Source organism: Thunnus thynnus, chromosome 6 (assembly GCF_963924715.1).
Source record: "Thunnus thynnus chromosome 6, fThuThy2.1, whole genome shotgun sequence".
Lineage (NCBI taxonomy): Eukaryota > Metazoa > Chordata > Actinopteri > Scombriformes > Scombridae > Thunnus > Thunnus thynnus.
This window is the reverse complement of record NC_089522.1, coordinates 25,948,386-26,051,265: the sequence shown is the minus strand read 5'-3', so window position 1 is coordinate 26,051,265 and position 102,880 is coordinate 25,948,386. Positions and strand designations below refer to the sequence as shown.

The 102,880-nt window shown below is 40.5% G+C and overlaps 4 protein-coding genes across 8 annotated transcripts; 2 read left to right on the top strand and 2 right to left on the bottom strand.

Moving 5' to 3' along the window:
- Positions 1-2,309: 2,309 nt before the first annotated feature.
- On the bottom strand, positions 2,310-16,677 carry LOC137184896 (oxysterol-binding protein-related protein 2-like). 3 transcript variants are annotated; one of them, XM_067593006.1, is made up of 14 exons: positions 16,540-16,677; positions 16,110-16,243; positions 13,501-13,612; positions 13,092-13,167; positions 12,404-12,538; positions 12,165-12,262; positions 11,850-12,032; positions 10,841-10,948; positions 10,665-10,754; positions 10,449-10,575; positions 8,080-8,199; positions 7,372-7,495; positions 7,152-7,242; positions 2,310-5,371 (listed from the first exon to the last, which is right to left on the bottom strand). In XM_067593006.1, exons 2-14 carry the CDS (start codon positions 16,144-16,146, stop codon positions 5,269-5,271), a joined length of 1,404 nt encoding a protein of 467 aa, XP_067449107.1. In that variant the 5' UTR covers positions 16,147-16,243; positions 16,540-16,677; the 3' UTR covers positions 2,310-5,268. The 3 variants fall into 3 exon arrangements, with proteins under 3 accessions (XP_067449107.1, XP_067449109.1, XP_067449108.1); XM_067593008.1 differs by having other exon boundaries at positions 16,110-16,147; positions 16,540-16,643; XM_067593007.1 differs by lacking the exon at positions 16,540-16,677 and having other exon boundaries at positions 16,110-16,533.
- Positions 16,678-17,817: 1,140 nt separating this feature from the next.
- Positions 17,818-31,305, top strand: si:ch211-197l9.2 (uncharacterized). 2 transcript variants are annotated; one of them, XM_067593000.1, is made up of 10 exons: positions 17,818-18,131; positions 19,516-20,190; positions 22,124-22,348; positions 23,082-23,240; positions 25,371-25,442; positions 25,571-26,746; positions 26,849-26,968; positions 28,244-28,293; positions 28,376-29,582; positions 30,810-31,305. In XM_067593000.1, the coding sequence occupies exons 2-10, from the start codon at positions 19,543-19,545 to the stop codon at positions 30,963-30,965; spliced, it is 3,813 nt and encodes a 1,270-aa protein (XP_067449101.1). In that variant the 5' UTR covers positions 17,818-18,131; positions 19,516-19,542; the 3' UTR covers positions 30,966-31,305. The 2 variants fall into 2 exon arrangements, with proteins under 2 accessions (XP_067449101.1, XP_067449100.1); XM_067592999.1 differs by lacking the exon at positions 17,818-18,131 and having other exon boundaries at positions 19,208-20,190.
- Positions 31,306-37,372: 6,067 nt separating this feature from the next.
- Positions 37,373-61,003, bottom strand: dnmt3ba (DNA (cytosine-5-)-methyltransferase 3 beta, duplicate a). Of its 2 annotated transcripts, XM_067592997.1 has the most exons (26): positions 60,912-61,003; positions 59,626-59,760; positions 58,010-58,155; positions 53,644-53,809; positions 51,800-53,526; positions 51,568-51,694; positions 50,803-50,862; positions 50,505-50,551; positions 49,913-50,050; positions 47,805-47,867; positions 47,512-47,661; positions 46,478-46,585; positions 45,015-45,144; positions 44,573-44,689; positions 44,372-44,416; positions 44,192-44,271; positions 43,926-44,038; positions 43,389-43,572; positions 42,955-43,039; positions 42,688-42,833; positions 42,437-42,527; positions 42,171-42,319; positions 41,985-42,070; positions 41,795-41,864; positions 41,515-41,633; positions 37,373-40,591 (listed from the first exon to the last, which is right to left on the bottom strand). In XM_067592997.1, exons 2-26 carry the CDS (start codon positions 59,747-59,749, stop codon positions 40,450-40,452), a joined length of 4,413 nt encoding a protein of 1,470 aa, XP_067449098.1. In that variant the 5' UTR covers positions 59,750-59,760; positions 60,912-61,003; the 3' UTR covers positions 37,373-40,449. The 2 variants fall into 2 exon arrangements, with proteins under 2 accessions (XP_067449098.1, XP_067449099.1); XM_067592998.1 differs by lacking the exon at positions 49,913-50,050.
- Positions 61,004-78,284: 17,281 nt separating this feature from the next.
- Positions 78,285-102,395, top strand: nol4la (nucleolar protein 4-like a). Its single transcript, XM_067592996.1, has 11 exons — positions 78,285-79,573; positions 89,235-89,390; positions 91,941-92,052; positions 93,142-93,251; positions 95,691-95,832; positions 96,621-96,913; positions 97,011-97,196; positions 97,746-97,934; positions 98,068-98,187; positions 98,333-98,519; positions 100,546-102,395. The coding sequence occupies exons 1-11, from the start codon at positions 79,232-79,234 to the stop codon at positions 100,761-100,763; spliced, it is 2,055 nt and encodes a 684-aa protein (XP_067449097.1). The 5' UTR covers positions 78,285-79,231; the 3' UTR covers positions 100,764-102,395.
- The last annotated feature ends 485 nt before the right edge of the window (positions 102,396-102,880 follow it).

Here is a 102,880-nt window from a genome sequence, read left to right as displayed (position 1 = left end):
TGTCATGTAATTAATGTCATCTGAAAATAAAGCAACCAGATTATTATATTTTTAGGAAAGTTACAGTTTACAATTTGCATATTGTGTAAAACAAAAAATATGTGCTTTTCTGTAATACAAATTGCAGCTTTTATCCAAAGTACAATCTTTCACAAAACCTTCAAAATGACTCAAAACCACAAATATGGATATGCAGGAAAAAGTAATTGGATTATCTAAATCAGTAGGACGATGATATTTTTTGCAATTCGTCTAGTAGATGTTGAGATATTTTACAGGTTAAGTGAAAACTTTGAGCTGAAAGTCATTAAGATTCATTATCTGGGTACCATGAATGTCTGTTTATACGTTCATTGCAATCCATCCAATAGCTTTTGATATATTTCAGTCTGGACCGAAGTGGTGGATCAGTCAATCAACAAACTGGAGCCATCCTGCTCGTATGGCTAAAAATGTAATTTCTCTATATGAGAACTTCAACTTTTTGTGTCTACATGTCACAACTATCATCTGGTCTGTGATGTAGCAGAGGCTCAGCGATCTCTTTATGATCTGAGGTGTTCAGGATCACATGGAAATATTAACATGTACCTTTTCACCATTTTTATCCCATGTCATGCTTCAATTTTATGTTTATGCAATTTATTAATAGTATTTATTAACTTCATTTTATATCAGTTTGTCTTTGTGTGTCCAGGTCCCATGTTGGGTTGGGTTTATTCTTTTTGTTGTTGTTACGGTTTTCTTCTTTTTGTGAATATTTGGATGAGTGTTATGTATTTTTTGTCTATTACAGAATTAACTCAAATGGATAACTCATCATAATTCATTTAATCAACTGAACATGTCCGGATTAACCTGTTTAAAGGCCCAGTGTCGCCGTTTCTCTGTGAGTTTTGTACAATAAATTCATCCCACTAACAAGTATTGTCTGTGTAGCCAAAGCCTGATGTTTCTTATTCATCTGTGCCATAAAGCTCAAAAACTATTAAAACACATCAGGGAACCAAACTGTTGCACTGGGTGACATGTTCCTTCATTACCATGAACACACACTTTATCTTGAATCAGTCCCACATACAACATCCTGCTGCAGGAAATACTCACTATCACATGAAATCATCTCTAAAAATAATCCCCAACAAACATTTTATTTACTTCTGTTCGAGTCACATTTGCTAAAGACTACAGTGTACAGTGTACAGCTGTTTTAGGAAATTACTGAACCTCTTTTAATAAATGAAATTATTTATGCAGATGGGTTTTGGGGCCACAGACAGACGGGAAATCAAAGGGAAGTTCTGTGAGACGGACTAACATACTGCTGGTTTTGGTCCTTTCTTGGAATTTATTGACAATAAGAAAAATGTAGAGAAACTCCAACTTTATCCTTTAAAGTTTGTATCATGTCAGAGGATCTTGTGCTGTTTGTGATGAATATTCCCAAATAATCAATTATCAAACAGTCAAACTCAAGCTCATGATGGGCCTTTGTGTGTTTTGACTGGTCAGTTTTATACACTAAATTATATTAGCGATGTTTCCAGTCAGGTTCAACTATGGGCCAGTGTTTTCAGGATTTTTCATTGGGGGGGCTGTTAACCAACACAGTGGAAACACATTTTTACTTTTCCTATTTGTAACTGAGGTCTAAAATAGTACAGCTTAGTATAATACTAATTGGGCTAAAAATGATTCATATGTGAATGTTCTCTGTTGCACTTCGAGACTAGAAACTCAGTTTATTCGTTAACCAGACATGATAAACAGTTTGTTTATGGTTGATTGAAACTACTGTTGTAGTTACATTAGAAATGACATCAACACATCATTCCTGTTAGATTGTCACTTATTGAATAGGCTGAAGTTGGGGAATTAAAAGAGTGTAGGAATTCACACTTTAAAACTTCAGGGGGACAAATATCTTTGCTGGAGGGCCGGATTTTGCTGTCTACCACTGCTGTAGAGACTCTACGACTGTACAGACCAGTGGTTCCCAACGTTCTTACCTCAATAACCAGTAAAGGAGAGTGATTTTTATCCCCTCAGATTGACTTGAAGAGGTGAAAGTATCCAGTTTTTCACAAGAAACAAGCAAAGATTAGAGAAAAGTCAGATAAAATACATTACTTTGTGTAGCAGAAGGACGTTTCATCTTCTTTTTTATCCTATAAATCCTCTTGTGAACCTTCAGGTTTATCATGTGACCTCCTGATTGGTACGAACACCACACACTGGTGCTGCTGTAAAGATGTGATGATACACCGAGAGGAAAACCCAATCACACTATCACACAACGACAGGGCTGCTCGTTTGAATAGTCCATAATTTATTTCTTAAATATGCCTTGTATGCATATAGATGTGTGTGGTATGAAGAGGAAACAAAAGATCACTGAACATACATGTAAACATTTTCAATTGGATGCTAGACATAAAGACAAAGAGGGAAAGAGTATGAGATCGTATCGAACCTGCACCTTTGAGTATCTGCGGTCATCACAAAGTGCTTTGAATTCAGAGTAAAGCTGAGAGCAGCTGGGGAAGACACGTAGGATGTTTCACTATACAGTATGTGCATAGGACAGTGAGCGTTCAAATGTGCAGTTTTATGCAATGTTAGTGCTTAGAAACACACAAAAAAAACACCTCTATACTGTCTTAACAACCGCACTAAGAGTTATATAATCATCAGCACACAACATTCATTAACTGGTGCCTCTGTAGCATCTCAAGCTCATGTCGGCTACTAGCTACAGAGGAACTTAGTGTTTTATTTGTATTTTTCACATTTCAGGAGACTGGATGGATCCGTTTGCATAGGTTTATGATGCCTGTACCATGTGGTTACCACTTTCTGATAAGTCACCCTTTATAAAGGGTTTAAGCATGAATTAATGATTTTATATTAAGGCTTTATAATAACTTACTAATGCTTTATAAATCATTTATGAGTCATTAATAACTAAGAATAACTTTTGGGTTGCCAGGTTGTGGAAAATCCTCCAACAGCATCAAACTTTCTTTGTCTTTTTAGCACTTTAGTTCATCAGGAAGACCTTCCAATGATAAAGGGCCCCATATTTCTCCCTTTATAAAAAGCCGTCAAGACTGCAGTTGTTAATTGTTAATAAGTTGTTAATAATGGTTCTTAAGTTTCTCAGAGTCTAGTATGCCATCAGCTTGTCAGTCAACTGCTATTATATGTCAATATATCATTAAAGGACAGGTTCACAATTTTAAAACGACAGTCAGGAGCCTAAATGAACATTGAAACAGGTTTTTCTTGCTGTCATCGTTCCTCCTGTTCATACTGACCGTTAGAAGATCATCTAAATGCATTTACAATGTCAGTGATGAGGAACAAAATCCACAGTCCTTGTTTTGGGCAAAATTTCATCTAAGTTTATCTGAAGATAATATGAGACTTCAGCCACCACAATTAGTGAAATATTAATGTTTTTTTGCCATGTTTATCTTCTTTTCTCTGTAATGCGAACTTGAGTGTCCTAAAAGCTGCCTTAAAATAAAAATATTATTAAATAAAGTGGATATCTTCCAGTTTTTTGTGTCTAAACAGCGTTTTCCTTTTCAGCTTCAGCGGAAGCATCGAACAAAAACAGCGACTATGGCAGTAAAAAGACTTTAACGTTGAAAGATATCTACTTGATTTGACTCATTTGGACGACTGAAGCTTCATAATAGCTTCAGATAAACTTTGAAATACATTTTTGCACAGAAGGAGGACTGTGGATTTTGTCCTCCATCACTTACATTGTAAGGACATTATGAGGGGATCTTCTAATGGTCAGTATGAACAGGAGGAATGATTACAGCAAGAAAAACGTGTCAGTATTTATTTGGGCTCCTGACTTTTGTTTTAAGAGAGACTTGAATAAACTGTGAACTTGTCTTTTAATAAAGCAGTCCGGTTCCAGCAGCGGACCTTTGTTGCATGTCACCCCCCATCTCTCTCTCCCCTTCCTTTCCTGTCAACTCTCTCCACTGTCTCCATAATAAAGGCACAAAAATGCCCTAAAAATATATATTTTAATGTTAATAAGCAGTTTATAAATGGATTCAGTTCCGATCTCCTGCAGCTCTTTTCCAGAAGGTAGGCGTTCCTTCCTGATGAACTAAAGAGTGAAAAAGACAACGCAAGAACTTCCACAACCTGGCAACCCCAAAAAGTTGGCTTATAAATGATCTATAAAGTCTTTAAAAATGATTTATTAACCATTAATAAAACCATTAATTAATGCTTATCACAAAGAGCTACCCTTATTTGCTGCTACCGTGTCTGAAAACACGGCTTTGATTGATGGAAAAAACGACGTCAAATTGAAAACGCAGAAACAGAGTGAAGTGTTCCTGTGTAAAAACAAATGATTATAATCAGGAGTCAATATGACGCAGCGTTCTCTTTAAACCAAAATGCTGTGAATCCCTTTGCTTTAAAGTTCTATATGAATACATTTACAGTATTTTCCTCAGTGCAGAAAACATCTTATGGCTTTAACTTTGTGTAAATAGTCATCTTGGTGGCCATGCATGCACCAATTATTATACACATAATCTATGTTACAGCGGAACAATAATATAATGTACCAACAATATGTGTTTACTGTTGTCAGTAAACATGGTTAGAAGCAGCTTTCTTTTCTACTGTAAGTCTCTATTCACAGAAAATGATCACACTTGTGAAGTTTTAGGGATGTTTAGTGCTAACTAAAATAGACATCTAATATTCAAATAGGTTATATAAAAGTAGCGGATGTGTGTTTAAATAACCCCTGATATCTGAATGCGACTTTGACAGAAGTGTGTGGTGGGTTACGCTACTACATTATGGTTGAGTACTTGAACTAAAAATGAAAATAAATCCTCTAGAAGTCAAGAGGTTTGTGTCCTGCAGCAGCACGGCCTCCGCTCCAGAGATTAAAACCTTCGACGGGTGAGTAACATACATGTGGACTATCGTTGTCAGAATCATGATTAGGGCTTATAAAGATGAAGGTGGTTGATGTTTTATCAACATTTACAGTAAGTAAACTCTAAAATTCTCCTCAGTTTTACTTCTCGTGTGGTTCACAGTTGACTTGATAAACTGTCTGATAACATTTTTTTGATATCAGCTTTTCATCGGTTCAAAACAGAGAAAACGGTACCGGCGAGCGTCCGCAACGTCACATTAGACAAATCTTAGATGCTGAGAGAAAAAACAAAGTGAATCCGATCATCAGAGAGGAGATCTTCACACCTCCCTGTGTCAATAAATGTTGGGACAGTCAGTGTAATTCCTGTCAAAGTATCCACCTGTGTACAGCCAATCCTCAGCTCCTGTGTGAGGGTTCGTTCCCAGCTGGAACCACCTGAAGAGACAGAAAACACGCAGGACGTCTTTTTAATAACAGGGTTAAAGGAAATATTGTATAACGTGAGAAATGTACAGTTCTGAGAAAATGTTAAAACTATGATCTGAGGAGTTTGAGACTGCAGGAAGTTTCCAGGACTTTTTTCTGCATTTATTTAGTCTTTGCACCATCAAGACACACGGCTGCTAAATAGATCATTTACTCCAGATGAAGTGTGATTACTTGCAGTTTTTCTCCTATTTAAATGTGTCTTTTTATAAATGTCTTGTGTTTTATTTTACATTTTGTCTTAATGCCTTTTATGTTTTATGTAAAGCACTTTTAATTGCCTTGTTGTTGAAAAGGTGTGACAGAAACAAACTTGCTTTACTTATTTTAGGACAGTTTTTTTATTTTAACAACGGCAGAATTCCAGGAATTAGGAGACACTTATAAGCCCTTTTTAAACATTGAATATGTAACATTAAAATGATTCAGATTGATTAGAATGATTTTTCCTGATTCAGTCGGAGGTCAATTTTACATAAATGTTCCTTACAGCTTCACGCAGTTTCACACTAAGCCGGATACATCTCTAAACGCATCATTTTCTCTGAGTTTCAGCCCTCCATCCTGACTAAAACAGTGTTTTTCTCTCACAAAAAAATAGCTTTTTGCAAATGGTCTCCTGAGCTGGAAACACTGGTGTTGATGCAAATCATTTTCACACAAAAACTGTGTTTTTAGGTGGCACAATATGGACCAAGCGGGTAGTTCTGGGTCTATGCAGAAGTGCCTCAAACCTGTATTCTCATTAACGGTCAGCAGGGGGCGACTCCACTGGCTCCAAAAAGAGGTCTGGTTGTATAGAAATCTGAGAAAATGACCCGACACTTTCCTAATGAGTTTATGGTCTCAATCGCTAGTTTCAAGTCTTCTTCAATACAGCTTATATTCATTTTGTAAATTATGGTCTCATGTAGAGTTAAATATACGATAAAGCAGGGTATGCTTTAGGGCGTGGCTACGTTGTGATTGACATGTCGCTACCACGGCAGTGTGTGAGGTGCTGTAGTTCACTTCTGGCTCCAAAAAACCAAGATGGCGAAGGTCAGAATGACAAACTCAAGGTTTCAGAAACCAATGGATGACGTCACAGTGGCTACGACCTTTATTTTTAAACAGTCTATGGTACGGACGTAGTCTCAGACATGACAGGAATGTTATGGAAAGAGCGGAAAGGTGATTTGAAAGTAAAGACATGAAGGAGGAAGAGTTTTCTGTTCTCTCACAGCTGCATCACTGATGGATTTTAAAACTTATTTTGCCATTGAAGCTGAAATTATTGACCTATGGGTCTCTTTTTTAATTCCTATTTGTTCACACGCTGTATGTTAAGAGCGGATATTCATTCATTCTTACAGTTGACATGAAGGAAAACTGAAAACATAGAGGCAGAGCAGGTGTGATTATTACTGTGCTTTTTTCCCTCCTTTACCTCCAAACTCTGAGGAATAAATGACATTTTAAAACTGTCTCATTCCTGTTGTTCTACAGTTTATTATGAACTCATATTATTTTGTTTGTGTATGAGAGACAGAGTGAGTCAGTGCTAAATTTATAGTGTTTTCAGTCTATCTGTGTATTTAACCTTCTGTTGTGACTTTTACATAACAGCGAGTCTGACACTTGACATGAGGCCAACTTGTTTTACAACCATCACATTTACGTAACGAGTTGCATGACAGAAAGGGGACATATTTGCAAGTTATAAATTTGTGGTTTTATAAATACAGACCTGGTTGACCACTCCTCCTCATCCTTGGAGCGCTCTCTGCGAGCGTCCCTCTGTTTCTCCTCTAACCGCTCTTTCTCTGTACTTGCTGTGTCTGTAAAAACACAAAAACATGAATGAGGAAGCCATTAGAGAAACATATGAGGGTCCTGGTGACGGAGTCTTTGTGTGTAGAAGGATACATGCGAGTCAAAACATTGCGTTTATGTGAGGTCGGTGTTACCTGTGTCTCCGTTTTCCATGGCTCTGATGTCAGGCCTCAGCCGGCAGTCTGTTGGTGGCAGTAGTCTCTCCATGCCGGGCTCCAGCTCGTTTAGTGTCATGGCAAAGCTGGTGAAGTTATACATCTACACAGGAGGACACAGCAGGTTACAGTGGGAAAATAACATCTCTGTTCAGAAACTGTTAATAAATGTTACTATTTTTTAAATTGGGCAAAAAAAACCCAACTTGTCCATATGTGTGTGAGCAGCTCTGAGAACAAGTCAAACAGACAGATATCCACTTAAGGTTTAAAGGTTTAATCCACCCAAATCATGAAATAACAGACAGTTTTATTTGTGCAGGTTTTTATATTTTTGAATCTCAGAGATTTCTGCAGAATGGAGGTGAATTAACTTTTGTTTGTGTTGCTCACTTCATTAAAAATTCAACAACATCTCTTTCCAGGAACAGTTTCTCTGTTTCTCTCTGGATAATCCACAGAACACTTTGTCAACAGTTTTCATACTGTAGGTGAAGTGAAAATGGTGAAATGAACAGGAACATAGCAGGGAGAAACTATGTCATCAATAAATATAAAACACATTTATCATCGCCCCTCGAATCTTAGTCGTCCCAGCTGAAGTTAATCATGTAGCATCATTTTCTGTGTGTGTGTGTGTGTGTGTGTGTGTGTGTGTGTGTGTGTGTGTGTGTGTGTGATATTGACCTGTGCTGAGTGAGCAGGCCGTGGCATTATCCTCCACAGTAAGGCACTTCCTGGTATCACAGTCACAGTCTCTTGAACTTCTGGCATCTCATCTGACTCCTCACCTTCACAACTATGTTCCTACACACACACACACAAAGATAAATGACATCATCAGACATGGACCACCAGCTTGACTTCACAGTACGAACAGTCCAAATGCAAACAGGTGATTCACAGAACTACAGTTGCAACAAATTCAACACTCAACGTCTCTCAAGCAACAACGTATGCCATTGCAAGACATCACATATTAGTGCTGGCAATGATCTAATCATACACTACACTTTGAACATAACTCCAACTAGACAACAGCAGTAGCACACTACAGATACCAAAATACATGTTTACCTTACCTTCTACTAAAGCCACTGCATGTTAATGTGAAAGGAAAGATACCGTTTGAGAAAAGAATTTAGAGCGGTGAGTAAATTCACAGATTATTTCATGCTGTAAGACAGAGAAAACATGTCATAGACACATGTGAGAACAAACTGGAGGCAGAATTTCATCTCAGGAGGCAGATCCGGGTCCGTATTCATCAAGCGTCTCAGAGCAGGAAATCAGTCCTAAATGGCCAACAATTCTCAGAGTGATGCAAATATGTTCTTCCTTTTATGTCTATAGCCGTTTTCACACATGAACTCCAGACAATGTCCAGAGAATCATGTCCGGACATTTTCCAGAGCTGCCCTTTCACACATGTAGCACACAGCGGGAGATTATCCAGGTCAGACGCCTACTGGAAATACTGCAGGAGGCAGAAAGTATGCTGCAGTTGTAATTCTGCGTTTTTCAGCTTGTCATAAGAAATAAAACTACTTCTATTTTACGATAAATCACAAGTCCTCTCTCCCATCAGTGCTAGCTTCACAGCAGAGCATTCAGGCTCAGTCGAAACAATGCAGCTTAGCACCAGTTGCACAAGTAAAATAGCAGCTGTGGATGAGAGGCGAGTTAACTGCTGGAAGTCAAAGACGTCATGTTTAAGTTTATGTTCTGCTTGTTCAACAGTTGTAATTGTTCGTACCGTCTCCCTTACTGCCGGATTTTGTTGCACTTACAGCATCGAGCAGTTGTAGCCCACTCACTCGCTTGGACTCAATCGGACGTTACATGGACTTTGTTCTAGGGAGCTGGCAGGAAACGTCCGTTTAATGTCTAGTCTGACTGATTCGGACATTTGTGTTCACACATACAGCTCCTGTGGGTTATGTCTGGAAAGATTTCAGGGTTGCAGTGCATGTGAGAAAGGGGAGTAAAGAGTAAACAAATTTCATCAACTTTCTTAACTCAGGAAATCGCTCCCACCTCAGACAACATTTAGGAAAGTTCCTTTTAGGAACTGCCAGGAGATGACCTTCATGCAGAGACATACATGCACAGAGGAGAGATATTCATTGATGTTAACGGGTACCGTTTAAGGAAAAAATGAATAATTTTTGTGATGAACTTTGTGCAGGATGCTAAAGGGAGCATGTGCTCTCCACATAAACAGAAGTCCTTGCAAACTTAGGCAACAGGGAAAATGCAGCTTCACAACTCTGATGATTTGGGTTTGTATCAGTTTAAGTTTAAGCAGTAATGAATTCAGATTCATTCAGTTACACAAGCGTTGAAGCAAACTGTGCATCATATTATCACAATACATTTCAACCAGCTGTGAGGACACATAAGTTAACAAGGAGTGTCGCTGAGAGGGAAACTGGACAGTGGAAGAGAAATTTCATGATCTCCATGTTGAGATGGTTTGTAACATCATTCCTGTGAGTGAAATAATGCACAAAATATGCAAGATGTGGCAAGATTACAGGTTTAACAGAACAATGAGAGGGCTGAGTCAAGTTAGCAACTATTTTTAATCGTTTTAACCACATGAACGACTTGTCAGTGTTTACTTACAGTGTAATATGCAAATGTTTTATTGATAAATATCATCAGTAGATTTATTAATTTTGACATCATATTTTGCACATATAACCTAGATAACTTAATTACCAACATTATTTGATTTATACACATAAACAAACACATAAAAAGTGCTATTTTCTGTCTAGTTTTACTCTTGTCTAATTAGTATATCAAACTACAAATGTTAGAAAACAATTATAATTTCTGCTTTGCAGCTTTGAGTGTTGTAAAAGTCACAATAAGATTAACTCTTCTCCCGGCTGAAGGTTAGTGCAAGAAGCTTCATAAATAAATGTCGAGTTTTAAAGTATTCTAAAATTAGTCCTTGGTTATTACGAGCGATTCTGAGACGCTTGATATCAGATTTCAGTCAGAGCAACATCTACTGTACTTCTAGTGTAATTCTAAACACTGCTCACCTGTTTCAGCTTTTTTGAGTCTCCTCCCGTCTTCTTCTCTGACTTCTTGTACGCTTCATAGACCTTGGGGTCCACGCTGTACATGCACTCTGTCCATTTTCCGTAGATCACTCGCCTCTTCTTCTTACTGGTTCGACAATAACGACATAAGCTCAGTTCACAGAAAGTAAATCACACAAGTCGCCTGTTGTCGCAGTGTTGCTGTCCTGTTCTTACCTTTTGTCTTGGATATGACCTTCTACTTTGTGCAGCTCTTTCCCAAACATGCCACACGGTTTGAAGTTCAACACGCACTTATCTCCCGTGCTGACCAAAAGAAATATGTTAATCAATAAATAATCAGCGATCCAGACATTTTAAATCAATTACAATAAAAGTATTTGTCACCGTACTTGTGGTTGAGTATCTCCACCGTTCCGTATTGCTCAATCCAGAGTTTTCCTAAGATGATGTTGTGCACACAGCACATTGGGTTTGACCACGTGTACGCTTCTTTATGTCTGTAAGAAATTCACAGCTTGGTTATATTGACTTTATGGCTGTTTTGTAAGCGTTCACCAGTCTTGACTGTGAAGAGTATAAAGTTACAGTCTGTGTTTAAATATCTGAGTGAGTGAGAAAGCAAACAAAACTTTTATAGAAATATTGTAACACACTTCATTCTGAGGGAAAAGTCAAGAATAATCAAAGCATACCCACATGCAAACACTAACAAGTAGCATACTGGCCCGACTATAAGACAAACCCCCTTTTTTCACTTTCACACTCGTCCTGCTGGTTAAAGTCCTCATCTTTGAAGTCTTTTCTCTTATAAAAGTGAAATAATAAATCGCACATTTGTGTATCTTGTCTATTAGTCACATTTTCTCCAGTCAGGCTCTTTGAAGTGGTCAAATATTTTTTCTGGCATTTGTCAGACTGTCTGTTTGTCTTTTCGAGCTCCTCGTCATCTGTGACAGCAGGAATTTCTGGCTGCTTGACATTTAATTCTCAGTGTGTTTCTGCAGTAAAGATGTTTTCACTCGTCACAAATTTATTTCCTCCGTGGCAGAAAAACATGTTACACGAGCCTTCAGAAACTCCTGCGGTTAAACTAAAAACACTTTTCAGGCTGACTGTAACAGACTCACTATAAACAAACTTGAATACACTTTCTCGCCTAGCAACAAGGCTACAAATAACCCATAATGCAACACTCTCTGTAGGAGCTTGTGTTACACCGGTACACTCTCATTGAAAAAGAATATCAAATGTTTCAAACGTTATTTCTAGAAGAAATATATCATCTTATATTCGGGCCAATACGGTCATTAAGACAATTAAATGCAGCTAAAAGCACAACAAATCAAAAGTGAGTGAGGATGCAGAAATCTACACAGATTAAAAGACACAAATACTCACTTTAGTAACTCAAGTGTCATCGTGCCTTTGGGGTCAGCCTCGACACTTTTGCCCCAGAATTTGAGTTTCGGGTAGATGGAGCCATGAAATTCAAACTCTTTCTTCAAAGACTCAGCATGGAAGGCACTGATGGGGGGGTGGTGGCTCACCTGCTCTGAGATCAACCTGTATCCATCATCCTCTCTGTAAAAAACAAAACAAAAACAAAAACAGAAGAAAACTCACATTAATTAACAAGATTTCTATTTACCAGCAATGCAAAGCTGTACTAAGCAATTTCAGCTTCTAAAAGGTGTAAAAAGTCTTCTCTGATACCTTGTGAGTTCATATGTCTCCCCCAGTAAAGGATTAAATGGCTTTCCAGTCCTTTCCCACTGAGATGCTACAGCTGAAACTGCAAATGCAGCAACAACCTGTCACAGAGACATTACTGGTCATTACTGTGCATTTATCTGTCCAGATGTGTTTAGAACAACGCTGACGACACAGAGCAGAGAGAAAGCAAAACAAGCGGAAAATCTGACAAAAACACAACATCAGAGTGTTAATTTTACCTGCATGCGGTCTATGGAGTCAGGTAAACTGCAGGCTTTGTGGATGAGGTGAGTGTGTTCCATGTACTCCGAGATTCTCTGGAGAAAACTCAGCGGCTCGTTAAACTCAACCGGCATCGCTATTTTGGATAGCTCCTGCAAGAGACCAAAAAAAACCCAGATAAATAAGCATTAACATACAGTATATATCCAAATTTTATACCAGATTCAAAGTGTGACTCAGCAGTGTTATGTAATACCTTCCTTGTAAAGGTCCTGCACCATACTACTTTCCTTTTATACAACAATAATGCACTGCCTTTTAACTGTAGTAGTGACAAAAGATGTGTTTTTTTTTATTTATCGTATTCAGATGTTCATTTAAGTTATTTTTGGATCTTTCAGATGGCTGCAAAAAATGCATTCCCCAAACCAATTATAGCCAGCTGAGCAGAAATAAGAGCAGAAAGAGTTCACGCATGACTGATCTTGTAGCATCACGATGAGAGTGGAAACAAGTGCACATTCAATTATTTAAAAAAATACTTGTCACGCTCACCCCGGACTCTGACTACAGTTTGTTTGCAGCAAATCTGATGTTAGAAATTCATATTATATCCTCTAAAAGAGTAACTGCATAAAATATCAGCTTTGCATAGTAGCTTTGTATTCTCATGGTTCGGTTATGGAGGAAGCAGGTAGGACTCACCATGCCGATGCATTTCTTCAGTATGCTCCACACACTGAAGTTGTTTCTGGAGATCATTTCAGATGGCAGGGTTTTCCTGGTAGACATTTTGACCAAAAAAGATTAAAAAGATCTTGTGAAAAATTAAAAAAAACACCAAATATCTGACAGTGTATCTGTTAACAGCTTACTCCTAAGCACAAAAAGTGACAGGATGTCATCAAAGAACACAGTTTAATACACTGAAATCTAGATGACTAACTAGCTACAGCAAAAGATACTCTGCAGTGGAGGAGTGCTCATAAAAATGTGCCTGCTCTGGTCTTGTCTGCTTCCACATGTAAGTGCATGCATGTTGGAGCACCTCACCCAAATGCTGTAACATGCATACATATGTACATGCATACCAAACTTGTGCATGACCCCTCACCTGCGCTCCCATACTCCATTCTCCTGTGCAGCGCTGCCGTCAGTCACCTGCTTGCTTTCAAACACCAGGGCATCCTTAAAACTGACCTCACAGGAATCATCTGACTCCAGCCCTGAAGTAGATGCACAGAAAAGACGCTTTTCATTCATTTTAACACAAGAAGCAAGTATATTTAACTACTTGAGACCTCTGGCAGCCCATCAATCTGCAGCAAGTGACCCTGTTAACTGGCGGCTTTTGGCTGACTGCGTCCATGATTGCTTGTAGTGATGGCAGCTGTTGAAAAACACCAAGGGAACCTACGGCGGCTCACGAAACTCACGAAAAAAAAAGGTCCTCTATAGAGCCAGCATTTGGTTTGTCCATTCTGGACTACTGTAGAAACATGGCGGTGCAAAATAGCGGTCTCCGTGGAAGAGGACCTGTTCCCTATGTAGATCTAAAGGGCTCATTCTAAGGTAACAAAAACACACTAATTCTTATTTTCAGGTGATTATACACTAATTAAAACATACTTATGAATATTATATTCCATTTCTGCCAAGTCCGTTCTGCTACATTTTACACACTGCACCTTTAATTACAAAGTTAAGGTTAATTATTGGGTTAAGTTTAATGTGAATATGGGTCACTTTTCCAGCTGAAAATAATGGTATAAAATCTTCTGCAGTGCTTATCTATACATTTTGTTTCCAACATTAAAAGGGGACCTATTATGCTCATTTCCAGCTCTATATTTTTATTCTGGGACTCCACTAGAGCAGCTCTGCAAGATTTACAGTTCAAAAAACTCCTTATTTATCTTATACTGGCCCTTTATGCAGGCTGCAGTTCAGCCTCTGTCTCTCAATAGGCAGTTTTAGCTCCTGTCTCTTTAAGGCCCCCCTCCCAATGAGCCTACTCTGTTCTGATTGGCCACAGTGTTGCCAGATGTACGATCAATAGCTATCGTATTTGCATGATAATTTTGCCTTCTGTACAATGTAAGGTCAATGATAGCAAAAGTCCCATAATGTACCATAATTTGATCATTTTGTGACAGTTAGTAATAGTAGTTGCAATCAGTCTAGGCTATTTCAGTTTAATTCCTTTCGCAAACACAAGGATAGTAAAATATGGATCCTATGTCTGTGTTTATGCTTCTATTCTCACATCACCTCTTTCCAGCCAATCATGCTTGTTGTGATGATAAATGTGACTCATGTTTATCATCGCAACAAGCATGATTGGCTGGCCCGCTCATTTGAAGAGAGTTTGCATGAGTCGAGAGATAGCTTATTGCTGCATCTATGTGAAATAAATAAATAAAATGAGTGCTGAATCAGACCGATGGAGTTATGGACACATAAAGTAGCCTGTTCGAAGATTGCACAACGGTAGGCTATGTGGAACTTTAGCTGATAAGGTAAGCATGTTATGTATTTAATTCCAACGTAGATCCTGAACAGGCTACAACTCGTGTTGTTATAGTTTACTAATATAGCCTTTAGTTTATTGAACAGCTATGCTTTTGTTTTCAGTGTTGGAACATTTTTATTTGAGTGAGTCCCAAAAGACTACCCTCTTCCACGCACCATATAACTACATCAGCAATTTTTTTTTTTTTAAATAATGTGGCTAAATTTGTAGGCAGTGTCAAAATGTTGTTTGTTTCTATAAATACGTGTTTTCTGAAATTACACAATTACGCCACATTTATTTTAAGCCTCTGGTACGACACTTTAACATTTCCCATCTGGCAATGCTTATTGGCCAGCTTTCCAGAAGCCTGCTGAGGGGCAGCCATATCAGAGTCGTGTTAAGTTACCACTGATGAAAATACAACATTCCCTGCTTCATATTAAAAGGCTTTAAATGACTTAATAATGGGAGACTTTTAATGTGAAGAATTCACAGGAAATTACATGTGTTCCTCACCAAATTAGAAGAGCTTTGTTAGGCAAAACAACAACATATGGAGATATTTGGAGCTCTTTGTTCAGCGGATCAGTTAGAAGTAATGCAGGGAGGCATAGTACAAGCAGAAACAGCCACAGTGATGATGATGTTTAATGAAGAGCTGCAAATGACCAGCACACCTCCAACAGGTGAACAACTCATTTTATTTTGCCACGCTGTGTAATGGAAAAAACACTCACAGCATGACAGCTTGACTCAAGTAATGGCTCAGCATAAACACACAAAAAAATATTGGAAAAAATACCATAATGTTAGCAGAGCTGAGCACTGAACTTGCATGTTGTGCTGGAGCAGATGACCATATAAAGACATCTGTCACGAGCTGACATCAGCTCGGGTTGAAAGTAGAAAAGATGTTGGAAACTGAGCATTCAGAGCAGTCTGAAGCCGGTGCTTTTTGCTCACAGGGATAACGTCTGCAAACGTTTATCCCGTTATTCGACACTTTGGGCGCGTTTACTATAAACATCCGACATTGTAACACTATATGTCTGACTGAAAAGAAAGAAAAGCATAATAGGTTCCCTTTAATGCTTCTTGCTCAGCACACATATTTCACTTGCGTAAATAGTTAAAAACAGCACAGATTCGTATGTATTGAAGTCACCAGCTAACAGGGTCACTAGTAAGATCCGAAACACCTGTCTCACCTGTCTCCGCGTCGTAAAACTCCTCCTCGCTGTTCATACTGAGCAGACAAAGTAACTGTGCGTTACTCAGAAGTCATGTTTCCACCAACCGGCCCAGCCTCTCTGCAAAGCATCACAGACAGCCAGACACACACCTGCAACAGCACGGACACCTCGTTACAGCGAGCAGGGCAGCTAGCTGGCTGTGGAGGTTAAAGCCAAACATGTGTCTTAAGCTTGCTATGAAATAAAAATAACCGCTCGCTGGCTCTCTGCTCCCCAAACAGCCTCAGCTACTAGTTAACTTAGCTATCTGACTAGCTAACTAGCCGTTAGCATCGCTGAAGAGTGGGCAGCAGAGATTAGCTAACGCTATCAACACACTCACTGACACACAAATACCAACACGGAGACGGACACGAAGATTTAAACACAGTTTAGTAAAGTATACCTGTGAATTAAGGTCAAATTAGAGCTCTAGTAACATAAACAATCGAAGAGAGTACAGTCGCTGGAGCAGGGCGGAAGTGGGCGGCAAGGACACCGTGACTGACAGGTGCGTCGGCCAATCAGATCGCAGCCAGGAGCGGACTAGAAATAGAAGGCAAAGAGCAGAAGTTCAGTCCAGCTGCTGTTTTCAAGTAATAAACAAATAATGTGACATTTAAGTCTTCACAGGACTTCATTACAGGCTGGATGGAGGTGACTTCTCAAATATCGAGTTAAATAATAGGTCAATTCATATATTACTATGTATTAAGGTTTTTAATGGCTTATATGCACAGTTTAATGGGGTCACAATTTTTCAAGTCTGTCCTAAAACAACAGTCAGGAGCCCAAATGAACATTGAAATAGATTTTTCTTGCCATAATCATTCCTTCTGTTCATACTGGCCATTAGAAAACCCTTGCATAATGCATTCACAATGTAAGTGATGGGGGCCAAAATCCACAAGCTTCTTTCTGTGCAAAAATGTATTTAAAAGTTTATATGAAGCTAATATGAAGCTTCAGTCATCCAAATGAGTCAAATCAAGTAGAAATCTTTCAACGTTACAGTTAAAGTTTTAAATTAAAGCATTCAGTTTCAATATATCATCTGTGTGAAATATCTATTGACTTTGGCTGATGTCTATCCTTTCTATTTGCTAATAATACATTAATACATGATGAATATCCATTAATAAATATCCTTGGATTGAGCCCAACAAGTCTGTAGATATAAATGTTAGTATGACATAATAAAGTGTTTTATGAATAATCCATTAAAGGCATTCTGGTCCAGATCCTCTGCAGACCTTTCCTAAAAGGTAAGTTGGTCCATTGTAGGTCTTCATGATGAATTAAAGGGCTAAAACTACAAATGAAGCATCTTGCTGGACTCAGCAGAAGGAGGACAAACAGCAGTCAGAGATTATTCCCAACCTGGCAACCCAAGAGTTGTCCTTAATACTGTCTTACAACTTCTCTTTGAAACATCTGTAAAGGATTCATTATTAATAAGCATGTAATAAATGGTCTATAATACACATTATTGGAGTTTTTATTAATGTGTTGTATATGTCAACAATTTTCCTATGAAGACATATTTATTACAATTGTGTTTTACTATATTGTCATTCATTATCTGTTTATACACCAGCATCCATACCCACAAGAGTTATAGTTGTTGTCAAATGCTTTAATAATCACTTAAACTGTTTATAACTTCATTATAGTGCTTTATAAGCCATTTATTAAATATTTATATTCTGCTTATATATGCTAATATGGGGGTTAAAGTAAAGTTTTACTCCTCTGATTCATAAAAATGACATTTATCCAGATATCCATTTATCTTTTTACTTCATGTACCCGTTCTTTACTTCTTTTCTATGGTGGATGTATTGATGGACAGCACACTGAGCAATCAGAAACCCCGCGTGTCTCTCGACACACCTACTTTTGTGTCCAATGAGAGGAGGAGGAAGACGATGGTGCTGATGAAGAAGACCAGTGAGCCAATAATAAAACCATCTGGATTCTGCTCTGCACAGGACAAAGGTGTGGCACTAAGAAGGAGTAATTTAAGGCTTAATTAATCAATCAAAGTATGTTAGTATCACCCCATTAAATATTCACCTGAAAAAACAGAAAGACATTAAAAAATGTGACGTATCCTGCGAAACACCACGTGCTCCATTCAGTGACTGCAGGATGTCTTGATTTTGTTTTAATTCAATTTAAGTATGAAGACGAACCATCTTCAACATTTTGGGCAAATAACCAAACAGATAAAGGGTGTGACGCAAAATGTTTCCAATTTATGGCCACAGAGGACAACATGCGCGTTCAATTAAATAAATTAGTCCTTCCTAATTAGCTGAGATTCCGCAGGAAAACAGAGGAGGACGCTGTGGTCTCACTAAACACGACTCAAGTCATCCACAAGGTGGCAGCTTCATACCTGTAATCAATTAACTCTGAAGTTAGAGATTGGCTTCAAAATACATATGAATTATATATATATATGGCAAATATCTGAAACCTCTTTAATCAGAATCCCATTTAAAGTGTCACATAGAAGTGAATATATTGAAGTGATTGAGGTCTACTGAAGTCCAAAGAGCAGTTTTTAGTTAAATGGGCGATTTGCCAAGTAAATATTTAATCAATCAAGCTGCTGCTGGTGTAAATATATAATAGCTGCATACACAGAGTGATAAATGGTTATAATTGGTCTGTTTAATTGGTTGTCAGATTTCCAAATGAGAAAGTAGAAATATGGTATCAGATGTATAATAAAAAGGACTCAACTGCGTCAAGTCATTAGAGAAGGACACCGGAAAAACTTCTGAAATAAAAGCTTATAAATTGCATGTCTGCCTCTGGTTGAATTTGAAAAGAAGATATAGTGATAGAAATGTTGGTCGTAAATCTATTTTGGGGAATAGGATAACTTCCATTAGGGCATTTTAATTTTGCTCAGTTATTTCTATTATATTTTATTTTGTGATCTAGGCCTAGGCTATATGGCTAAACTATAAATAGTTGATATAAAGTAATCAAAACTGTGTAAATGCTTTCTTTAGGCTATACAGATGGTTTATAAAGATGAAAAATTAGGAAAATAAATGCTTGAATTTGGTGATAAGGGGGGGAAAACATTACTTTTTTGTCAAGGGTCAATTAAGGAGCTTTATTTTGCAAATGATGACCGGAAATCAAGTTTAATTTGCGTCACATTGACCATGCGGGTCAACGCCTGCCCTCATCTGTGCGTGAATCATGGCAAAGTTTCAGTCCTCTGGATGAAGAGCACCCGGTCGGATCTCTTCAGTGAGCTTTGAGCTGCGGACTTTAACTTTTACCACATTTGTGAAAACATCATGATCACCCCAAACTGAAAAAGCTGAACTTATTTTTATTTTTTTCTCACCTGAAACAGAAGAGGAAGTTGTGAACGAGAGTCGAGATGAGCAGAGAAGGAGACAAGAGCGCAAAGAATGCGCTCCGGAGCCAGAAACTACCCAGGACGCACCAGCAGAGTGTCATCCAGAAGAAGAAGAAAGAAGCGTCTTCTAAAGATGCTCATGGTGTCTTTCATTCAAAGGAGACACAGTCAGGTCAGTGCGACTCCGGGAAGGAGGTGAAAACAGCGGGACTGCTGGGAAAACGTCCGGGAAAACCCTCATCAAATGTCCCCGTAGAGTGCCAGAGGAGCCCCGGCGCGCAGAGGAAACTGTCCGATGCCAGCAACGCTTCAGAGGACCTGAGCAAAGACTCCGGCTGCCTGTCTGGGAAACTCTCCTCCTCAGACAGCAGCTCAGAAATATCCGACTGCCCCTCCGACGGCAACAAGCAGGACTCTCCAAGCAGCGACAATGAATTAAGCTGGACAGACGGCAGAGCTTATGTGAGCCCGGACAGAGAGGAGAAAGACGACGGCAAATTGTGCGCAAAAGCAGCGACGGATCCCTGCGCTCTGCACCCCGATGCTGCCGGAGGGGGTCCCAGTTTGTTTAACTCTTCAGGAGCATTTATGGATCTTATGATGGGAGAAACAACCGAGGACCTCGCCAGGGAGGTGGAAGACCTGAGATCAGAGAACGAGTATTTGAAAGTAAGTCTAATTTACTTTAGATTTAATTTAGTTTAATTCAATTTGTTTAACTTGATTTGCAATTTTAATTATATTTGCATGATATCCGGGTGGTTTGCATCTACATTTCAACATATCTGTGAGTTAGTTTGTGCTTCTTTATCAGATCAAAAGTGGGTCCCAGAGAGAGGCTCACAGACTCTGAACATCAGAGCCGATTTTCTGTAAACGCTCACGTCAGTCTTCATTAGTGACTGTAGGACAAATAAGAAACCGGCATGCAACAATCAAGAGTCAAGAGTCATTTTCTAAATAAAACTCTTATCTTTGACATCAGGAATATTTTCTAAACAGAAGAGGAGTCATCGACTGGAATGTCTTTTTTTTTTACTAGTGCAATTAAAAAGCAGGAAATGACTCAGTAACTCAAAGTTGTGACTCGCAGATTCATCTGTTTGTTGTCATTTAATTGAACAATAACATCAATGCAGTGTGAGTGGTGGAGGCTGTTTTCCTTTCACTTTTAAGTGTGTAAGACTTGCTTTATAAATACTGTAGTTCTATATGAGTCACTATATCACTTGAGCATCAATGTTTTTACAGGAAGATGAAGTGAGTTGGGAGTTTAAAAAAAAACAAAACAAAAAAAACAACTAAAAGGTCCAGTTGGAGGGATTATTTGCTTGTTCTTCTCCTTCTTCTGTGTTGCAGGAAATTAATAATAAATAAATAAATACATAAGAATAGGGAGCACATACAAGGGCCAGAGACCAAGTCACAAATAAAATGGACAGAAAAGAAACACATATCATATTCACAGGATGTTCTCAGTGGTGATTGAAATCTAATCTACTGAGCATGCTCATAAGATGCCATTTCTACCACTGCATATACTCATCCTTTCAAATCCGGAGATTCAGCTAGTTTCCAGTGTTTTAAGTCTGGAAGTTGTAATCATACCCACTATAATGAAAAATGCACACGTTGATATATTTAGTATTTGAGATCTGTCCCATAATAAACATAAATCAGCAGTCAAAAGGATTTCTGAATCAAACCATCCATCAGCACTTTGATAACTGGCCTACAATGGTACATTTTTGTCTATATACAATGTAAGTGAAGTGAATGTTTCCTGACTTTAAATTTCACTTCAGCTGCTCAGAGCGAACGTGAGCTTGAGTTGCCATAATAGACAATAATTAATTTACTTTCATTTCCTTAAAAAAAAACAAAGCTTATTACATATTATTTCAATATACATGTGGATAGTTGACAGTTATGCTAACGAGTCTGTGAGGATGCACTTAAGCTTGAGCTAAATGCTAACATAAGCATGCTAAAATGCTTACAGTAAGAATGCTGATGTTTAACAGGTGTAATATGATAAAAAATAAATAAATAAATAATACATTTAATTTGTGCTGCACTTTTCATTCATAGTGAAACTCAAAGTGCTATTTACCTTGTTTACTATCTTAGAGTGTTAGCGTGCTAATATTGGCTAATTAGCGCTAAACCTGAAGTGTTTGATGGGAAAGTCATAAGTTTTTGACGACAGAATTTGGTCATAAACCAAAGTATTTGACAAAGTTTATTGATCACCAAAGTTATTACAAATCACCCTGAAGGGAACATGAAGATTTCTACTAAATTTCATGGTAATCTATCCAACAGTTGTTGAGATATTTCACTCAAAACCACAAATGTCAACCTGGTGGTGGGCGCTAAAGTCAAGGGATCACCAAAGTCAGTGGGATTCATCCTCTGGAGATCATGAATGTCTGTACAAAATTTCATGTCAATCCATCAAAACAATTGTTGAGATATTTCAGTCTGAACCAAAGTCATGGACCAACCGTCAGACTGTGTGTTGCTAGCATGACTAAAAACAGATTTTAACAATATGTCTGCATTCCTGGTCTTAATATCTGTATTTGTGTGTTTCTCCCAGGATGAGGTGGAGGAGCTGCGCTGTGAGATGCTGGAGATGCGTGACATGTTCCAGGAGGAGGAGGTGTACCAGCTGCAGGAGCTGCGGCTGCAGCTGGAGCAGGCCAACAAGACCTGCCGCATCCTGCACTACCGCCTCCGCAAGGCAGAGCGCCGCAGCATTCGAGTAGCTCAGACGGGACAGGTGGACGGGGAACTAGTCAGGACACTGGAGCACGATATCAAGGTCAGAAGTTCTCTCACTTCTCCTCCCTCTCTGTGTGTGCTCATGTGGTCACATTCACTCACTCACTCGCCACCAACAAACAGTAAAAGCTCCTTCTCTTAAAATTGGCTTCTGACTGAATCACTGCCATTCCAGTTGCTGACATCAAAGTGAACACTTGCTGTTCGTACCACAAAGCTATTTCTCATTTCAGTACACTAAACAGTGATTGCCTTGTTCATGCACACTGAAAGACTGTAATCAGTTGACAGCACACTGAGTCATGACTGTTTGCTGTGCAGTAAAGTGCTCCCTGCTGTTGAGCCACACCACAAAAATTTCATTAGGTCTAAATGTCTTCATCATGCATCCTGTTTATATTTTTGTCGTACCGTTGTGTAATTATGTGGTGGGTTGTTCTCCATGAGTAGGAAACATAAAAGCACAGTAACGCTCATTAGAATCACAGCAGGTCAATCTCTGTGTTGTTAAATGAGACTCTGTGGTGGCGGCTGAACTCTGTTTCTTTGAATCGGGCTGTGCATGGTGTGAGATTCCCACCAGCCTCACTAGACGCCCACCCTCAAACCCGTCCATCCACTTATATGAATTCCTGTCACAGCCAAACCAACTGCTGCACTCAGTCACAAAATAAATTATGTTCATGAGGATCAAAAAAAAAAAATGGGGCAAAAGATTTTCTCACAGCTCTTGTTTTGATGGGAGTAATCTGCTTTGTTGGCTTTGCTTATAGGTTGCAAAGAGTGTTTCCCTGCGGCTGTACAACGAGCTGGAGGCTGTGCAGAAGAAGAATTCCCAGTTGGAGTGGGAAAACGAGGCGTTACGTGAGAAGACGCAGGAAATGGAAGTGGCAAAGCAGGTCCTGCAGGCCGAGGTGGAGAAAGCAAGAGAGGTGGGACATTACATCAATGTATTTTAGACAAATTGGGTCTTTAATTGGGTCTTTATATGCAGCCTTAATCTTGACAGATCCATAAGCTGCAACCGCCAAAACGCTCCATAAACATCCATCCCTTTAGTCAGGAATCCCTCCCTCCATTTCTGCTGTTACCCCCCACAGCTGCACCCATCCCAGCCAGTTGTCGCCCTCATCCCTCTGTCACCCTGATGTCAGATGACATATGACCCCTTACAGATCAATGATATGAGAGGAGGGCACGGCCGGCAGCTGCCTGGTGCCTGAGCAGGGTGAAGCAGCCTGGTATGCTGAAGTCTGAACTCGAGGCACAGCTGACATCCTCAGCTGAGAGGACAGAGAAAAGGGAGACAGGGTGCAAACGAGTGAGAGATTACAAATATAGACTCTCTCTCTCTCTGGCTTTCTCTCTTTCTGGTTCTATTAAGCTCGGCTAAATCTGGATCAGCTTGTATTATGGCATTCGAAAAGGCATACTGACCTACAACCATCAATGAACGGTGGCTACCACACCCTCACAGTGACTGAATTTCCAGTCTGCTTTTTATTCTTGTCGCCTCTCCTGCGATAACGATCGTGCACTCTGGTGACACGTGTTTGGTTTAATCCAGGATTCGGTGCTTTGGCATGAGCTCAGTCTGGCCCACTCAGCTGAGACAGTTGCTAGTCCCTTTGATCCCAGCAGGGAAATCCACTTAGATTACCTAATCTAGGAGCACAAAACACAGTCTAGATCGATGGGAAGGAGGATGAACATCTCAGAGGCCACAACTGGACTGTCTGTGACCCTGTTTGTTGGACTTTAATGGTAACAGTGAGCAGCACATGCCTGAGCAATAACGAAATCAGGATTTTAGAATGCAGCACAGCTTTGAGCAATTCCTCTGTTCAAGAAATGTCAACGTTTATCTCCATCATGCATATTTTTATTAGTAATGTCACATTCAGGTCACATTGTGTCACACACAGCGTCACTGACCTTGAATTGAAAAGACTGTGACCCACTGCTTATGTTATCCACTTCTAGTCTGTAGAAGATGACTATTATTAACACTGCGACATCCTGTCTAGTGTCTAGGAGTGAGACAATACTGCCACACAGACGCTTACATTCCTCTCATGCTCAGACTTGGAGATTAATTCACTCATGTAGAATAGGGATGCACTCGGAGGTGAGAAAAAGCTTAAATTAAATGATTTTGTGCTTTCGTAGCCCACCGTGGACATTGCATTTATTGCATTTAGGTGTCTCTGAAAGTAGCACAAGGGCATGATGAGCATTTTAAATTACATTTATTCAGAAGTGACAAGATTGATACCACTCTAATGTCTGTTTAATTTGAAGCTGGAGCTATCAGCCAGCTAGCTTAGCTTAGCATAAAGACTGAAAACAGCTAGCTTGGCTCTGTCCAAAGGTAACAAAATCCACCTAATAACACCTCTAAGGTTCACTCATTAACACTTTATATCTTGTTTGTAAAAGTAATTTGCGGGTTTACAGGTTGTTATATGCCGCATGGTTACAACAGACTCCAGGAAAGCACTGAGTCCGGATGTAGTCCTGTAAATATTCCCCATAAAACCACAAATTGTTGTTTTTCCACTTCAGTTTTTGTGCGTATTACACAAATCTTTCTGATAATTTAGTTACCTTTGGACAGAACAATGATAACTGTTTCCCTGTTTCCAGCCCTTATGCTAAGCTAACTGGCTACTGGTTCCAAACAAATATGAGGGTGGTATCAATCTTCTCATCTAACTCTCCACCAGAAAGAGAATAAAGGATTTCCCAAGGTGTCGAACTTGATCTGTATTTGTATCTGCTGATCTTCGGGAGATTTCAGTGAGGTTTCTGTAGAGCTAAAGTTCTTCATGTTGTCATGTATATCACAGTTTTAAAAGGTTGATAAAGATATCCAAAAAAATGCAGTTGAACTTGTATGTTTTATGCTTAAATTTAAAAAAAATCAAGACATCTAAAAGCATTTTCATGTTTTTTTTTAAACTGGCTCCTCAGTGACAACTTGCTCGGTGGGATCTGTTTTTGGCCGAGATATTTTATTTATCACGCTTTTGATCAAACTCTCCCATTTTTTTGTTCTCCAGAGCTCTGTGAAGAAGAAAAGCATCAGATCAACAGCCAGTAAGGCTGAGAGGAGGCTCTCTCAACAGATTGAGGTTTGATATATTCATTATTCATGTCTCTCTTCTTCAAATTTGGCAGCACACATGAGAAATTGCATATTGCAGTATACTTGTTCATCATCCCCAACAGAAACATAATCATTGTTGTGTGTTTGCTGAAGGATGACAGCGCCGATCTCAAGTGCCAACTCCACTTTGCCAAAGAGGAATTAGCTCTCATGTGCAAGAAGCTCACAAAGTTGGTGTCAGAGAGTGAAGGCATGCACGAGCGGCTGGCCAAATACCACTCAGCTTACGGCGACATAGATGCCGCCCAATCACCTGAAGGCAAACAAAACTCCAACCACGCCAGGGATGCAGAAGTCAAAGTTCACTTGAAACTGGTTGAGGAGGAGGCCACGCTCCTGAGCCGGCGCATCGTAGAACTGGAGGTGGAAAACCGTGGACTGCGAGCAGAAATGAGCGACCTGAGAGAGAAAATAGGAGGAGGAGGGGAAGAGGAAGAAGAAGATAATCGGGATGTGTTGGAGGAAAATCTGTCACCTTCTACGCCGGTGAAGGACAGAAAGGGAAGGGAAGAAAGTTTGAAAATGGACGAGGAAGCAGCTAAAGGTAAAAGTGCAGAGGAGACATCTTTGCTTTGCAGCCAGTCACAGGCTGAAGGGATGATCACCACTTGTCATATTACTCGAGAAGGTCCTGTAGGTGGTGAGTGGGACCCTTCAGACAGTCATGAGAGTGATAACAACAAAAACCTTGACAGTGGACTCAAAGGAATGACTCTGAAAGACTACGAAAGTCTTCTCACTCTCAGAGATCACTCCTGCATTTTGAGTTCAGCCATCCAGCTCCTGATGACACCACCCAAAAATGGCCATTGCTCATCTCCCTCATGTGCTTTTGTCTCTCCGACAGATGTGGACTCAAAGGGTAAAGCACAGGCCATTTTCCTACCTGGGCCTTTAAATGAGGCATTAGAGCTTCTACAGGCCATGCTGTTGGCTTTCATTGGGAGGGTGGAGACGCTTCTAACAGGAGAAGATTTAGGCAAACTCTCCCTTAGCAAGGAAGGACACGTTTGGGATACATTCTCCTCTCTCTGTGGAGAAAGTCCAGATCATGACGTGGATCAAGAGTCACCAAGTAAGCGGGAGTGTGTTGAAGATCTCCGCACAACAGAAGTTAAAGAGAGAGCAAAACAAGTGACACAACAACCTTCCTTCCAGTGGGACCTAATCCACAGCTACAGGGACCCGAAAATGAAACTTTCCCTGCAGATTCTGTGGATCCTTCATCAGTGGTGTCAAGTTAAAGGACCCGGCCTGCAGGGAAAAGAGGTGCAATTGCAGATCACTTTCATTTACTGTTTCAAATAAGCAAAAATATGGAGCTTGTTATAACAGACATTAAGGTAAATATCTGATATATCTTTGATTCAGGGTAGAGACAAAACCGTGTCTGTGTTGCGGGGTTTGTTGCTGAACCTCAGTGCAGAGCTTCAGGATGAGTGGATCACATTCGATAGTGAGGCCAAGACCCCGCAGGACAAAGCAGCTGAGGTAAGGATGGTGTTTACCCTTCAGGCATATGTGTCTCCCCTGCTGTGTGATACAGCGGGAAGTCCTTCTGATGATCTCTCTCCCTTGCCACACGTCCTCTTGACTCTCAGTTCAACAGGCATCATGAAAAGACTCATGCCAGAGTATTTAGGCTAATCTCTTGTAGAGACTGCAGCCAAACAGGGCAGGCATGTTCAAATCTGCTGCATGATGAACACACACTGAACTGATTCTCTGTATTGTGCAAACCTCTGGAGGTACATGCATGTAACTCTTCAAACGATTCTTAACACTTACAGCTCCTTAATGATTGTTTCCAGCTGCTTGATAATACAAATACAGCTAGTCTTAATGCACCCCAGATAAGAAATGTAATCTAACATTTGAGTTGTTGCCACTGAACTGTTGGTGCTTTGCACAGCATGACTCAAGATCTGCTTTGCAAGGACCAGATTTATTTCTTTAATGGTTGTTTTTCCTTTTTCCTTCTAACTCCACTGACTAGATTGTAATCCCTCCTTTCCTCAGAGGCACATTTAGTTTGCGTTGATAAAACAAGAGTGCCACGGCTCTGTGAAGCTGTACTTTGGCACAGCAGTTCTTGGAGCTAAATGCTAACATGCTGATGTTGAGCAGGTACAATGTTAACTTCCAGTTTAGCATGTTAGCATTATAGCATTTGCTAATTAGTGTCAAACACAATGTACAGCTGAGGCTCATGGGCATCATCATTAGTTTTGTAGGTTTTTCGTCAAAAACCAAAGTTATGGACAAATTGAAATGTTCTAATTTCTCATTTTCTTTGTAGTTTTGGCAGGAAAGACAGCGGAGCAATGTAAAACATTACCAGCTGTGGGCCTGACTCAGAAACTGTTTTCCAGCAGGTTTTCTGACATCCCACAGTGATGACAAAGAACAATAAAATAGCATAAAAACATGACAAACAAAGAAACACTAAATGACTAAACAACATGCCTGTTTTTAGGAGTGATATGAGAGTTTTTTCCCCTTTTTTTATCTGATGATGGCCCTAGATGAAAAGTTAACAGATCATCAAAGTGATTACATTCATCCCGAGGGCATCATGAATGTATGAAGCAGATTTTATGGAAATCCATTCAATAGTTGTTGAGATATTTCAATCTGGACCAAGGTGGTTCATCGATACACAGTTGCCATCACTAGCTCCACTCTACTAGTGGGGCTAAAAATTCTCAGAAGTAACATGATTTACAAGTTCAGTAACCATTATTTTCCTGTTTTTTCTTTGTTCAGAGTGTTGTCAGTGGTGTCTTTCAAGATGATCATCAGTCTGAAGCTGACAGGTTGGTGTTTTCTACCATCATTCACATTTTGTTCATGAGGTCACTGAGGTCGTAACTCATGAATCACCTGCTGTGTTCATAGAATGTGCAGCTCAAAAGGAAAGAGACTGAGGCGACAGTTTTCTCCATACGACTCCAAGAAGAAGAACTGGTGCTATCTGAACCAGGAAGCTGCCCAGCTGGACCGAGAGGACCCTGTTAAGACGTGGGACCATCTAATCATGCCGCTGAGCTTCCCTGATCTTGACTTTGAGCAGATGTCCATGGAAAGAAGCCACACTGCCCCAGAGAAATCTACCGTCCGCATCTACTACAGCCCCCCGTCAGCTCGCAGAGTCCAGCTGGCTCAGCTGAAGCAAAGCCCCGTCGCAGACGCAGAATCTGTCGACACGTCCTCTCCTTGGTGCACGCCACCGACCTCGTTTTCTCCTCTTTGTCTGGGCTCCTCTACTAACCTGAGCGATGACATGAAGGAAATGACGGCCAGCTGGAGGCAGACAGTTCACGGCAGTTCACAGGTGAAGAGAGGGAGATTATTGGGGCGGTGGGTGGACGTGGCCTGCTCAGGCACTCAGACCCACATGAAGCCGCAGATGGTGAGTGTCGGTCTGCAGACAGATGGACCGATCAATGTGAGAAACAGCCCTTCCCGGGTCCTGAACTCCTCTTTGGTCTCTGCCCGAACTCACCACATCTCCACCTCACTGGACAGAGTAACAGGCAGAGGCGAGAGGACCAGATCATCCACCTCCTCGCCTAAATTGTACCGAAGACACTCTGCATCCGGTGCATCCTCTGTCCCCTCATCCACCAATTTGAGCTCCTCCTCATCTGCGTCCACTTCAAGAGATCGAGCACTGTGGAACCTGTCTCACCAAAGCCAATCTGGCCTCACATGGACCCGCCAAACCGGTCACAGAGCAGCTGCAGGACAGAACCACAGCTCTCTAAGCAGTGAACTTTCAGGCCGGAGTGCCAAGCCCCCCAGCAAATCTGCAGGCGCCAACCGTTATGGTTTGGTCACAGAGTTCCTGCGCAGGGTGAGCGGCCGGACGGCAGAGAAACCAGTACCGGTGGCGGGGCAGAAGATGAAGAGCAGCGTGAAGAGTCTGGAACGTGTTCCAACGAGGCCTCCGGCCGCCACGCTGCACAGGAACGACAGCGTGACCAGGATCGTCAACCAGAGGTTCATGAAGCAGAGAGAGGAGGCCAGTCGAGCCCAGAGAGAGGAGAAGGGGAGCAGCCTGAACCACAGTGTCAGACACAGCAACAGCACCATCACAGCTGAGGTGTGTGTCACAAAAACATTATCTGTTTACTTATGTGCAAAAACACCAATTAATGCCAGTTTGATGAAGCTCATAATGTTCGTTTCTGTTGAAACTAGAGCTACAACTATTGATTATTTTTATTATCAAATGATCTATTGATTATTATTATCATCTTGTCTATACAATGTTAGTAAATATTTTTAAAAAGGTCGATATAATTTCTCATAGCCCAATTTGATATCTTCACGTCTTGTTTTGTCCGACCAACAGTCAGACAGTTTACCATCATGTACGAAAAAGAAAAGCATCCAATTTTCACATTTGAGAAGCTGGAAATTTTTGCAAATGTTTGATATTTTTGCTTTTTAAAATGACTGAAAAGATTATTCGATTGTCAAAATAGTTGCAGATAGATTTTCTGTTGATCGATTAATATTTACAGCTCTAGATGAAACTCCTGTATGTCACTTATAAGACTGTAGCTTTTACTGCTGTAAGGGGAAGAACTGCTACTACTTGTGAGCTCTGTTACTCTTCGCCAGTGCAGTTTTCTTGTATTTAAGTTATATTAGTTAGATTTACAGCTTTCCACATTTCATATTTTTCTTTTTTTGTGACTGATGTACCAATAATTCAAACAGTGACTGTTATTTTGTTTATCTAAATTACAAAAGGCAGCCATAAAATGAAGTCATTAGGTTGGATACCCGTTAGTCATATGTGTCAACTTTAAGACATTCAGCATTTATGTGAGTTTTCCAGAAAACTAATATGGGTACACAGAAGCTAGATCAAGTAAAATCATCAAAAACTGAACCTGATCTCTGGTGCTGCAATGAAAAGTCGATTAAAGTCAATCAACAGAAAATTCATCGACAACAGTTTTGATAAATGGTTAATCATTTATCAAGCAAAAATGCAGAACATTTCCTGGTTTCAGCTTCTCAAATGGGAGAATTTGCTGCTTTTCTGTGGTTTGTATCGTTGAATATTTTGGGGTTTTGGACTTATTGTCAGATAAAACAAGAAATTTGAACATGAAAAATTGTGAGGGACATTTTTCATTATTTTCTGACATTTTCTAGACTAAATGGTTGCTTGATTACGCCAAAAAATAATTGTATGATTGTTGATAATAAATTTTCATTAGGCCTGTTATAGGAGCTCTAACATTCCTACTATTATTTTATTACTGTCAAATATTTCTCTTCTGAGTGTTTCTGTCTCATGTCTCCCTCTGACCAGGACGGAAACTATGACTGCAGCTCCAGCAGCACCCTGACCTTCTGCTTCGCTCGTCCGTCTCGCTCCACCCAGAGACAGGCGTCAAACCAGAGCAAACTACAACGACACAGATACTCGCCTCCAGTGAGCGCGGCTGCAGACTCCAACCGTGAGTGAACTGGAGGAGGAACAGCAGCTATACTGACACCATCCAACAGCTGAGAGTCACGGGAGCGCCATTTAAAATGTAACCCTTAAATGTAAACCCTGCTTAACTGCAGGATGGTGAACTGGGAGAGATGTTAGACTATGTATGGGATGTTTAGGAGAGTTATTTTTTCTTTTGGTGCAATTCATAACACTCCTTTTGCTTAATCCTTATATTAATTACTAGAAACTACAATCTTGCAAATGTTGGATATTCATTCATACATAAAAAATTTAAAACTAAAACAGACTTTTGCACTTATATTGTGATGTAATTTTATATAATCTTTATGGTATTTTGTAGAGAATAACCTCATGTTTAATTGAATAAACTTCTATGATCTGACCTACAAGCATACACTTTATTGTGTTCTGTCTTTGCTTCACATTCACACCTCCCCTTAAAATCTGTAGATTTTATGTAGGTTGTAGAAACTTGTTTACTCTGCAGTAATCAGCTGCTTCAGGTTGGGGTTGCTGGCAGTTGCGTCACATGTTAAAAAAAGATAAAGTAACTGCTAAGTAGTTAATAAGATAAGATCTCCTCTCGTGTTAGGGGCATGATCCCCTTCCATCCTCTTCCTTTCTAATTGTGTGGCTTTCATTGTCATTGAAAACACTACAGCCAGCACGTTTGCAGCTTTGAAATAAACCTGGATGCTAAATTTTGAATCATTGAGTCAAATAGAAGCTCAGATTTTCTCGCAGCTCTCACATTAGATCAGCTGAAATACTTTGCCTCCTCTTGGTGCGGGTAGCAGCTGGCCCGTGCGGTCAAGGGCAGAGCGAATGTTGGAGTCACACAGTCACACGGTGTCACGTTTCTACTCACCATACATGTTCGTCTACTGTTGCACACAAAACACACACAACAATGTGGGTTACATCCCAGTGGAGTATCTCCAATTTACCATAACCCAGTTTCACAAGATTAGTGAAAAGGTGCCAAAAACAAAACAAAAAATGGGCCAATGCAGTAAACAAGTAAAGCAAAATTATCTGACAAAGGTGACATGATTAATCCTTCCTCATTCACATAGACTGTATTTTACAGTATGTTTACAAATGGAACAAAAAGCTGTAAAACACAGATTTTACAATACAAAATAGCATATGAACATGACAGTGTCATTACAAATCCTTTTTTGTTGTAAATATATTTCCTTCAGTGCACTTTTCAGAACATACTATTTTGCCACAAAAGTCCTGGATAAACTGTCAAATTATTTTTTTATGAAATTTGATTATTTGCAACATTTTTCATGAAAATTGCACCACCAAATTACAGTATCAACTAAGATGGATCAATGAATATACTGTATAATTATAAGAATATTTTGAGGATACATTTAAAATAGTCATTGCACACTCACAGTAAAGGAATAATCAAAAATTTGGGGAGAAGTGCTTAGAATTGAACAAAAAAACACAATTAAATTAAAACATCGAAAGACAAAGGCCACAGTTATGGGTTTTGACAGCTTTTCAAAATGTTTGAGATGTAGTTTTTTATTCCATTAACCAGAGCAGGAAACACTTAACACTTATTTAGCCATAAGCAGTAGGCGATTTGACGATTTGAGGGGGGATGCCGTCCCTCTTGTTAGCAAAATAACCAAAATGCATCCCACTTGTTTACCTGCCACCCCCCCCTCTCCATCCCCTACTAGCAGAGAGAGTACAGGGGCAGAGGGGTAGTTCAGTTGAATATGTTAGTCTAGTCTGCCTGACTCATTGATCCTTTATCTGACTGAGGTTTGTTCAAGTTAGAAATTATGGCACCAGCCTATGAAATATCAGTAGCTGAACTGTGCTGTGTATTCATAAATCCATGGTGCTGTCCGTGGTGCTGAAGTAGCAGACAGATTTGTAGATGCGCATTTTTCTCTCAGTCCCTGTTAGAAATTAACAAATCACTGACTGGCCACAAGTATGATTAAATTGATCAGATAGAATTTGTCTGTATCAATCCTGTCATGGTAAAAACAACAACAATAACAACAACAACAACAACAAAAACAAAACAAAAACAAAAATATTTTCCAATTTCAAAGAAAAGGCATGAAGAATTCTGGATGTAACAAAAGTAGCTAAATGTTTCCAAAAACCAAAAAAGGTGAATGACAAGTCTCAGATAAATTTCTAAGCTAGAACAAGCAGTTTAGCTAAATTACAGTATCAACTAAAGTGGATCAATTAATATAAACTTGTAAGAATGTTTTGAGGATATAAACGCAGTCAGTGTACACTCACAGTTAAGGAAATAATTTAAAATTTTGGGAAATATACTTATTTGCTTGATTGATACCACTTTCATGTCAGTATCTATTTATTTATTTATTCATTTATTTATGTAGTTCTCTTTATACATCATATACACGTCAGTCTGGTAAATATGTAAGCTAGCTAGAACCAGCAACTCAGTTTACTTTAGCAACTGTGAAAGGAGAAATATCAAGCCTGGCTCCGTCCAAAGGTTACAAAATCCACCTAAAAACACCTCTAAAGATCATAAATTAACACGTTATATCTTGTTTGTTCAAAAACTGTAAAAGTATAAAGACAACAATTTGACATTTTCTGGGGGTTTATACACTGGACTATTTCTTGGCTGGGAGCAGTTGCCAGGCAACCAACGGATCATTAGATACTGGCCATTAGAAGATCCCCTCATAATGCGCTTACAATGTAAGTGATGGAGGCCAAAATCCACAAGCTGCCTTCTCCTGTGCGAAAATTTATCTGAAGCTAATATGAAGCTTCAGCCATCCAAATTAGACAAATCAAGTAGATATAATTCAATGTTACAGTCTTTTTAGTGCCAAAGTCCCTCTTTTTGTTACTATACTTCCACCGCAGCTCAACAAGGAAACACTGTCTGAGGAAACACAAAGAGGGAATTTGATGCTGAAAAGACTGTAAATGTGGCAGATATCCACTTGATATGACTAACTCAGACTGATGATGCCTCATATGAACTTCAGATAAACTTTTAAATGCATTCTTTCACTAAATGACTGTGTGGACTCACTGTGGATTTTGGCTCCATCACTTACATTAAAAGCACATTTTGAAGGGGATCTTTTAACAGCCAGTATGAACAGGAGGAATGATTACAGTGAGGAAAACCTCTTTCAGTGTTTTATGGGCACCTGACTGTTGTTTTAAGACAGACTTGACAAACTGAACCTATCCTTTAACCTTGTGTTGATGTTGCAGTACTGGTTCGCTCCTCAGGAGGCGCTGCAGCTGCAGTCCTGCTCTCTCAGCCAGCTGTGTACCTTCTTCATCCACATTTGTTGATGCCATATAAAAATCAATACCGGAACTGCCTCTCTGCTGCTTCCTAAAAACAAAACAGATCTCAGCTGATTGCAGTCGATTAAATTAAACATAGAAGCCGAGATGGAGTCCGTTTTCTCGAGGTTTGACTCGTATAACTTCGAGGCTGATCGCAGGTTTCAGTCCGGCCTTCGGGCTCTAAACAAGTCCAACACCTGCAGGCCTGAAACCTTAGTCCTGGACATGAAACTGTACTTTTACAACAGGTCTGTGATTCAGCTTCTAATTTACTAATAATCATCTGTGACCTGTAACTGTAAATTAAACCATGAGTGTTGGACATGTAAACACTCCAGTTTCCTGTTTATATTCAGTTAATCTGTTCACTTTTTAATTAGATACAGTAAAACACTGACAGCACATTAATGCATCATAATTAATAAAAGGGCCATTCTGCTGCATAATGATTATTTTTTACTTTTCGTACTTTTAAAGGAAACGTTCACAATTTTTCAGGTGTGTCTTAAAACAACAGTCAGGTGTCTGTATGAACACTGAAAGAGGTTTTCCTCGCTGTAATCATTCCTCCTGTTCATACTGGCTATTAAAAGATCCCCTTCAAATGTGTTTTTAATCTATGATCCATCCACAGTGTGTCCACACAGTCATTTAGTGCAAAAATACATTTAAAAGTTTATCTGAAGCTTATATGAGGCTTCAGCAGTCTGAGTTTAGTCTATTATAATGTGTAATAACTCATTTATTAAATGCTTGTATACTGTTTATAAGTGCTAAATAGCTGATAGGGGACTTTAAGTGAACAACTGAAAATGAATTGCTAACTCTTTTGATAGTCTGTTAGTTGTTTTGAGTCATTTTTTAAAGAAAAAATGCTAAAATTCTCTGGTTCCTTTCTGGTAAACTGAATATTTTTGGGTTGTGGACTGTTGGTCCAGACAAAACAATACTTTAGGTTACATCTTGGGCTTTTGATAACAGTGATCAACATTTTCTGACATTTTTTAAAGACCAATTCAATTAAGTGAGACAGTTATTGGCAGATGAATCGTTAGTTGAAGCCCTGAAACACTGGATATTATTCTACCACAGAAAATCAATTCTTGTTTGCTTTTCCTTTAAGCCCAAACATTTGTTTTTAGCCTGTCATCATTCCTCTCCTGTCTGTCATCACCAGGTTTGTCGAGCCCATAGACGAGACCGGCTACAAACAACGGAGCTCTGCTTCCTCTCAGGTGACACAGATTGACGTCGGTGTCGAGCAGCTGAACCAGATGACACTTTCAGATTCAGACTCTGATATCAGTAAAAACCAGACAACAGAAACATCTGCAGAGACGGAGCCGAAGCAGCTTTCCTTTGCCGAGGTGATGCGACTGGTTCAGGAGGGAAAGGAAGTGCCTGGAGTGGAAAAACTGGACATACAGCCGACAAACCAGAGTCCAGCTCCGTCTCAGATGGAACGGATACTGAAACCCTGGGAAAAAGCATCAGAGCCCGAGTGATATTTCACACTTTATAGCACTGTGCACATAATAAACAAATAATTTCTGAATTAAAACTGGAAAATTGCTACCATATGGATTAAAACTAAGGTTTGAACGGCAAAGGAGGAACGAGAGCTGAAACTCACTGAGACAGATCACAGGAGAAGTTGTTTTATTGAGTTTCCTTTAAATCAACAGGTGCAGTTGTGACAGGATGCAGGTCACCAGGAGGCCGATGAGCTCAACATAAAGCCACAAATCCTCACTCAGCATGTCCCGGATGATTTATTGCAGCAACTGAACACTGTTGACCTCTTGTGGTGGAATATAGATTCCTTCAGCTGTAACATAACTTGATATACAGTAAATCAGGAGCACTAGAGTGACAGATACAGTATGTGGATATTATTCCACTAGATGATGTTTCAGTATCTCCAGGTAGCAAGTTGGAGTCTACGACATGAAGATGATGTTTTTAAAGTCCAGAACACAATATCCTGAATTTATGAGTGTATAAGTAGTACTCATAAGCAATAAAACAAATCAAAGCTGCTCAAGAAATGACTTTTTTGGAGATAAATTAGTTTGATCCCAATAGAAATGAAAGGGTCCAGAGATCCTGTGTGATGGAAGCCTCAGTGAAGCTGAGCTCAGCTCCTCAATGAAGGACGCAGGAAATCCTGCTTAGAGTTTGCAAATAGCACCTAAAGGACTCTCAGACTGTGAGAATCAAGATATTGGGTTTCTGGGCTTCTCTGGTCTGATCAAACCAAGATTGAACTGTTTGGCCTCAACTCTAAGCATCATGTCTGGAGGAAACCAAACACCGCTCATTACCTGCCCGATACCATCCCAAAGGTTTTTTCCTTTTTAATAAATTTACATAAATCTCTAAAATCCTGTTTTTGCTTTGTCATTATGGGGTATTGAGTGTAGATTGACGAGGGAAAAGTGAAGGAGTCTGAATACTTTCTGAATGTAATTTCAGTTTCAATTTCAATTTCAATTTAAGTGATGGGGGCCAAAATCCACAGTGTGTCCACACAGTCATTTTGTGCAAAACTGCATTTAAAAGTTTATCTGAAGCTTATATGAGGCTTCATCAGTCTGAGTTAGTCATATCAAGTGGATATCTGCCACATTTACAGTCTTTTTAGCTTCAAATTCCCTCTTTGTGTTTCCCTGTTGAGCTGCGGTGGAAGTATAGTAACAAAAAGAAGAACTTTGGCACTAAAATGACTCACGTTGAAAGATATCTACTTGATTTGACTCATTTGGGTGACTGAAGCTTCATATTAGCTTCAGATAAATTTTTAAATACATTTTTGCACAGAATGAATCTTGTGGATTTTGTCTCCCATCACTTACATTGTAAATGCATCATGAGGGGATCTTCTAATGGTCAGTATGAACAGGAGGAATGATTACAGCAAGAAAAACCTGTTTCCATGTTTATTCCGGCTCGTGACTGTTGTTAATGACAGACTAGAAAGAATGTGAACCCCGTCCTTTAAAGTCTGCCCATAAAAACCAAACATCAGGCAAAATCCCACATGCTCCAATGAAAAAAATACTTCATAACAAGCTCACTCAATAAACTAACACTTTTATTGTTTCCTTATTTTTCATTACCATTTGTTGTTTTCACTGAGGAAATTGATGATACATCACACTAATCCCACTAAATCACTTTGTTCTTTCATAAAAACACATTAAACAATCAACAAAACAACAGGCTACAAGAAAACTTTTAGCTGGTGCCAATTAAGGTCAGAGGTAAAAATAAAACAAAAAAAACCCTCAAACTGTACATACAGAGTTAGCACCGTTAGCATAGCACCATCAAGAATCCAAAAGAAACAACCTGAGGTAAAAGTGTTGACCACGACAGAACGGTTCGATTTCACTGTTGGCATTTTTATCACAGCTGTGTGTGTGTTTGTGTGTAAATGCACAACATGTGTGTGTGTGTGTGTGTGTGTGTGTGTGTAATGCGTGGTGAACCACAGGAAAAGCAACAGTGATTCTAACCCAAGTCAGCACCACTTATTTTAACTTTCAGTAAAGTTAAAATAAAAACACAGGTGTGCATAAAGTCATGTTTCAGAGACACCTGAACAGTACTGTCGATGTTAAAAAGGATTATAAACGCTGTCTTATAAAAACACCACAACAAACACTGAGAACAGAGATATGACACTTATGCTACATGTTGGGTCACGACTCACTGAGATTTAAAGGACCATAACAGTGGGGTTTTTGCATGTTTGCTTACTACTTGCATATAAAAAACATTACAGCCAGAATGGTATTAAAATCAACGTTCATGATGCCACTTTTCATCACAAAGTTTGGTCTGAATGAGCGGAGGGCAAATCACATAACAGTCCGGTTGTCACATGTTTGTTTTGATTGACAAGCCAAAAACGTTGTGATGGAAATTTGCATCATGATATAAAATAATTGTTGGTAAAAAAAAAGGGGATTGTTGAGTTAAAACTGTTAATGGAGAAAGGAAACTTTGCTGGAATAAAATACAGGACTGGAGTATAATTTATTTGCTAAAATTGCAGCAGTGTGTTGTGTTATCTGTCCCGAGCAGGAACACGAAGATCAAAGAAGGAAACGCTACTCGGATCTGCCTGAAGAAACTCAAAGCACACACACGACAAAGGGATTTGGATAAATTCAAATTCAAGGCACTGTGTTTTGTTTAAGTATAAAAGTTTAAAAGACTTTATCGTTGTTTTACATGATAAAAAAAAAAGTCACCCTGCATCTTTAGAGGCCGTGATCATTGGCATCGTTTCTGAATCCCCCATCAAGGGGACAGTGATTGGCTGAAAAAGACGACTGCATGCAATGTTAAACAGCCTTTTACTGTTGGTTTCTCACTCTATAAAAATGAATTTAAACAGGTTCTGGTCTCTCATCCTTAATTTATTTATTCATGATTTATTCTTATCTTTTTAAATTAAAATAATGCAGATTATTTTTTTCAATCATTATTATTATTTGCTTTTTTCTTCAACTTTTTAAAATTTTGTGCTCCTTTTTCATTATTTCTTTAATAATTAAAAAAAAAAACTATTATTTTTAATTAAAATCGCGGTACAAATTTTCACGTGATTGAAACGTGTTCTTACAGTATTCATTTCTCCGTGCATATTATTGTTTGACCCTGAGGAAGACCATGGTCATAATGATAAAGGTCTTTTAACTTTTGTATTTTAACAAAGCGACGTGTCTCGAAGGACGCTGTGAAATACGGTCGGCTCGTCTTGTTTATAATGTTTTCACGCTCTCTTATTAAAAAAGGGATCAAACATGCAAAACCACTGTTACGGTCCTTTAAGGCTCACAGCTCCTTCATCGGAAGACGCTGTGAATAATGCTGAAGTCTGACCTCTGCGGTATTGTAATGAAAGTTTACAGTAACTGACGACTTAACTACAGTCATATTTAAAACACTCCAGTTGAAATATTGATAACAGTCATATGAGTTTGGCCTCAATAAGCCGACACAAAATAGTTTTTTGGTCATGTATAAATAACAGTCCTTGAAATAGATAACATGTTATAGCACAAATGCAAACCCAGTGAGGTAATTTTGGACAAAATCACTGGTGCACCATAGTGAGATTATTTCATTTGGATAAAAACGTTTTAGTAAACAGAGTAAAAAAAAAAAAAAAGGCTGGTTGATTAATTATCTAAAACTTTTCATAGGAGGTAAAAAAGATAAAAATTCAACATAGCTAACGATGAACACTAAAAAAAAAAAAAAAAAAGATTATAAAACAATATAAAATACAGATTATAAGAAAACAAAGTTAACATTTTTCATATTTATAAATTAAATACAGGATAAAAAAAAGTGTAACTGCTGATTTCTTTTAACCAATTAACCAGTGTTGAGGTAGAGACCTGAGGTAGAGGACCTGTGTCTTGAAGCCAGGTCTGACGGCTCTCTCTGGTTTACCTGGATTCACTGGAACTGAATACTGGTGATCCTGGATATGAGTATAAATGAATGATATGAGGCTATTTATCGGGTCGTCAGTGTGGTTAAAAATCCGTCTGTTTACCTAAAATTCAGTTGTAAACCCAGATTGAACATCTAGTTGTGCAAACATGATATAATTATCGTTTAAAATGTCTCTATTGTTCTTTCTTGTCATGTCGTTGTAAACTCCAGTGATCTGATTGGTTAGTCGGTGGGCTTGTTAACAGGTTTTGATTCTGTCTGACTGAAGCACGTTAGTCCTGCAGCATATTGTGATCTAACCGTGTTAACAGTGAGCCAGCTCTGTGATCCCGGAAAACCCGAGTAAAGCCCAAAGATAGCTGGGTGACCCACTAATCTCGCTTCGAGAGACAGGCCCGTGTTCTTACTGTTTGATCACAGCACCGTCGTTCATCAAAGGAAACCTCGTCCACGATGAAGGAAACCTGAAAAGTGTCAGTTGCTCGCTGGTGATAGTGGATCATGGATGACAGACATCTCAGAGGATTGAAGGCAAACATTTCTCAAAGTCAAAATAGTGAATGTTAAATTAGGTCTTTCAGAAAGAGACAGGAGAGCTTAAACTACTTAGTAATGCAGGGCAGGATACAGCGGTGGATTTACCGCTTCAGCTCTGATATAAAGACCTTCCTCACAGTTACTATTCACATTCAAAATAGTCCTTCAGTGGGGCGAAGAGGTGACGAATAACAGGGACACTCCAGGAGCGACCCAAGACTTTCTGCCTCTGCATCCGGCCCATGTTGTTCACATCTGTGTAGTGTTTGGGGAAGCCAAAGATCCTAAAAGAGTCAACCACATGCAAAACTTTTAAGATACAAAACATCCAATTACCTGAAATGTGCTAAAAAAAAAACAACAAAAAAAACCAGAGTGGAATTTCTATATTTACAAAAAGTGTCAGCATTTAGCTCAACTTTCTTCTTTTTTTAAGGTACATTTTGCCTTTTTTTTAGATAGCGACAGAGTATACAGACAGCAAGAGAGTAAGGGTCCTGGAATCAAACGGGGAGATTGTGTGTTTATGGTAAACATATTAACCACTTTTAGCTTTTTTTAGTTAATAAAAAGAGAGATTTCTGAGACATCCAAAAGAGTGCGAAAGCTTTTTTTTAACTTTTGATTTGCAGAGCGGATCTGACGAGTACATGGAGTACAGTTGTTTTGAAAATTAGTGTCCGAAATCACTCCATATTTACTCTGCAGTGTACTACATTTATACTCTGCCATAGTATCAAAATTATGAGTGTGTATTTTATCGATTATATAGAGCCGTCAATACTGGAACAACAAAAAAGTAGTGTCAACAGCAGGTATACAACTTTCTGCTAACAATCCCATGATGCAGTGTGTTGCATTTCATAGATGTGAAAGTTACAGTCGTGCGAAACAACGACATCAGTGATGATACCAAACAATGATTATCTGGTGTCCAAAATGTCCATCTACTGCTCATTAAAGAGTAAACTACCGGGGTCTATTATACAGGGAGTATTGAATGAATGAACGAGGGAGTTTTACTCTGCTGCCTGGAACAGTTGACCTTTGCTGTCTCACAAGACTTCTTGTTTCTCGGTCAGGTGCTTTGCAATCTATAAAGTACAACTTGTGGAGATTTAAAAAAATGCTTTATCTAACATCTACATACTAAACTTGAGATTAAAGCTTTGCATATAAACAATATGTTTAAATGTTAATTGCTTACTGTTCCATTTCGGTGCACCATAGGTAGTCATCTTTGCCGTTCATGCAGACGGGTAGCGGCCCCATCTTCCCCTGCCTTATGGAGTTTGACTTTGTTGTTATGGTGCGGACTTTGTCAAACTGCAGGAAGAGAAAACATCAGAATCAGGGCATTTTTGCCTTTTTAGGAATCATTTCTAGGGAGATCAGTTAACCCAGCCTTCCTGGTCACATGGAGAATGGACTCATTCTTTTAAACTGCAAACTAAACATTATGTGACAACAAAAAACACTGATCCTACCTTCGCCTTGCGTCCGACTTCCAAACAATCCTGGAGAGCCACTTTGTCATCTAGAGATGTAGCTAAGGGTCTGAAGAGAAAGGTGGACGGGCATGCAATGTAATTTAAGTTTCTTCAGGAAGTGAATCTTTGTCTTTTAGCTCGAGAATACGCAGGAAAGAAATGATACGACATGTGCATTAGTATGTACCTGTTCATGCCAGGGAGGTTTCCCCAGAAGTAGCGCGCTCTGTGAGCAGGACTGACTTTCACTGCATCGATAAGAATTGGATTACACTGAAAAAAAAGGGATGGAAAATAATGAGCAATAAGACTTAAAGCAGTCTGTTGGGTTGAAAGGAAGCTTTCACCAGTAATAAACACGCAGTATAATCACCTCAAGGAATCTACAGATATCTGATTTATCATTGGCGCTCATGAAAACCACGTTCTCAAACAACCAGAAAAAGGGACGGTCGTCGTCCTCCTTCGGCTTCAACAAGGTCAATATACGGTAGTATTCGAAAAAGAGCCTTCCAGTGCCCTCTGCAGGACAAAACAAGAAAAACAAACAAGAGTTATCAATGAAGAGTTTATGTGTGTAGAACATGCATTTGATCAGCAACTACTTGTTAACTGTTCAGATATTTGGGAGCGGCATACCAAATAATCCTTTCCGAAGAGGATTGACCATCGACAGGTCGTTACACGGACTGCCTCCAATCAGAAGATCAAAGGGACCCCATTCAGCCAGCTGCAACACACGACTACAGAGTGTGAGTTCATATTTTTATATCGTTTTCAGTCATTTTTGATGTGCCAAACTCACAGAAATTGACGACAGAGCTGAAGGTGAGTTCAGATTAGTTTTCAGGGGGTTGAGAAATGAGAAATCTTTCTCAGCTCGCACTCACATGTTTCCTCGTGATGGTGCGAACGTCATTGACGTATTCTATCTTTCCATCGTGCTTGACCATCCCCACGGTGATCGAATCCTCACAGATTTCTGAAGCGATGTAGCGCTCAATCTTGAAGCCCAAATCTCTGAGCACCAGGTATCCTGTCACGATGATACAGTTGGTTAAGAGCAAGTTATTCACACAATCTCCATTACTGTCTTCTCGTTGTACTTTTGGTTCAGGTGATTGTCTGACTGAAGATGACTGTCAGGATGAACTTACCTGTTGCAATACCATCAAAGAGCGAGAGCACCTTGATTGGTCTGCGTTTATCGGCAGGGATGGAGGGATAAACTCTGTGAGGCTCCTGTGATAAAGGAAATAAAATCACAGGTAAACAGAAGCCACCACACCAGTTACAGCACTGAAAGACACTGGTTATGTACATGCAGCCTGTTGTACCAGCTGCTGCTCAATTTGTTTTGTTAATTAGTTTAGCAGGTATTTTGGTCATAAACCGGTATTTGTCAAGGGATCATCAAAGTCATCTGGATTCATTCTCTGGGCCCATACACACCTCTCTGAGAGTCTCTACAAACACTGAACATGATAAGCTTCCCAATGTTTGGATTTAGTGCAGAACTGTCGTATTAGATCACGCTGGATGTCGACAGGTGTAACTAATGCGTATTGAGACAGCAAAGTGTTGTACTTACAAACTCCATGGCACTGTTGTTGACAAAGAAGTCTTGGACCTTAACACTCCAGTCTGGTCTGAGTTTGAGGTTTCCTTCGCACTGGGACGGTTTGCACATGTAGCAGCTCCATGGATCGACGTCTTTCAGCTTGTCAAAGGTTCCCGGACCCACCAGGATGTCCAGACAGTCCTTACAGAAACATCTGGGAGCGACAGACACACACAAACATCCAGAAAACATATAAATGAAAATGAGAGATTTTTTTGTAAATTTAAATGGGAGATAATTTCATTGTGATCTATATAAATGTATTTGCTTTTACTGTTGAGATAAATATTTATTGAAGAAGTTGTAGCTGATGGGCTGTTATGTTTGTGTAGATATTTTGTTCTAAGCACCACACAGTGGTCACAGTCTAGCTAATGACAATCATATCGGTGGCTAAGGTTGTGTGTCATAATTCAAAATATATTAAAAAAAACCCCAAGTATGGTCACACTGATAAACAATAAATATCAATAAACTGGCCAGACATAACACCTGAGCAGTGTTTACCTGCAGCAACTGGCATTGCCACACAGAATGACCTCTAAGCCCGCGCAGCACACGGTGCAGTACGACTGGTAGCCATCTTCATCGTAGCGATACAGGGTCTCTGTGAAGTTCTCCTGTAAACAGTGAAAAGGTAGTTTTGCGGCATTTGGGATGTTAATAGTCGCTGGTTTTCAGATGGAGGTTAGACGTTTACAAACTGGAGTGGAATGAAGAAAAGCAGACCACATACAGTAGACAGAGATCAGATCATTAGATTATTAGATTACCTTGCATTTTAGACAAAGACCACCTTCAAACAACGGGTGCTGCACTTCAATCTCAGATGTGCCACAAGACAAACAAAAATCTGAAATAACACACATTTACTTTAGAACTGAGATTGTTATAGTTACATCAAAGAGGATTTTAAATCACAAACTTCTTCAATACTCTCACACAAAACTTACCTTCGATTTTTCTTCCCTTCTCCTTGAGCTTTTCTATTATCGATTCTGTGAAGGAAGATATTAAAACAGATCACACAAAGGGAGACAAAATGATGATAATAACATAAAGCCTATGACTGAATCTAGTAGCTTCCTCAAATTTTTTACTCTCATTCCAGTTTGTCGTTATTTTTATGGACTTCCAACAAAAGCGATACGTACCTCTGCTGCAGGTGACGATGGAAGCGTTTGCCTTATTTTTAAAAACATATTTCCTTTTTGCTGGCGGCTGGTACTCGGACGGGGCGGAGTCGGAGGAGTCAACATGTGCAGCAGAATCTGCACCAGAAAAAGATGGAATCAAGAGAAATTTTATGGAAAAACACGGGTTGTGAAATTACTGATAGAGCCAGACGGACACACGTATAAACTGACAGTTAATTCTTAATCAGTTAATTCTTAGTTCACTTCTAAAATACTAATACATATAGCAACACTGTCTGAACCACTCTATATTCTCAAGCTTTCTATGAATCAGACATGAAGAAAAATTACCATAATATGCTGCATTTGATTATAAATATTAAATAAAATATTTGGACATAAAGGATGGTGTGATGAAAGGAGCTATTAATTTCTGGTGGACTTATAAATGTGCAAGTACCAAGAGGTATGAATCCCTCCGGTCCTGTAGGCAGAAATCCTTCAAAGGCCCAGTCAAGCATCAGCTTGAGCTCTTTTTCTTTGTTTCCTTCAGCCGCAGCAAAAGACTTCACACAACGCTCGCCTGCCAGCTGCAAGTTACAGGTGTGTTAGTGAAATATTTCCAGCCACTGAGTTAACACATTCTTCAAGCGACTATGAACAATCTGCTTGACACCATCAAACAAAAACATGTTAGCAAAAATGACATCGGTTCTGTCAGTCAATGGTTTGAAAGGTAAACAGTGTTGGGAAATAGCATATTGTTTCATTATTATTTCCATCAGTTGTTAAATTATTTGTCATAAAAAAAAGTTTGTTCACAGTTTGGTCCCAATCAGCAAACCGCTGATGCTGTAGCCAAATTTCCACTTCACTTATTAGTTTCAAGGTTTATGACGCTTTGAAGGAATATTCACATTACAGCTAAAATGGTCTTGTGTTGCTCACTCAGCTCACTGATTAGCTGGTGGACTGACTTTTGGAAAAAAACAAAAAAGTATAAGCTATAATGTTAATGTTGGAAGCTACATTTCAGAGACTCAAACAGTGTTTAGTAACAATAAAGCCTAGTAGCTGTCCAGTAACTGCCCATCCAGGACTGTCATACTCACTATCACTATTTCACTGAGCAAAAATCTTTTTTGTCTGGTTTTGGTATGAGGCCAATTTGTTACTGTACAGTTCTGGAAATACAGAAACAAAAATAATTAATTTTTCGTCCACCTTTCAGTTGAAGCTGTGGTCAACAGTGATTAGCTGCACCCACAATGGTCAGCGCAGCTCAGGTCAAAGTTCGACAAATTTGAGCTTTCACAGTAACGGAGGAGGCACACGCAAAAGGGTTGTTTTTACACAATAATGTGAATACAACTCTATAGCGCTGCAATTGCCTTTGGCACAACGTAAGACATGATAACAGTGAGATATGGACTAAGATTTTACATTTGAATAGATGGAATGATGGAAAAAGCTGAATCATAAATATGATGTTTTAAAGGTCCAAATAACCTGTTATATCATAATAATCAATTCATCTGAAACTAATAAAATCTCAGTAGAAAGAAGACAGAGGGGAATTGTCTGAAGGAATCTGGGACTTCTTCACTATAATCAAGAAAAAACTTGGTAAAAATGATCACTCTGAATTACAAGGTCACTACTGGTGAGAACCAACTTCATCCTCTATTCTTTGAGTTGACAATACCCTTGTCAGAAGAAGCACCACACAAAGTTACAGAACCAATGTCATGAGGGTCATTTAGTTGTAGTTTCCCGAGTTTGAGCATTGACAAATTCTGCATTCAACAATGTGGTACAACATTGTGCAGTGATATAGTGGTGAGCGAGGAAAAACAGGAAGTGTAAGACACAAACAGAAAAAACATACAAAATACTGATTGTATGACAGTTTTGGTCTTTTACCTCGATGATCTGGAAGATGGCCTCCTTGTAGAGAGGCAAGCTGGCGAAGGAGTTTCTGCAGAAGCACTTTGTAAAGGTACTAAATGGCAGCAGACCCTCCGTATAGATCTGCAACAGATGGCAATGATGATGTGAAAATCATTAGTTCAGAAAAATGTTCCTGCAGCTCGAGTACATAAATATCAAAACAAACTAGGGCTGTAGTCAAACAAAGATGGGGAGGGGTGTAACGGGACAGAGTGCACAGTAAACTCGGCAGTCACACATTTGTCTGTTCTGTATTTCTCTGTTTTGTGTCTTCGGGTTATGCTAGCCCATTGTTGCTAACTTTGGAGCTAACCCCCTTTACTTTTCCAGCATTTGGGGAAACAACAGACGTGACTTTTTAGCATTTATTAACTGACACACTGTAGTCTGTACTGTACATTTACTGCCAGACTGACAACTTACTACTGACCTTTTCCTCTACCCCACTCGCATCCACCGTCACTTATCTGCCCCTCGCTCTCTCCCACTCGCTAAGCAAACATATTCCTTAATGGAGCCACGCTACCAGTGGTTTCCCAGGCAATGACAGAGGTTGACTCACGTACCGCAACAGCGCTGCACAGAAACTCCCAAACGCTATCGATTTCTATATCAAATATTAAAAAACTTTTTTTTTTGGCCTGGCGGGGGTTCTCGTTGTGTCAGAGAGAAACACAGATTCAGTAAACGTTCAGTAAACGTTGGGTACAGTCAGATCCAGCAGTCTCCATTAGGTTGGGCGAGTTCAAAGTTGTGAAAACAACGGGAGTGTTTTGAATACACCCCCGTTTTCAAAGCTTATTTGTTAGTCTGTCCCTCCCGCCGCAGGAAATAATGGATTACTCCTGGAAAGCAGTTGATGTAGCACTTTTCTCCTCATGAAAATAACACGGAGATTATTCGACCAATGAGAATTTAGTCGGACAAGAGCATTTCGACCAACTAATCGACCAGTCGACCAGCAGACTACAGCCCTAAAACAAACATTCAAACATTGTGCTACGAACCTCTGAGAACATCCCGTCGCCGAACCACTCCACCCTCCGCATACCCGGAGGAGCTGACTTGGTTTTCCACGGCATCACCATCCCAGGCCACCAGGAAAACCCCTTCACTTTCCCCCACACCAGCTCTCCTGTCAGAAACCCTTTACCGTCCTGCAGAGAAAAAGCAGTGATGACTGAAAACAAAATGTTCATATAAAAGCTAAAAGTCTAACAGAGATATTTCCTACGACGTGTTTAATTAGCAGACTTGGAGAATATTGTATTGTGGGATTATTCCTGTAACTGTAACATACCTGGTAGGCATGTTTCCGTCGTCCTCTTGGTGTGGGTTTACTGGATGGTGATGTCTCTTCCTCCTGAGGACAAAGACGTCAAAGGTTTAAAGGGATTTAGGAGGAGACATTAATCCAGTTGTCTGCGATAGTAAGTTTAAGTAAAAACCAATCACTTACGTCTTGATTTTTTTTATGTTTTTAATTTCAGGTGACAAGGAGAAGACAATGTGTTAAAACCAAGAAGCAACGGAGCCCTTCATCAATGTTTAAATGTGAGGATTCGCTTTGTTCAAAGCAGCATAATACACTGTAATATATGACTATAAATCTAATTTTAAACATAGGAGCCAGCATTATGCTTGGCAGGATGTATTTTCCTACTCCTGCCTTATTTCCAGGTGAACAAAGCCAATGCGAAATCTGAAATGAAGGTGTGTTAAGACGTGGTTTGGACTCCAATAGCTGAATCTGTTTTCATGTTTTTATTTGTTAACTCAGAACTCACCCGTGTCACAGAACAGATTTTCTTCCATTTAATCAAATTTAACAATCAACACCGACTGAGTCACATGCGTCACTATGGGACCGCTCACGTTTTGAGTCTATTTTGTTTTCTCCGCCGTGTTTAATGAAGCATAATGTCCACAATCAACTGTAGAAATCACACAAATCTCTGTTTATCTGTTGTGAACTTTTTAATAGAACAATGAAAAGGGAAATAAATCAATGAATCAATCAATTTCAGTTCCACAGGAAGTGTGTTGCTGACAGGACACTTGTTCTGAGGGAAGTAGTGGTCGAGCTGGAATCGGTGAGATAAAACAAAATGGATGCTACATGGACGCGGATTCCCAGTAACTGAATCTTTTATAGTATATTATAGTAATTTAGATGTATGTATGGAGTTTTCTTGTATCACAAACGCAAGGTGTGTATCCTTGAGGTTTAACAAACGTTATTCTGCCAAGTAGTAGCAAGTAGTTTTTGAGTTCTGCAGTGACCCCTACTGGTCATTCAACAGAAGTAGTTATACGACAGGGAATTTCCTTCAGAGCTAACAGGACGGAGTAGAGAGCACATGTGCCAGCATCTGCTACTGCTATTTATCTTCAACATTGTTGCCTTGGACACTATTTATCCGTGAGTATTTTGTGTTAGCAATTTCTTTACACTATATGCATGATATATTTGCTGTGTATTTGTTTTGTTGCAGATTCGGTCTAAAGGTGACTTAACAGCTGGCTAGCATAGCTGCAACCTGTTGGCTAACCTGCTTAGCTCATGACACAGCATTTTTTTGTTTCTTACATAGTTATGTCAGCTTAATGAATATTGTTCAGATTCTGATTTGTGTTTGCATTTTGTGCTTTTTTGTTGTTTTACAGTAAATGTGGATCTTTATTTAACATGTTAAAAGTTAAGTCATTAGTTTATCGGATGACTGCAGACTGTTAGCTAACTGTTAGCTGTCTAGCTCTGGATAAAGACTAGGCCTACTCATTGCCAGGACACTATAAAAGTGTATTTAAATCCTGCACTGTTTACATCCAGAAGGAGCTGCAGTAATTAATCGATTTGGCTATCTGAATAGTCAACTGACAGAAAATTAACTGGCAACTATTTTGATAATCGAATAATCATTTCAGTCATTTATCGAGCAAAAATACCAAGTATTAGTACCGGCTTCTCATATGAAAATATTTTCTGTTTTTCTTTATCATATATGACAACAGACTCTAAGAAATTATGATTTCAATTTTAAATGACTGATCAAGAAATTAATTCTTAGTTGTAGCCCCACATCCGTGTTTACTAGCCTTCAGTCTTCTTCTTCTCTGCCTTTGGTCAGAAACTCCACAGAGTATCTTTAACTAAACAGCAAATGTGTAATCTATCTTTTACTTCTTTAAATTTCATTCTTTAGAGTCCTCAAGCTTTTGTAATTTGAAATTGTTGATGCTAAACCTAAATAGATTTGATTAAATGCTGTCAAGCCCCAACCTTAGTCATTGTGCAGGATGCTTACATGTTGTAGGGTAAACCACTACGTTTGTTTTTGTTATGCTGGCATTACAGAGGGCAGAGAGGGCTGTCATGACCCTGGTAGTATACTTGAGTATACCTACCACCTCATCTCGGGACTCCGGACCCTTATCAAGAGCTATGGGTTTGCACCAGGTGCTACGGCCAGCCTGAAACACTGTACGGGCCTGTGGCGTCTGGCGCAAGCTGCTTTCCCAGCCAAAACCTCCCCTAATGGTCCCCTGAGAGACAACACACTCTCATTACACACTCAAATATCATGCAAATGTACACCAAAAAACGCACACACGCCTTCATATACAGGCAAACTGCACCTCATCATCAGCAGTAATTATATTGGCCAGATAACGAGAATAAAGAAGTAAGTAAAGGATAAAAGACTGTTGGTAAGGTCAGAGGGATTAAAGAAAGGAAGGTTTATTTTACAAAAGCAGCAACTTTGAATTTTAAACGATATACAAATATGGATGCAAAAAATTAAATTTCCCTAGAAACTGCTGTCAAGTGCAGCTGCCGGTATTTATGGTGAAATAACAGACATTGTTTTTAAATTCAGAACAATAAAGTCCTATTTGTCATTACAAATCTGACTTTTTTTTAAATCAAGTTGCTTATTTTCTATGTAGATGTAGTAGATTAAGAAGCAGCAGAAGATCAGAAAAGAAAAAGTGTTACCTCTTTCAATAAGGAGCCATTCTCTTCATAATGATAACTCTTTGGATCTTTGGAAGGAAACACAAAGTATTTTAGTATTTTTAGTGTTGAAATCAGAGACATGATAACTGCATTCTAACATCCTAAAGATCTGGAGGATAAAAGGAAGCCACATATGGTGCACAACACAAAATAATTCATGTTTTTCTTTTCTCAGCTAATAAATTACAGTAAGATTTACTTAATTTAATTTTCACTCAGTATACCTTACAGGTAAAATTACACTTCAATAATGACACGTTTAAAAAGTTTTTCTTACCATTTAATTTTGTAAGGCGGACTTTACATGGCTTCAAGGTCACATCAAGGCCATTGAATCCTAGAAAATAAGATAAAAGTGTGGATAACATGTAGGATCCAGTGTATGGACTTCTTATACACTTCTTCTTAAAGCAGCTGGTGTGCAGGACTTTTGTCTCCCCCTTCTGGCAGTGAGAGTAAAGAAGGGCGCTTGGCTGTGATCGCCGGAGTACAAAGACGTTACCAGGACAAGGAGAGGACATTTCTCTTTGTTTGATAACGTTAAAAATAAAGTTAGACTTTTCTGTCGGCTTCCCGACTCATTTTAACAAAGACAAGAGAAAAAGAGGGAGAGAGAGAGCTACTCTGGTCGAGCGGGCTAGAGACTGAATGAGATGACTCGTTTCACTATCAGAATTTGATCCATTCGGTCTGATAACATTTGGAAAGTCTAGAAGAGCCACACGATAAAACGGCCAAACGCCCAGCACAGGAATGTTGCCCCAGACATGAGATATAAAAACTCCTTATACTGTGAAATACAGAGAGATTTATCTGGCAGCGATAGGCTTAATCAGCATTGTGTGAACTCGTTTGGCAACTGATTGAATGTAACTGACGTTCATTTATATGCAAAAGTTCGACACTGCAGGTTTAAAGTCTTTTACACATACACCATAAGAATCATTATCTTATGAAATATGGTTTATATTATCAGATGATTAAATTAATTTACATGCACATTTTACTTAATTGCACTACCTATGGACTATCTTCTTCTTACCTTCAGTCTTAATTGAGGACTCCTTGTTGCTGATGCTGTCGGAGAGAGTGCTGTCGGACGTGACGTCACTCTCGCTTTCTGTTAAGGCTTCACTGTCAGACAATGTGGCATCACCATTCTCCAAGGCCTTAGAAAGGAAGCAGAACATATATGAAATAAATGAATTAAAACACACAAAAACTAAGCACAAAGACAGACAAAAGATTTTGATACAACTCTTCCATTTACGTACCTGAGAAAACACCAGCTGAGCATCAAGTGGAGGACAGGGGAGGCACAACAGGGTAAAAACAAGCTTCCTGAGGATTGAGGTTGGTTTGGTTTCCTTCAGTACGTCGGCCCAGTGTTTCTCCAGTGAAACTACTGCTGACTTTTCCTTTTCTCCCTCCTCAGCCAGCTGATACTCGACGAATTCACTAGTGAGCTGCTTGACCTCCTCAGGGGAGCTGCAGATTCCCAATGTAATGCCAAGCTCTCCTACTGCTTCCCCTGTTACTTTCAGCCTGCTCTGGGGGTTCAGCAGCTGAGCCAAGCCTCTTAGCACCTCCTCACTTAGAGGCAGCTCTTCTGCAATGCTACCTGCGAGCGCGATGTAGAACGGCAACACCTCCTCTTGTAAATGTGGCAGCACTTCTGCAGCTTTAGACTCGTTCAGGAAGTCTTCTGCAGCTCTCCCACCCAGACTGAGTTCAGAGCTTGACAGGTGGAATTTCTTGTTATTAAGGATTTGGGCATCACGTTCTTTGAGGAAGCGAACAGCAGCTTCAGGATGAAGGAAGGAGGAGGTGTAGGTCCACAGCAGGCTACTGGCTTCTTCTAGGATGAGCGGCAAATCAGCTCGGGCAGCTCCCTCGTGTATCTGCATATGCCTTTGGAAATTGTGCAGAGGCTTTAGGGCCTGCTCCAGGAACATAAATGTTGCCCTGACTTTGGGATCCTGCAGCTGGGAGCAGATTAACTTGGCTTTGTCATCTTCCTTGTCGCAAGAGCTAAAGTACAATATAAGATCTGTCCATATTTCTAAGATTTTTGTGACTAACTGGCAAAAATTAAGGCAGCTGGTGTTGAGAGGAAATGATGCATTTTCTCCGGTGATATCTGAGTCAAAAAGAGCCTTGAGGTTGTCATTCTTGGTAGAGCAGGAGGAGTAGTGGGCATGGATGTCTACCATCAACTCTTGAGCCTGGTTGGAGAGTCTTTTAACCCCAGCATGGCAAGCAGCATCACCAATGTTGTACAGCCCCCCTAAGGCTACTATGTTCGGGTTGAGCTCCCTGAGCTGCGAGCAGATCTGCTGTGAGGCTGCACTTTTACTGTCAGAATAAACAGTGACAAGATTATCCGTGGGTAACTCAAATTTCTTCAAGGTTTCCACCACTGCCGCCGCCGTTTGATCTCCTCCATTATCTGCTGGAGACTGAAGAGCATCCAGAAATCGGATGCGGTGCTTGGAGGCTTCGACATCAAAAAACCCAACAAGCAACACAGAGGCAGTCTCATCCTTGCCCAGTGTTACCCCTTCATAAATGTATACGCAGTAAGGAGTATGTTGGCAAACAGATGTAATATCTTTGGGGTACTGCAACCCCAGTTTACAGCGTGCAAAATAACTAGACACCTGCCCGCCATCACTGGGGCCATGCTTAAAGTGTTTGTGAATAAAACGGATAGCTGCGTTGCTACAGGGAAGCGGCTCAGAGCGTTGGCTTTGCAGGCGAACACTCTTGGCGATTTTAGCCCTTTTCATGTGTATTTTTGTTTCCACATGTCGCTTGAGGTCAATAAAGCCTTTATGAAGAGTGCTCAGGTTTCTGTCACAAATGCGGCAGTAGGTATAGCTCTCTCCAAGAGTACTTCTTTCAGCCCAGTCAAAAGTATTCTTCCACTCTTCAGTGTAAATGTATTTTGTCGTTGTCACAGTGCCGTTCTCTTCAGTGCCTGATTCCAATTTAGGCTTCCCTGACAAAGTAAAAGAGCAAAATTACGACTGCACAACTGATGTAAATCTGGTAAATGAAACCCATGCACTGCTATGTTTTATTGTCACAATGAAAGAAAATGCTATGTTATATTTACATGATTGAGGAGATGCCAGAATAGGGCTGATATCATGGCTGTCCCGAGCTTTCACAGGGTCGTATTCCTCAGTTTTCACATTTGCCACGTAGAAAGCTTTGAACCACTTCAGGATCTCAAAGTTGCTTTTAAAATCCCCATTTATGAGCTCCTCAACTGGAATCGTCTAAATCAAAACAAAGAAGACAAGACAGTTTTAAAATGAATCTGACTTCACACAGTGAAGTCAGTCCCTGCACCAAATGTTGGATACATTTGGTACAGGGACTGAAATAATTAAAGCTGTAAGCAGCGTTGGTCGGGACCTCGAACTCTGGTCCGTCGGGATCAGATCATTTTGCTTTTTAAAAATGAGGGATATTTCTTACAAGTGTGTTGTGCTTTTATTTGAAAGTTTGATTGACAGGATGAGAATTTCCTGCAGGGTGAGACATGTCTGTCTTGCTCACACCTGTGTCATCAAAATTATGCAAGTTTTGGGCCCATTCACTTGAATTTCAATTAGTACATAGGTGGCGCTAGAGAGCACATTTTGGCACTTTAGGGGTTAATTTTTTTACATTTTATCAAATTATTCACCAGACCTGATGTGCGTGCCAAATTTGGTGAGTTTTTGAGCATGTTTAGGGGGTCAAATTTAGGTGTGATGTCCTGTAATAATAAAGAAAGAAAGAAACTCACGAAAAACAATAGGGTCCTCGCCCTTAGGCTGCCTTTTGGGCTCGGTCCCTAATTACACCTATACTTAAATGCACATCAGTGTTTCCGCTGGTAACATTTTGCTGCGGTGGGCCGCCAAGCCAAAAAACCCCCAGAAAAACCAAAACAATCATCTTTAAGGTGGTCATAAAACTCAGTGCGAGCTGTCTGAAGTTAGTCTTTTTCACATCTTGACGCTCTGTTAAAAATCAAACACGTTTAAGATTATAGGAAGTTTTTGGCTCTTCTGAGCACCAAACATTAAGCAGCAAGCTGGGTAGTTACTATGGCAACGGCCGAAAAAACTCCTACCGTCACACACACACACACACACAATAGACGGTGAATTACATTGGTGAATTAATAGTGTTAATTCACCGTCACGTATTTTAGTGAGAAATCTTAAATTTTTTAAATGGTTCTCCTCTCATTCCTCCCGTCTTCTCACACTAAAATAGTGCAGCTACCCAACGGAGGGTGGGAGCGAGTTGAGGCAAAAATAATCCAATATGTAAGGTTTGTATGCAAATTACAGTTTAACTTTATGGATTATATTGATGCTGAATTGACAAGAAGATTGTCAACACCTTTTACCTTGTGTTTCTAGAGTTATGTGTTTTTGCGGACATGTAAGGAATTGTTAATATGTCATATTTCATAAAGAGTTATTGGCGTAATATTTTCCCCGGAGAGAACAGTCGCCTCAGTTTATTTCAAACTGCTATGTATATTTTTAACATTTTGTCACCACCGCAGAAAAACTAGGTAACAGCTAAAGTATGACAAGGTTGTCTGATGTTGGCTGCTGTTATTGGTTGGTACACAGTAAATGGTTGCCTTTTGTTTACGTGTTTTTAAACTACATTCCTAATGAAACTTTAAAGCTCATAATATGACCTCCCCTGTCTGTCAGCTGCTGTTTGTCTGCAGTGCATTTACTGCTTTTTCACACATGGTTTCAGGCCAGTTGGAGGAGTTAAACCTGTGACTTTCTGCCTTTGTATAACTGTCCAGGCTGCTGCTGTTTCTAATGTATTTCATGCAGTCTGCGGGGTTTCTGTGGGCAGCTGTATAAACTGTGTAGCTGTTTTAATGTTGTAAAAATACCTAGTTTTCCCTGCATTCTGGAAAACCTGGAAATTTAAGGCATTGTTCAAGTACAGGATGACACCTTTTGAAATGTGATGTGTTAAATGAAAATGAGTTAATAACAGGAACAATCAGTGTGTAGTGTCTGTTGTTTCTCTTCACAGTTGTTGTTGCTCAGTAATAACTGAATTAATTAATTAATTTACATTTTCTTTTTGGCTGATTTTTCAGAACAAACCACTGAACACACGAGGGAAGTTTCTGTTTGTAAATTTCACCAGGAGCAGGATGGGAAATAATCTCAAAATTAATTTAGTTGTAGTCTAGACCCTGCAAGATCCCCAGTCTTTGCAAAATCTTAGTCTGTAACTAAACTCAGTGACTTTTGACACATTGTTTTTAGATGTGAGAGGTGGTCAGACTTAAGTCTTTTTAAAGTCTTTTTAAAGTCTTCTAGTGTACAAATCCCCCCCGACCCTAGTTCACATCGCCCCCACGGAAATCTACTTGTTCCACAGGTAACACTGCACATTCTTGTGCTTTCATAGCCTAGAAGGCAGATGAAGTCAGTGATTCAATGTAAACTTCCCCGTGAATAGTTTGGAATCTTAAGTTCTTTCTTAATTATCTGTAATTGTAATTCAACATTTTGGGAAATACCTGTATACACAGTAGAGTGAGATGAGAAGACTGAATGTTAAAATGACTATTTGTGGTTGTTTCGTTACAACTAAGTTAATATGTTAGAAGTCTTATTTCTGTTTTCTAAAGTATTTTTTCTGTATTTCTTTGTGGTCACTTTAAGAATCACAGCACGTCAGTGATGGGTAGTGACGGAGTTGCGTAGTTATGTAGTTACGTGATGTGACCAATCAGGAAGTAAATGAGCTCACAAAGAGAGGTACGTTTTTACTCTGAGCTAATCCAGGAACATCTGCATACATCTTATGGAAGCATCATGGGTATGTACTGATTGTTTTATTGTTATCTACGGAGATCATTATTTTTGGGACAATGTTACATTCTGTGAAGTTTGATGCTAGACTAATGCAAATGCTCCCAGGCCACTGGAAGTTCATATAAGAATAAATACAAATAAATAAATGAACAGATAATTGATTACATGATAAAATATGATGCCCTATATTACATTTGAAGTTAAATATACAAGAGACACATAAAACCTGTAACAGTAAAAAACAAGGGGATTTAATTAGAGCATCTAACGGTGTAAAGGCCCTATTGTATTTGAGGGAATTATTATTATTTTTTGTCCAGAAGAATCGCATTTTTGAGGGGTTAAATGTGCTTGAAAACTCATGAAACTTGTTTGAGTGTGGCAATATGGCTCAAGGACGCCCCCTAAAAGATTTTTAAGTCAAAGCCCCCATTTTTAAATTTGACGTAGATGAACGAAATTTGGTAGGCACATGTATCAAGTCCAGACGCACATAAAAGCCTCTTGGAGCCATACCCTAAGTCCAAAAGGAAGTCAGCCATTTTGAATTTACTTCGCAATTTTTGCCATTAGTAGACGTTAACAAACTTCTCCTAGAGATTGAGCCTGACCGACTTCAAATTTGGCTGTGAAACAGGAAGTTGTTGTAACTTCAATGTATATCGTCCAACCTGCACCAAATTTCTCATGCTTGGTAAGAGTCCAGGCCTGAACACATCAACATGTCAATATTGAGTCATAGTGCCACCTACAACACCTGACAACAGGAAGTCAGCTTTATATGACAAACATCATCCGATTTACATGGAATTTACATGGTGTGGTCTAAACATGATATACAGGAACATGTTGTATAATTAGTGGGTGTTCTCTAGCGCCTCATAGTGGACACATGAAGTGATATTTATCTCCTTCTTGCAATGTTCGATAATAGTCCAGGCCTGAACACATCTACATAACCGCAATAAAACCCTTTGACTGCAGTGCAACCCAACAAGCACGAAGGTGCGAGGGCCCGTTCATCGCTGCTTGCAGCTTTAATTCATATTAAAGATTGAGTTGGTATATTTATATATTGTGTATATCTGTACATGTTAAAAGCAAGCATAGTGTTGATAATGCTTTCTGTGTGTTTTAGTTTCACCTTTCCTTGCAATGTCAACAAACTTGAGGACAAGGGGAAAACGGTCCTCAGAGTCTGACGTTAGGAAGGTGTTTATCTGTCTGTCAAGTTATATACTGCACATACACCGAGGGCAGCACGGTAGTTATACAGGGAGTTGCATAGCACAGAACTATTTGTTGACCAGGTGCAGTGACTTCCTGGAGTTTTGCCATCACTGTGCAGTCGCCAGGCAACCATTGGCAACTCCAGGAAGTCACTGTTCTTAGCTCTACAATATTTTCATATCATAATTAACACACAATCTGATAAACCCCACCATGCAAAAACACTGGCATACTTCCTGTAAGTAAAAATTTCCCTCGTAATGGCTGGATAGATAACATTCATTATGATAATGACAGACATCGACACATAACTAGCTCCTAAAACAAGCATAGAAAACAGAAGTAAAAAAACAAATTGCCATGCTTCTCTTCTAGAGAAAAACTGCATACCTTTGTGATACCGTTCTTGCTGAAGGCCTCATGTAGGAGACTGAAGTTGTGCTTACAGTCATCTTCACCTTGTGCATCAAATTTCACCTTGGACATGTCAACAGAGCCAGGGATAACCCAGTCCATGAGCTGACACTGACACGCACCTGTAGGATCACACACACATCAAAACAATTCAGGAATTGTTACCTGAACCAGGACAAATGGAGGAAAGAGTGCTTGTATGTACATGGCCATTCAAGCTCACTGTGACTTTTTCTGCTTGTGATATTCCTTCCCACAATATTTAAAGTTGCAATACATGACATTCAGCCACTAGATGCTGCACTATAGCGCCAAGATCTCAGACCAAACAGAGAAGTTTGTGACCCGGCCGCCATGGTGGAAACGGACATGGAAGACACGGAGGGACTCACATACACAAACATGCACATGCAGCTGGACTGGCTACCAAAACAAAGAACAGAGAGGTTCAGATAAGAACACACACAGCCGGCGTGTGACTTCATTCACTGCTCAGGTCGCCATTACTCCGTTATATCTTTGCATAGCAAGTTGTTTGCATTTATTGCACCTTTATGACTGATCTGTGGACCACATAGTGCTGAATATTTGCATAGCTTGTTGTGTTGACCAATTTTTATTGAAATATAGCCCTGCTAACAAAGTAAAAGTGATTATAAAAGTCACAAATGCATTGCACTTGTGATAGTGCAAAACTTTTTAATGTGATGCGGCAGCCGTAACTTAACAGCTCAAATACGGCTGTAAGATGATCAGTTAACAGTGAAATACGGCAGATATCTAAAAGTTGAAACCACAAAGATTTGGTTACAAGAACAAGTACTTAAATAAGTTTAGCAGAAGACATGTCGTGATTTGAGACGCAAGACTACTACATAGGGCCATACACCGTTACTGTGAGGCAGCAGCGGAAACACGTGCATTCATGGCTTGCCATAATTAAAGCAGGCTAAACCAACTCCGTGGAAAAAGAGGAATTAGGCCATATTCAGACCAAATCAGGCGGTGCAGCGTTCAGCCGCAGGGTCGAGCGGAGGTGTGTGGGGCTGTGGACGTGTTTATTAGTGCTCTAGAATGTAACCACTGTGGAACAATCAGAAAATAACGTTTATGTATCTGATTCACCGGGCTTTCTCGCTACCGGCGCTCCCTCTCTTCATGCACTCTCTAGCTCGCTCGACCACAGCTGCTCTCTCTCGTCCTCTCAGCTCTCTCTCTCTTTTTCTCTCGTCTTTTTTAAAATGAGTCGGGAAGACGACAGCAAAGTCTAACTTTACTTTACAATATCAAATGAAGAGAAATGTCCTCCTCTCATCCTTGTAACATCCTTGTGCTCCCTCATGGCAGAGTTAACAGCTCTGATCAGTCTGATCTCCAGGTGTGATCGACCACCGCAGCCTTCAGCCACAGTGACGTCAGGTTGTGTTTCTCCAAAAGTTGACTCTGGCTCAGTCTGATGCGGCACCGCAGTGGCCAAAACGGCTGCAGTCAAAACACACTACCTCCATTCGAATAAACGGGAAGACTGGCGTTTTCGCCGCACTGCCTGATTTGGTCTGAATACAGCCTTAGGTCTGCTACTGATGACTTACCTGAACCAATCTGCCGCACATCTTTGAAGTCTGTCTTCAGCAGGTTGTTGAGCCAGGTCACCAGTTGAAAGCGGCTGGTTTTATCTAGGAAGGGGTCTGGTGTCACAACCGCTGGACTTGCCATCTTGCAGCTCTCTACGAAAGAAAACAGAAAAAAATCACATTTTTTAAAAATAAATTCAGAGGAGTATTAAGAATGAATGGTTAGATAATAAGAAAAGGTCTTGTTGTAGTTTACACATATTTAGGTCTATAATTTGTACATTGCCATCTATTCCAAACATAAAATCACAACATTACTCTGATCCGTCTGCTCTTCATACTGTACTAGCATACATGCTATGATCAACAGCTTGTAGCATGCATGTCAGTGATATATCCCCTTGCACAAATTCATTTTTCAAAAGGGAATTGCTATATTGCTACTCTTTGACAAAACATAGCTCTCAGTGTTGCCAAAGCTCATGTCAACCCCTACCCCATGACTGGGTGGGGGTGGTGGGGGGTGGGTGGGTACTAAATCTCCTATTGTCTGACTGACTGTGGAGGATAAAGGCTGAGGGCTTTCTATCAAATTTGGTGACACCAAATCATGACTGCCAGACACCTTCACGACTGCGTCTGACAGTTTTTCTTGACGTGCATGCACGAAAAAACACAGGACTGAGTGCTGCAGGATACCGGAGCCACGCTGCTGCTGCTGCTGTCTCTCTCTCTTCCCCTCAATATATAGAAAGCGTAAATGAAATCTCGCGTTGTCAATTTTTTGCCGCGAACGTCCCAGATGCAGACAAGGAAACGTGAGCCTTAACATTAGATCCTTACATTAATTACAGTGGAAGCACTACAGTACAATGGAAGCAATGCAATACCATGCACTACAAAAGCGGTACTGTAACTGCACAGACAACCGGCATGTTCATTTCATTAAACACGGTTTGTCTTCAACATTTCACATCACATGCACGGTCCTGCAGCTACAGCTTGATTTCACATGCAGGGAACGATCTTTTTTTAAGTTTTACATTTAAGAAAGTGGCTAAAACTGATATGCACCGATAGTATCCCCGTGTTTGCAAATGGGCTTATCAGCAGACTCTACGGGAATACGGAGGGTAATTACAGAACCGGCAAAAAGAAGACTGGAAACAAAACAGAACAATAAAGGCTGTAATTTTAACCTGTGCTTATCATCCATAGACCGGCTTTACATGGGGAAGTTACAATAGGTTATGTGTGGCTGTTTTATACACGTAAATGTATATGATATATAATAGGTGACTTACCCCGTCGTTCCCCGACAACGTTCAGGAAGATCTGACTCGTCCTTGTGTCGTCCTTCTCGTCGTGATTGGACGAGGCTTACGAACTTACGCCCACCTCATGATCGCATTGGGGCCAAAATATTAGTGGCGCCACATCCAAAGCAAAAATAAAAATAATAAATAAATAAATGAAATTTTAAAAAAATCAATATCTCGCCGATTTCCAGTTGGCCGAAAATTATGGTTGCTGGCGTTAACGTTATATCACTAAACTATGCTGCTATAGTTAGTAAACGTTAACGTTCGGTGTAACCACTGTAACATTAAATAGCTACAAACGTGAAATGTTTAGCTATATCGGTATCCAATAAGTTATATATGTGACAGATAATCGAGATTAAAAACTACACCATTCAATAGTTAGTGTAGGAGAGGAGACGTTATTCGTAACCTCCTTTCGTTGCATATGTGCCTGCATATTGTGTTAAGATACTAAAATTGAAGTTAACTGTTAGTTAACTGTTAACTGTGTCGGTTATGGTACATGCTAACTACTAAAACATGGCAGCCGGGCTCACTAAACAGCAAATTTTAAGTCGTGAACACCCCGTGTCTTTGTGCTGTAATTACAATGAAATGCAGCTTACATAACCCGCAGTAATGGCGGTTGTTTCGGTTCAACGGCTGGCCGTTTGGTTGCGAGGCCTGTTGTAACCGTGTAATGGCGACCCAACAGGGCTGTCGATCAAAAGAAAACTTTATCGCATATTGAAACTTTAGCGGTTTGATGTGATGTGTAGCATTGTCAAATTGGTGAAAGAAAAAGTTGATAAAAGCTTAGCTAATATGGCGCCTATACTTTGGCCATTTTGTGAAATTGTAAGGGCACAAGTGAAGCCATTACAGCACCTGCTGTACTACATGTAAGACCCAGGAAAATGTGAGTAACGTTCACGCTAAAAATTGAAAGTGACTAATCTTGTGTCAAGTAAACTGCAACAGGAACAAAACAAACGTTTCCATCAATTAAATCTTGGCCTGTATATTGGGTTATTGTTACCCTGGTATTAACAATGGCGGCGACAAGCAGTTCGCTACGAAGGAGAATCGAGGGAGAGCATAATTTCCGGTAAGGTGTATCCTTGATGAAATGTAGGGGGCGTAGGTTTGTTAGCGGCCGTTCTCGCCACCGCTCAAGCATCTACCGTGCGCAATTTTTTTTTTGTCCTAGGATGGCGAAGTCGTGACTCGCCTTACTCTTGCTCTGATTGGTTTACCCTGATATTCTTACCCTGATCCTAACCAATCTTAGTCCTCATGCCTAAACGTAGCCAACCCAACCAACGCAGGTAACGAGTACTAGCCAATCAGAGGCAGAGCAGGGCGATTCATGACTTTAACATCCTATGGAAAAAAATTGGCCTAACGTGCATTTAGAAAGGGGTTCGCGGGGGTCTCGCGAGACTAGGGCTAATACAACTTTCTAAGTAAGTGTAATTTACTGTTGTGCTAACTGTTGTTGTTGACTCTTTACGTGGAGTTTTTATGTTTACTAGATTCATTACTGTGTTGTACATCCTATGGGGACTTAATGCTGATCTCGATGATACTTTGTTTCTTCCTGGCATGAGATTTTCCTTTCTCTCAAACAAGCTCTCTAAATTGAAGTAACCACCCTCCAGAACAACAGGTATGAGAATTCTGATGGCGGAAATAGTTTCTGTGTTACTTTACTTATTAATTTGTGCTATATCTTTTGTCCTACTCTTTTTTTTAAAGATATGTTTTGTGGATTTTCTTTCACCCTTTATTGGACAGCTGATAGTGGAAAATCAGACAGGAAACAAGGGGAGGCAGAGGGGCATGAAATGCAACAAAGGTCCCAGCCCAGAGTCAAACCGGGGACGTTGTGGTCATAGGCACCTGGTCATATATTAAAATGGGGGAGCAAATTGTAATTTAAAACTCATTTCCTGCATCTCTACACCACATAACTTCTTGGATTAAGTCAAGAAACAGCCACCTGCACTAGTCTAGATTAGTTATATTGAGAATGCTATGAAAACCTTACTTCCCCTTTGAGTAAACTTGTATGAGAAAATGAGAGAATAATTATAATAATGAAAGCACAGCGCAGAGCATGAAGTGATTTGTCATCATATTTAATCTAAACAAGTTACTTTCCACTGCTGAACATTTGACTGTTAACACTGTCAGGAAAAGCTCTGCTCTGTCTTTATGTCTCTCTCTCATGACAAGTTGGACTGAACCAACTCAAAGGGTGGTCCGAAAATGTCAGATTTTTTTATTACTTGTTTTTGTCAGTTGCAAAAAACAGAAAAATGATCATTGATATAGGCTGCCTAAATATAATCACCGGATTGCGGGAACTGTATGATAATACGTTTATTTTTTAAAAGATAAGAAGTTCGGTAGCAAAACCATAACTTTTCTCCCCCTAATTGAATAATGGGGATGCATTTGCTCGACTTGCTCCATTGCCGAGGCACCTCTGGTTGTGGTTGTGTGGTAACCACGAGCTGTAACCATTCGGCTATTCTTATATTGCTTTCACAGTTTCACAATCGTTTCCAGTGAAAATCTCAAAGGTGTGTTTCTGGGTAAAATAACAGCATAATGCGCAAATGATTACATCCTATACATTTTACTAAACAAAATGACCAAGCTTTCCCCATCTCAGTATTTTACTGTATATCAGGAATTAAACTTTTTGTAACAGTTTACTGTAAAATGGTGAGCTGTAAATCTGCTAGTTAATGACAATATTGCTGTTCTTTCTGATAGGGGTCTTTTTCTACGTGTGTGAAAAAGTAATATAAAACCTTTTGTGGCTTTTGTGCAATCTGATAAATTGACTCAAGTGACATCACTTGAGGCCAGGGGCACCTTAACATTACTATAGGCCCTGGGGCTACGGAGGTTTTTTCGCCTCAAGAGTTAAAGTAGTTCAACAATCGATGTGTTCACCTCATTGCTCACAAACTCCCGACATTGAGTCACTTTTGCCACAAAGTCCTTGTCCATGTGATATTTTTGTTGTCCTTTTTGATGTCTTTACTTTGACAAGTAAATGAAACTAACCATCAAACAGGATGAAAACTTTTTTGCTGCTTGGGGCTGTACCACCATGTTCAAACACAACGTAATGAAGTGAATCACATTTTTACAAATGAGTGTTGAAGCACAGTGAGAGGATTCACTCCTCATCACGTCTCCCCCCACATCACAGGTAGCTTGCTCATGTCTTCTGAGGTCCCTGGTGGCCTAGGGCTTAAGCCCCTGTCGCCTTGCATTAAGGCGCCATTGCTTGAGGCAGTGTTGTTTGGGACTGAAGACTACAAGTTTGAAAATGAGAAAAATCTGGGTGTGTGGCGTTAGAAAGGAGTGAAGTTATCAGACCTCCATAGCCTGCTCCTCAACTCTGCTTGAAGCTAGCAGCTCTTCTGTTTGTTATTGTGCTGTTATATGTTTTAATCGTAAGGGACTGCAGATGAAAATTAGTTTAAGCTAACTCTGGTGCAGTACATCAAATGTTAACATTTATGTTTAAAACTACATTGTCCCAATAAATACAATACAATACAATACAATGCAAGGCTACATTAGCTAATAGCTAGAAAAACATACCTGAATCTTTGACTGGACGGTCAATGGCAGGGTTGCATTGTGGGTAATGTAGGCGCCAGGTTTTGAGAAGGAAGAGGAATGTTAGAGGAGTGCTGGTTTCATCACAAAGTTGGCAGGTTGATCCCTGGCTCCCTCTGTCTAAATTGCTCCCAACGGTTAGGCCAGTACCTTGCATGGTAGCCTGTTATAAAATTAAAGTAAAACACAATGTTTTTGTATGACTATCAAGTACAAGTAACATTTTATGCCTTGAAACTTGGTTTGCATGACGTGAAATGATTTCTAGAGCATTTTTATGTTATGTTTAATGGTACAGAGAGTCATTAAGGAAGTCCAGGGGTTAATGTGTGTGTCTGAATTTATGTTCAAGCTCAGTCTTGGAATAAATGTAAGTGAACGTTTAGAGACGGGACCACAAAAAGGCTGCAAGTCCTCAGGGGAGCTGACATTCATGGCACAGTATTTATGGACTGATATTGAGGAGTACAACCCTTGATGTGAAAATGCTCTTACAGTGTAAAATATTGCTTTAATACCGAAAACAACAAATTGTCCCTGAATGTCGTTTTATGATGTCATTATGAAGATAACTACAGGCCTTTGTGACACTATCTGTGGTGAGTGTAGAAACACTCTAGTGGTAGCCTGCAGCGGGGTCGCAGGGGTCAGGGTAGGCTTTGTGTGTCTGACCACCTCTCCACCAGCCCATCCTCCCAAAGGGCAGGGTCATCACAGTGGGAAGAGAGAAAGCAAGGCGTTTGATTTCACTTTTCTTCATGTGGCTGATGTTCAGAGAGGGGTTGGTGGTTGAGAATGTGTGAATATGCCTGTATAAAGAGTTATAACATCTAGAAGAGATTTTATATGTTAGAGTTTTCTTCACATCTTCATCAAGCGTTGGGTCAAGAGGTCAGGCAAAAGGATTTTATGGGTCTCAATTGTAACTGTGCTTACAAAAGGAGAAGAAACCCACCATAAATTTCACAGGTCAAAAGCCTGAATGACAAAGTCTAACATGTCAGGAAATCACTTGTTCAAGTGGGATAAATGGTAAGAGTGTATGCATTGGGAATCACATTTGTTAGCCTGTCCTAATGTAAGTTTTTCCTCTGTAGCAAATATTCAGGTGATCCCATCATGGATAAAATCATTCCCCTCTGAATAATAAGGAGTCTGCTGTTAGTCTAGGATTGTAAGCTCTTGTGGCTTGACGTTCAGATTACTCTATAAGACAGAAATAGTTTAACCATTTATGTAAATGATTAACTCTGGGTGGAGAACATATAACCTCAAACTTAAAACATTACAGCACTTCCGTTTCTGTATGCCATTTGATCTTTTATGATTGTGAGCAGTTATGATTCATTCACTCTTTTATTTTGGCCCTCGGAGTGTAATAATGATAATGATATATATACATATATAAATAATAATAATTAAAATTGGATAGAAAACTGAAAAAGCAGTATTCTACATCATGCAATCAACAAGTGTTGCAACATTAATCATGTATATCAAGGCCCTGGAGCTAAGAAGTTAAGCTAAGAAAAGTCTTTTTTCTTTCACGAGTAACATGGTGTCGACAGAGACGGAAGAATAAGAAGTGGTCTGAGAACAGGGAAAAAAAGCGTGAAAAGGGGAAGTAAACAGAGACAAAGGTCCAAAGGTTAGAGGACAGAGGCTGACACTTATGAATGAGCATCATTTTGAAAAATGCACCGCTGTTAGAGACACTGAACCTGTGGCTTAACTGAACAGTCTACCAGCATAACAGAAGCTTGTTTTTCTTACTGTCAACAAATCCCATAAAAAGACCAAAACCAGCAATAAACTGGCCTACTAATAAATATTTTCTGAGTAGCCAAAACCTGTTATACATGTATCTTATTCCTCTGTGCTATAGATTTCCATCAATGAGCTACACTGATGTACTGACATGTCTGTTTTGACTCAATCCCACATACACTGTCCTGCTGCTCAAACCAGCCTACCTAAATCGTCTTTATTATGTTTTATACTCCTGTTTGAGTGTGCTTGATACAAACTACAGAAGCCAGCCTGGAAATTATTTAGTCTTTATTAGAATGAAACAAGCTGTTGAAATCATATTTTTTGGGCTAATTGGGGGCAGCAGAAACAAGCTGTGAACACAACATTTCTGGGTTTTTTTTACATATCACCTTATATGTTGACATGGTGGTCTTAGAAAACAGTTGCCTATTTATACATTCAGCAAATATGGAGCATGTGGAGTTGTACTGAGAAGCGGAAATAAAAAAATGAGCTGAATGAGCTGAGGGTAGCGACAGAGTCCTTGTGGTTATTCTCGGTTCGTTTGTCACTATGAGCAACAGCTTTCACACAAGTAGTCATATGATTCATTCTTCTTTTTTTTTTGGAACTTATTTTACTTCCTTTTCTCAAGTGCAGTCATACAGTACAATCAGCTTTTCAAATATTTACATTAATACAGGTGTAAGTGAAGCAATGTTAAGGGTCCGTTCATGATTTTTGACCTTCCATCATGTGTCCATGTGTCCATCATCCATACAGCCATTATCAGTGCATGGGAGCCATTATTAGTGCATAAGTAAATAAAATGAATAATAATAATTAAAAAAAAAAAAAAGGGTAAATAAAAAAAAGTGAATAAATAAATTAAATAAATAAACTAATTTTAAAAAACAAAACAAAACAAAACAAAAGTTACAAATACATACATACGTATATATACACCAAAAAAAAAAAAAAAAGTAAAACTACATCATTCTCCTCAGCGGGAAAGAAAAGAAATAATAGGTGACCATTTCGTCAAGAACACCTCTGTCTTTAGTTGTAACCTCGCTGTTATGTTTTCCATATAATAGACGTCCTTTATCTTCTCTCTCCATTGTGTCACTGTGAGGTTTCAGCCATGAGACCGTAATCATTTTTTTGGCCACTACATGAAGAATTCTCATTAATGATGTCTGATTATTGTTTTCTAAATTTTCTGGCAATATTCCTACAAGAAAGTAAGATGGTTCTAATGGCACCTCTATTTTTAAACATTTTTTAATCTCATTTTGTATGTCATACCAGTAACCTGACAGTTTTGGACAGTCCCAGAATATATGTGTATGGTCTCCCAGCAGGCCGCAGCCCCTTCAGCAATGACCCGGCAATTTTAATTTTCCATTTAAACTCCCTCCAAGTGGGACTGTTGGTTACCTTGTGTCCCTCTCTACATGACTGTTCTCACTCTTGGTCTGTAATTACTGCGTTCATTTCTAATTCCCACATATGATTCATTCTTAATACAAGGAAAATGATCATAGTCGCTTTAAAAATGCGTTCAATAGGAACTAATTGGCTTGTTGCTGTGTGGCATTAACATGGTAGTCGGTGAGTATAGAGAGACAAAGTAAAACACTGTTGGATTTGGTAGTTTTAATGGGATTTGTTGACTTTAAGAAAAAAATTGGATTAAAGCCAGCTTTATCTTTTAAATTGTACAATGAGAAAGATGATTCAAGAGTTAGATTTGTGTTTCAGAGGAAGGAAAAAAGAAAGCAGGAGCAGCCATACTGTGAAGATTTGTTCTCTGAAAACCAGTGCCTTATTGCTCCTCCTGTTGTTTTGTGAGTAAATTAACAATGTTGGCAGAAAGCATGAACTATGACATGCAATAAACAATTTTTATGTGAGGCTCTGTAGCTAAAAAGATCTAACTAAACCACTCGTGTGAGTGTCATGTGGTGCGAGCAGAGTACAACAGGTGGTTTGAAAAGAGGGAAGAAAAGTCTGAAAAGGGGAAGAAAACAGAGACAAAGGTCAACGGGAGCATTTGGGGGAAAAGGCTTAGAGGACAGGGCCTGACAGGTGCAATCAGATGTGTCACACAGCCATGACAAAGTGGATGTCAGTGCAGCTGTGGGGGGCCACTATAAGCATGTCACAGCCAATCAGGAGAGCAGAGTAAGAGCTGTGGAGGGTTTGGGCAGCAGGGAGTGTTTGTGTCTCTCTGCGGTGAGCCCATTACTGCTGTCGAAGCCGGGTAGTGTTGGCACGATCAACGGCACAAACACAGGTGGCACTGACAGATCGCACACATGTGAGAGGGAGTGGTTGATCAGGTGCATTAGCTTTATGCTATTTATGAATACACAGATTCGGTTAAAGTCATGTTTGTGGTTTGCAAACGATAGCAGATGGCTTTCTGATAACTTGTACTTGTTTATTACTTGACTGGCAGAAATTCGCTGCCACTTAACTTGTTCATACCTGCCAGTTTAATCAGCAGATGTTGTGTCAAAGATAAAGTTTAGTTATGAACAGTGGTTAGGCCACCGAGGTCACACATACAATCTGCCTTTGTGTAGGCTTCCTCTGGGCCCCTCGAAGCTCTTAGACCACAGGAGGAGTGTTCAAGAGGGTTGGGCCGACAGACACGCAACTTCTCTAAGACAGTTGTGCAATAGGAATCTGAGAGGAATCTGTTAACCAAATAATTTATAAAACAATGTGTTCTCGAAATATTTGTCATTTTGTCACATGTGTTAATCTTAATCTCTCATAAGTAGGGCTGTAGTCTCCTGGTCGACTGGTCAACAGTTCAAGCTAATATCATGTGTAGTCACATGTTAACACAATATTAGCAAATTGGAACAAATTATCGAAAGTGATTAATCAAAAACGTTAAGATAATGCCACTCAAAGGTCTGCAAACAGAAGGATGGCCGACGATTATCTTCCCCGGACCACTATTTTTAGGACCACAGAGAAAGAACTTCCTGCCTGACCTCTACGTTTCACGGGAATTACAATTACTAAACTACATACAATACTATAAAACAGCCACTAGATGGCTCTTAGTAAAAACAATTTAAATGTTTAGGTTTTAGTAGCTAGTGGATCTCCTGAGACTCAATACTTGCTAAGCCACGACAACTTGAGTGATCTAATCAAGATCTGGTCACATCCCTGCCCAAGCTCGCCAAGCTCGTGACTTTAAAGTGGCTTTAATCGATATTTTTATATTTACAGTGGATCACATGGCTACTTGTATGTGGAAATTCTCTCCTCCCTTCTCCACAAAGCCTTACAGTCACTGTCAGCTCATTATTTTGTTTTTATGGCCTGAAAATTTACTGTTTTGACTCATTTCATCAATCTCATAGTATTGTTTTCTGCTGCAACAGTTAGCTGTTTCCAGTAAAAAGGCTCCAAAACCCCCCCGTAGAGTATCTGCCCAGTACTGAACAACAGACAGATAGAAGTTGTGACAATAGTGGAGCATTTAGTAGCTAAAGAGACACATATTTCCCTTTGGAGTTGATAGAGACCAAAAAGAGATCTAAAGGAGAGTGAATATTGGACTTGCATTCATCAGGTCGACAGAAACATGAGTCCAAATGAATGATAATGTTACTCCATATCTGCTAAATGTGTAAATAGGTAATTGTTTGCGAAAGTTTTCCATATCGACTTATGATAATTTTTCAATGATGTGTTCACAGCTTGTTTCTGCTGACCCCAAGTGGCTGAAAAAAAGTGTTATTGAAAGTTTGAGACACACTTGAAAAACTCTATAGATATACTTTAACACCGGCTGAGAGTCTTGTTTCACTACCCTCTAGTGGTTTCACCTTTCTGCAGTGATGTGTGACGTGTACTTCAGAGCGTGTCAATACACCATCACATTAACGTGTGGTTACAGGTGCAACAACCATGACAAACTCCCCCATCAGTGGCGCTTGATGTCGTCAGAGGTGCAACTGATTTGAAACTTTCAACCGCAAATACTAGTTACTCTTAAACATTCTTAGAAAAGTAAAAACATGTCAAGGACAAATGTGACACCAACATCCAGGCGTCATCTCAGCGGACGACCAGATGTTAATCTGCAGATTAGACCTTTTAAGATCCTCTTGTCCTCGTGTCTGACTTCTTGTCTGTTCTGAACACTTTGTACAGACCACAAACTCTCCACTTCCCATATTTACCTCTTCCTCTTATGGAAGATCTGAAATGTCTGATTTAGAAATAATAATAATAATTGAAATACAATACACCTTCCTGTATGTATTTCCCTCAAATTCATGCATTAACTGTGCCTCAGTTGAATCAAAAACACATGGTGAAAGGACAATTATTTAGCTTTTTCTATTTACTGACTTAATGAATTGTTCTTAATTATGACATGAATTGTCCATATCACATTAAGAATAAATAATAATAATAATACAAAGCACTTTTCAAGTAAAAAGATCCTAACCTAAACTATTAAAAAAGCAGTTCTGAAAACATGAACAGTACATCTACAGCTTGCGGTGACTAAATAAGCAACATCTTAAGTTTAAAAAAAAAAAAACATCAACAGATTTTTTTTTTTTTTCACTCAAAAACTGTCACCAGACTGTCATCTGATTCAGATTCAAATGTTGATAAATCCTGACTTGAAGTAAATGACATCATCTCTTAATTCTTTAATTTAATCTTTTAGTGAGTCCAGTGAAACCTTGAGACGAGCACAGAGGCAAAAAAAAAGAAGAATGTAAATGTGTTACAACCAAAACTGTTTTTACTTTGACAGAAAATCTTTTCCTCATGAAGGATCCTGTGGTAAGAATCTGATCTGAGAAAATGATTTGCCTTTAAAGGAATAGTTTGACATTTTGGGGAATATACTTATTCGCTTTCTTTCCAAAAGTTAGATGAGAAAATTGAAACCACACTAATGTTTATCTGTTAAATGTGAAGCTGGAGCCAGGAGACAGTTAGCTTAGCTTATCCAAGTAAGGAAACCAGGAGGTAGTTAGCCTGGCTTTGTCATAATTGGGCTGCAACTAAGGATTAGTTTCAATAGTGTTTAATTTGATGATATATTTGATCAGTCGTTTTGTCTGTAAAATGTCAGAAAATGGTTCCAAGCCCAAGATGATGTCCTCAGATGTCTTGTTTTGTCCAACAACAGTCCATAACCCAAAAGATATTCAGTTTACTGAAGGAACCAGAAAATATTCACCTTTGAGAAGCTTGAATTAGATCATTTTGGCATTAATTCTTACAAAATGACTCAAATCGATGAATTGATTATCAGAATAGTTGCAGATTAATTTTCTGTCGACGGACTAATCCATTAATCGGCTAGTTGTTGCAGTCCTAAGGTGCAAAGTCCGACTCCTGTAGTAACAAAATCTGTCTGCCAGCACCTCTAAAGCTCAATAACCAACATGTTATATCTTGTTTGTTAAATTCGTAGAGAAGAGGAAGTGCAAAAAACAACATAATGTGGTTTCATGGGGTGTGATGTGCTAGGAGAGCAGTTCCTATAAACTCAAATGCATGTAGCCTAACACTTAAGAAATGTTCAGAAGGCCAGAATACCAGAATACATCACAGGAAACATTTTTCTGAAGAGCAGGTGGTTTAGAGAACTGCTGGATGAACTCCTACAACACCTCACAAAGGCGTTACTTCCTGGGTAGCTTCCTCTTCATATCGAGGCTGAGGCCACACACACACGACACACAATAATGTCACAGAAAACCACATGTATGGGCAGACCAATGCTTGTGCCCCACACACTCACACTCACACTCACACGCACACACATACACACACACAAGATCAGTTTAATGGCTGCACTCCAGCTCATTTCCCCTCTCCTTGTGCTCATTTACACCCCCTCATGGATCTACAAAGAAAATGATGGTGAAAGAAGGGTGGAGGCTCCCTCTCCAGCTCCTGCTGACAGTAATCCAGTGTCAATCCAGCGCACGTGGGGCGAGAACGAGCTCACACTTTGGAGCAGAGAGGTCTGTGGCCCTTATCTCCCTGTCATTGTCCCCTCCCTCCTTTCTCTCTGCTAACCCCCCTCTCCTCATGATTAACCAGACTCATCGTCCTCCATGGTCCGTTGTTTCCTGTTACTTAGTTACCAGTTGCCATGATTTGCCTGGGCCGCTTGTGTTTCCATGGTGACTGTGCCCATTCTGTCGTCTCCTGGCTGCCTCTTGGCTGTGCTGTCCCAATGGCCTGTCGCCACCCCGGGCCCTGACCCACAGCTCTCTGCCTCCCTGCGTCCGTGCCTCATGGTCCCATAAGGCTGTCAGTGTGTGTTCACATCGACACTGCAGCCCCCTCGCCATGCCAGACTGGTAATCCAGCTTCTGGCTGGTCCGTGTTGTGGCTGACTGACTGAGCAGACAAAGAGAGGGTTGATATAATAGACACTAAATATGCAGTCAGCATGCTCCCCTCTCTCCTTTATACGGCTACGTCTCATCACACCTAAAATGTAACGTCAGTGTATAAAAGGGACGAATGAGTTCACTCAAATCACACAAAAAAGAACAAAACATATTTTATCATTTAACCCCACACACTGAAAATCACTGGGTTACATGTTTACCCAGTTTGAGTCAATAGAGCAACAACACAATACTGGGTTAATGTTGCCCAGAAAGCCACTTGAGACGAGGGTTGTTCTGATGCAGCTTTAGTGTTATTTTTATTTTACTGTACCCAAACTAAAGCTTGTTATAATCTACTGTTTTTAAATGTTACATGTCATGTTTTGAATGTCATATGCACATAATTTTGTACAAGACACAATACATTTGTGACAGTTTTTTAGCTTAAAGCTTGTTGTGTGTAATACTGGGTCAACATAACAGATTGCTACTGGGTGAAGGTATCCCAGTGGTGTTTTGGTATATTGACCCAAACTGAGTAAAATTTTAACTCGGTGATTTTTTATATGTAGTTGTATCGAGCCACGAAGATACTTTCCAATACAATCAATTTTAATGGAAAACATGTCAAAATTATATTTGAAAAGCAAACATCTCCTTTCAGAAAGAATGTCCTATTAACGAGATAATCCCTGGACCTCAGTGTGGACATTTTTCATTGGAACTATTGTAATTTATATATTTTTCTAATTGAAATCTGTTGATATTTGTGGATGTCTCATGACAATTTGAAACAAACTGTTACTGTTGAGTCTTTAAATTGTATTTTTTTAATTCAAAAGCACCACAAAATGATAATAATAATAAATATTTTTATTTTTATTGTATTGGGGTGGCAGCAATAATCTCAGCAGCTGATAACTTAAAAATTTTGCATATAAAACCAAAACTATTAAACTATTTTTATGACTAGATATCACTATGATGGTTAGCGGGAAAATATTTCATATATGATTTGGGTGAACTGAAACTTTAATTTAAAAGGAGGCATATTATAACATTATATTTAAGAATATTTCTATCCAGAATACAAATACAACCATATATATGTATAAAAACATATAGAAACATGCATGTAGGGAGGTATATGTACAGTATGTGTGGTCTTGAGTAGGACGGTCCGGTTCAGGATGGGACACAAAGGAGGTGCAGTTTTCAGCTCCACCATGAGGCGGCAGTAGTCAGTTAAATTGTCACTCAGACTTTATCACGCTTGGAGATCAACACCAGGATGAGCAGGGGACAACTTGTCTAACCTAACTGAAGCTGATTCACCGTCATCACTCCCCTGAATGTGTCTGCCTCTCATACACTTCAGTCTAACACTCGCTGCTGTGTGTCACACTGTGTCTCTGTTTACTGTGAGCTCTGCCTCTGTGTCCACCCTCCTCCACCCCCCCACCCCCTCACCCCCCCTCCTACAGCTCTGTTTAGGTTTTTGAAACCTCCTCAAAGACAGATTTTGTTTGTTTACATTACTACACGAGGACTCTCTTTACAGCAAGATCTGAAAACATCCTTTTTGTTAGCAGTGTAAATACCCCTCGAGGAGGAAACTTCGAGTGTGGCTGTAAAGCACCGTTTTAATGTAGCTGCACTTTTGAGTATTTACATTTTATGCATAATGGTTACATCTACTCCGCTACGTTTTAGGAGAAAATATTTGACTTTTTACTACACTGCATTTATCTGACAGCTTTGCAGATCAGCATGTTTACCTAACAGTATATAAAATAGTAAAAATTTGTTTCTCTAGCTCTGCAATTATTCAGTAATATAATATATATATACATATATATATATAAATAAGTACATTTTGCTGATAGTGCGTCTGTACTTTTATGTCTTTACATTTTACTTGTAAATGTAAGTATTTTTACATTGTTGTATAACTATCTCTGCTTAAAGGATAAAGGTGTAAATTATATATATTTTTCTTATTGGCAACAAATCTCATGTGCAGAGCCAAACCAAAAATGAACCCATCCTACCTACAAGTATAGTGTGTGTGTCTGCAAATCCTGAAATAACTTATTTCTCTGTGCCATAAACTTCCGTTGTTGTCCAGAAGCTGTTGCACTACATGACATGTTCCTTCAGCACGAAGGGTTTGGGCACATTAGTTTGTCTTACACAGAACTGGTCTGTGGAGACTGAAAATATGATCACGTGCACAAACTCTTTGTGCTAAAGGAACATGTCACCCGGTGCAGCGGTGTGCCTGACTGATTTTAATCAATTTTGGACACCAACAGATGCCTACGACACAGACGAATACGATATATCAGACTTTGAATACACCACACGCAATTCTTGTAAGTAGGATAAGTTCATTTTAGATTTGGCTCTGCACATGAGATTTGCTCACAATAAGAAAAATATAGAAAATCGCCAGCTATATCCTTTAAAGGAGTAAATCAGCAATGTAGTAGTACACATTCATGAAGTTGAGCGACTTGCAAGGGACAGATTAAACAAAGAACGTTCAGAATCAAAGCAGCAGAGGCGGAGATATTACGATTTTTAGTCCATAATGTGGGTCAAATTTGCCAAAAACACTGGATCCTACATTTCCCATAATGCAACACAACAGTATCTTTCATTAAATCTTTCCTGACTGGTGTGTGTCACTGTCTTTCAAACTTGATTGCAGGGTTTCTGTTATAAATTTGTAGTCTTCAAGCAAAACGACTCAAGTGATGCTCCTCCAGAGCCGCAGAAGACATTTAATGATAGTACTAATAGTAATAACAGTTGATTTTACACATAAAACAAAATGATCTTCATGTGTAAAATTGATGGAGTACCCTTTTAAATAAAGCATCTGAATACTTCCATCACTGCAAACTATGCACACTAGAACATGTTCAGGGCTTTTGTAAGTAGAAATATTTCATCAGTGGGATGGAGGCGATGCCGTGTTTGGACAAGAGAAGCTGCCGTACTACTGAGTTAATCCAGAGGTTAGCAGGGTGCAGGTCAGAGAGTAAGTAGGTGGGTGTGAAAATGCTGTCATCAGGCTCGTGTATTTAAGTAAGGGTTGTTTTTTTTTTTTTTATTATTTTTGAATGTGGGGTAGCTCAGTGCCAGACAAACCCTCGCTGCGGCCCTCCAGGACAGGAGTTGTCCTCCTCGTGGTGAAGGGGAAGCTCTCAGTGGGGGATTGTGAGCGTAATTACAGCAGTTTTGCCTCATTAGGAGCGAGGAGTCGTGACCCTGCCTACAGGTCCGACAGCTGCACCGCTCGGATGGTGCTGCCGAGAGATGATCTATAGTGTCTCTGCTGAAGGGATGCGAGGAGAGCTATCCGAGTCCTGTGTCCTGTTAGATCTGTGTATGTGTGTTTTTTAACCAGTGATGGAAGTATTTAGGTCCTCTACTTGGGTTTAGTTATAATAATAATACTAATAATCCTAATAATACTAATACTGTTATTATCAGCAATATGTATGTGTGTATATCAAAAGTGAAAGTACTCATTAGGCAGAAAATGACCCCTGTAGGTGTTAAATTATTGTATAATAGAGCTGCAGCAATTAGATTATTAAATGATTAGTCAATCGATAGAAAATTAGTCTGCAGCTATTTTTACTGAGTAATTGTTTTAGTCATTTTTTTAAGCAAAAATGCCAAATATTTGCTGGTTCCAGCTTCTCAAATGTGAGCATTTGAAGTTTTTCTGTCATACATGACAGTAAACTGAATTTCTTTTGGATTTTGTCGATCAGAGAGCTCTAGAGATCTGTGAGCTCTAAGAAATTATTTTGACATTTTATAGACAAACCGATTAGTTGATAGATTGATAGTCATTAGTTGCAGCCCTATTGTATAATATTATTGTGTTATGGTGGTCCCAGGATAAATCTTAGGAGTCACCGGATGAGTAACGGTATAAAGAAAAAAATCTGTTACAGAAAGTAGTTCATATTTTTCTTGCATTTCTCTAATTTTTGCTTTTTTCTTGTGAAATACTGAAGACTTTCACTCCCTCCGCCTCTAAAAATCCTCCAGATACATAACATACTAGATTGGTTGACTTCTTATGGCCTCTAAAAACCATTAAATGAGAGAAATCCAGATGGAAAATCAATGCTCGCAACACATGACCAGGGGGGGTCCCAATTAGATATTGCTTCATTTTAAGGGGTCACGAGTCATAAAGGTTGCAACTACCATTGTAGCTGCAGAAGATGCAGGAAATTGTAGCTGATTTTTATTCTGTTTGGTAGTTTATGATAAACCATCATATTTTATAAGTGCATTGTTTTGTATGTAAAATCTGCATCTGTAAAGTAAAGTTGTCTTAAGTAAAACAGCATAAAATGGCAACACTTGAGTACAAATACCTGAAAATTGTGCTTAAGTAGCACTTGAGGAAATGTACTTCCACCACTGGTTTTGTCAAGTGATCTTTGTAGAGGAATAGTCCTGTGCACCTTGCATTCATGGATGTTTTCACATCTGAAAGCAGTTTGCAGTAACAACAAACCGGGAGATTCACATCTAAAAACGAAAACCTTACAAAATCAGCAGTGTTGAGATGTTTCCTCCCCTGAGGGATGCGAAGCCCTGGAGCTCATCCTGCATGCAGGCCAGTCCTGAGAGAAGACACAACACAAGACCTAAATGATGAAATGAAATGAAATAGCATGCAAAGACCTCGGCCACACACACACACACACACACACACATAGACTGACACAGACACACACACAGACATGTTTTGCTGTATTTGACGAGCTGTTGATGGAGTGTTGAGCTGCTCATCATTCGGTCGGGGTGGGGCTTTTTGTCCAGCGCTCCGTTGTCTGAGTCAGGATGGAGAGATGAGGACGGGGCATCCCACTCACCCTCTGCACGGCCGGAGACACTGCTGCGCTGCTGTCATGGCAACAGCAGCAGTCACCACCGCCAGCATGGGCCTATAATGCACAGGCCAGGAGGAGTCACACACAGGCTGCACACACACACACACACACACACACTCACACAGAGACAAACACAGACACACACAGGCAGAAAACTACACATTCAAGGCCTCCTCAAGACAAATAATGATCCTGAATGTGTGCAGTTTGTTGGTTCTTCCTCAAACATCTGCACACACATCTGCAGAAAGACACTTAAAGCTTTTTATGGCTTGATAGATATTTCTGCTCTTGTCTCTTCATGCATGAAAGAAGACAGATACAAATAATCCTTAAAAGTCTTTTTTCTCTCTCTATTTACTAGGACAGATGTTGAAATGATGAGAATTTAAATCACCTTCAAACAAGCTTTTTTAACTCTCTAAACTATTTTATATCCAAATATACATCCACACAGAAGAGTTAAATCATCTTTTTTCAAGGTTGATATCACAAAAGCACCAAAAAAAAAAAAGCCTGATTCCAGCCTTTATTATAGGAAGAATCAAATTTGAAGAGAAATGTTATTGTTTTTAGTGCATTTTTACCCTCATTTTTTTTATTAATCTACGCATTCACTGACTACCTGCATCTGCAAAAAAAAGTGTTTCCCATTTGCAAATAAACGATTAAAACATTATTAATGTTTTCTGACATGTCCTTATCTAAGAAATCCTGCCCCCACCCTCTCTCACCTGCCTCGTCGCCAAATCGGACATTTTCTCTCTGCGGCTGGGCAACATAACACTACTTGTGAACCTGCAGGCTTTTTTTTTTTGTTGGTGCAAATTGAGTCAGTTAGCAGCGTAATGCAGAGATGAGTGTGCTTTCTTTTTTTTACGGGATATACTGAGAGAGCAGACAATACGAGCGCAGATCCCATTCAAACAGGTGTGAGGAGCAGGAACAATCCCAGGTGGCGCATGTTGATCGGATATGTGGTCGTATAGGAGAGCAGATTGTGAGCATCTTTGCGCTTTTTTTTTTTTTTTTTTTTTTTTTTAAGGGCTGAGCAACCCGCATCTGAAAATAGTGTTGGCTGTTAGAAAGTAGGTCGATAGGAACTGAGAGCAACGTTTGTTTCCACGCTTTTGTCTGTGTTCTTTGTTGTTTAGCGAGGACTGTGAGGTTTTTTTTTTCTCTCTCAAAGCCTACCCTGTTAGTGAAGAGCGTTTTACGCACAGGTGGGAGATACCCGCTCAGCATAGGACAGCCCCCCTCTCTGCTCCTCAGCCGATGATTTGAGGAAGTGACATTTTTCACCGCTGCAGTTCGGGACAGCACTGCTCCTCTGCAAACAGGTGTGCTGCTTGTCCGGGTCACTTCTGCTGGGGAAACCACGGGGGGAGGAGGATAAGCGTCCCAGAATCTGAACCAAGCCGCCGCCTGGACGCGGGACAGCGGGGGGACCAGAGGAGGAAAAGATCAACCCTGCTCAAGTGTGGTCTTTATTAGCTCGGGCTGTTTGAACGGGTTCAGACAGAAAGAGAGAGAGAGAGAAAGAGAGAGAGAGGGAGAGAGAGAGAGAGAGCGAGAGAGAGGGGGAGCGATGGCAACGAAAAAGGCGTGCGTGGATGCGCCCAAAAGGAGCCGGAGTCCGGTCGTGTTGGAGGCGGAGATGTTCAGTGAATTTCAGGACTGGTGTCTCCGGACTTATGGAGACTCCGGTAAAACAAAGACCGTCACCCGGCGAAAATATAACAAAATCATGCAGACACTGTTGCAGAACGACGAGTCGGATGGCGTGTATGTCGACAACAGCCACATCAACGCCAAATTCAAATTTTGGGTGAAGTCTAAAGGATTTCAGGTCGGGACCAACGTTTTGGGAGAGCACAACAAGAAAGGAGCTCCAGGGAAACCCGTGCTATATGTCCCGGTCAAGTCAACGGTAAAGTGTGTGCGTGTGCATGTGTAGGCTACGTGTGTGTGTGTGTGTATGTGTGTGTGCATGTGTGTGTGTGTATGACAGGGGGAACGTGCATGTACACGCGCACGAGATGTCCCGTTGCCGCCTATAAGTTGTCGTTAGGCCCATTTCAGGCTGCACACATGCACCTGACACATGAATAAAATGACAACTTATAATGTTTTGTCGTCCCGGCTCGCCCTCATCTTTCCCGATAAAGCTTCACTTTGTCCACATCCCAACCAGAACAGCCCTACTCTCATCCCTTGCTGCCATAGCAACGCCGGTGCCTCCTGGCAATCGCAATTGTGAAAGGTAGGCTATCATGCATAGCCATCTCGCCAGTGAGGTTGAAGTCCTGTCAGCGGCACGCTGCCGGGTGCAAAGCACGAGATAATTGACTATTGACAACATTTTGTTTGAACCGTGTTGTTCAGGTCTCGTGTAGCCCGGTGTGGTGATGCTGTGTGCGTGTGTGTGTGTTTGTGTGTGCGCGCGCGCGTGTGTGGATGCAACGGCATGTTGTGTGGTTCGGGTATGTCAGGGTGCTCCGGTGTGCCTCTTGGGGGAGGTCAGACTATTAACTAGCAACTTAGAAGATGTCAGATACACCTTTTCTGCTGTGAGGCTCAGCAGGTTGATTGTCAGCGATTCATCAAACGACACGCGCCCTCACTGTCCCATCTACAGCCGAGCAAAACGGGCACGAGTCCGTGCGTCGGCGAGATTCATCTGTCGTCCTTTGACAGAGCAAATATGTTTTTCTAAAATACGCAAATATGTGTTTCAGAAAAAAAAATGTGATTGTGTGGCAGACAGTCTTAGTGTTTGCACCCCACTTTTCATTGTCCTGGGCAGGATGCGGATCGGCTCGCAGGCACTCGTTGCTCTGGCAACACCTGTGTAGTCCAGGATAGTCTGCTGCTGCCGCATTTTATTGTGTTCCGACGTTAAGCTCCACCAGCCCATTTAAGACTTTGCAAGAGAAACATTTTAAAATGAAATTGTACATTTGATGGAGGGTGGCAGCTGTGCGTAATTGGTGACCACGTGAGGGGCGGCGGAAACAAAAGGGTCTGCTCGGGACTGATAGCGACATACGCCCACAGTTAGTGCTCAGACTTCACTTCTACATGTCTCTGAAGGGTGCTGAGGTGATTTTTTTTTTTTTTCTGTAAAATGAAAGTCAGGTGACCACAAGTCCTACTGATCACTGAGGCTGCAGGTGTGTTGACGGTTAAATAACACATTCTGCATTTTGAAGGATGAACATGTAGATGATGAACTGTCAGCAGTGCCCCAGCCGCTCTCTGTGTGAGCGCGTGCGTGTGTGCGCATGTGCACGCGCGTCCATGTCTCTGTATGGTGTTTGGGCCTGCTGTGCCAGCAAAGAGACAACCACCATTTTAAATAAGCGCCTTCAGGGAATAATCTCCCCCCCTCCCCACCCGCCCTGCTGGGACAGAGTCTCTCTGGACCTCAAAGAGCAGAAACACGCTGTACGTTAACAAACCAGAGCAGATATTGGCACAGATTAGAGATTGAATCCTTTGATTTTGGTTGAATAGCACTGATCCCTCCACAGGTGTTACACCTGTGTGAATGCACAATTTAGATTTAGGCCAACTGCCTTCACAAAACTCCTCTAATCTCCACTCAATATTATGTTTCCCTCTGGGCGAGAGGGCAGGTGTGATCTGTCTCTGCAGGTGCAGATGGTGCCTGAAATGTGTTGTTGATTAGCTTTTGTATGTAGCTCTTGTCATTTATTGTTGATATAAATCCTTAAATGGACTCTTCTTATCTGTAAAACATTCTTCAGGTCAGTTTTGTTGTCTGTTAGGTTAATCTAACATTGGCTGAGCTGAAATAATTCTCAGAGGGCAGGTTTTGGCTCCACGAGAGGCTGAGGAAGGCAAAAAAGAGAAGCTTACTATTTATTTGAGAGGAGGGCACACGCTTTGGAGCTAATATCATAAGGCAGGGGGAAACCTCCCCCTGACTCAGCTCCACTTGGGAAATTTAAACAACAAACAAAACATCAGCCAACACAAGCTGCTTCTAATGATGAGTCAGAAGCAACAAATCAACCAATTTATATGCATGTGACTGTAACTGTATTACAATGCAGGATTTTTTTTTTTTTTATCCTGCTTGTGTTCCTGGGCTTTATAAATAGGCTGTCCTGGGCCAAGGGAGAAGTGACACACACACACACACACATATATACACGAGCAGACGTACAAACACGCACACACATGGTCACTGCCTCGTCGTGCGGCTGCAGGGCCGGGGGCGTGTCTCTGGAGCCGGAGCATTGGAAGCCCCGCTGCAGCTGCTCCCAGGGTGTGCCAAGTTTCTGTATGGGGACAGGCATGGGGCTAAATGACGGGAGGCTGGGTGGGGGTAGGGATGGATGGTGGCTGATGTGCAGACAGAGAAGGTCTCTTCTGTGTGTCAGTGGAAGCATACAAGGCGGCTTCAGTGTTTGACGGGACAGAAAGGCAGGGCACAGTAGCAGCGAACAGTAGTGCACAGACTGCTTCTTTTCAAGCCGGACACACAGAATTATTTCTTTCTGTGTGTGTGTGTGTGTGTGTGTGTTTTTCTGTCCGTCTCTCTTTCCTCTATGCCCGTGTTGTCTCGCCCTCTTTCTGCACAACTTGGAGCTCAGAGAATCCAGCAGCCCTCAGTGTGTGGAGATGCAACCTCGTTTAGCTCTCATTATGTCCTGATTAGAGGACGCTACAGAGGAGGAGGGGGGGGGGGGGGATCGGACCAGAAACAGACACAGATGCACCACAGAACTGCACACGATATAAGCACGAACGAGCGAGGAGAGTCAGAGTGCACCCAATCTCAAAAGAAACGCTTTAAACGCCCTGTGCATTTCCCTCTCGGCTGACACGGGCATTGTACTGAAAAATTTGAAATATTGCGAGCTGTTGCTTTTTTGTTGCCATGTCAACTGAAATCTGTAAATATCTCTCTGTTCGTCTCTCGCAACCAGGTACTGGCGGACCTGCTCTCACATACAGACACATTTAACAGTTCAGAAACACTTGGCATGACGTTTAAAAGTGCTTGAATCGTGCTCGCGGGGCGTGCTGTCACACAGTTATGAATCCAATCAACATCAGCTTTCATATTTTAACTTGTATGATTGGTTCAAGTACAAGACAGAAAATAAATAAGAGTCTTAGAGCTGAAACATTTAGTTAACTGGCAACTACTGTGATCATTTCTGTCATTTTTTTTAATAGCAAAAACACCAAACATCCTCTGATTCCAGCTTCTCAAATGCTGTTTTTCTTTGTCATTCATAGTAAACTGAATATCTGTGTGTTTTGGACTGTTGGTCATTTTAAGATGCCTCCTTCATGGGCTTCAGGACATAAAAATGTACATTTTTTCAGTATTTTATGACATTTTATTCACCAAATGATGAATGGAGAAATTAACCTGCAGATTAATCAATAATGAAAACGTTAGTTAGCTGCAGCCCTAAAGTGTCCCATTCATTCCAGTGACAGGACAGGAGACAATTAAACAGGACTGTTTGAGAAAGAGGTGAGCATTTAACACAAAATGAAGGTGTTTCTCGGGACGTCCCCCCCCCCCCCCCGTCTCCTCTGTTAGAAATCAGAAACCTCTATTCTCAATTTTGAGTGTTTAAAAATGGGCCCTAAATGTTTGCGCCTCGCCATCAGATGGGAAGAGGAACATCATCATTATTATCTGATTAATTAGTCCACATTTCCCCTGAGAGCTCCTCTTTTGTGGTCGGGCCACAGAGTCAAAAGAATACTGGCCCTATTATTCAACAGCATTTGCATTAATGCTATTTTTGCATGGCGAATCTCCCGAGCTTTTGTCCAGTGTTTTTGTTTCGTCCCGCTCTCCGCCGGCACTTATTAGGGGCAACACATGGGCTCGCACTCATGGGTTCAAACAGCAAACGCTCACGAGAATCACCTACTGTAGCTGCTCTGAAGTCAATGATGGGAGGATTTACCTGAGCACGGATGACTTGTTTTCATGAATTTCGGAGCGCTTAAAGGTGTAGATGTGTCTGTCTGAGGGTCGAGAAAACACTTCTTTGTTAAATTAGACTCAAACTGAGATCCATAAAGACCCGAGTCGACGTCAGTATCTGTTAATTTGGTAATTTCTGCTGTGACTTATTGTAGACGGGTGACAAAATACATGCCTGGCGTATGTGGTAGTTTGTGCGTGTATGTGTGCTCGTACAAAGAGGGGGTCGCTGATCGCATGCTCTGTGTTTCCTCCCTTCAGCACCCTCTCTGTTGCCATGGAGAGGCCGTTCTTTGCTTTCCCATAGGAGGAGAAATTAACACCATTTTTAACTGGCCTGGGGGCCTCCCCCCTGTGTGGGAGATAGTCTGAGTTCTGCTCCACACACACGCACACACATGTACACACACATGCACACAGAGAAAGAGAGAGAGAGAGAGAGAGAGTCTTTAAGACGGCAATAATCTTCCTACCACACCGCTACTGTCATTTTTAATACCTTTCCAAGGCCAACATTTAACGAACTGGGACAGTATGATAATAGCTTGAAAATGGCGAAATGGACTCTGATGTGATGATGTATGTGCGAGTCATTTACATACCATTTTGAGTCAGTGACTGGAACGTCAACAGTGCCAGTCTCCGGGCCGGTGGGACTGTCTGTGTCTCCGGCTCGGTGGGATATTAGGAATGTCACACACTCTATCAAATAATGTTCATCAAGGGAAACACACACACACACACACAGACACTAACGTCGGACAGAGGGTTAGAGCTCGGTGCACCTAATGTGGATTTAATGATGAGGCTTTATGAATTGAAGCAGAGAGGAGAGGATGATGATGAGAAGAAAAGACGGAGGGATGAAGAAATAGAAGGGTGGGGGGGGGGACGGTGTTAGAAAAGATTGTGGACACTGTGGAGGTAATAATTGCTTTTATCCCAGTTTTTTTTTTTTTTTTTGTCATATGAACCTTTATCTTCAACTATCTGCCCTTTGGCACATGCGCACACATACACATACACACCCACACCCACGCACACACACACACACACACACACACACAGGAGATACAAGATTGTCCCATTTACATGTCCATTAGCCAGTTGATAGATTTACGGAGGGGAAATGGGGCTTTAAAAGATGACCTGTTGTCACATCTGCAGTGAGATAATCTGAGTCATGAGTACTGTTGACACAGCCATCTTTACATCCTCCTCTCTGGATGCACACACACACACGCACACACACACACACACACACACACACACACGCACACACACACACAAACATAAAAACACAGAATGGGCTGATATTAGCTATTAAGCTTTATTGTTATGAGCTTATATGTTATGTATGTAAATGACAGGAAACTGAAGCACAGAAATGACAAACGTATGTTTTGAAACACCAGAAAGTAGTGACAAGTTTATTTTTTAACTGTTAAATAAGATAAGATGTACTTTATTGGCTCTGAGGGGAAATTTGTCTCGGGCTTGAGTGTCTGGAAACTACAAGGTACATATAATATCGGCACATAATCTCCATATGTACATGACACCAAACAGACACCGTTCTTCAAACAATGACGCGAAATTACCTGTGATCAGTAAAGTGTCAGATCATAAATAAAAGATTTAAAAATAAATAAAAAATGTGAAAATCAGATGTGCAAAGGAGGCAGTATCCATGAATTAGATATCCAATAACATGTCAAAGATATTTTTTAGTTCATTTTGGTTCATATACAGATGACAATGAGTCAGTTATTGCTCAGTTTAACAATTATAAAGCCAAAGGATGTGTTATAAGTATCAACTTGATATTCACTCAGTGAAGACTTACTAAAGAAAAGAGAGAAAACAGAACAAATCAAATTGAGAGAGTTTGTTTTTTAAAGCGTATTGGATCTTTTTTAAATGTTAGGTGTTAATCAAGTCACATCTTAATGGTTGGGACACTAGTTTTAGTCCAGTGTATGATATCCAGTTACATAAAACAAGTTAAATAACGTCCTGCTTTGTGCATTTCCTGGTTAAAAAAAAACAAAACAACAAAATTGAAAACAAATTCAAGTGACTTTATCAAAAATGTGTAAAGAAAATTGTGTAAAAATTAATAATTATTAGATTTTTTTAAACTCTCAAATATCAATATCAGTATTGGCCTCAATAATCCTGTATCGGTCTGGCTGTAACACACACACACACACACTCACACACACACACACACACACACACACACACACACACAGCCACCTTACAAAATAAAAAACTTTGCACTTTGGCTTGACTTTACAAGTTAAGTTGGAAAGACTCCATGAGTGGAAACTTTAAGACATCACAATAAAAGCGCTGGAGGGCATTTTCTTGGAAGGTGAGCATGAGATATTTTATTACTGTTTATAAGTGTGGAAAATGTTCCCCCCTAACAGGGACTAGTTACTGGAGAGGAACCAGTAACAAACTACACAAACACATTCTTTATGTGTCCAATACTGCAACCCTTCTGAGAAGAGGTTGAGAAAACTAGAAAATAATTTGGGGGATTAATTTAGGAGGATAAAATCAGATAAAATCAGCTGACGTGCATCTTTTTTAACATATCACATGTGACGAGGACACAGAAACAGCCAAATTCACCAACATTTAATTCATGGTTATCAACAATAGAACAAATTTTGGACATGGAAACGTTAACTTTTACAATCAGAGACCCGTAAAATAACATATTATTTCAATCTAGCCCAAGATTTGCAGTAAACAGGTACTCCTCCTCCATCCCAAACCCAATTCCCCTTTTTTTCTGAGTTATTTTCCATTATCTATTAATTTAACTTGTATTAAAAGTATAAAAATGATGTGCAATGGACTCTGAAGTATACAGCTGCCTGGAAGAAGATGAAAGAAACGTTGCAATTAAGTATTTTAAAAAAAGTTAAGTTCAACGCTAAATTTCTGCTTCTTGATATTTTTGTATGTTAGTGTTTATCTGTTCACCCGTGGAGCTAATTTCTTGTGTGATGCCTCTCCTCTCGCTCTCTGCCGGCCTGTCTTTGTGACCCAGCTGCTTCCCGTGAACCCCCCCCCTCCCCTCTCCTCCCCTCCCCTCCCCTCCCCTTCACCTCCTCCTCCTGACCTGCCTGTGTGCAGGACTGCTCCTCTCCTCCCCATCAGCGACTCTCTGCTACAGTGTGTGTGTGTTTGTGTGTGTGTGTGTGTGTGTGACTGCCAGCGGGGGTGGGGGCCGCCGACTCAACCCCTCCAGTCTCCTAGCAACAGAGCGGTTTGGTGCGGGACAGGGAGAGCGCGGTGAGGATGGGGGCTGGTTGTACAGTGGCTGGGGAGAGCAAAGTCCTACGGGATTAGAAAGATAGAGAGAAGGAGGAAAGGAGAGAGGAGGGCGAGAGTTTTTTTTTTTTTTTTTGCGGTGCTGTGTTCATGATGTGTTGTTGCCGATTAGGGATGCTGACATGTCTCCTTTGCTCTTTAAAAACGGCACGCTGGTGCTGATGAGACCAAATATCTACAGCGCCATTCAACAGCTGTTCTCCTCTGAGATGCTACAGCTACAAGCTCTGCCCGTAGACATGTACTGCGCTTAAACACACACATAGCACACACACACACACACACACACTCAAAGCATGTTGAGTTGAGAGGTGAATCTTTAACTCCCTGTTGTTGACTTGCGTTTACATGGTAAAGAGCTTATCTAGAGACGGTGAAGGGGAGGGGGGGGCGGGGGGCGAGAGAGAGAAGGCCTTCAGGTAACAGGACTGAGGTGGTGTTTAGTGAAAGAAATGAAGTCTTTGATTGGATGTTGTTTACTTGAGTCGCAGTCAGGCACAAGAACATTGCAAATACTGGTCCCAGATTCAAATGCATGCATGGCAAAACAACAAAATCACCAAGTCTGGGCTGCGATGTGGTGTGTATGTTGCTTTTTCTTTCAGTAGTAGGTGTGTATGTCGGATATTTCTCTTTTTTTTTTTTTTTTTAGTAGAATCCAGTGAAGGATGTGGGTGCACTGCACACCCCACAGTTGTATGAGATTATCTAAATCCAGCGTGAATGGACCTGACACCATTGTCCCAAGCAGCAGCAGCAGCAGCAGCAGCAGCAGCAGCAGCAGCAGCAGCATCGGCAGCAGCGGCGGCGGCGGCGGTGGTAGTGGTGGTGGTGGTGGTGGTGATGTCACCGGAGGGAATGATGATGATACCTCGATAGATTACAGCTGTGATGATGAGGTGGAGGATCGCTATTATTTCATTTATTATCATTACATTTAGTCCATGCTGACAGGGGAGAGTGGCTGGGAAGAGAGAGAGAGAGGGGGAGAGAGAGAGAGAGAGAGAGGGAGAGGGCCGGATTAAAACAAACCCGCTCTGTGAGCTGGTTTTAGTTGCCATGGCAACGATCATTACCTTGCACTTGGGAGAGCAGGAGCAAGGAGAGGGAAAGAGAGGGGGGTTGAGGGGGGAGAAAGAAAGAAAGAAAGAAAGAAAGGGAGGAAGACGGGACGGAGGTAGGGGGGGATGAAGACACGGAGGCAGGAGAGAGGATGCAGTTTGGAGGAGGAAACGAGGAAATGAAATGTCAGATCCCGGGAACAGCGCAGAAATGTCAAGGAGGGAGGGAGGGAAGAGTGTGATTCCTCAATGCCAGGGGACAACTTTTTGAACTCGGGACCCTCCTCTCACACAAACAGGGAAAGAGCACTCCCCACCTAGAACCTAATCTCCAGAAAATGTCAGCGCGTGTCTCATATCTGTGTGGAAGAGGTGGACTCATGAAAAAAACCTAATTAAATGGCCAAATCCATTTGTTCCATTTCATGCTTGCTGGGCTACTTCATGTTTAAAATATCAGAAATATAATGATAAGATCTGGAGGTGGTAAGGAAAGGGGGGGGGTGCAAAGTGTTGACTGTTTATAAGGAGGGGATGAAAGAGTTACTTCGAGGTAAAAAAAAAAAAAAAAAAAAAAAAAACCTGCAAGAGTAGGGAAGGAAAGCCCGTTGCGGTGCTGCGGATGGAGGCCGTTGTCCTGGCGATCCCACTTCTCTGGTGTGTCACATGACCCTTTGCCCAGCACACCTGCCCGGGAGAAATCAGTGGCAGTTTCTATGGCGACAGGGTCAGCAGTACGGGAGGCAGGATAGCTGCCAGAGGTGGTGGTAGGAGGGACTGTTGGTCTTGTACAGTGTCGGTGGTGTTATTTTTAAACATTGCAGAGATGAGGTGATGGTTGCCGACCCAGCCGGGGCCGAGACTTCTCCACCTGAGAGAGAAATTTACAGACAGAGTGACTGCTGGACAAAACAAGGCAGGTTGTTTCAGTTTTTTTTTTTTTTTTTTTTTTTTTTTTTAGTGCTGGTGAGGACACCTTGTGCAAGCATGTATGCGTGTCTGTAACCACATGACCTATGACTCATGTGCCTTAAAGATCTATCCCGCTCACATCACATGGCTGCAGGAATCTCCATGTGCAGCCAAAATATCAGGAATCCTCCGCTGTCGATGATACACACACATCATTCGTTTTATCTCTACGAGCCTGAGGCGGGACATTAAACTAAACTCCAGTCTCTCTGTTTGTGTTTCAGTGTTCAGATGGGAATTCGGCCCAAGACAACTCCTCCCTGAAGCGTGTAGCCGTGGTCGAAGACTTCTTTGACATCATCTATGCCATGCATGTGGAAATGGGTGCCGACCCGGGCCGAGCACCCAAACACGCAGGCCAGAAGAAGACCTACAAAGCTGTGAGTAAATCCAACCAGGTGCTTGAAGGGTGAAGCTAAACTCGCAAACACTGTTCCTTGTCAATACCGAGCATGTTGACAGTAAAAACATCCAAGTCAACATTAAAAGCATCATATTAGTTCCTTCTCGTCTCCGTCTATCCGTCTATAGGCCGATCTAGTGGTGTGAAAAGTGGCAAAGCAAAGAAGGTGGATGGTTTGCACATTGAGCCCCAGCTGGTTACAAGTGCAGGACAAAAAAAAAAAAAACATAACACATACACACATAAAAAAAAAGAAAGAAATTTGGAAGCTTTTCAACCTACAAGGTCTGATCAGGCAAACGTGAACATGTGAGCAATAAACAGGATACATATACAGACAAAAAAATGACAGCTCCACCTACAGTTTGGAGATCAGATCATAAAAAATAAACTCATTATTCCCAAACAAGTTTACTACGCACTTAAAATACTCAACCAACTGTAACCCATTACAGGATATATATGATACACATTTTCTGTCAGTCGGTCCACTATTTTGGCCCAAACTATTGGATGGACTGCTATGAAATTTTGTTCAGATATTCATGGTGCCCAGAGGATGAATCCTACTCACTTTGTTGATCCTCTAGCGCCACCAGCAGGTTGATATTTGGGGTTTTGAGGGAAATGTCTTAACAATTACTGGATGGATTATCATGCAATTTGGTTCTGATATTCCTGCCCCTCTTTGGATGATAGTAATCACTTTGATGATCATTAAGTCAAAACTTTAATTTGTCCAATACTTATATGACTAAACACTGGAAAAACAAAAATGTACTTTGTGTTTAGTGACAAATAGCAAATCTTAGCATGCTAACATGCTAAAATAAGATTGGTGGACATTGTAAACAACATGCTTGGATCGTCACTGTGAGTATGTTAGCATGCTAAAGATAGCATTTAGCTCAAGGCATCACTGTACAGCCTTATGGAGCTGCTGTCATGGCTATAAATTCTTAAGCTTGTCTTAACATTTATTTATTTTTTTTATAAAAAAAGAAGGAAACAAATACATACAATTTAGAGATGTCGTGTCTTGGGATCTCCTAATTGTAGGTGGAACTCTCACTTTTTTGTCTGTAGCCTGCTTTTTTTTTCACATGGATGTTTTCCTGATGGAGACCTGGAAGGTTGAAACGTTGCAATCAATAAAAACATCTTTTTCGTGAGCTTGCAAATGTGTTTGTGGACTCTTCCTCTCTCCTTTTCATTGCTGTCAACAGTGGCCCAAAGCTGGAAAGGGTTCAACAAATCCCAGTAGAAGTATTTTATTGTTAAAAAAGAGGCTCAATATGAGGTCAACAGTCTTTCAAGGGGCCCAAACTTTGAAGCACTCCAGACTAAAGGCACGTTTAACATCCAGAGAGACCACGAATATTTTTTTTTTCTGTGAAAGGCTATATATTAAGCAGCACAGGCAACGTAATGTGTAATTTTTAGCATCAGGAGTTACCTAGGGAACAAACCACCTTTACCAGGAAAACAAAGTACTTCTGGTGCTCAAACCATAAGAGCAGTGGATTTATTTTTGCGTGTCTCAGGAACAAAGACAGTATATGAGTTCACGTTGCAGACTGAGGTGTGGTCTTGGGTCGGGTGTGATGCCCGGACCAAGTGGCGCAGGACAAAACGAGGGGCTTTGTGCGTAGCTTTAGGGTTGCGTCTGTTTGTGGAGGCAGTGTTGGGGGGCTGGGGGGGTGGAGGAGGGGTTAGCAGGACTTTGGTACCCCTCCTCTCCTCCCTCCATCCCCCAGGATTGAAAAAAAATCATAGAGCCAATTCCTCCTCGTGCCCCTGCCCTGTAGAGAGGTCCTGTCACGTCTCATAGAGTGTACCCTTTTGAGGAGGCAGCATCACTGGGGCAGGGCATAATATGGAACTGTCACTGTGGCCTTCTGGGAGGTGCACGCTCCTCTGGGTGGCCTTTCCCTCTCAGCTGCCTCAAGGGGGCCATGAAGGGTGGGCGGGGTGGGGGTGGGGGGGGCGCAAAGGGGATAGGGAGCTGTGGCAGTAGTGGTGGGCCGGTGGGGGTGGGCACCCCTGCTGCCTCTCCATGGTCACGTGAAGGTCGCATTTTACAGGGAAACGCCAGAGGGGGTGAGGCGGGGAGGGTGGCATAGCACTGGAGACAAACAGAGAAAGAAGGCTAAGCATGAGAGAGAGGTGTGGATATGAGTCGGCTGCACCTGAAAGAGCAGGAAAGAGAAATGGAAACGGAAAGGGTGACGAGCACCACTCGTGTTTTAAGGTATCAAAGCAGAAATATTGCACAGAGCCGGAGCTGGAATTAGGCCATCTGAAGGCTCGAGAGATTGCCTGGAGGGAGGATTCCTCCTCGTGCCACGCCGAGATAACACATAATCACTGACCCCAAACTTTCACACATGCATGGTATGAAAACAGAAAAAAAAAAAATACCTGCACACAGTTTGAGTTCAGCCACAGCCAGAACCATATTTGCTGCCATTGTTTTTTTTCTTTTTTGGCCAAAACCGGGTCTCCTCTGCTCACTCCCCTGGCACAGATAGCAGAGACCTACGCCTTCCTGCCCAGAGAGGCGGTGACTCGGTTCCTAATGAGCTGTGGAGAGTGTCAGAAGAGGATGCACATCAACCCCAGCACCGCAGAGTTCAAAGGTAATCGCACATATGTGACCTGTGGATGGCTCGCTCCTTCTGGAGACGTCATTAACTGATATGCTATTTTTGAGATCAACCTTTAATAGTGGATGATGCTCAGATCCGTTGACACACTGACGTGGAAAAGGGTTAATTACTATGTTGCAGCGCATGCTGAGATTTTATGAGCCAATCATCCAACCACCACAACAGCCGACATTATCGCTGTGAGATCCTCTGAAATAATTTCATCATAATATTCATTGAAATTTTTCTGTTGTATTATCACATACGAGGTGTTCACTGACAAAAACATCTGAATGACAGACATGCTGAGTTCCTGAGTCCTGCCAGACACTAAATATGAGGTGATGTGATCTTAGGTGTTTGTACTTTGAAGAGTTTTTTTGAATCGAACCCTCATTATTAAAACATATGTGTATATCCATCAGTCACATGATGTAACAAAGACCCAAGAGGACCACATCATGGGACTGTAAAGACTCTTTAAAGTGATCACAGAGTCCCTCTAGTGGCCGGCGAGGAGACCGCAGGCAGCCAGATTGTTTGACTTCAGGTGTTTTAGGGGGACAACTGCTTAAATTTTAACTAACAATTATTTCAGTGATTGACTAATCTGTTGATTATTTTCTCAATTAATTACTTCATTAATAAAATGTCAGAATGTAGTTAAAAATGCACTTTCTTTTAAAGGTGCAGTCAAAAAACCAAATTCACAGTGATAGAAAACTGTGAAAAGCAGCAAATCCTCTGATTTGTGGTGGAAGAAGCAATTATTTTGGCGTTTTTGCTTGAAAAAAATTACTAAAATGATTAATCAGTCACTCAAATAGCTGCCAGTTAATTTTCTAATTAACTAATTGATCAGTCCATTAATGGTTTCAATTGTAATTTCAACCATTTGCAGCAAATCTGCCTTTAGATGACAAAAGAAATGACTCAGAAATGAGGATTAGTTCTAACATTATTAAACTGCTTGCTTCTCCACTTATTAGACATTAAATCATCATATTTATAGCTATTAATTTCATACTGTCTTTTGTCATTTGTGTGTGTGTGTGTGTGTGTTTTTGTTTTGTTTCTCAGAAAATGACAGACCAACCTCACTGGTCCCGGACCTCATTGATTACAACATGCCTCTGACTGCCACCTACCTGAAACAAATGAAACTGCAGTGCATGACGGCCACTGAGAGGGTAAGTGCATCTTTTTTACGACAGCACAGTGAATGTTTGTGCGTCTGTGGAGAGACGGCATCTCAATGGATTAATCAGAAAATCTGGCACCGTTGAGATCTCCTTATTCGCTATAATTGCATTTGAATCGACTGCACAAGTCCTCTGGTTATTTTCTTTTAAGTCTCATCAAGGCTGTAGGGAGAAACGCTTTGTGTGTGCAGAATAGGACATCCTTCCTCTCAAGTTTTAATTCATTATGAAACAATCAGAGTGGTCCCCCTGCTGGGAGGAGGTGCCCAGTGTGTAATGAGGATTAGTAAAGCTTCTGTAATGAGTGACGTCACGTGTGAGACCACTCCCATGTGTAGCTGTGACAGAAACACTTAAAAGCCCCTTTCACACATGCAGCCTATGCATCAGTCAGAAACCACTGTCACTAAAGTGCAGGGAGCGGCACTCTACGAGGATAATGTCGACCACACTCGCACATAATTTGGATTATCCGGAACAATGACCCAGACTGTGATTCGCGGGTGAGTACAAATTAACAAATGCTCAGACTGTTGGCCGCATCTGTGTGCAGAACGAGCAGGCCAATAATTTAATAATTAACCATCAGAGAGGGTTGTTTCAGTGTTGTAGGAGACTTGTAGTAATTTGTTCCATATCTCTGCACTGTTTTAGAGAACAGCTTAAAGCAGCAGTTGGTTTCTGTTGACAAAAGCAGATCTTAAGTAAATTTCCTTGCGTTTACTTGGACTTTAGTGCAACATATGAGAATGAGTATGTCATGTGTTGCAGCAGGTGCTACTCCACTGCTTGCATGTTGTTTTGCAGAAGTTTGCTGACAAGTGCAAACATCACTTGCCTTTCTGTTTGATAAATGGCAAAGGAACAAACATACACTCTGTTATGCACATTTTTAGGCAAGGTGGGTTTATTTGTACAGCGCATTTCATACACAAGAGCAATTCAAAGTGCTTTACATAATGCTTTAAAACAATTAGACAGAAAAACAACATTAAAATGCCAATTAAAAGAATGGAAACTTTTCTAAATGGAAATTAAAAAATTAGGAGCAGAAACATAAATACAGGACAAGTTTACTGTGTAGTAATAAGTTGTAAGTTGCCCAAATGGAACAAATTAAATAAAAGTGCAGTAAATCTTTAAATGTGGGCCTAGTTATACAAACAGGACAACAATAGGGCTGCAAGTAGCACTTATTCTCATTATTGATTATTCATTTTGTCTGTAAAATATCAGATAACAATAACAAATGCCTATTAAATTGTCCTAAAGCCCAATGTGACGTCTTCAGTCCAAACAGTACAGAAACCAAACTTATTCAGTTTTAGTATCACATAAGACAAAAAAAGGCAGCCGGACTCAATTAATCGATATCAGGTTAATTGCAGTTTAATTTTCTGTTGATCAACTAATCGATTAATCAACTAATCATCTCATCTTTACTCAAAAATAACCCCAATGCTGGAATATTTTGATTGAACTTTAAGTTGTGTCAACTTCTAAACATGTGTTGCTGAGATGGTGAAGATTCGTAATTTGGGTCGTTTTCTTAGATTAAAGGCTACCAAAGAGCTTCCACTTTGTGAACTCGAGATCCTTCTACTTTATCAATTATATATTTTCCTAAAGCACGGACATTAATGATGCTACATTTCCATCTACTCATAAATGGTGTAATTAGAGACTCTCTCCCTCCCTCTCTGCGCGTCTCTCTTTAATGCTACATGGCTCACTTGGTACCTAATAGAGCTGTCACTGAGCATTTTGGTCCTCCTCAAACCCCCTTTACAGAGGGACGGATGCATATTCCCAAGAGTTTAGGCCTATTTGTGTGCTCGTGTGTGGGGGGAATGAGATGACGAGATGTGATTCTGCTCTGTTTCCATCACACAGTAGTAGTTTTGCCCCCGTCTGTAAATGTCACACAACATCACTCACGCGGGCCAAAGAGAAGTCGTGTCCACGTTAGCATAAAGTGAACCGGCCTCTTTGAAGCTCAGCGTTGGTCTGAAATGAAATGTGGTCGTGCCTGTTAGCAGACGATGAAGCCAAAGCTCAGGATAGCCTTTGAATAGTTTGTGAGATTATTCCCCTGCTCTCTTTTGCTAATCCCTACCCCTGTGGTCATGTTTGTGTTACGCTACAACAAGCATGTTTGGGGTCTCTGCGTCACACAGTTAAAAATAGCTCTGCTTCAAGAAAACCTATTACTTAACAGGGAAGACTTTGGCGTGTTTCATCAAGAGTTAAATCAAAAAAAATATCCACTAGCAGTGAGCTTAACAAGACATAATTATCTCTTCGTCACCGGGAAAGTTGTGAGTTGCTGTCAAAGTGTGAATTTCTTGTGTCAGTTTTCTGTTCCCATCTCACAGTCCCTCTTTCTCTCTCCCCCCCCCCCCCTCCACCGCCATCGTCTCCCTTCAGGATGACAGTTCGGTGAGCAGCGAGGACATGAACAGCGCCGAGCCCACATGGGTCGCAGCTGAGCAGCCCCCAGTGCCTGAGCCCAGTCCACCTAATGGAGAGCGGGTCAGCAACCCAACAGCCACCATTAAAGAAGAGGACGGTGAGTTTTATATCTCATCGCTATTAACTTGATACTGGATGTTATCTGCATGATTAGTTTTTGTTTGTTATGGGTGCTTTTAGTATTTACATCTGGAATTTATGGTATAGTCGTTATATATGAAGGGTACAGATTGGTGTTATGCAGGTTGCAACAGCTTGCCTTGGACTAATCCAAATAAATCCACTCTTAGAGCGGGTGGGACACCACCGCAGCCCCAATCCACTGTGCACCCCTCTCTCTCAGGGTACAGGGCTTAGAGAAGTAGGACAAAGGCCGATATTAACCTTCACGGATTAGACGCCACTATAGAAAAGACTAAAATTAGGACGAATCATTGAACATGACTCTGTTCCAGTCAACATAACAGAAGGTGTAACCATGACACATGTAGGAATCATCACAATGAAATCTGTACTTTGCCATGAACTGGGTTAAAATGCTGTAATTTGCACACAGCAGGGAACGAAGGCTCCCCTCCCCCACCAGTCCCTCTTCATCCTCATCTCTTTCTTTGCTGTTAAAACTCCAGAGATCCCCCCCTTTTAACCTAACTTTTATTTATCTTGACAGTTGACCCCAATACCCACTTCCTCAACAGTTTCAGAGAGCACAACACGAGTCAGGAAGTCCCATCCCCCTGTAGTAACACACCCACTGTGTTGTAAACAAAGACAGAAATAGAGTCTATTGTAGTAAACAAACGCACATTACTGCCCCTGATGACAAACTGCTCATCTCTGTATCTGCATCTTCACCCCGTCCTCCTGTTCCTTCCCCTCTGCCAGATGATGACTCCTCAGAGAGCGGCAGTGCCAACGGACTGCCGGCCCTGACCTCCCCGGAAGTGCTGGCTGTGGGTGGGAACCCCCCAGATGGCGGGGCCCCATACGGGGAGGTGACAGAGAACGGGTTGAGCGCTCCCCTGGATTTCAGCACCACCTCGTCCTCGTCCTCCTCAGAGGATCAGCAGCCGGTCAACCTGAGCGACAGACTGCTGCCTGTCGGGAGCTCGCCGCCAAACTCTTACCCCGCAGACCCCAACAGGAAGTACCCCATCAAAACAGAGTATGCCAACAAGGTAAGCACAGAAACCAACTTTTTCTTTTTCAATGTGTGTGTGTGTGTGTGTATAATCCATAATAATGGTATTTTTATGTATTTTTGTGTGTTTGTAGTCGCCTCCTTACAGCTCAGGAAGCTATGACTCTGTGAAAACTGAACTGAGCATGAGCGCAGAGGACTTGACCTCTGGTCGGGCACAGATAATCGACGACGACGACGACGATCATGATGACCACGATGACAGTGACAAGATCAATGATGCTGAGGGTATGGACCCTGAGAGACTTAAAGCCTTCAATGTAAGTAACCTGCCTTACTGTTAAAGTAACACATACTGTTCTTATTTTTGGCTCTCCAGTACTGGTGCTAAATTATATGTATTATTATAAATAGATATTATACTTACTAATATTAAAGATGGGAAGAATTCTCATATATAAAGTCAATAAAGGGAAAATATTCTCTATTTATTCTGTGAAAAGCACTATCTTTGCATTCTTGAGTCTAATGAAATTGAATAGAACAGTTGAGATGCAAAAATGCAAACATGAGCGAATAAGCAAACACTAGATATATTGTCCTGCATATGAAGCAATGATTCCATTTTCATCGCTGCTGTTTTCATAACCTCCCCCTCCCTCTTTATCCTCTCTTCTTCCACTCTACCTCTAATGCTCCCCCATCCCCTGCCTTCGCTTTCCTCTCTTTTGTTTTCAACTCTCACACCCCTCTCTCTCTCTCTCTCTTTCTCTCTCTGCACCCCCACTCCATTTTTCTGCTCTACATCCCCTCTCTCTCTCTCTCTCTCCCCTCCCCCTCCTCTCTCTCTCTTTCTGTGCCTCTCTCAGATGTTTGTGCGTCTGTTCGTGGATGAGAATCTGGACCGCATGGTGCCCATCTCCAAACAGCCCAAGGAGAAGATCCAGGCCATCATCGAGTCCTGTAGCCGCCAGTTCCCAGAGTTCCAGGAGCGCTCACGCAAGCGCATCCGCACCTACCTCAAATCCTGTCGCCGCATGAAAAAAGGCGGTTTTGAGGTATAAAGTGCCCCCAGTTGTGATGTTTTCTGGATAAATTCAACATACACTCATAAATAAAAAAAAAAAAGTTTTGCATTCATAACATTTTTGCATGCATTCATGCAAAAATCTCGCTGACTCTTGCTGCCAGATACGACCAACACCTCCTCACCTCACCTCTGCCATGGCTGAGAACATCCTCGCTGCTGCCTGTGAGAGCGAAACCCGAAATGCTGCCAAGAGGATGCGGCTCGATGTCTACCAAGCAACGGTAAATATCTTGGCAGGAGGTGTTTGTGAGTCTGCCCAGCAGGGATTTGGGAATGTGCTAGGATGGCTATGCATCATTAAAGCCAAAGTGCACAGCGTAAACTCCGGTCCTCTGCCCAAAATGAAAACATTTTGATTTCTCGTAGGATGAGCCTGCCTCCGACAAGTCCAACTCGAGGGACCCTGCCTCTGCGGCTCCAACGAGCTTCTCGATTTCCAGCGCAGCTTTCGCCCAAGACCAGCTCTACACCAATGGAGGCCTCAACTACAACTTGCGGGGATACGGGACAGTCGGCAGCAACCAGCAGAACACTGCTGCTGCACAAACCAACGGTGAGCAGCGTTTATCAGTCCACCTCAAACGAATGATGTATCCAAAAACACATATTTTCTCATTTAACTCTCCACCTTAATACGAATCTCAACCCTGATATAATGAAGGTGAATTAAATTTTGTTTGTGTTACTCACAGCAGTGAATAATTACATGACATCTAAAGAATTTTAACAGCTGTCTATGAAGAGATAATGTCCCTGATACAATGGATAATTCATTATTTTTAGAAAGAGATGTTTCTGAATCATTTTTATGCCTCAGCGCCGCAACAGTCGAGGCCGGAGGCGTTATGTTTTTGGGTCGTCCGCCTGTCTGTCCCATTCTCTCGTGAATGCGATATCTGAGGAACGCCTTGAGGGAATTTCTTCAAATTTGGCACAAACGTCCACTTGGACTCAAGGATGAACTGATTAGATTTTGGTGGTCAAAGATCAAAGGTCAAGGTCACTTTGACCTCACAAAACACATTTTTAGCCATAACTCAAGAATTCATACGTTAATTATGACTAAGTTTCACACAAATGTCTAAAAGGTCAAAATGATGAAGTGATGGCATTTTATATCCAAAATGTCAAAGGTCAAATCCGCTGTGACATCATAACGTTCTGCAAAAACGTTTTTCTGCTGGATTGCAGATGTGTGTGAATCATCCACGTTTTATAATTTGTAGCTTCTTTGCAGCAACATTCATATCTGACGCATTGTCAAGCATGTGAACACATACAAGGAAAATACACTTAATACGTTTTATTAATATTAATCTATTATCATCACTACAATATTATATGAGTCTGGACAGACATTTATAAAAACTGCAACTTGACTGGTTGGCAGAGGCATACAACTGCAAGGCGGTATTTCTAGTTAGCCATGCTAGCAGCGGGGCGATATCGACATGTTGTTCTGTCCACCACCAGACTGAAATATCTCAACAACTGTTTGATGGATTGCAATAAAATTTTGTATAGATATTCATGGTGCCCAGAGGTTGAACTCTAATGACTTTGGTGATCCCCTGACTTTTCTTACAGCACCACCAACTGGCCAAAGTTTACACTTATCCAGTAAAATATATCAACATCTACTTTATGGATTGGTATTTTATTTTGTACAGACATTCATGGTTCCCTAACTTTAGTGATGACTTTAGCACCATCATTGGGCTAAACATTTATTGCCCAATACCTTGGAAATTACCAAATACCTCCAACACTAATGAAATTCCCATCAACTCTCAGCTGTTCTTTGTGTTTGGTTACCTGCTAATCATTAGCATATTCTGCATTGTCACTGTGAGCATGTTAGCATGCTAAAGTCAGCATGTAGCTCAAGGCATCACTGTGCCTAAGTAGCCTCATAGAACAGCTTAGCTAGCATGACTGTCAACTCTTAGTCCTGTTTTAATATTATTGCTTAAAGCTGTGAGCACCACAAACAAAATTCCATTCATTCAGTCAGTTGTTTTTGGGGTGAAAACAGAAATTTCAGAGACAAATGTCTCAAAACCTGCAAAAATAAAACTGAAACTATCTGCATGGCCAGATACAAAAAAGGATTAGTCAAAACATATTGTTTATTTCTTTGTTATTTGGATGAACATTTAAAAAAAATTTAAAAAAAAAAGAAATCTGTACTGTATTGTGTAATAAATGTCATAATGGAAAAATGAGTGTACAGGAATCTCCTTTTCTTCAAGATATTGAGCTCCTCCTTAGCGTACTTTCATCTGGATGCACATAAGACAAACTATTACACGTGTACACTTGATTGTCTTTTTATTTATCTGATTTTTTTTCAGTTTTTATTGTACAGTATCTGTTGTTATTGTGTACACCGAAGCACTGAAGGAGCGCAGTTTCATTTTCCTGTATACTGAATATTGTGACATTTAGTTCTTAATCCTTAATCTGCTCGTAGATTTTGCATATTTAGTCTTTAAAGGGTATGGATGCTTCCTGACTCTATTTCTACTATATCTCCTGTATTGTATGTTTTCCTTAAATTATGGTGGTTTTGTCCGCAGGTCCCACAGATCTGAGTATGAAGTCCGTCGGCCCAAACTCCTCCTCCTCCAGCTCAAACAGCCACGGTCAGGGAGGTGGCGGCGGCGGCGCTTCGGCTCAGCTCAGCCCTCCGGAGGTCACAGCGGTGAGGCAGCTCATCGCAGGCTACCGGGAGTCCGCGGCCTTCCTGCTCCGCTCAGCAGATGAGCTGGAAAACCTGATCCTGCAGCAGAACTGAGTCCGAGCCAAACCGTGCCAAGACCTTCTCCTAGCCTGTCCGCCTCTATCGCTCTCAGTCACACATATTTGGGGCAGAGTTTGAAATCCAAACAAAGACACAAATGTACACGAGTGATTCTGCAGCGCACAGTGGGTCCTGTAGGTTGGTACCTTTACTTATTCCCACACGATTAGGTATTTGGAAGGGCCAGAACATATCACAGGCTGAAAAATGTTTATTTATGCATTTGGTTCACTTTGACCTTAGTGCCCTGTTATCTGTAGCCATTCATCCCATTCAGTTCATTTTTACCACTTCAACCTCCATTCGTCTCAGGAAGCGATGATCTATGTGAAAAAAATTACATACATAGGGGAGTTACAAGAGGTGTTAAACATCAGCTCACCTGTGCAGATGTTTGGACAAATTAATAGTTGCATAGCAGTGATTTAGTCTCATAACCTACTTTCTATTTTTACACAACTGTAAAATACGCTGTACAGTGGCATGATTTGATTTGGTCGTCTGCTCCAAAAAAAAGATACTGTATTTCTAAACGTTTTACTCTCTCCAAATTCACACCTTTTTTTTTTTTTTTCCTGAAAAAATTTGGAGCGTTGCTTTCTGGAAGTTCATAGATAAATCGCTGCTAAAAAGATGTGGCAGCTTGCCACTGACCTGTTGACCTCAACAGCTACTGTAGGATGTGCTGACTCACAAATAAGCAAAAAAAATAATTAAAAAAAAAAAAAAACAGCAGAGAAATAAAAGAAAAGAACATAAAGAGCGTTTTGACAGTTTTCGCCTGTAAATTTTGATCCGTCAAGTCGTGTGGTCAAAACGATACCTCGGTCCTGCTCTGTTGGAGTGGTTTCCAGATTCTTAAGCATGTGGTTTATTAAGAGACAAAGACTCATTATCCAACCTGACTTTACCTTCAGTTATTTTATTATGAATATATTTATCACGGGCAGTTTCTCATTACATAAAAGGACAGAGGCTTTTAAGAAGCCTGGGTATGCAAATTGAGGTCACAGACACCTGTCAGGGAAAAAAAAAAGGAGATTAATATATTGTTTAGACTCTTGGTTTATAACCAGTGCTACTGGAAAGCGGAGAAAGGTGCAATATTGAGGATAATCAGTAAAGGTGTGCTTACTGAAATGACTTTGGTCAGACTTGCTGAGGCGTTTTAAGGCAAAGAGGGGAATACTTTACCACAATCCCCTCTTGTTGTGACTGTCAAGTTGTAAAAAGAGACGATATCCCATGCAACATTGTAGCCAATTTCAATGTTGTCGTTTGTTGTGAATACTGATCTTTATCGCTAACCTCATAACTGAGGCACTTTCATGTACTGGGATCAGTCATCCATCGTGATAAAAATGGGACCTGACAGAAAAATGAGACTTAATGTTGCACGTATTTTTCTTTTTTTTTTTTTTTTTAACTTTAAAGTGGTTTGGGGTCATTTTGTGAAGGAAATGTTCTGTGAGTATTCTCGGCTTTTTGTAAGTTAAAAGGAGCACATTGAGCTCAAATGCATCCATTACTGACTGTCAGATGAATGCAGCGGTATTTGAGGCAACCCGAGACATCCATATGGCTTTACCGGATGAAGTGAGAGTGTGTGGGCTGCTCGCTCGCTCGCTCGCCTCGGACAAAAGAAAAAAAAAAAAAACTCCTCCGTCCATATTTTCCCCTCTGACCTCAGCTGTTTCAAAACCTCTCTCTCTCTCTCTCTGTCTCTCATCTCCACATTCCTCATCGATGTCACGTCTGAAAACACACTGTTTGAAAAGAAGCAAGAGACAATCTTTGAAAAAGATGTAATTGCATCACAGTTTACTCTCCCAGCTTTCTGCTATGGTGTGTGTGTGTATATGTGTGTGTGTGTGTGTGTGTGTGTGTGTGTGTGGTCTGAGGGCACACAGAGTACTCAATCCAGATCTAGAGCACAGCCTCACAACAGATGGTGAGTCACTCAGCACAAACGCAGTGGTCTAGGTGTGTGTGTGTGTGTTAGTTTTATGTGGTGTGTGTGTGTGTGTGTGTTTTTTTTTTTTAATCCTTTTGTTCATTCGATGTAAGTGTTTGTTAAGATTTTCTGATGTGTATAAGTGGAGTGACCCTGT

Coding starts and splice junctions, on each gene's coding strand:
- dnmt3ba (XM_067592997.1), bottom strand. CDS start 59,749: ATGGCAAGTCCAGCGGTTGTGACACCAGACCCCTTCCTAGATAAAACC. Junction 44,039..44,191: donor GTCTTTGTCTAAAATGCAAG/GTAATCTAATAA, acceptor CACTGTTTACAG/GAGAACTTCACAGAGACCCT. Junction 41,634..41,794: donor AAGTCGGACGCAAGGCGAAG/GTAGGATCAGTG, acceptor CTCTTCCTGCAG/TTTGACAAAGTCCGCACCAT.
- LOC137184896 (XM_067593006.1), bottom strand. CDS start 16,146: ATGAACAGCGAGGAGGAGTTTTACGACGCGGAGACAG. Junction 12,539..13,091: donor TGAAGAAATGCATCGGCATG/GTGAGTCCTACC, acceptor GGTCTCTTGCAG/GAGCTATCCAAAATAGCGAT. Junction 7,496..8,079: donor GGCCTGCTCACTCAGCACAG/GTCAATATCACA, acceptor CCTCCTGTGTAG/ATGTATAACTTCACCAGCTT.
- si:ch211-197l9.2 (XM_067593000.1), top strand. CDS start 19,543: ATGAGCAGAGAAGGAGACAAGAGCGCAAAGAATGCGCTCCGGAGCCAG. Junction 20,191..22,123: donor CAGAGAACGAGTATTTGAAA/GTAAGTCTAATT, acceptor TGTTTCTCCCAG/GATGAGGTGGAGGAGCTGCG. Junction 26,747..26,848: donor CCGGCCTGCAGGGAAAAGAG/GTGCAATTGCAG, acceptor TCTTTGATTCAG/GGTAGAGACAAAACCGTGTC.
- nol4la (XM_067592996.1), top strand. CDS start 79,232: ATGGCAACGAAAAAGGCGTGCGTGGATGCGCCCAAAAGGAGCCGGAGT. Junction 92,053..93,141: donor CAGCACCGCAGAGTTCAAAG/GTAATCGCACAT, acceptor TTTGTTTCTCAG/AAAATGACAGACCAACCTCA. Junction 93,252..95,690: donor GCATGACGGCCACTGAGAGG/GTAAGTGCATCT, acceptor GTCTCCCTTCAG/GATGACAGTTCGGTGAGCAG.